We start from the raw sequence: 144,179 nt of genomic DNA on the forward strand, positions 1-144,179 counted from the left end.
TAAGAATTTATATTCCAATGATGCAGGACTCAAAACAGGCACAATTAATTCTGGAACAAAAGGTTCGTTCCGAAGAGGAGGCCAAATACGAGTGTCTGGGAAGCCAATTTCATGTCCCATAATGCACTGTAACAAGCAGTTCGATAATGGGCACCTTCTCTTAGGACATTTGAAAAGGTAAGTGTGATATTCAGAATAGTGGATGCTGAAGATGAAATGAAAGCGTGATGCACCTCTGCCATTGTGATTATAGATTTATATTCCAAACTCATTGTTCTGTGCTATTATGATATAATTTTTTCTAATGTACATTTCTTAGGCTTCCTAGAATGCTTGAAATCAGATTATTTTAGTGATATTCAATCCTAATATGTCTCATAAAATTCTGACCAGACTTTTTGCATTGATATGCATTTGGATCAGTTTTAGAGAAATGCAGTCCATTAGAAAATCCAGCATTTAGCAAATTTGAAGAGACACAAAGCACTTAACAGATATTTGGGCTAGCCTAAAGAAAGCTAGTATGGCATTACAAAATAAATGCTAAAGGCAAACCAAATGTACCAAAGTTAACAATAAATATTCTATTTATGAAATCCATCTTATTAATTTACTGAATTTTTGAATAGTAGAGCTTGAGAAAGTAAATATCAAGGGAAGGCAATATTAAAAGCATTAAATAGTCTTATCTTCAGTCTCCCCTTCTCATAGTTTAAAGATGGGAATTGAGAGTTTGGACCTCTAAGCCTTCTCTTTTCCAGATGTCTCACCCTACTTACGCCTTACCTTACTCTTAGAGCCTTCTGGAGGGGCTTCAGCATTCTACAGATAACTGTATTCTAAGTATTTTTAAAAAGTCTCTGAGGCAGTTTTAAATGACACAAATTTGTTAAATTGTTAAAATGACATTTTAAAAGGATTAAAAGCCATTTTTAGGAAATAGGTATGAGCCAGAAATCTTGACATGAGATTATTATTCCAGTGGTTCATTTACAATTATTTGTGAGTTTTATGGTAAATAAAGCAGGAAGGAACAGATGATGGCTGTACAGTTTTCAAAATGGAAGTTTACCAGTTTGGCAAGACATGCTTAAATCCATTTTATTGGATCTTGAGTACTTTTATGAAACGTAAAGCTGTTGGTCACTGTTTGAAGAGATTGCATGGCATATGGGAACCACTTGATATTTCTTGAATATAAAGAACCTTAATATTTGAGTAGAAAAAGTGTAAAGTCCTGAATGTGTGTGTGTGTGTGTGTGTGTGTGTGTCTAGCTTAACAAATGAAGCAACATAGTTCTGCCCCTAGAATGTCAGATTTTCTAATGTTACCTCTCTTTTGCTGAGTAGGTTTGATCACTCTCCATGTGATCCAACAATTACACTGCATGGACCTTTCATCAGTTCTTTTGCTTGTGTAGTATGTTATAAAAATTTTGTTACTCAACAACAATATAGGGATCACCTTTTTGCTAAGGTAAGAGCATATCCTAAGCTAAGAGTAGGTATTCTTTTTCTAGAGAACCGTGGAATGGGATATAGGTGTTTTCTTGCTGTTCTTAAGGTTGCATTCAACAATGATGCACATAAAGATCAAAATTATGATTGTCTATGGGGAATAAAATTACTTGGAACATTAAGTTATCGTGGGCAGGTAACCCTGATAGCTGAAAGCCAGCAGTCTTAAAGAATATCATTTTTATGGAGTTGCTCTATGAAAATAACTTACTTTGTTCAAGATGTTCTGTGAGTTAGTCACATGATAACCAGAACATTATTCTTAAGTGTGCTGCCGTTCACTGCTGGTTGAATCGTTGGAACCACGTAGTAAATGATTCCTTTATTAATGCTGGTATTAAGAAATAGATCTGGTATTTAAAAGGCTGGTATTTAACACTCGCATTAAGTGTTAAATCTCAAGGGATATAAGATTGATTCATGATATTAGCAAATTCAATGTAATGAGGAACTCTGTAATAAGTGTTTCCCACACTTGATATTAGATATCTCACTAGTTAAAATTACAAAATGTTAATTGTGCAATATGTTCACTGTGGAAAAACTTTAAAATACTAACAAAAGGAAAATAAGAAATCACTTTTTAAAAAAATTTATTGAAGTATAGTTGATTTACAATGTTGTGTTAATTTCTGCTGTACAGCAAAGTGATTTAGTTATACATATATATATTCTTTTTTATATTCTTTTCCATTGTGGTTTATCATAGGATACTGAATATAGTTCCCTGTGCTATACAATAGGACCTTGTTGTTTATCCATCCTACATATAATAGTTTGCCTCTGCTAACCCCAAACTCCCAGTCCTTTCCTCCTCCATTTCCCCTCCCCCCTGGCAACCACAAGTCTACTGTCTGTGTCTGTGATTCTGTTTCTGTTTTGTAGATGTGTTCATTTGTGTTGTATTTTAGATTCCACATATAAGTGATATCATATGGTATTTTTCTTTCTTTTAAGAAATCGCTCTTAATTTCACTTATAGAGATAAGCATTGTTAACATTTTTATGTATATATTTCTGCTTCTTCTCCCTATGTAAATATTTTTACATAGGATAAAGTATGTAAATTTTTTCGTAATTAAGAAAAGCAGTGTGTTGTAAACATAAATGTTTAAATATATGTTGAATCAGTATGTACATTTAAAATCAATGAATGGCATTCTGTATGAATATATTATAGTTCATTTAATTTTCTATTAGATGTATTAATTGTTTACATTTTTCTGTTATTAAAAACAATAACACATTAAATATCCTTGTAGCTAAAAACCTGTGAGATCCATACATGATGTATTTGCTGAGTAAATATTAGGTTTTGAAGTAGTAAAATGCTAATGTCCAGAGAGAACTAGGGTTTTTCTTTAAACCATGTTTTCAGAATTTGCTAATCTCTAGCCCTATACTTGAAAATTCATGTGGGTAGTAACTTGGATTCTGTAGAGGTTCACACAGAAAATGAAGACTTGCACTCCCAGGTGTCTCTGGTTGAGTTCTGTGGTTGACTGACCCCTGTTCTGGTGCTGGAGAGTGTTCCCAGGATAGATGCGCCTATTGACGCTGAGTTCGTTGTATAGCTAGTCATTAGTTTTGGGGAGCCTGTGTCTTGTTCAACCCTGATGAGTCACCGTAGTACGAGAGGAACCCATGTGCTCTAGAATGAATAAGCTGCAATGGTACATCATCAGGTGAAATAGGAGTTCAGAGGAAGGGGAGAGGAGTAGCAGAAGAAGCTGACAGAGCACTGCAGAGGAGAAGTGGTCCTCCAGGCTTGGATTTGGATAGATGGAAAGGACAAGTGGTGTAATCACAGGAAGGTTTGAACAAGAGCCTACACAGAGTAGCAAATATGGGAGTAGGTAGCGTGCAGAGAGCAGGTGACATAGCAGGCCTGAGACTTCTGTCCTTAGACGGACTTGCTTGCAAGGTTGGCACTGGGCTGTTTTCTAGGAACTTAGATTTGGCGGGTCCCTACGAATCTCTGATGAGTGGCCCTTTGTGCGTGAACTGTTGGTGCAGACAGTGTGGTTTATGCTGAACACCTAATTTCCTTGTGGAAATTAGGTGTGTCTGTGTGTCTCCGCTGGGAGAGGACCCTTGGAATCTTACACCTGGTTTCCTCTGGACCTTGCCCAGTGTGCTTTTCCCCCTTTGTATCCTTTTGCTATAATAAATCATAGTCATGAGTACAGCTGTACACCAAGTCCTGTGAGTCCTAGCCAACCACCAAGCCTGGGGATGGACCTGGGGACTCCCAACACAAGTACAAGTAACTTGACTATAAAGGCACAAAATTTAAACTTGATATTGGCAAGATACTTGCACTATCACAGGACGTGACATGATGAAAATAATTCTTATATCTTCAGAGCTAGAGGGACTTTAAATTCTAGAACCGAATTCCTTCTTCTTTTTTAGGGACACCAAAGAGATTGAGTGGTATTAGAATGGCACCAGTGTTCAGGGTGGATTCAAAGATGTGGACAAGGAGACCAGTTTAGGTGACTTCAGCAGTAACTTAGCTTTGAGATGAGAAAAGGGTTTACTTAGGTAATGACATTTAAAATAAAGACCTTAAGGTGGATCCAAAAGATACATTAAAGAAAGAAATGATAGGGCTGTCTAGTGCCCTGACACAGGTTTGGGGAGAGAAAGGAAAAGGGTGCAACTACATTCCATAGTATTTTAGTGTTTGCAGTGGGTCACTAGTATTCCACCTTTTTCAGAACTGGAGTTCTTTCAGGGCGTGTTTTTCTATTCCATGCTGTAAGCATATTCATATTTTTTCTTCAATAAATCTGAATAGATATTTTAACCTTAAAATTAATTAATACTCTCATTTGTGTTTTCCCAAGTTTCATTAATCTGTTTCCTTTTTTTTCTGGGAATCACTCATCCTATGCTGTTTTGCCCTCCCTTTTGCCGTCTCTCTGGGAAGTAAATTTATGATATTCAGCCTTCTGGGAAGCAATCTGGTAAAACAGAGCAAAGGCTTTGGTGTCAGACAGACCTGGATTCCAATTACTTTCATTAGCTATGTGTTCTCACCAAGTTACAGCACATCTGTGAGCTTGGTTCTTCATCTCTAAAGTGGAATTGTTATACTTACATACAAGATTGTTGAGAGAAAACATAATACAATATAAAGCACTTACGGCCTGACATATAGTTTTTAATAAAAGCTCCTATTGCTTATTCTTTGGAGTGTCTGTCACAAGGACTCGGAAGGAACCAGTCATTACGTATGTTAAATGAGCCAGGAGAGGTCGCTAGAAGATTGCATGCCTGTGAATTCTGTTTCATAAAGATGATGTTCTTCAATGAAATTGTGAAACTGTCCACAATTTGCATTGTTTGCCTTGCTGCCCTTCCGTTTTCTTTTTATCTCCAGTTTCTTCTGTCTAGACTCATGCCTCTCAAACTTTAAAGTGCACACAAATCACTTGGGAATCTTGTTAAAATGCAGGTTCTGACTCAGTAGATCTGATGTGGGGCCTTAGATTCAAGATTTCTAACAAGCTTCTAGGTGATGGCAGTGCTGCTGGTCTTTGAGTCATACTTTGAGTAGCAAGTGTCTAGTGTTTTCTGACGTTCAAGCTATCCAGGGAATTCCCTTGTGGTCCAGCGGTTAAGACTCCGTGCTTCCACTGCAGGGGGCATGGGTTCAATCCCTAGTCAGATTGCACATGCCTCGCAGGATGGCCAAAAAAAAAAAAAAAGACTATCCAGTGGGTCTGTCACTGCGTAACTTCCTGCTTTTCTCCCTTTTGGTGCTGGTGGGGATGGTGGAGGATGTATTGTAAGCCCCAGGGTGCCTCAGTGTCACTTGTCGGTCGGTGGGCATTACAACTCTCTCTCATTCTGTTCCTAGGGCCATTCTGTCATCGAAGGTGACTCTTCCCCCTCCCCAGCCCGAGGCAACTAGTACACTACTTTTTGTCTCTGTGGTTTTTGCCTTTTCCAGACATTTCATTAAATGGAATGCTACAATATGTGGCCTTCTGTGACAAGATTCTTTCACTTACCATGATGTTTTCAAGGCTTATCCATGTTGTGACATATGTCAGTACTTCATCCTTTTTATTGCCAAGTAATATTCCATTGTATGGACATATGCCACTTTCTGTTTATCAGTTCAGTTGGCGGACACTTGGGTTGTTTTCACTTTTTGACTGTTGTGAATAATGCTGATATAAACAAATGTACAAGTCTTTGTGTGGTCATACTTTTTCACTTCTCTAATGAGTTGTTGGGCCATATGGTTATCATTTTTAAGTTTTTGAAGAATTGCCAAATTGTTACCCATCACAGTGTACCAGCTTACTTTCCCACTAACAATGTTCCAGTTTCTTCACATCCTTGCCAACACTTATTATCTGTCTTTTAAAATAGCCATCCTAGTGGGTACCTATGAAGTGGTATCTTATTATGGTTATACTTTTTTTTATGTATACATATTTGTATGGTGTGTTTTGATTTAATATAACTGGAAATATAATGGTAAAAAGGAATTGAGTACTTCCCAGATATCCTATTTCCCATTCCTTCCCCTGGTTTGTAGAAGTTATTTGCAAATATGCTATACTTTTGCAATAGGTATATTCCAATAAAATTTTATGTAGAATCACAGTTTTTGTTCTATTGAGCAAACAGTTTAAACAAGCTTATTTTGAATCCACTTATAACTCACAGTTGAACTAAAGCTTATTAGAGTTCTTCAGGTAGGGGTCATTTGTACAAATTGGTTGGTAGTAAATGCTTTTAGTGCTCTTATTTGGAACCTTCTAATTGGAATGCAAAGTGTCATACTGGGTGTTATCTTCTGCATGGCTGTCACCAAAATAAAATAGGGTGAGGAGTAGTGGAAAGAGCACAGGATTTACCACCACAGCTATAAAGCTGGGCCTGAATGGTAGCTTTGTCTCTTCTGAGGGTACAACTTGGAGGGGAGTGATAATTTTGTTGACTTATGTAAACTTCAGTTTTCTCATTTGTAAATAATGAAAATAGTACTTCACGGGGTTATTGTAAGGATTAAGTGGAAAAGCACATTTGAACCGAAAGGTGGTGCTTGACATATACTCAGTAAAAATGTAAATTTCCTATCACTCCTCCTGTTGCATTTCATAAGCAACTACACAAACTATTTTGATATCCCTAATGTTAATGATAGTAAATTTAAGAAGACACAATACAACTTTTAAGGCTATTATTCTAAAGACCATTAACAAGAAGTTACATTATATTTATACACAGCACAATACAGTTATACATATACATATAAATATACACTTAATAATATTTCCAATTTGGGGATAGAGGAGACTCTTAGCCAAGTTTGGAAACCTGGACTCTAGAAAAGACATACCTGTTTGTATCAGAATTTTAAGGTGACCATATACTAATACTAAATTAATAGATGTTTGATGAAGAATATTTGAAAAATAGAGGATGAGACAGAGTTAGTTTTGATAACAGAGAATGGATACAAGTTGACCAGAGGGGAAAAAGCAAAAACAATCAAAACATGAGGCTGGAATGGAATAAGCAATGCACAGAATTGTATGAATAAATGCTCACACTCACTAGTAGACAGGAAAGGCAAATTAACATAACACACACCTGTAAGACTGCAAACATGACAATAAGATCTGTAATAGCTATTGTGCCAGGCTCACTCAGTGCTAGGGAATCGGAATTTGTAGAGCCTTTTTGAGAAGCAGTTACACAATATCTTTTAATATTCAAATAATGAACCTTTTAACCCAATGCGGCCAATCTTGATAATGAGAGAAAAAGCACTGTTTGATGAGGATATATAGTCAACAATATTTACAAAACCATTGTTTACAGTGGCAAAAAAAAAAATGCCTGGAAATGAATAGTTGACTAAATCTCAGTAGATCCACATCACACCATGGAGTAGTTTGTAGCCATTAAGAAGAATAAATTAGAGCGACACCAGTTGATTTTTAGGGATTTCCATTAGTTATTGTGGAATAAGAAAACTAAGAGGCAGAAGAATCTGTAAGATGACAATATTTGATAAAACAATGGCAATTCCCCTTGTGTATTTTTGTATGGAGAAATTTATGGAAGAATACGTATTTGTAAACATAGGTTATATTGCAGAGTAGAGTGAACAAAGCAAAACATAAGAAAAAGTATATGTGATATGAAAACATTTATGCATTTATATAATATTGCATATAGATGTATATATAAAGAGAAAAATGTATAGAAAGCAAATGTACTTGTATGTTTATTGTCACAGAAAGATGGTAATAATTTGTTTTTAAGGAAATAATTTAAAATTTCATATATGGGACCTCATTTATGACAAAAAAATCCACAGTTCACACTCAGGGAAGAAAAGTTTTCATGTTAAAAACTGATACAAAATATTCCAAATAAATAGGAAATTTTGAAAGTTGATTTAAGAAATTGAATATTGATTTTAGTTGTCTATAATAAAGCTTTGCCTTATATTTTAGGAAGCTGCAGATGATGGACATAAAAACAACCTTCTTCCTCAGATTATTCAGTGTTTTGCGTGTCCAAATTGCTTCCTTCTTTTTAGCAGCAAGGATGAGTGTTTGAAGCATATGTCTGGAAAGAATCATTTCCATCAGAGTTTTAAACTGGGTGGTATGTTAATACTCTCTTCCGCTGAAAATTATTAAACTACTTTAACCTTTGCTGATTTATCATACTTCTCAGATAATTCTTGAGGTAACTTATCTTCACATTAGTTTTGAGAACCATGAAAGCAAAAGATTTTTATCTCATTTTTTATTTTTCAAAAAAGATTCTCATTATTTATTTGCACCTAAGAGTAAGGTTTACTTTGAGGAGTGAAAAGAAACTTGGGAAGAAAACATTTATGCAGGATAATGTTTTTGTATATCCATTGGGAAGTTGGGTATTTCTCTGCACTTAAGATTCAAATTTTAACTTGAGCATGAGTTCAGCATCCACTGCACTTTATTGAGGCTAGAAAACGACTTCTCTTAGATTTTTATCACATAAATAACCATCTTCTTTTGCTTACCTCACCTGATGTTGAGAAAGGCAAAGGGGAGGAAGGCCGGGTCACTCTACTCAGATCTTTGCAAGTCATAGTTCATTTTGTCTTTCAGATGACAAGGGAATGGCACAGCCAATATCATTTCCATCTTTTGCAAAGAAACTTTTGATCTCTCTGTGCAAAGATGTTCCATTTCAAGTTAAGTGTGTGGCCTGCCACCAGACACTGCGTTCCCACATGGAGCTCACTGCCCATTTCAGGTTTGTAAGGGGCTAGTCTTGGACTGTAAGATTCCCGCCCAATAAGCTCCGCAACAGCCAGAGGACTCAACAAATAACTTTTCTATTCCATGTTTCTCTCCTTCTAAAATGAGAGTGTATATTTGCCTGGACATTACCCAAACTTAGCATAATGAAAGAAGTGAGAGGTGTGAGGAAAGTGGATATATTGATGTTGCTGTGAACATAAAACAAGCTAACAGTTCTAAGTTCTGCATGTGCTGTTGAGGGTTGTGCCTGGAGGAGGAGAGGGTTATGATAGAACCTTGGCTTTGAGTCAACCAGCATGGAAAGTATCACAAACAAGTGAAAAATTACATGTCAGTGAAAGGCCAAATTTGTCAAACAATCAAGTATGCTTTTTTTGTCTTTACAATGGAAATTATCAAGCACTATACAAAAGTAAGGAGAATCGTATAATGAACCCCAGTGTACCTTTCGCCAGGCTTCAGTAGTTATCAACACATGACAGTCGTGTTTTATTTATACTCTCATCCCCAGAAGTTCTTATTTTGAAGCAAATCTTGTCATTTTATCTGTAAATACTTCAATATATATCTCTGAATGTTAAGCACTCTTTTTTTTTAAAGAAAATAACTAATACCATTATCACACTTTAAAAAATTATTTTTTAAAATATCATCAAACACCTAGTCAGTTATCAAATTTCCCCGATTACTTCATGATGTTTTTTACATTTGGTTTGTTGGAATCATAATTCAAAGTCTGTACTTTACATTTAGATGCTATGTCTCTTAGGTCTTTTTTTCCCCATTATTTCTTTAAAATGCATTAAAATTGTATCACACTACTAAATGATACAATTGCATTTGTTTAAGTAGAACAGTTGTTTTCACAAACCTTCAAGTAAAATATGTTCTCAAAAAACAGAGGCAGTGGAGTATAATCACTCTGTATACACTCAGTATAATTATTGATGTTAACAGTCCTGGTTCTGACTTGTATTTTATGAGTTCAAATTCTGGTTCTGCCTTTTATTTTTATTCCTAATTTTTTTAATGGAAAATTTCAACTGTATGAAAGTCAGCTGAATAGTATAATGAACCTCCATTTACCTGTCACCCAGTTTTAATAATTATCAACACTGCCATTCTTCTTTTATTTATATATCTGTATGCTCCTTACTGCCCTTAATTATTTTTTACAGTTCTTTGTTTCTGAGATACAATTTCGATTTATTGAAGTATACAGATCTTAACCTTTATGATTTTGACTACTGGATACATCTGTTAACCCACACTTTTACCATCCTGTGTTACCTCTCCATGGAAAGTTCCATTGTTCCCTTCCCTTCCTGGTCACTTCCCACCCTCTCACCCTCAGGCAGTCTATTCTGATACTTTTTCCACCTTACGTTGGTTTTATCTCCTCTAGGACTTTATGTAAATGGAATCATATATAGTATGCACTCTTTTGTGTTTGTCATAATATCTGTAAGATTCATCCATATTGTTTAGTACATTGTTCCTTTTTATTTGTGAGAAGTATTCTCTTGTATGAATACAGCACAATTTGTTTATTCATTCTTATGTTGATGGACAGTTTTTAGCTGGTGTGAATAAAGCTGCTATGTACATTTTATACAAGCCTTTTTATAGACATAGGTTTTATTTCTCTTGGATGAATATCTAGGAGTGGAATTGCGGGATCGAAGAGTATGTGTATTTAATTTTATAAGACACTACTAGACATTTCCAGTGTTTGCACTGGTACACATTCCTACCAGCCAGGTGTGAGAGTTCCATTTCCTCCACATCCTTGCCAAGGTTTGCTGTTGGCAGTCTGTTTCATTTTAGTTGTTCTTTTGAGAGTCTCACTGTGGTTTTAATCTGGATTTCCCTAATGAACAATGATGTTGGACACTTTCTTTAGTATAAAAGCAACCATGGGCATGGCATTTTCCTGACGTAAAATCAGTTCATTCTTAAAGAATAGGTACAGGGTTGTTGAGAGTCTCACTGTAGTGCTCCTCTGTATTGTTTAATTACCACAGAGAAGTTAATTACTTGCTTGTCTCATGACGTTCCTATCAGTGCATTTGATATAGTTTGTACTTGTCTAAAATTTGTCTGAATTTTTAAAAAATTTTTTGATTCTAGTTTTACCCTTTGGTATATGGATTAGAAACAGATAAAGTGTAGGTAATGGTCAGGTAGATAGAATATTATTATATCATCTGCAACTTTATTTTTTAAAATTTATTTTATTTATTTTTGGCTCTGTTGGGTCTTCGTTGCTGCACGCAGGCTTTCTCTAGTTGCCGCGAGCGGGGGCTACTCTTCGTTGAGGTGCACAGGCTTCTCATTGTAGTGGCTTGTCTTGTTGCAGAGCACGGGCTCTAGGCGCGCGGGCTTCAGCAGTTGTGGCACGCGGGCTCTAGAGCGCAGGCTCAATCGTTGTGGTGCAAGGGCTTACTTGCTCCGCGGCATGTGGGATCTTCCTGGACCAGGGCTTGAACCCGTGTCCCCTGCATTGGCAGGTGGATTCTTAACCACTGTGCCACCAGAGAAGCCCTGCAACATTATTGAAAAACAATTTTTAGTGCTTGTGTATACATTGATTACTTTATAATTCCTACAATAAAAAGCAGAGATAATATATTTAGAAAATACTTATGAGTTTATTTTTTTGTCCAATTTAGAGTTCGTTGTCGAAACGCTGGTCCTGTAGCTCTAGCTGAGAAGAGCATTGCTCAGGTGGCAGAGAAGTTCCTACTGAGAGGTTATTGTCCACATTGCAACCGTGTCTTTGTGGATGAAACCAGTACCCGGAATCACAAGCAGAACTCAGGACACAAAGTCCGAGTCATTAACTCAATGGAAGAATCAGTCTTACTTTATTGCCACAGCAGTGAAGGGAACAAACCCCCTTCTGACTTGCACCTGTTGCAAGATAAGTCAAAATTTTCATCACTTAAAAGAAATATGTCCATTCGAGAATCTAGCTCAGAAGATTGCAGCACTGTTCCAAAAAAGAAGATTAATTTAGGAGATAAAAGCCATGGGGGTATGGTTTGTGTTCAGAAGGAAAAGTCACTTGTTAAAACCTGGTTTTGTGAATGCCAGCAACGCTTCCCAAGTGAAGATGCAGTAGAAAAGCACGTTTTCTCAGCAAACACGATGTGTTATAAGTGTGTGGTCTGTGGGAAGGTGTGTGAAGATTCAGGAGTCATCCGTTTACATATGAGCCGCATTCATGGAGGGGCACATTTAAATAACTTTCTTTTCTGGTGTCGGACATGCAAAAAGGAGTTGGCAAGGAAAGAGGCTATAATGGCCCATGTGACTGAGTTTCATAATGGACACAGGTATTTTTATGAGACAGATGAGGTAGAAGGTGACACTTTGCCGTCATCCTCTACAACATTGGTGAATGATCTGACTGCTGATAATCCTTTTTCGACTATTACTATTCTTGATCATTCCCCAGCAACCAGTCCTCCAAGCGGTAAATGGCAATGCCGAATTTGTGAAGATATGTTTGACTCCCAAGAATGTGTGAAACAACACTGCATGTCTTTAGCAAGTCACCAGTTTCATAGGTATAGCTGCGCCCATTGCAAAAAGACTTTTCACAAGATGGAAACACTGTATCGACATTGCCAAGATGAGCATGACAATGAAATAAAGATGAAGTATTTCTGTGGACTTTGTGATCTGATCTTTAATGTGGAAGAAGCGTTTCTGAGTCATTATAAGGAGCACCACAGCATGGACTATGTATTTGTGTCAGAAAAAACGGAAACTTCCATTAAAACCGAGAGTGATTTTCCAGTTATAGAGACCGGTAACCTACTGACGTGCGGCTGCCGGGAGAGCTACCTCTGCAAAGTCAACAGAAGGGAGGACCACGCTCGCTGTCTGCAGACTCTCCTGGGCCAGGGCCGCCTGTGGTTACGCTGTGGCATGTGCTCGGCCACGGCGCAGGCCACGGATGACATGCTGGCACACGTGCGCCAGGTGCACGCGGAGCCGGAGGGCGCGGAGGGCACGCCGCGGTGCCTGATCAAGTGCGGCACCTGCACCAGAGCCTTCCAGGACCCCGAGAGCGCGCAGCAGCACTTCCACAGGAAACACTGCTTCCTGCGGGAGCCCAGCGTGGCCTGCTTCGGGCCTGAGCAGACGAGCCCGTACACGTTTGCTGCCAGTTCCTCCCGTGCAGAGAGAAAGCTGAGACAGGCAGCAAGCTGTCCACAGACTTCAGACCTGGAGAGAGGAGCCGAGACTGACGTGAGCTGTCAGAGTACAGGTACGGCTCCACAACCCTGACGTCCGTACACGTTTCCCATTTCCGCTTAGAAACACGCGCAGGTGTAGCCACCCTCTTTGCTCCTAGGGAGCCAGTGTTGAAGCCAGGACTTGATGGGCTGATACGTTGGCCAGTGAGTTACCTCGGCGTGCACTTTACCGGGAGGGATCTGTATTCCCGCTGCTTCAGGCAGCCACTCTCTCAACCTAAGGGCACAAGGAATATCTGTTATGCTAAATAATAGGTACTTTAGGTAACATTTTCTTTTCTTTTCCAAAAGACATGGGAATTTTGAAAGATGAGGGAAATAGATGGTCCTTCTGAAAGTCAGATTTGAAAGTTATCCTGCACTTTACTGTCATTTAGATTTAAGTTCAATAAAAAGATAAATCAGGTGAATTCTTTTTATTTCTATTTTGACCTTATTCTATAAGTATGAGAAGTTTTAAAGGTCACTTGAGAATTTGTATATTTTTGTTACCGTCTTCGGAAGCAAAGCTTTTACTTAGAGTTAAAATAGCAATTAGAAGTCGAGTTAAGTGGTAGCAAGAAACCAGGCAGAAAACTGAGGTATGGATCCCCTTGTCTGTGCTTACTCTAGGCTTCCCTTCTTCTTTGATAAGATTAAGGAAGTCTAGAAGAGTGCAGTGTTTTCATTTTGTTTAGAAGTAAATTGTTTTCTTTAGAGTATAATTTTAAGTGTATATTCTTTTAAAGATTAACTCTTCATAAGTTATACAATGTCGAGTGGAAAAAATGAAATATGTGAGTATTTTGGTTCATAAAATATGTTTATGAATTACTGAGTTTTTATAGGCTTGCTCTGTAGCACATGTAGATCTCAACATTGCCTTTAGCCGTGGTATGTTTTATGTGAGAAATGATTAAATAACATACTATTGATCCATTCAACTCGATGTCAAACAGTGAAACCGTGGTCACACTATTTTATGTTCTGTTGTTTTCCTTTTGCTCTTGTGATTGCTTTTGGGGGATTTGTGTTGGTCTGTGTCTGATAGGAGGTCATTGTATCTATTAGTATTTTAAGAAGACAGATAAGAAGATGGGTGGTTTGGAAATGGGAAGATGGCAGTCTTTTTCTGAGGGAGTCTCTAGTAGGTGGAGTAGAAGCTATCCATTTTAAAAATAGTATAAACATTTAAGGCTTGCATTGCTACCACTTGAAACTGTAAGGCCCTGTCAAAGTGAAAGGTATGAAAGAAGGGAAGAGGAGGGAGGGGAAGAGGAGGGAGGACAAGAGTTGCAGATGGTGGGAGGTGAGAGGCCCTGAGTTGACTGAGGAAGAGGTGTCCTTGGCGCGAGGAGCACCGGGCCCTGTTCTGCACGAGCCACAGGAGCCTCTTGTGGGCTGTCTCATGTCTGCTCTCGGGTGTGTGAGCACAGAGCCAGAGGGCTGCTGATGAATCAGTCTACATTAGGAAAAGAACAAACTCCTGGCGGCGAGAAAGTTCTTAGCAAGTAACCCTGAAAGTTTATTTTGATGGATGGTGCAAGTTTTTAGTTATTTAGCCTTAAAACTTGGTCTTCCATATCTTCCAGTATACTAATTTTTTAAAAACTTTCTTTTATAAGTGACTTTTAAGGAAAGCCAGGATCAATGGTACATATTTGTCGAAAGGATAATCATATCTGAAATATTCAAAATATTTCTTATCTGATATAAATATATTGTGTCACATACAGGTTTGGATTTCATGACATGGTTTAGATAGAAGTAAATAACATGCAAGATTAATATTAAGTTGACAGATTAAAAAGGTTTTAGCTAATTCTTATGAAATTCATGTTGATGTTTCTCTCTTCTCAGATGAAGAGGTTGTTGACCTCCCAGACTTGGATTACCTGCGAACCATGACTCACATAGTCTTTGTAGACTTTGATAACTGGTCCAACTTTTTTGGTCATCTACCAGGGAATCTTAACCAAGGAACATTTATTTGGGGCTTTCAAGGTATGGTTAATAAGGAACACATTTGAGACAACCTCCCTTTTTTTCCCCCTTAGAATGTGATTTGCTTTAAAAGGACTCCTTTTGAACCTTCCTGAATAGAAGATAGGAACATAATTGGAATTTTGTCACTTTGCATTATAGTTACTCTGCTAGAATATTTTTCTCTTTACATTTCTCTGTGGTAAATATTCGCTGTACCTGGTGACCCACAGTTTGTGGATCTTTAGATACAGATTGAAAGAGCCTTTATTCAATACCTACAATGCGCCAGATACTGTACTTGGTACTAATGCATGCTTACTGATTGTTTTAATTTTCACCCTTTAAAATATAAGGAAGAAGGCTGAGAAGTTTATTTTTCACAAAGTACAAAAATAATAAATAGTAGAGTTAGCTTTCAAACTTGGGCCTCATGACTACAGGACTAGTGTGTTTTCAACATAACTGCCTCTTCACTTCATCCTTACTGTTCATAAATGTGCATCTTCACATAAATCTCCCTTCCAAGTACTAACCAGGCCCAGCCCTGCTTAGCTTCCGAGATCAGATGAGATCGGGTGCATTCAGGGTGGTATGGCCGTAGTCTAAATCTCTTTACAAACCATTGACCAAACCTGGGAGAGAGACTCCTCTTTGATTAACTGAGGCTTAGTACGGTGAGCCTCTGATGTACAGGCATCCCTAGGAGATACTGCTGGTTCAGTTCTAGACCACTGCAAGTCACATGAATTTTTTGGTTTCCCAGTGCATATAAAAGTTATGTTTATACTATACTGTGGTCTATTAAGTGAGCAACAACATTATGTCTAAAAGAAGTCTTAATTAAAACATACCTTGGGACTTGCCTGGTGGCACAGTGGTTAAGAATCCGCCTGCCAATGCAGGGAACATGGGTTTGAGCCCTGGTCCAGGAAGATCCCATATGCCGTGGAGCAATTAAGCCCATGTGCCACAACTACTGAGCCTATGCTCTAGAGCCCGCGAGCCACAACTATTGAACCCGAGTGCCACAGCTACTGAAGCCTGCGCCTAGAGCTCATGCTCTGCAACAAGAGAAGCCACTGCAATGAGAAGCCCACACACTGCAACAAAGAGTAGCCCCCGCTCACCACAGCCGGAGAAAGCCCACAGGCAGCAACGAAAACCCAACGCAGCCAAAAAAATAACCTTATTGCTAAAAAAAATGCTAACCACCTGAGCCTTCAGTGAGTCGTAATCTTTCTGCTAGGGGAGGGTCTTGCCTCCATGCTGATGGCTGCTGACTGATCAGGCTGGGGGTTGTTGAAGGCTGGGGTGGCTGCGGCAGTTTCTTAAAATAAGACAACAATGAAGTTTGTAGCATTGGTTGACTCTTCCTTTCATGAACGATTTCTCTGTAGCATGCAATGGTGTTTGATAGCATTTTACCCACAGTAGAACTTCTTTCAGAATTGGAGTCAGTCTTCTCAAACCCTGCTCCTGTGTTATCAGCTAAGCTTATGTAATATTCTAAATCCTTTGTTGTCATTTCAACAATCTTCACAGCATCTTCACCAGGAGTGCGTTCCTTCTCAAGAAACCACTTTCTTTTGGCTCATCCATAAGAAGCAACTCCTCATCCATTCAAGTTTTATCCTGAGATTGCAGCAATTCAGTCACATCTTCAGACTCCAGTTCTAATTCTAGTTCTCTTGCTGTTTCCACCACATTTGCAGTTCCTTTGTCTACTGAATTCTTGAACCCCTCAAAGTCATCCATGAGGGTTGGAATCAACTTCTTCCAGACTCCCGTGGATGTTGATATTTTGCTTTCTTCACATCTTCCCAATCATGAGTGTCCTTCATGGTATCTAGAATGGTGAATCCTTTCTAGAAGGTTTTCAATTTAGTTTGCCCAGATCCATCAGAGGAATCACTACCTATGGCAGCTGTAGCCTTACAAAATTTATTTCTTAAATAATAAGACTTGAAAGTCAAAATTACTCCTTGATCCATGGGCTACAGAATGAATATTACATTAGGAGACATAAAAACAAAATGGATCTCATTGTACATCTGCATCAGAGCTCTTGGGTGACCAGGTGCATTGTCAATGAGCAGTAATATTTTGAAAGGATTCTTCTGAGCAGTAGGTCTCAAAAGTGGGCTTAAAATATTCAAGAAACCACATCGCTGTCATCCAGGCTTTGTTCTTCCATTTATAGAGCATAAGCAGGGTCAATTTCGCTTAATTCTTTTTCTTTCTTTTTTTTAAAAATAAATTTATTTATTTATTTGTTTATTTATTTTTGGCTGCATTGGGTCTTTGTTGCTGCGTGCGGGCTTTCTCTAGTTGTGGTGAGCAGGGGTACTCTTCGTTGCAGTGCATGGGCTTCTCATTACAGTGGCTTCTCTTGTTGCAGAGCATGGGCTCTAGGCGCACGGGCTTCAGTAGTTGTGGCATGAGGGCTCAGTAGTTGTGGCTCGCGGGCTTAGTTGCTCCGCAGCATGTGGGATCTTCTGGACCAGGGATTGAACCCGTGTCCCCTGCATTGGTAGGCGGATTCTTAACCACTGCACCACCAGGGAAGTCCTAGCTTAATTCTTAAGGGCCCTAGGATTTTCAGAATGGTAAACGAGCATTGGATTCAAGTTAAAGTCACTAGCTGCATTAGCCCCTAACAAGAGAGTCAGCCTGTCCTTTGAAACATTGAAGCCAGGCATTGACTTCTCTCTATCTGTGAAACTGCTAGATGGCATCTTCTTGCAATAGAAGGCTGTTTTGCCTACACTGAAAATCTTTTGTTTAGTGCAGCCACCCTCATGAATTATCTTAGGACTTATCTTCTGGATAACTTGCTGCAGCTTCTACATCAGCACTTGCTGGTTCACCTTACACTTTAATGCTATGGGTACGGCTTCTTTCCTTAAACCTCATGAACCAACCTCTGCTAGCTTCAAACTTTGCTTCTGCAGCTTCGTCACCTCTCTCAGTCTTCATAGAATTGAAGGCAGTTAGGGCCGGGCTCTGGATTGGGCTTTGGCTTAAGGGAATATTGTGGTCATTTGATTTTCTGTGCAGAGACTCAGACTTTCTCCATATCAGCAATAGTGTTGTTTCACTTTCTTATCATTCATTTGTTCACTGCAGTAGCACTTTTAATTTCGTTCAAGAACTTTTCCTTTGCATTCACAGCTTGGGTAACTTTGTGGTGCAAGAGGCCTAGCTTTCAGCCTGTCTTGGCTTTTGACATGCCTTCCTCACTAAGCTTAATCATTGCTAGCTTTTGATTTTAAAAAACGTGAGACTCTTCCTTTCACTTGGACATTTAGAGGCCATTGTAGGGTTATTAATTGGCCTAATTTCAATATTGTGTCTTGGGGAAAAGGGAGGTGGGAAGGGAGGGGAGAAAGACGGGGGAAGGGCCAGTCGGTGTGGCAGTCAGAACACACACAACATTTATCAGTTAAGTTTGCCTTCTTGTATGGGCATGGTTCATGGCACCCCCAAACAATTACAATAGTAACATCAAAGACCACCATAACAAATAAAATAATGATGGAAAAGTTTGAAATATTGCGAATATTAACGAAATGTGACGCAAAGTTAACAAATGCTGTTGGAAAAATGACATCGATGAACTCCCTCAATGCAAGGTTGCCACCAACCTTCAGTTTGTAAAAAACACAGTATTTGCAAAGCACAGTAAAGCAAAGTGCAGTGAAACAAGGCATGCATGCCATGTTTGACAGCAAGCAGCATATAAAGAAGACGATTAGGATTTAAGATAGAAACATGCTGACCTGGATAAGGTAGTCAGTACAACCTCTTAGTAAGTCCAGCTTTCCTGATTGCACATCATTTTTATTCACTGAGCAGCCTTGACATATTTGTAAAAAACCACTAATGCATACATTCATATAGAACAACAGCAGTCAAAGAATTTTCATGCACTTTACTTTTGATTCTGCTTAACATCCCTGTGAGTTTTCAGATTAATAGGCAGATTTGGGGAAGTTGGTCTACTTCCCCAAGATTTAAGCAACAACCTGGTGTTACCTGCACGAGAACTGCCTTGTTCTGCCTTCTAATCTGGTACTTTTCCTCTAGAAACATTTTTTTCTAGTATTTGTTTTTCCTTATAGAGTTTTCAGTTGTATCTAGTGTTCTGTTCTTTTTCTCTTGTTTGACTCATCATTTATGCCTTTTCTAAACATAATAGGAGGAAACACCAACTGGAAGCCTCCCGTCAACTGTAAGATCTATAATTACCTAAACAAGATTGGGTGCTTCTTCCTTCATCCTCGCTGTAGTAAAAGAAAAGATGCTGCTGATTTTGCCATATGTATGCATGTGAGTCATTGTTTTATTCAAAATCAAACGTGAAGCTAGGACCCATTTGGATTTTTTCCCCTCTTGAATCATAATGACACTGTAGGTTCCTTTTCAGTGTTGTGCTTTTTGTATAAAACCTTCTGCATCAGGTTCTACTTATGACTATTGAGGGCAGGAGCCCATAGCATGTGTTTACTGCTTCATCCCCAGTTCCAGCAGACTCTCAGCTACTCATAGTGGACCCTCAGCTATTTCTAGAATAAATTATCAGGAGATGACACTCCTTGATGCGTGAGGCACTTTCACATTTTAACGTCTCTGAAATGGGGGGGCACCATAGCAGTCACTGTTGACCCAGATGGAATTTGCATTTGCTTCTGTCTCTGCTAGTCACCTGGAGAAACAACCCACCTGAGACCCAGTTTAAATTAAATTCTCTGCTTAAGGGTTTCTGTGTCACACTGATACTCTGCAAACTTGTTGACTGCTGCTTATGTTTTAAACCACAGATAGTTTCTTTTTCCATCTAGCCAGTTCTAAGATTGAGTTATGCAAATTACTTTGCTTACCTTTTCTCTATGGCAGATTCATTTTTTATTTACCCTCAGGTTGAGCGCGTAGCCCTGTTAGTGTTCCACCTTTATGTGGGGGCCTCCTGTTATATTCTTTTTGGCTTTTCTTTTCTTTCTTTCTTAGTGGCATATAAAAGAGCTTATCTTATCATTGACAGCATTTTATATTGGATTAAATATGGTATATTTCATTTATGAATGAGATCTTTATATCATACTTTGGTGGGAGCAAGGGAACAAGCTAAATACACGTTTCTAGGTATGTGTTCATTCTGAAATAGCTGTAACTTGACTGGAAGCTCAGATGCAGATCTTTATCAACTTGTGCCATTTTTTCCAACTTAGGCTGGCCGTCTGGATGAACAACTGCCCAAGCAGATTCCTTTCACCATCCTCTCAGGAGATCAAGGTTTTCTGGAGCTAGAGAATCAATTTAAGAAGACTCAGAGGCCAGCACATATACTCAACCCTCACCACTTAGAGGGAGATATGATGTGTGCCTTGTTAAATAGCATATCTGATACGACCAAAGGTATGCAGCTGTAGCCACAGTGCCAACTGCCCAAGAGGAAGAGACTTCACTTCACTTATTGATGAGAAACCAATAAACTGCTCTCCACTAGTACCCTGCTGCCTGCTCACTAAACCGCCATGCGCTCATGCTTCTATCGTATTTTTTCTCTTATCTCACTTTCACTTTGAGTGTATTAGAAGGAGAATGAATTCATAATATTTTAGAGACCATTTTTAATCTAATGAATAAAATTTATATTCCTATATTTAAAATATATACTTATGGTTTGAAATATGCTAGTATAGTTTTGCAAAGCTCAGAATCCAGATCTTCATTTCATTTCTAAAATTCTAAATTTATCTTCAGTTTTTCAGAAAGCAAAGTGCTTATAGGAGAAATCAGAAAGCAATAAATGCTAATATGACAATACCAAAAAATAAAAAAATAAAAATTTAAGAGGTTGACAGTGACAAAATGATGCCCTGAAAGATCTTTATTGCCTTGAAGGGCTAGGCATCCCGTGTCCTACACTCTTCTCTGCCTTTCTGAGATTGTTCAATGAAAAGGCATGCTGATGTCCAATTTCACTAACCAGTATTTAAGAAAGGATGTAATTCTAGGGATCCAGATAGGTTTTGGTTTTGGTTTTTGTAATTTCTGAAATGTGGGTAGGAGAGAATAAAAGAGTAATTTTTAAATATCCTAATAATTTGCAGCCATGAATATGGTTTGAAGGTATTGATGAATGACCTCAATGAAAAACTGACTGCTTTTTGGAATTTTTATTATATACCTTTAAATTGTCCAAGTGTGCTCTCCTCCTAGCTATTTTCTTCTTTCTACATGTATAGAGCCACATTTTGATTGAAGATCTATTCTGAAGAACTTTGCTCTAACCACTCACTGCGTTGGATCAATTCACTTTGCAAAGTTAGGAACCATTAAGCTACTGGCACAATTGTGCTCTTTAAAGAAAAATCAGCTCTGTTTTGCATATTTATGTCATGATTTAGTACTGAATTTTGTCTTCCTATTCTGTAGTTTCTGTTTTCATTCACTTGCTTTTTCTGTCTGTGGCGGGTTTTTTTCTTTTCTTTTCTTCCTTTTCTTAAAATTTTTAATTAATTTTTTTTATTGGAGTATAGTTGATTTACAATGTTGTGTTAGTTTCTGCTGTACAACAAAGTAAGTCAGTTATACATATACATATATCCACTCTTATTTATTTATTATTTTTAAAATATTTATTTATTTGGCTTGTGGGGTCTTAGTTGCGACATGTGGGATCTTCATTGCAGCATACAGGCTTCTCTCTAGTTCTCTAGTTGCGGTGTGTGGGCTTCTCTCTAGTTGTGGCGTGCGGGTTTTCTCTCTCTAGTTGTGGCCCATGGGCTCCAGGGCGCGTGGGCTCTGTAGTTTGTGGCACGTGGGCTCTCGTTGAGGTGCACAAGCTCAGTAGTTGTGGTGCGTGGGCTTAGTTGCCCCACGACGTGTAGGATCTTAGTTACCTGACCAGGGATTGAACCTGCGTCCCCCACATTGGAAGGCAGATTCTTTACCGTTGGACCACCGGGGAAGTCCCTATTCACTCTTTTTAAAATTCTGTTCCCATATAGGTCATTACAGAGTATTGAATGGAGTGTCTGTGGCTTTTTTTAACCTCTTTTTCTCCCATTCTTTTACCACCCCTTTCCCGATCCTTAACAACATCTACTTAATATCTTGAAAAATATTTAAATTTTTACCTTTGCTACCTAGGCCCACTCCCTTTTCTTCCTCCTATGCTGCTGCCCTGGGGAGCATTTCTTTTGTAATTTAGAACATGAGACCTGTAATGGATTTGCCTTTCTTTCAACTTTATTTGGAATGAGAGCTACATATGAGTAGGTTTGCATGGGTATATTAGGGTTGGAGGTAAAGTATAGGTTATTGTTATATACCAATGTTCTTTTCTGAATGTCTCTTATGCTCTAGCCTTTTTTTTTTTTTGACATATACTTTAATTTCCTTTTTCACTCATCAGTGTCATAAACCACTCTCTATGTCAGAATATAGAATTCTCTAGGTATTTTTTTTTTAATCATCCATTTGTAATCAGTGCCCGTTTGAACTTACTGCTCTTTGGGGACACATATATACTTTATTCTGAATTTTTGTGAAATACAGAGACCATGCAGTGCATAAAGAAGGGCATGGTCTTTGATTCGAATACTGACCTCTGCTTCTTAGCTGTGCGATTTCAGGCAAGTTACTCAACTTTTTCTGAGTCTCACTTTTCATATCTATAAGGTTGTAAGAATTAGTGATACGTATAGTGTCTAGCATAGCATAGGAAAGAGCATAGGTGCTCAGTAGATAGCAGCTATTATTAATTATTACTACTGTAAAAAGGAAATATGGTTACTAGCCACTATATATTGTTTTAGTTTTTCTTTCCATTTTTTTCATTGTAGTAAAATATACATAAGATTTACCATCTTAACCATTTTGAAGTCTCCAGTTGAGTGGCATTAACTGCATTTACATTGTTGTGCAGCCATCACCGCCATCCATCCCCAGAACTCTTTTCATCTTGCAAAACTGAAACTCCATACCCATTAAACAACAACTCCACACTCCCCTTTCCCCAGCTCCTGGCAGCCACCATTCTGTTTCCTGTCTATGAATTTGACTACTCTAAGTATGTCGTGTAAGTGAAATCATGCAGCCTTTGTGACTGGCTTATTTCACTGAGCAAAATGTCCTCAGGTTTCATCCATGTTGTAGCCTATGTCAAAATGTCCTTCCTTTTTAAGGCTGAATAATACTCCATTGTATGTATATACCCCCTTTTGCTTATCCGTTTATCCATTGATGGACACTTGGGTTGCGTCCATGCTTCAGCTATTATGAATCATGCTGTTGTGAACATGGGGATACAGACATCTCTTCGAGATCCTCCTTTCAGTTCTTATGAGTATATACCCAGAAGTGGAATTGCTGGATCATATGGTAATTCTATTTCTAATTCATTCATTCATTCATTCATTTATGGCTGTGTCGGTCTTCGTTGCTGCTCAAGGGCTTTTTCTAATTGCGGTGAATGGGGGCTACTCTTTGTTGCGGTGCATGGGCTTCTCATTGTGGTGGCTTTTCTTGCTGCGGCGCACGGGCTCTAGGCGCCCAGGCTTCAGTAGTTGTGGCACGCAGGCTCAGTAGTTGTGGCTTGTGGGCTCTAGAGCGCAGGCTCAGTAGTTGTGGCGCACGGGCTTAGTTGCTCCGCGGCATGTGGTATCTTCCCAGACCAGGGCTCGAACCCATGTTCCCTGCATTGGCAGGTATATTCTTAACCACTGCGCCACCAGGGAAGTCCTTTTTCTAATTTTTTGAGAAATCTCCATATTAATTTTCCACATGGACTGTACCATTTTACATTCTCACCAGTAGTGCATAAGGGTTCCATTTTCTCTGCATCCTTGCCAACAATTGTTATTTTCTGATTTTTGTTTGTTTTTATAGTAGCCATCCTAATGGGTGCGAAGTGGTATCTCATTTTGTTTTTGATTTCCATTTCCCTAATGGTTAGTGACGTAGAGCATCTTTTCATGTGCTATAGCCACTACATTTTAAAAGTAATGAAAATTATTAAAATTAAGTGGCCAAAGAAGTGTAGTCTTTAAGTCACATATTTTATTTAGGTCTGGATTTAAAGATGCTTTTATAACTCTAAAATTTAAAAAAATATTATGCTGAATCACAGTAAGTTCAGATTCAGTTTAAGACAAATTTTTTTCTTCATGGAATATTGAAAGGCATCAAACTGCCTGCTAATAAACTTTATAATAAGAAAAATCAAAGAACAGTGACTTTCTTGGGTAACTTTATTCCTTCACCTTTCCTAATAAATGGCTTTCTGAATAGTAGAGTAACAGTCTTTGTTAAGAAATGATATTTAATATGTATTGTGACTGAGAAACATCTCTCAGTGTCCACAAATACTGCAGCTCGTGTTGGGCCTGTAGTGTAGTTTTGGTTGCCACAAGAATGCCAGGGTAACTCCTTTCATCTAGCTTAACCCAGTGTGCTATCTTCAGATCTGACAACCAGTTATTTTAAGGCAGTGTGGTTTGCGGGTAGGCGTCGATGGACTTTTTTGGGAATCTGAAAAAAGCTTTCCAAACCTCTTTCCCCCAAATGGACATGTACAGTAAGTCCCCTACATATGAACCTTCAAGTTGCAAACTTTACAAACGTGCGTTCGCATGTCCAATCATGTAAGTTACTTCACGTGTCTGGCGTACCTTGTCACATGCGTGCGTCCTCTACAAGTGGTTGTGTTTTTGTGTACTTTACTGTACATTACTATATAGAGTACAGTAGTACAGTATCTTTATTTCAAGCCCAGGATGTCCAGAAGCAAGCGTAAAAGCAGCGGTGATGTAGCTGGTACTACTGTACTTTTCAAGGTACTGTATTGTAAGATTAAAAATGCTTTCTTTATTTTTTGTGTTTGTTGTTTATGTATTATTTGTGTGAAAAGTATTATAAACCTATTACAGTACAGTATTATATAGCTGATTGTGTTAGTTGGGTACCTAGGCTAATTTTGTTAGACTTATGAACGCGTTCTCGGAACGGAACTTGTTTGTATGTAGGGGACTTACTGTACATACAATATCACGTACAGCTTCGGGGATCTGTCGTTTCAAGGCTCCTAGTTACCAACCAGCTACCCCATAAACTCTCTTACAAGTAACACACAGTGAGAAGTTCTCTCATGTTTTATAAGCATTGTGATGATTTTTCACGTTTTTAAAATCTCTGCCATAGCATAGACAAATGATACAAGCTTGAACCTCTTATTTCTTTATAACTTTTCAGAAATTTTCCATTATTAGGACCATAAAGTGGTTTTATTACTCCTGTGTAAACAGGAAGAATCTATTGAATAGTGTTGTCAGAATCAATGATCATATGGTATCTTATACTTTTTTTTTTTGCCAGTTTTTCAGTTAATTGAAAGTTTTTTCAGGAGATACTTATTTCAGTAGAAATAGAGGTATTGGGAAGTTGCTGGCTCCATGTATGAATGTCAGTCATTTGGTCATAAGGTCTTATTATACCTTTGCTTGGTAGGGAGAGGACAGGTAAGTAGTGCTACTGCTGCTACTTTGTTAGATCTCTGACTTGGGTTAAATCAGTTACCCTCTCTAGCAAGGTGAGCCTTTATACTAAGTTTGAGATTTGAATGTGTCATGGTTTTTGCCCTTTAAACTCACTCTCCTTCTATGCATCAGGGTTCCAGCACCAACGTTTTGATTACAGCTATGATATATGTGTAAATCCCTGTAGAGATGTGTAAAAATACTAATCTGTCCTGAATTGACACCTTTGGGCCCCTTATCCTTCATCAGTTCTATTTTATATTGTACTCATTTTCACTTTTTAAAAATTTACCAAGATACATGGATCCTTTCTAGTGATCCTAGTCAGAGGAGCCAGGTAGACTTTTTCTTCTTTTATGCTTTTCACACTTTATTCACAAATATGTGTTCATTCTAACTCAAGCCTCATGTTTCAAAGATGCAGATATCACTTGTCATTTCAATTGTTTTAAAGAAGTAAAAGGAACTAACCTTTATTAAGGACCTACTGTGTGCCAGCCACCATGCTAGCTGCCTTTTGTATTTGTAGTGTTTGAAGATGTTTAAACATGTTCAAAGAACTGCGTGTTGTTTAATCCTCTTTTCAACGCTGTGAGTTAGGATATATTAGATCGCCCCCTTTCATAGATGAGGGAGCAGAGTCCCAGGAAGGTTAAAATAGCTGCCTGAGGCCACACAGCCATCACCTGTGAAGGCTGAGGCTTTCACTGACACAAAGCCCTGATTTTATTATGTAGAGAATCCATTGTGCATTGTTCGCTCTTACCATGTCCTTGAGGAATGAAGATGAGATGCTCTGTTGCAGTCTAACGACAGTGCAGAGTGTGTGTAGATGAAAATAACATTTAGGAAGATGCTTTTTTTTTTTTTCCTAGAAGGTAAAAAGATTTGATTGTGGGTTCTGGGGGTTCTGGTACTTTAAAAAGTAAGCTGATTATGTGTCAAGCATAGCCAACTTATCACTGTAAGTTCCCTGGGATCTTTTGTCTTGTAAGTAAACCAAGAAGCCCCATTTTCTTTTCTTCTGACTATAGAAATGCAGTCTCAGTGTGAGGGCAGGCTGAGTTAAAGGGACCACGCTAGCACCATTTTTATTTACCCTGTGACGCTGCTCCTGGCTTGTAGTATGCTCTTTGTAAAATAAAATAACTATGCTACTTGTTTTTACTGTCTTGACCATACATTTTAAGGTTTTGTTTGTTTGCTTTTACTTTCCAGAGTGTTGTGTTATTGGACCTACTTCAACCACATTCTTGATGACTGAATTTCTGAGTTGCCGTTTTCTACTATTTCATTAGTCACCGCCATTGCTTATATAAAAAAATTCTCTGGGCTCTTAAAGATCTGTTTATGTAATAGAACTTGCCTGTATCTTGTAGGTTAGTTCAAGAACATTGTTTGCTTTATGTAAACAGTTTTTAAAAACACAGTTTTGTGTATTCAGTTGTTTATAGTTCTTCAGTAATTAAACATCTTCCTTCCAGTTTTATGTAAAGTTTGAACTTTCCTAGAATATTTTTTCTTAGGTAATGCAAGGAGGGACTTGAGCATAGGCTGTTATGAATTAGTGAATTTAAATTGAAAACAGACTTTACTGTGCTTTGACATGATTTTTGTTGAATCTGAACACTGTCCTTGGGCTGTCTGGTTTATGGCCCTGGGACTTTGTTATGTCGGTTTGGTTTGTGTCTTCATTTTGGAATGAATGGGATGAAGGCATTAAGTATGGTTGGTACCAATTATACAGGTTTTTAAAGCCATCTTAAAAATTGAACGTACTAATTCACCCATGCTGTGAAAGTGTAGGTGATTGAAGCAGTGGCATGCCCTATATGAAATAGTTGTTGAACCTAATTCTAAGCATCTATCTGCCTGCTTGCTCAGCCTGTTGATGAGACTATGTAGGTTGTTGCTTTGGGCACCATCCTAAAAATCTATATGATACAGTTAATTCTGTGCAAGGTACTGAAAAATAGGGAAGAAAATTTATGATTTTCTCTGTTCTACAGATGGGGCTGATTGAGGCAAGCGAAACCTTTAAAAATTTTTACAACCTAGTGTCAAGCTAAACCTTATGATTCAAACCTGCAGTTTTGCCTTAGGTCTTGGTTGCCATGATGAATTGTTTAGGCCAGTTACCACATGCTGCTTTTGACTGGCCTTGACTTTGAATTGTAATAAAAGAAACCTTGGGTATTTTCTCTTTGTTCCTAATGTTTTAAGACTAAATTTTTTGTTCTTCAAATTGTAAATGTAATGTTTTATTTCACTAAAACACAGCTTGAAATATTTGAAGTAGTAGGTGTATATAACATATTGTAGAAAAAGCAATAGTTTTTTTTGCTGGAATAGCAAAAGGTGACTCATAATAAATTTTTGCAGCAAAGGAATATAAGAGAAATATAGTGTTTTTATTTATAAACAATGATGTATTGATAAATTTTTAAATGTATATTTTTAGTTTTTATATATTTTCACAGAAGCAAATATGTCCATGTGATTTGTATTGAATACACAATCAGGGTTATTTAAACCCTGATTCAGTCACTCTGATAGAAATTGATTTAAATGTAGTTAAGGTGGAAAGCCAAATACTGGGTCCCTGATGGTACCACGTTCATATTTTAAGTGACTTTTGTGATACCCGGTCAGTCATGTCATTATTTTAAAGCCTTAGGTCTCTCAGTAAGAATATAAGGCATCAAGTGAGTTTGTGCCATGCAGAGACACTGTTAATATAAATCTATGGTCTCTATAGAGATGAATGCATATGATTTTCAAAATACAGGAGAATTTTATCTGTCATCATTAAAAATCTTTTAAAGATGATTTCATGCAAATGAAACTTCGGAGTTTATTTGCTAGATCCAAATAAACATACTAGCTTTTTAAAATTTACAGTTTTAAAAAATATACTAGCATTTTATATTTCCTCAACATGCAAAAAGAACTTTTTCAAATAATTTTTTGACTATGGAGCCAAAATCAAATTGCCTATTTCATTCATTTTTATCTTTTTCTCAATTTAAGTAATATTATTTGGTAAGCATTAAAAAACACACAAATCTCTAAGGAAAGTTGTGTAATACTAATGGATTGTAATTAGTAAGCTTGGGTATGGGAGAAGTCATTGAAAGTCACATTGTCTTGGAATACATAAATTATGGCACAAAACTTTTTCAGAAGTACATTTGAATTTATTGATTCTTCTTTACAGAATGTGACAGTGATGATAACCTGGGTACGAAGAGTACTTCAATGGGAGAAGAATTCAGATCCACAGAAGGTAACCTAATCCCTTCCTGATTGTATCTGTATGTTTTTTTTAAATTTCTCCCTCTTTCACTTCATCCCTCCTACCACTGAGTATAAAAAAAAAAAAAATTCTCTCATTTAAAGGATAGTTTGCATTTCCTCGTGTAAAATGATTTAGGGGCTAAAACAGAAATCAGCCAGTCGACTGCCTGGTTTTGTAAATAAGGTTTTATTGGAGCTCAGCCACACTCTGTTGTGTAAGTATTGTCTGCGCTGCTGCTTTGATGTCGCAAGAGCAAGGGTGAGTAGTTGTGATACAAATGGTATAGATCCTCCCCCACCCCGCAACCAAGCCTAAAATAAATATTTTCTGACCCTTTGCAGAAAAAGTTGCTGTCCCAGGGATAGGAGAAGATTTTGGTGTCCTAATTTTTATTTATTTTGAGTAGTATTAAATTAAGAATATTAAAGTTTTGCAGTAGAACTATGAAAGCAAGCACTTACATCTGAATATTAGTGGACTTTTTAAATAAATTAATTATGTTTCCCTCCTCTTAAAGGAAAAGGTATTTCCTTCCATAGGTTAAAGAGAACTTTTTATATTACTTCACATCAAATCATTTACTTGCTGTACCACTATTTGGTTGTGACATAAGTCCAGTTTTTGCTATGGTTTTTCCATAACAGACTGTGCTTTTTAATAACCCTGGGGGGGAGTGAAACAACAGATTTTGGAAAATACTTGAACCTTCACTAAAGTAGTTGAAACTTTTATATTGGCATCTTTGACATTCAAGGATGACAGTAGGAGTCATAGTATAGTTCCAATGTAGTATTTGTTGGTGGAGATTTGAGAGTGGAAATGTGTAATTAGAGAGGGAAACGTAGCAAAACAAGCACACACAGAATGGCCACCTGGTTTGTTTCTGCGCGTCTCCTTGCACTCTCCTAGAGTACAATTAGTCTGACTAGGAGCACACTGGATCTTTGTGCTATCTGGGGTTGGAAATTTGAGTGTGGCAGTGGAACTGATTCATCCATTCAGTGAAGCAGAAGACTGATCTTTCCCTCTTATAGTCAAAATTCACTGGTTAAACAAAGTTGGCAGTAAATCTACAGCCTAATTGGAAGCAAGTTTTCTGACCAACTTGTTTTCCCAACATGGTCTTGCAAGGTCTGGCTCAGTGCTTAGCAGCCACATAATGATGAGTTAAACAGGTGAAAGAACATTTTGTGAGTTTTAAACAAAAACTGCCAGCTAAGTTGTTTATCAAGGCCATGAAAAGATAAACACCGTTGAGCATCTAAGTAGCTCAGACTTTGCAACCTTCATGTACTACCGGTGACTAATCCCATGGAAAATGCCAAACAAAATTATAACTTTTAAATAACCACACTCAAGAAACCTCCACAGTTCTGTGGGCTCCTAGCTAGCCCAGGAAATCTGAGATGTGTATAAATGAATATGTACCAAAATTTCTAGTGTTTTGTTATCTATGTAATACATTTTATGGTTGGGAGATTTTGAGAGTTTTTACATCTTTATCATGTCTTAGTTTGGAAAAAGGATTACCATTAATGGATTCAAGAAAAGATACTTCAAACTTTTAACTAGTTGTTCTATGAAGAAAGGATATAATGCTCTAATTTCAAGAAAAATCAAAGTGGTGTTACGTGTGTGTTTTCTTTCATTTCCTGATGCTTTATGTAAAATGAGTGTGAGAAGCACATAGTGTTACACTTGTAAGTTAGGGAGTGTGGCCTCCTCTGTACTTGCCTCTAATACCTTCCTTTGCCCCTTCTTTTCCCCCAACAAGAACTAGCTCAAATATCATCTCTTAGGTTGAACCATATAGAATTACCAATTTTGTAGACAATTTTGTTTGATCAATGCCTCTTAGATCTTCCATTTTTAGAGAGAGCTACCCACTACCACTCCTAGAATCCCTCCAATTTAAACATTTTTTTTGTTTGCATCTCTCATCCCCACCAGACTATGAGCTCCTCAAGGAGTAGGATCATGTTTCATTTATCTTTATTTCAACAACACCTAGCACAGTGTTTAGCACTAAATGATTGTTGAATGAATAAACTTATATTAGAGCTACGAGGACCCATCTCCCTATAACTGAATAAAGGAAATTAAGACAGAGGCCATTTGGCTGGGAGAATATTGGGTGATTTTGTTGACCCTGCACCATGGGAGCAAAGTGATGTTCTAGTCTAGACCTAATAGCAAAACTCAAAAAAGTATAAGTAACTTCTCAAATCTCTTCTCATTCCTTCCCTTCCCAACACAACACTTTAAAAGCCTGACAAATGAGTGGCAAAAAGCAGGATCAATTTGCTTATGATCTTTTTGCCTTGAGGAAAGGCAGTTTCTCTTGTCGCCCCGTCTCCGCCCACCATGATTTATCTCCAGTCTTCTGTCTCATTCTTTGTTGTTCTCTGTAGACCAGTATCAGATTGTAACTACCCAAGTCAATCATAAAGGTCCTATTTTATCTCAGCTCTGCTGCTTACAAGTTATATAATATTGTGCAAGTCCCTTAATTTCACTGTGTGTCAGTTTCCTCAGGAATACTAGTATACCTACCTTACTAGAGTAGCCTGGCACATGGTAAACAGTGTATGTATTAGTTGCTGCTGCTGTTATTGTGATTTATTTATTTATTTATTTTTTGCCACACAGCTTGTAGGATCTTAGTTCCCCGACCAGGGATTGAACCTGTGCCTTTGGTAGTGAAAGAGCAGAGTCCTAACCACTAACAAGAGAATTCCCTATGATTTTGATCATTATCATTAGTCACTGTTACCTGCGTGTAAGGTGTGCTCTGGAAGCATGCACACTTAACAGAGCTATTCTGACTCAAATCCTTGGAAAAGAAAGAAGACAGCATTATGTGGATGATTGCCAATGCAAAACAGTCTTTCTGTAAATGTCAGCAATTTGCCTTAGAGTTCCTTCAATTAATAGCAGTCATCAATATAATTATTAATATTATAATGTAACATAAACAGTAAAACTCTATACTGTGGCCAGTTTAAAGAACAAAGAAAGGATAAGAGACTAGTGTGTTCAGTTTTTACTTCAATTGCTTGTGAAAAATCTAATACTTTGAAAACTGCTCTTAATCTTAACAACTTATGAGAGTCAGAATATTCTCCTTATTTTACATAAAAACTTAGTCTTCCAAACATTAAGTAATTTGTCTTCAGATTCACAGTCTCAAAATGATTGGAGCGTGGTTCGATATAGGTCTTCTAACTCCTATTACTGGGTTCTTTCTTATTTTGTCATATTACCTCTCTTTCAAAGAGAGTGAAATTAAGGCAGAGAGAAAAGAGAATAAGAGAAACATAGACTTAGACATATAAAAGAAAAACAAGGACATATTTGCCATAAATGTTCTTTATTTCTTCATATAGGTTTGAGTCACTGTCTAATGTCCTTTCAGTTCAACCTGAAGGATTCCCTTAGCATTTCTTGCATGGCAGATCTGCTAGTAACAAACTCCTTTAGCTTTGTCTTGATTTCTTCTCCATTCTTTCTGGATATAGAATTCTTGCTTGACAGTTTTGTTTTTTGTTTTCCCTTTCAGCACTTTAAATATATCTCACTGCCTTCTGGTCTCCATGATTTCTGATGAGAAATAAGCTATTAGTGTTATTAAAAATTTTACATGTGATGAGTTGCTTCTCTCTTGCTGTTTCTGTTGATTTTGGCTTTTGACAATTTGACTATAATTTGTCTCAGTGTGGATCTCTTTGAGTTTCTCCTGTTTGGAGTTTGTTGGGCTTCTTGGATGTGTAGATTCATATCTTTCATCAAATCTGGGACATTTAATTTGCTGATTCTTTTTTCTGCCTGCTTAATTTTGTTAAACTCCTGTAATGAATTTTTCATTTTAGTTGTACTTTTCAGCACCAGAATTTCTATTTGGTGGCCTTTCATAATTCCAATCCCTTTATGATATTCTCATTTTATTCATACATTGTTTTACTGGTTTCCTTTACTTCCTTGTCCATAGTTTACTCTAGCTCCTAGAACGTATGTAAGACAGTTGGTTTAAAGTCTTTGTTTAGTAAATTCAATGTCTTGGTGTCCTCAGGGATAATTTAACTCAATTTTTTTCACTTTGAATGGGCCATACTTTCCTGTTTCTTTGTATTATCTGTGTTTTTGTTGTTGTTGAAAATTGGATGTGCAAATATTATAATGTAGTACCTCTGGAAATCAGATTCTACCTCTTCCCCAGAGTTTGCTGTTCGTGATTGTCAAAGGCTGCAGTTGTCCGTTTGTTTAGTTACTTTTCCAAACCATTTTTGCAATAACTGTATTCCTTGTCACATCTGGTCATTGAAGTCTCTGTTCCTTTAAGCTTTTGTTCAATTAGTGTTTTAACAGAGATTTCCTTAAATACCAGGAGCTAAAACAAAACAAAACAAAACAAAAAACAACCTCTCTCTGGTTTTGCAGATTGGCTGTGTGCTAGGGCCCTTCAGCATTTAGCCAGGCTTGCACTGAGCCTACAGATCAGCCAGTGGTGAAGGCTTGGTGTCTTCTGAGGTATTTTCTGAGCATGCATCATGTCCTGGGTCCTAAATTCCCCAGTACACATAGGTGCTTTTGAATGCCCTGATTTCCCAAGGAAATTCTCTTTATGGCTTTTCCTCTCAGATATTAAGTGTTCTATTGTATGTCTCAACCATAATCTTTTACCCCAGGCTGTGGGCTTTTTGTTTGTCTTACAGCGTTTCTGAGCAATGCAGCCTGCTTTTCTGCCCTGAGTGGGTTCTGAGCTTTGTAAAATAGAGATGAATGCCTTGTTTCAGTCCTTCAGGTAGCCTCCAGACAGATTAGAACAAACACAATAATTTGTGAGTTCTGCTCTGCTCTGTCTGGAACCAGGGACCAGGGTCCCACACTAGGAGTATGGGCTGCCATCTTCGAGGCTGCTGCGGAGGCCTGGGGGGGTGGTGAGGAAAAGGCAAGTGAAAATACCATGAGGCTTTCCTACTGCTTTTATTTGCCTTTTTCTTGATTCAGTGTTTGCTTGGTTGCTGTGAATATTTTCCAGACTTCTGACAAAGTCGTTTCTGACAGTTTCTGCTTGTGTTTCAGTATTTCTGTGGAAGGATGGGTGTTTAGAGCTGCCTACTCTGCCATTTTGTTGTATATTCACTCTAAGACCAATTTTATTTCTTCTTTAAATGTTTCAGAGAATTCACTGGTAAAACTATTTGGGCCTGGAGTTTTCTTTCTGGGGAGTCTTTTAATAATAAATTTACTGTGCTCACTTCAGCAGCACATATACTAAAATTGGAACAATACAGGGAAGATTAGCATGACCCCTGTGCAAGGGTAACATGCAAATTCGTGAAGCATTCCATATTTTTAAAACTCTTAGAGGAAGACATAGGCAGAACACTCTATGACATAAATCACAGGAAGATCTTTTTTGACCCAACTCCTAGAGTAATGGAAGTAAAATAAAAAATAAACAAATGAGACCTAATGAAACTTAACAGCTTTTGCACAGCAAAGGAAACCATAAACAAGACGAAAAGACAACCCTCAGAATGGGAGAAAATATTTGCAAATGAAGCAACCAACAAAGGATTAATCTCCAAAATATACACGCAACTCATGAAGCTCAATATCAAAAAATCAAACATCCCAATCCAAAAATGGGCGGAAGACCTAAATAGACATTTCTTCAAAGAAGACATACAGATTGCCCACAAACACATGAAAAGATGCTCAGCACCACTAATAATTAGAGAAATGCTAATTAAAACCACAATGAGGGACTTCCCTGGTGGTGCAATGGTTAAGAATCTGCCTCCCAATGCAGGGGACATGGGTTTGAGCCCTGGTCTGGGAAGATCCCATATGCTGCAGAGCAACTAAGCCTGTGCTCCACAACTACTGAGCCTGCGCTCTAGAGCCCGCAAGCCACAACTGCTGAAGCCTGTGCGCCTAGAGTCCGTGCTCCACAAAAGAGAAGCCACCGCGATGAGAAGCCTGTGCACCGCAACGAAGAGTAGCCCCCGCTCGCCGCAACTAGAGAAAGCCTGCATGCAGCAACAAAGACCCAATGCAGCCAAAATAAAATAAATAAATTTATTTTTTAAAAATGCAATGAGGTGTCACCTCACCCCGGTCAGAATGGCCATCTTCAAAAAATCTACAAACAACAAATGCTGGAGAAGGTGTGGAGAAAAGGGAACCCTCCTGCACTGTTGGTGGGAATGTGAATGGATACAGCCACTATGGAGAACAGTATGGAGCTTCCTTAAAAGACTAAAAGTAGAACTACCATATGACCCAGCAATCCCACTACTGGGCATATACCCTGAGAAAACCATAATTCAAAAAGATACATGTACCACAGTGTTCATTGCAGTACTATTTACAGTAGCCAGGACATGGAAGCAACCTAAGTGTCCATTGACAGATGAATGGATAAAGAAGATGTGGCACATATACACAATGGACTATTACTCAGCGCTTAAAAGGAACAAAGTTGAGTTATTTGTAATGAGGCAGATGGACCTAGAGTCTGTCATACAGAGTGAAGTAAGTCAGAAAGAGAAAAACAAATACCATATGCTAAGACACATATATGGAATCTAAAAAAACAGTACTGATGAACCTAGTGGCGGGGCAGAAATAAAGACACAGACATAAAGAACGGACTTCAGGACACAGGGTGGGAAGGGGAAGCTGGGACGAAGTGAGAGAGTAGCATTGACATATATACAGTACCAAATGTAAAATAGATAGCTAGTGGGAAGCTGCTGCATAGCACAGGGAGATCAGCTCAATGCTTTGTGACGACCTAGAGAGGTGGGATAGGGAGGGTGGGAGGGAGGCTCAAGAGGGAGGGGATATGGGGATATATGTATATGTATAGCTGATTCACTTTGTTGTACAGCAGAAACTAACACAACATTGTAAAGCAATTATACTCCAAATAAAGATATTAAATAAATAAATAAATATTTTTAAAAATAATTACTTTCTTTAATATATTTATAGGTAGATTTTGTTTAATCTTGTGTTAGTGTTCGAGAATAGTGTTTTTCAAGAAATTTGTCCATTTTACCTAGATTGTCAAATGTACCAATGTAAAGTTCATAATAATATTCCTTTATTACATATTTTTTTATTTCTGTAGGATCTCTGGTGATATCTTCTCATTTTTTCCTGATATTGGTAATTTTTGTTTTCTCTCTTTCTTGATCACTAACTAGAAGTTTATCAGTTTATTTAGTCTTTTCAAGGAATGAACTGTTTTTAGTTGGTAATTTCTCTCTTTTTGGTCTGCTTTCCATTTCACTGATTTCTGCTCTTTATTATTTCCTTTCTTCTACTTTGGGTTTAATTTTCTCATCTTTTATAGCTTTTTAATGTGACACTTAGATTGTTGACCTAAATTTTTTCTTGTTTTCTAATGTAAACATTTAAAGGTGTTTATTTCCCTCTAAGCCAGGGTGAACAAGCTTTTCCTGTAAAATACCAGATAGTAAACATTTTAGGCTTTGTGGTGTCTGTTACAATTACTCAGCTCTGCTGTTATAGCATCAAAACAGCCCTAAACAATACATAAATGAGTGTGGATGTATCCAATAAAACTTTATTTACAAAAATTGCTGGTGGACTGGATTTGGCCCACAGACTGTAGTTTGTCAGTTCTCTACTTATTGCCGTGTTCCACACCTTTTCATATTGTATTTTTGCTATCAGTTTAAAATATTTTCTGATTTTCCTTATATTTTCTCCTTTGATCTCTTGGCTCTTTAGAAGCATATTGTTTAATTTCCAAATATTTGAATGTCTTATTATTCATTCCTAATTTAATTTTGTTGTGGTAAGAGAGTATACCCTGTGAAATTTAAATCTTTTGAAATTTATTGAGACTTTTATGGCCCAACATGTGGGTTGTCTTGATGAACATTCCATACGCACTTGAAAAGAATGTATTTTCTGTGTTTACTAAGTAAAGTATTTTATACATGTCAATTAGGTCAAGGTGGTTGATAATATATCTACTGTGATTTTTTTTTAATCTAGTTGATCTCTCAGTTACTACAGTAGGAACAGTGAACTTCTTCATCAATGATTGTAGATTTATTTTTTCTCTTTAGTTCCGTCATTTTATATTTTTGTATTTTCAAGTTCTGTTTTTAGTTGCATATACATTTCTGATGTGTCTTCCTAATGAAATGACCTGTTTTTCATTATGATATTATGAAATGTTCTTTATCTCTGGTAATACCTTTTATCATGAAATCTTCTTTTCTGATATTAATATAGCTACTCAAGCTTTCTTATGCTTAATTTTTCACGGTATATATTTTTCCATCCTTTTACTTTCAATCTATTTATGTCTTTATTTTGAAACTACATCTCTTATAGACACCGTAAAGTTCAATCTTACTTTTTGATTTACTCTAACAGCCTCTACTTTTTAATAGTTGTTTAGTCCCTTAACATCTAATGTAATTTCTCACATGGTTGGATTCCTCTCTGCCATTTTATTTGCTTTTTGTTCCCTCTTTTACCTCTTAGTTCCCCCTTTCTTGCCTTCTTTTGGATTATTATAATATCTATATTTTACTCCATTATTTAATGTTTACTATTTTACTATACCTATTGATGTTTTAGCTCTTTAATTTTTATGGTTGCTCTAAAATATATATATATATATTTGCTTTTGTTATAAATTCTACAAGAAAATGTTATTTTTTGCTTTAAACAGTGCTGTGAGTTTTAAAGAAAGAGAAGAAGAAATATATACTCTTTTATATTTACCCACGTAGTCACCATTTCAAATGACCTTCATTCTTTCCAGTAGATTACAGTTTCCATCCGATGTCATTTTTCTTCAGCCTAAATAACTTCCTTTCTATTTTATACAATGCAGTTTTGCTAGTGTTGAATATTCTGTTTTCATCTATATAAAAATATCTTTATTTTCCCTTTAATTTTGAAGGATATTTTCTCTGGCTTTAGAATTCTGGTTGACTAGTATTTTTTCCCTTCAGCACTTTAAAGATGTTACTCCATTGTCTTATCCTGTGGCCTCCATTGTTTGTCATGACAAGTGACTATAATTTGTATTATTGTTCCCTAATATGTAAAAAGTATCTTTTTTTTTTCTCTTGTTGCTCTTAATATTTCCTCTTTGTCCTTGATTTTAGCAGTTTTTGATAATGCCCCTAGATGTGGTTGTCTTTGTAGCCTACTTGGAGTTTTCTTAGCTTCTTGTATCTGTAAGTTTATAGGTTCTCTCAATTATTTCTTCATAATTTTTTGCCCCACTCTCTGTCTCTCTTCTTTTCTTTTGGAACTCCAGTTATACATATGTTAGCTTAAATTTATCCACAGGTTTGTGCATTTTCTTCTAGTTTTTTTTCTCTCTGTTCTTCATATTTGATCATTTCTGTTGTTCAGACTTCAAGTTTATTGTTCAACCTTCTAACACCTCCAGTATTAAGCTGACCTAGTAAATTTTCCATTTCAAATATTGTATTTCTCAGTTCTAGAATTTCCACTTAGTTTTTTTTTTTGTAATAGTTTTCATTTCTCTGTTGAGATTTCCTATCCACTCAACCTTAAATCCTTGAAAGTATTTATAACTTTTCTAAAATCCCTTTTCTGCTAATTCCAATGGCTTGATTATCTTGGGGGTTAGTTTCTTTTGACTGCTCTTCCTCATGAACTGTGGGTCACATTTCTTGTTTCTTTGCAAATCAAGTGATTTTTCTTTTTGAATAAGCTAATACATGGGAAAGCTCTCTCTCTTTTTTTTTTTTAATATTTATTTATTTAATTGGTTGTGTCAGGTCTTAGTTGCACAGGCAGGTTCCTTAGTTGCGGCATGCATGTGGGATCTAGTTCCCGGACCAGGGCTCGAACCTGGGAACCTGGGAACACGGAGTCTTAACCACTGCACCACCAGGGAAGTCCCACAAGTCAAGTGATTTTTGATGTATACTGGATGTTTGTGGATGTAAGTTATAGATTTCCTGAATTCTGTTAACTTTACCTGAGGAATATTAGTTGTTTTTTTCCCCTTGTGGGTAGTTAACGTTCTAGACTCAAACTCCAAACTCTGCCTCCTCCACAGCAGGCGACGCTACAATTGCCTGCTTCTTATAGCTTTCCAACTGTTGCTTTTCATGGAGAATCTTGGCTCCTCTCCCGGGTAAGCACACAGAAGTCAACCAAGGATTTGTAGGATCCTCTTCTGTTACTTTCTCACTTCTGCTGGGAGCTCTTCTTTCTCTCGTCCTACCCACCCTTCCCCCGTTCCCCCCCCCCGCCTCCTGCCGCCAACTTCACTTTCCAGCTTCTCTGTCAGACTCAGACTCTGTCTTTGACTCCTCAAGGCCACAAAGAGGTTGGCTTTCTGGGTGAAGTTCTGCCATTTTGTTTCACAAGGATTGAGGCATGCTCTAAGGCAAAATATAAACCAAAACAAAACCATAAAGCTGCAAATTTAACTCCATGCAATTCACTTCTTTCAGTGATCAACTTTTGTCCTGTTTGTACCTGATTTTTGTTGCTCTTCAATGCCTTAAAATACTTTATAATTGTTATCTATGGAAGAGTTAATCCAATATAAGCCACTTCACTATTATTAGAAGTGGAACCATTTAGAAATTGGTTTTGTTTTTATCCAGTCTTTTAACTGGCAAGTTTAATCCATATAAGTTCATTGCAGATATTAATATTTTTGTGTTTACTCTTGCTATTTCATTCTTAGCTTCCTCTTTTTGCTTCTTCAAATTGTTTTATAAGCTATGTATGGGCTGGCCCCAAAATTCGTGTTTCTGTTCTTTTTGTGGTCACCTTGGCTTTTTACCACATTTTTTATGTATAACTTAAAGACTAAAGTACAGGTACGTGTTGTCTACCTCTATGCAATGTGAAAGGACTCTGGAACACTTAAACTCTGATCCTTTCCCCCAACTTATATGCTGGTATCTCTAGAATTTTGGTTCTCTTTGTGTGTATATGTGTATGTAATGCACACAAAAATTGTACAAACATCTCACAAAGCAGGTGACCATCTTTCAGGTTAAGAAAAATAGAATATTGCCAGTGTATTGATTTCCTAGGGCTCCTCAACTAAGTACTACAAACTAGGTGGCTTAAAACAACAAATTGTCTGACAGTTCTAAAGTTTAGACATCTAAGGTCAAGCTGTTGGTAGGGCCGTTGTCCCACACACAGCTTCTGGTTGTTAATGGCAATTGTAGGCATTCCTTGGCTTTTAGATGCATCCATCCCTCTAATCTCTGCCTCCATCATCATGGAGCCATCTTCTACCTATGAGTCTATCTTCACGTAGCATTTTCTTCCAATAAGGACACCAGTCGTATTGAATTAGGGCTCACCCTAGCGACCTCATCTTAACTTGTTTACACCCACAAAGACCCTATTTCCAAATTAGATCACATTCATAGGTACCAGGGGTAAGGACATACCTTTTTGGGGGGGGGCACAATTCAACTCATAACAACTAGTACCCTAGAAGCATCCCCCTCATTTAATTTTAATTAATTAAAATACAAATAGCCACATATAGTTAGTGGCTATCATACTGGACAGCACAGGCATAGTCTATATTCTTTTGGGTCTGGATGCCTTCAGTCAACATTGTTTTACAGATTCACCTGATTGTTAGCATATAGCTTTGGTTTGTTCATTTTCAATACCTCTATAATAATTTTACACATATATCACAACTCATGTATTATTTATAGACATTTGGTTGGCTGTTACAAGTAATTCCCACACTTCTGGGAATGTATACTGCGGCGGGGACTTGCTGACATTCAGCCTTACTAGGTTATGCCAAGTTTTTGTCCAAAGTGGTTGTTCCAATTTCCTTCCAGTACTGAATGTGAGTTCGGGTTGATCAACTGATACATCTTCACTAATCATTGAATTATTGGTCTTTTTAATTTTAGCTAGTGATGGTCATTTCTTTGTGGTTTGAGTTTACATTTTTCTGATGAGTAATGTTTATTGACCATCCTCACATCTTTTGCCAGTGCCTTTCCAGATTTCTTGACAGTTTTCTTTTGGATGATCTTTTTTTTTTTTTTAATTTATTTATTTATATTTTGGCTGTGTTGTGTCTTCGTTGCTGTGTGCAGGCTTTCTCTAGTTGTGGCGAGCGGGGGCTAGTCTTTGTTGCAGTGCACAGGCTTCTCATTGCGGTGGCTTCTCTTGTTGCTGAGCACAGGCTCTAGAGCACAGGCTCAGTAGTTGTGGTGCATGGGCTTAGTTGCTCCGCGGCATGTGGGATCTTCCCGGATCAAGGCTCGAATTCGTGTCCCCTGCATTGGCAGGCGGATTCTTAACCACTACGCCACCAGGGAAGCCCTGGCTGATCTTTTTATTGATTTTTCTGGGTTGAAAATCTTTTAGTTCTCTCTGGATACAAGCAAGATCCATGTATTGCAAATATTTTCTCTCACTCAATGTCTTGTCTTTTTACTCACTTAATGGTGCTTTTGGTGGAGAAAAGTAATTTTAATACATTCCAAAGTACGATTCTTTTTCATATGTTTTTTGAATCCTATTTAATAAATCTTTCCCTACACTAAGGTCATGAAGTTATTCCCATGTATTATCTTCTAGAAGCTTTGTTGTTTTGCCTTTCACAATTATATAGTTAAATATACAGTAAATCTGAAATGTGTTTTTGTATATTCCATAAGGTAGAGGTAAATTTTAAGTTTTTTTCCATATGGCCTACTAGTTGACCATTTGTTAAGAATATCATCTTTCCCCACCTTTCTGCATCACCACCTTTGTTATCAATCTAGTTTCCATATATGCATGAGTCTGTTTCTGAGTTGTCTATGCTGTTCCTTTGGTGTGTTCATCTGTTCTTACACTGGTACCACACTTTTTTTTTTTTTTTTGCGGTACGCGGGCCTCTCACTGTTGTGGCCTCTTCCGTTGCGGAGCAACAGGCTCCGGACGCGCAGGCTCAGCGGCCGTGGCTCACGGGCCTAGCCGCTCCGCGGCATGTGGGATCTTCCCGGACCGGGGCACGAACCCGTGACCCCTGCATCAGCAGGCGGACTCTCAGCCACTGCGCCACCAGGGAAGCCCCCCACACTATTAATTACTGTAACTTTGTAATAAGTTTTCATAAAAATAAATCTTGTCACCCTTTTCTTCTTTGCTAAGAGCATCTTGGCTTTTCTGTGCATTTCTTCATCCCTTTGAATTCATCTTAGGGCAACTCACTGACCCAGAATCTAGCTTTAACTTAATGCAGTGTAGAGTAGCTTGTAGTGTTTTAAATTGCCAACTATATAACACTAGTGCCCCAGCTCAGAGGAAGGTGCGGCTGTATTTTAGAAGAATTACCAGTGTCTGTGAACCAAGTAGGCTCTGGGAGACCGTGGACTGGACAGGATGAGATAAATCTGGTGTGAGAAGCTACTGAAGGCCAAGAAACGGACACCTAGTTCCACCCTCTTGGACCTTAGTAGCATCATTCTTGGGAAATGGAGAAAAAGACCTGTGAACACAAGAATGTCAGTCTTGTTCACTGTTGTATTCTGTGCCTGGTATACAGTGGGCATTCAATAAATATTTGTTCAGTGAGTGCATATGTGTATATGCTTCTCAGAGGACATTATATAGCCATGAGTTTGATCTTTGCTTAGATACTAGAAAGCTTAAAACTAAAATTTTAATAGCCTTTGAGATTTTGCCATTTCATGGTTTTGGCTTTCTATTTCTGCTTTAAGTCTTATATGCATTACCTCAAATCTTTTTGGAAATACATACTCATTTTCCACATTGAGTCTGGTGATTACCTGTTAGTGATTCTAGAAGTTTGTTGAGTTTCTACATCCCTAAATGGAAATTACTTACAAGTTTCTTAGCATAATTAAGCTCAGATATATTATAATTCAGTTTGAGATTATATCCAGATTCTCATATTTCAAAATAGTCATATTTTATGATGAAGAAACTGCCAAGTTACCCTCAGTTTCTCCAATTTGTATTTCCTTTCCTTCCTGAAAATACAGATGTAGTTGATGAGACTTACATAAAGCACATCTTTATTAGTTTTCTGCTCTAAATATCAAAATTCTGTGTTTTTTAATGCAGATGTGGAATTAGAAGAAGCGATTAGAAGAAGTCTTGAGGAAATGTAATTAAAGATATTACCACACAGCATCAAGTGGCCTTGAAGAGACTCAGGATAATAAATTCTTGAGTTTGTTTTCTAAAGGAGATCAGAAATCTGCTAGTACAAATGTACTTGAAAACTTTTTTTTGCTTTCATATGTTCAAAATCTGATATTGCTTTGTATTTTTGTGCTATTTTGCAAAAATGTGTAGAGGAATAGAATACATGGTAATGCAAATACAAATCATGAATTCTAATATAGGTATCATGTTTCCCAGTTAACTTTGAATTCATATATTTAGGTTATAAGAATTAAAAATTAGAAAAGCCCTTGACTATTGTTTATATGTTTCCCAAATAGAATTGGTTCTTTAATTTTATTTGTACAGTACAGATGATTGTAGTTTATTTTTTTAGGAGTGAAAATGAATATAAATAAAGCTGTCATAGCTCACTTTTTCTGTAAATTCTGCTTCTCATGTGGCACTAATATATAATACCTTTGAGATCTTTGATTATTGGGAGAGAGTAATGGAAACTGATCATGGAAAGAGATGAAAAATTTTATCAGCAATGTTCTTTGTGGGTTTCACTCATATGTATATCCCTGCTTTAATTAGAGCTGCATATTGCTGGAATAAAAAAAAATTTTCTTTGAAAATAGTGAAAAGAAACTTTTGCCATTCCTTTTACCTGCTTAGACTTTTTTTTTTTTTTTTTGCGGTACACGGGCCCCTCACTGTTGTGGCCTCTCCCGTTGCGGAGCACAGGCTCCGGATGCGCAGGCTCAGCGGCCATGGCTCACGGGCCCAGCCGCTCTGCGGCATGTGGGATCTTCCCGAACCGGGGCACAAACCCGTGTCCCCTGCATCGGCAGGCGGACTCTCAACCACTGCGCCACCAGGGAAGCCCCTGCTTAGACTTTTATGTGACTTGTATTATCTACTGTTTAAAGGGAATGATGTAAAAAATATTTGCATAGAATTAGGCATATTTTTAATAATATTAATTCTTTTATATATATTTGTGTAAACATAGTATTCTTCAGAAAATAACGTTGAAAGTTCTACTCAGGAGTAATCTTCCTTAACCCTTTAAAATTTTTATTTCATATGGAGGTATCTTCATTTTAGTTATTCATTAAAATGTTAGTTTCCTACTGTTGGTATTAAATATTTAATTTTTAAATGTTGAGGCCACATTGTGAATAATAAAAAACGTTACTTAATTAGGAGACTATGAAAGGGTTTGTCGTACAATCTTTGTGTATATGCTTCAAGTTATTTGACCCAGAAATGTCATCCCTAAAAATTTCGAGTAGTAATTACTTACCAAACTTAAAATTTTCTGTAAATATAAATTTTTCTTTAAGACAGAAAAAAAATATATCATGACTAGAACTTTGATCTTTCTCTGCAACTAGATAGTTTAGTGTGAAATAGTATTACTGGTTTTTTTAATTATTATTATAAAGTCTTTTCAATCCACATTGGAAACCAATTTGTGTTTTTATTTCTTAAGCTGTCAGTTCTGTCCTACCTGCTTGCATTTTTTTTTAAAGTACACATCATAGCTTGAGAATGTACTAGTCATTTTTCCAAAGTGACCACATTGTATTTTTAATTTGCTTGTTAGAGCAGTTAAGGCTTTGGGTGGCAGTCATGGAGCCGGACCTTAAAGACATCTGCAGGAGCTTGCTCAGTAGTGAGGAGCAGAAAGAGTGTTCCAGAAAGAAGAATGGTCCAGCAGATGTAGGGGAGGTGCCACACACAGGTGGGATGCAGCCTGTGTTCTATTAGGATGCTTGTGTGGTGTCTATGGTCAAGAGTAACTGAGGCTTTTCATATGACAGGAAAGGGATAATTCATCATGATCCTTTAAATAAGGTAACTGGGTTGTTTAACGTTTTAATTAATAATTGTCACTGATTCTATTTCTACTTAATAAGCAATTAAAAATCACTTTTAAATTACTTCATAAGTTGAAGTTAAGTTAGACACAAGGAGGAGAGGTAGTCTGGATGTTACAGAAAGTTTTGGGGAATATTATCAAGAGTAAATGTTTCTAACATTGACAATGATGCTTACCTGTTTGTTTTTATTCATTTTTTATTTTATTGTGATTTTTTTCTTGTAAAAAGTTTTTATTGTGATTCCTTATTTTTATACCTGAATAACAACTTTTGTCAAAGCAATGATGGATAACATATGTTTATTTTAAAAAGGATATGTAGATAATGTACTGATAGTATCTGGTTGGTGGTATCATTGATTGTCTTAAATAAAAATATCTCGGTTAAGAAGCTTTTTTTTTTTCTTTCTGGATGCTTGGTATCCTACCAGACCAACCCTTTCTCCTACTCCTTGTCCCCCTGACGATCTGGCCCTCCACTCTGGCATCTCCCAAGAACAAGGTACAGGGACTGTTCTGGACACCCTTGGGCAAGTGCAGCTGGGAGACTCAATCGGCTGGGCCTCAATTTAAAGACTTTTTTTTCCATCATTTTTTTCTTTTAGATTTCTTTGAAACAATTCATTTATTCATTCACTCACAAAGTATTTATTGAGTACTTACCGTATGTCAGCGCGGCTGTTCTAAGCACTTGAGATACACCAGTGAGCGAAACAAAGCCTACAGTCCTTTCTGGAGCACAGCTGGGGGAGAGGTGACAAGAGGGGAAGGAAAACAGGGAAGGGGAAGATAGTATGGGGGTGGGGCAGGGCAGGAGTGCTTGCTATTTGTAATAGGGAGGTCAAGGTCCTTCTGGTGAACTTGAGCAAAGACCTGAAGGCCAGGGAGTGAGCCAAGCAAATGTGTATGGGGAGGAGCTGTAGGTGGAGGTGAAAAGTCTGGAAGTGAGCTTGATACATCCATGGAAAAGCAAGAAGGCTAGCATAGGCGAGTGAGCGGGATGAGCTCAGAGAGCAACAGGAGATGGAGTCCTCTGAGGCCTCTTCTGAAGACCTTGGCTTTTACCCATTTCACAAACGAGGGGCCGCTGAAGGCTTCTGAGAAGTGGTGTGATGCGCCTTATTTAGAAGGATGACTGTAGCTGCTGTGCTAAGCATAGACATGAGAGCAGAAGCAGGAAGACCAGGTAGGAGGGTATCACGGTGATGCAGGAGAGAAGTGATGCTGGCCGAGACCTGAGTAGGGGAGTGGGGACAGGCAAGTGGGAGTAGGCCTGGGTGTTCTCTGAAGGTGGAGCCCACTGGGTCTAGGGTGTGAGAGAAAGAGAGTCCAGCACGTTTCCAAAGCTACGTGATAGACTTTCAGACCATTCACAAAATGTCTAAAGATTCCAGGTGTCATGATAGGACAAAACATTTAATGAGGTCAGATAATCTACACAACAGTTTATTAGTATTTAGAGTTCAGAGGAATTGGGATCCAGCCTTAAAGGCCTCATCTCTGTTCAATTATTTCAATGGCTTTGATCTCAGATTAAAGGTTGTGATGCAGCTTTAAACTGTTATTGTCTCCATTTCAGGTGTCCTGTACATTCTCATCCTTAGAGGCAGAGAGCTATAATGAGATGGGAGCAAAGCGCAAGTATTTAAGTCGATACATCTTTGTACTCCCAGCCCCATTCCACTCACTGACCTTTATAATGTCTGACCGAGTGGTCTACTGCGTCTTTTCATAACTGGAGACTTAAATAAGTGGGGTGTGAAACGGCCTTAAGTAATAATTATTTCACTCAAATTCCAACCAATAACTTTTTTTAAACATGTGTGGGTGCTTTACCAAAATTCCTTTCTTAATCATCTTTTCTTTTGGTACTTAATTTTATTTATTTTGGCCGCCCCCGGTCTTAGTTGCGGCAGGTGGGAATCTTTCTTGCAGCACGCGGACTCTTAGTTGCGGCATGCATGGGGATCTAGTTACCCCACCAGGCGTCAAACCCGGGCCCCCTGCACTGGGATCACGGTCTTACCCACTGGACCACCAGGGAAGTCCCAACCAGTAACTTTTTAATACAAAAGAAAGTCATTAAAAATGACTTCATGAGAGCGGGTGTAAAAAAAAGAGGTTCAGCTTGCTCCGTACATCTATCAGCTTCAGTTGTGGCCTCCAGGCTCCTTGTTATCTCGGGAAAGTGCCCAGGAGCCGCGACCGCGGTTGCATGAAGGGCCCTTTCCACCCCAGCACAGCCCAAGGCCGCTCCCCTTGGAGGCCCTGCGGGGCGGGGCCGGGGGCGCGGGCTCCGCCTCGGGCGGTGTTCGGGGCGGAGACGCGTCCCCGCGCCCAGAAAGGCCTCCCCGCCGCGCCGCCCTCGAGGCCGCCCGCGCCGGACAGAGCAGCGGCCGGCTCTCGTGCACCCGCGCCAGTTTCCCGGTTCCCCGGTTCGCGGGCGGCGTGTCAGAGGAGGCGGGTGGAGCGCGGGGAAGGCAGTGATCTCGGGCCGCCCGCCGGACGCCGATGGCTCAGGCGAGGATCAGCGCCAAGGCCAACGAGGGCCGCTTCTGCCGCTCCTCGTCCATGGCCGACCGCTCCAGCCGCCTGCTGGAGAGCCTGGACCAGCTGGAGCTCAGGTGCGCGGGCCGGCCCTCCGAGCCTGCGGAGGGCGCGCGGGGACCGAGAGCAGGGAGCGCGCGGGCAGCGGGGAGCGGCTGGCAGGGGAGCTGGGCTGACCCGGGCCCCGCGGAGGGCCGCGCTGGGTCGGCGGGTCCCCTCACAGGAGCGGCCGTGTTCTGGGTCAGCGGCCCCGCACGCTCCGGCGGCCACGCTCCTTCGCGGCTCCAGACCCGAGCGCCGGAAGCGTGAGAACCGAGAAGGGAAAGTTACGGGTACGTTACTCGACATGGGGGCTGTGACACTGCCCGTCCGCAGAGCTTCTGGAACGTTCCGTGTGGGGGGCAGGTGTTTCCGGCCCAGTCTTTTCCAATAGTGTATTTCTAGGACAGGCGGCAGTTTAGTGGTCACCGTTGTGAATGATCGATCTCTTTGCAAAATATAAAAATCCATCTGATCCCCTGCTACTTTCAGCCCGGGTGTGTGTGTGGGGGTGGGGGGGGCTCCTTCTCCAGGTCGCCGGTCACACCTTCCAAATGCTGGTCACTGGCCTGAGAACACGAGTCAGTTTTCCCTTCTTAACTAATGACGGTGTTACTAAGTAATCAGTGTGCCCATTGCGATAAACACGTGCAAGATGAGAGCCTGAGTTGTTCTATTGGGGGAAGTTGGGGGGGGGCGGTTCCGGCGCTGAGGTCCCAGGAATGTGACTTTAGAGAAGGGCCCGCGCACTCAGGCGCGCATTTGGGTGACAGGTTACTGCTGACCAGGAGCAGATGTCTCCCTTAATGGTTTGAGTGTTTTTCTGAGTTTGGGAAGATGCAAGAATGTGTTCCTAAGATTTTTCCTGAAAATCTCTGAGTGCCGGTTCTGCTGGTTTTCCCAGAGCTCTGAGTGCCTCATTCCTGCTCTTCTCCTGAATTCTTTCCAGGCTGTGCTGTCAATTCCTGTAGAACCCGGCACCACGGGCACTCCTTAGTGGCAAATGTAGTGGCTGGCTTGTATGGAATTCCTAAATAATTTCTAAGAAATTTGGGAAATACTTTTTTCCTTTAACAGTGAATGAAAACTTGTATGTACTTCCTGTAACCGTACTTCCTGTCACTAAAGTTACTGTGTAAGTTGTGTGCAAGTGTAGTTACAGGAAAATCATATTGAGGCGCCCACAACTCCCTGAAACCACAAGGAATTTTTTTCGCATAGTTTTCACCAGGTTCTGGGTGATCAAGGGAGTACGTAAGACAAAAATTTTAAGAAGCATTGCATATATGTCTTTATCTCCCTGGATTAATATACCAAAACAAGGGGTCTGTTTGCCAATAAAGTACATTAATAACCAAGTGAATAATTTATTATCATTTATTAATATATATGTTTAAATTGTCATTTATTATATACATCTTTATTATTATTATCATCATGGGAAGAAATGATGTCTTCTCAGAAAATAAGTTCTCCACCACCATGATTTCATGGAGAGTAATAGAGGGGTCCTGCTTGGAATGAGGCAGATGGAACTAGCTGAACCAGATGGAGCAAAACTGGAGCCCCTGAGTGTCCCTGGGAAGATTATGATTTCTTTTTATGTAGCAGCGAAACAAGTGCCTCAGCGTCTCCTCCGGTCTTTAGAACTTTGAGGGCATGTTCTCAACCATTTCAGGGGTCTCTCTCCCCTCGTTAGAAGGAAAGGATGTTTTCTTAAAGGAACAGGTGGGATGCTGCCCCCTCCTTTCTTCAAGCTGATTCACTTTCCTCAAACTTGGTGCCTCACATAGGGTAGGTACAGAAGCAGTCAAGTACTCATCTTTGAAAGGAAGCCTCTGGTTTTGAATATTATTCCAATGCTTCATTAATGTAAAGTGAATTCTGATTACCATGCACAAGTGATTAAATAATAACTTGCTGAATTAACCCTTGAGCTAAGAAAGATTAATATGTGTCTAATTATTCATTTTAGGGCCTTTTCTAGTAATTTTAGACTTTGTGAGCTTTGTTTCTTCCTTTTAAAAAAAAGTGATGCCAGGCTTCCCTGGTGGCACAGTGGTTAAGAATCTGCTTGCCAATGCAGGGGACATGGGTTCGAGCCCTGGTCCAGGAAGATCCCACATGCCGCGGAGCAGCTAAGCCTGTATGCCACAACTACTGAAGCCTGTGCACCTAGAGCCCATGCTCTGCAACAGGAGAAGCCACCGCAATGAGAAGCCCGTGCACCGCAAAGAAGAGTAGCTCCCACTTGCCACAACTAGAGAAAGCCTGTGCACAGCAACAAAGACCCAACACAACCAAAAAAATAAATAAATAAATAAAATTAAAAAAAAAGAAACTGTTGATAGAATCATGCCTATAAGATCAAGTTTAAAAAGAAAATGTAACATTCATGTGTCATCTTATCTAATAGTTTAATTTCATATTGAGGATGGCAGGGTACTAAGTAGGGTGAAAATTACAGGCTGTACCTAGAAGCTGGTGTTTACTGTTCCCCCACTGTACTAGTTTTGTCAATTGTGGCAGAACTTTTTTCATATGAAACTGAAAATAGAATTATGCTCACTGCTTTATGACCTGCCTTGTGAACTGATGTCCATGGTGTTTAAAGTGCTTTCAGGTGTTTGGCAGCATCTGACAAATCATTAAAGAAACTCCATTTGTTTCTAATATGTTAGCATGACATTAGCCTTTCTTTTTTGACGCCGGCTCACCTCCTTTTTTGCTTCCTCCTAAAAAGGTGATGCCTTTCTCTCCCGGTTTTCATGACCAAATGGTGTCTGATTTTTCCATTCGTCAGTGGCTCTAAACACTTTGCTTATGATTGTTACTAATTTAACAGTGATCATAATTCATAAATGATACCCATTAAGTTATTTAGTTAATGGGCACTGACTCTGCAGGCCCTGTGCCTTTGTGGAAATTACCGTCACCTCTGTTCTTCAGGCAGGAAATTGAGGCTTGAGAAGTTAAATGACCCATCCAAGGTCACACAGCTGGAACCCAGGAAGACTGGCTGTAGAGCTTAATACTTTATGCCTGAATTTTCTTAGAGTTAAGTATGTCATATTTCAAAAATGTAGGAATAGTATATGATTTTACTGAAAGAGGTGAAAATTCCACTTAGATTGGTGTCCCTGAGTCCCTGATCTCAGGGACTATTGAACACCTGCTGTGTGCAGGGTGTTGAGCGGCCTCTGAAGGCTCTGGATGGTGGTGAAGATGCTTGGGACGTGGGGTGTGGAGAACAGCCAAGGGGAACGACAGGACTGGGAAACTAGCTGTTCACAGATGTCCCCAAACTCGTCCTATTGTGGCTCCCTCCCCCACCATCAGCCAGTCACCATGGCTTCCATGGCAGCCAAGGAATGAAGGATGGGGCAAGGGCAGATGTGGTCATTTAGCTGACAGTTTCACTGCACCAACGTCCCAGGAGCCACAAGACAAGATGGCACCATAGTTAATATTGTATAAGAGCCTGTAATTTAAAAGATCACTTCTTGTAGACATTGTCATGTGAACTTTCCAAAACCCTCTGAGGCAGGAGGAGGACATATGTTCCCTCCTTTAGAAGCGAGCGAATCCAGTCCAGAGGGACTGAGTGGCCGGTCTGAGGCCATCCTGCTCATGAGTAGCTCCTGACACTAAAGCATAGACCCTTTTTTACACCAGAGTGTCTCAGTAGTGAATGTAATTTATCATTTTGGTGATGATTAGGGAGCCCTTCAAAATCTTAACCTTGCCTAAAATATGTGATCTTTGTAGTATTCTTTCTTCTTCTCCTCCCCTCCCCTGCCCTCCCCTCCCCTCTCCTCCCGTCCCCTCCCCTCCCCTCTCCTCTCCATGTTCGGTCTTGTTGCTGTGCGCGGGCTTCTTGTTGCGGTGGCTTCTCTAGTTGCGGAGCACAGGCTCTAGGCGCGCGGGCTCAACAGTTGTGGCTCGCGGGCTTAATTGTTATGCGGCATGTGGGATCTTCCCGAACCAGGGCTCGAACCCGTGTCTCCTGCATTGGAGACCACTGCGCCACCAGGGAAGTCCCTGTAGTATTCTTTTGATACAAGAATTTTGAATAAGAAACAGGACTATGATTTTAAGAACCTGTTTTAGAAGTAATTTCTTTGAAATAAGTCCATTTGCCATTTCCCCTTTTGATGAAAGCACAATTCTTGTTATTTACAAGCCTGAGTTCATAATGGAAGCATGTAATAACGACCAGGAAGCTAGCGTTCAAGGCACCAGTTCTGGGCATGGACTGCATGCAGTGGTCCCTCAGTGTCTGCAGGGATTGGTTCCAGGGCCCACGGGGTACCAGAAGCCACAGATGCTCAAATCTTTTCTATAAAATGGTGTCGGAGTTGGCCATCCGTATCCATGGGTACTGCATCTCTGTTAACTCATAGCTTGTTTAGTCAGTGCTGTCAGTCACTGTGTTAAACTCTTTACCTGCTTTACTTCATTCAGTCACACCATCTCATGATCCCCGTTTTGTAAATGAGGAAATTGAGGCAAAGAGAATGTAAGTAACTACTCGAGGCCACTCAGCTGGTAAGTGGCAGCAGCTCTGGCTTGAGCGGCAGGACTGAGGCCCTTGCAGTCCCCGCACGTGGCACAGAGCACATGCCGGGGTGGCTGGCCTGGGAGACCACCTCCCAGCACCTTGTCCCTTGGTCCCCAGGCTTCGATCTCTGGGCCCCGGGGACCAGCCGAGGATGCGTGCGCTCCACATTTGTCCTCGTGGGAACATTCTGAGCACTGGTTCTCTCTGTTAAAGCTTAGTTGTGATTTCATGCAGAGAGTTTTCCAGGAGCGCAGCCCAGGCCAGCCTTGCCATGAGGATCAGTTCTTTCCCAATTTGGACATGTAGCTCTTACAGGATCTGCTGGTAAAACCAGAGCTGCCCCCCTCTGCCAAGGAGTGTTGTCAAGTGATGTGTTAACGTGAAGGATAAAGTGAGTTGGTCCAACACGCCTCTGAACAGAGTTCCAGGAGAAATCATAGAAGGGCAGGTGGGAAATATTTGAAGGTTTAATGGCTAACAGTTTTCTAGAACTAATGTAGACAAAAAGATGTGTATATGAATTGAATTTAAGGAGACCAATAGCTGATAAATATGACTTAAGCAAACTAAGTAGAGATGTAGGTTCAGCTTTTTAAAAGAAAAAACTAAGCATGTGATGTCCATACACTAGACAGATATAGTATTGACGGCCTCAAGGGAGGGGAAGGAGGAAGCTGCTAAGGAAACAGTTCCTGCCAGAAGGACTGGGTTTTGAAAAAGGATCACTCAGTAGACGTGGGCCAGGGATAAAGAATGTTTAGGAAGCGGGGGACGGAAGATGAAAGGGCCAAGATGCCAAAAAACTCCTGGGAATCTTTACATCCTGAAGAATGAAATTTTACCTTTGCTATGAAATGAAAAAGGTTTATATAAAATCATATGTAAGAAGTTCTATAAAAGATGAAATCTGTTTTTCACAGGGAAAATGCCCTGACAATTTCTAGCCTTGTGGGAAAAAAAATAAAAGTTCCATCTAATTGCCTCTATATTTGGTCTCATTTAATGACAAAATATCTTCTTTATATGACAGATTTATTATATTTTTTCTAGAGTGTCTCAAACGATTTTCTTGTTAACAACTTCATGAACTTACTAGTATAACTTATTATCATAAATGGAGCATTCTTCTTTAGAGTAACAATTCTCTTTATCATCTTACATTTGAATATAAACTCAGGAGTGCTGGAAAATTAATCTCTTCTTTCAGCATCATCTCATTTACCAATCAAATGACTCATCTGTGCCATTTAAATACTAGAGTCACGTTTGTGTTTTTGCACAGATGTTTCATGTTAGTGACAACCTGACCCCTTTTCATGTGTCCCGGGCCCTGAGAGTCTGCTCGTGTGAAATGTGTAAGCACATAATGAATGGGGCTGGAAGGCAGCCTGATGCTGTGTGTTTACTGTTTTATAGAATATTGGATTTGATTGTGTTTTCCAGTCAAATTTGTCACATAAGATTCTTACGAGCTCTTTGCTTCTACTGGCTCTTATAAACACAGAATCCAACAATGTATTTAGTATCTTGAGAATCGAGACCCTGTGACTGTACAGTGTGTCGGTGCTATTTTGGGGGATAACAGGTGGGTGCCTGTAGGGGAAAAGGCGTGTGTGTGGTTGGGGTGAGGGCCTCTTCATGTGGCAGGAACACATGCTAGAACACGTGCCCAGGAAGACAGAAGGGATTAGATCTCCTTGTGATCCGTGTTTCCAAGAGCATCTGAGTACTGGAGGTAGGTCTGTCACTATTTATTTTGCAACACTTGGCAACTTATTTAGTTGTGGTGTAATAAAAAAACGAGAAAGTGCCCTGGAAACAGCACTTTAAACACACAGGACTTTGTTTTGTTTTCTTTCGCTCTCGTAATTTCACAGCCTCATTCTTTAGTCACTGGTTGTGTTCGTGTGTCTGTGTAGTAAGTGCATGTGTGTATAGTTGCGGGGTGATCAGGGCTTTACACCAAAAACCTACAGAAGCATTCTCTTTAAATTCGGGAAAAGACAAAGATGCTGTCTCTTAGCGCCACTGTTCAATATCGCACAGGAGGAGTTTAGTCAGTGCTATTTAAGAAAGAAAAATTGGAGCTGATAGGATTGAAAAGGAAGAGATGAGAATTTTCGTTTTTTGTAGATGAAATGATCATCAATCCAGAAGAACTAACAGAAATTAAAAAACCATTAAAAATGAATAAGTGTAAATGAAAGTTGCCAGTTATGACGTGAACTACCAAAAACAGCATTTCTCTAATCAACAATAGCCAACTATAAAATGTAGTATATATGTAAATATGTTATTCACAATAGTAACAATATCCAAAATATTCAAAACACTTAAAAGAGTCTGTAAGACTACCATCAAGAATACTTCAAAACTCTAATAAAGAACGTAGAGGAGGGTCTGGATGAAGGAGACACCCTTAGAGGAACTGACAATGTTCTAAAGGTGTCTAATTTATTCCAGTTTTTTGAGAAACCCAATAAACTTACTTTAGAGTCTATGGAGGAATAAAAGTCAAAATAGCTATGTTATTTTTAAAGATTAGAGGACTGGGGACTTCCCTAGTGGTGCAGTGGTTAAGAATCTGCCTGCCAATGCAGGGGACACGGGTTCGAGCCCTAGCACGGGAAAATCCCATGTGCCGCGGAGCAACTAAGCCCATGCACCACAACTACTGAGCCTGCGCTCTAGAACCCATGAGCCACAACTACTGAGCCCATGCGCCACAACTACTGAAGCCCGCGCGCCTGCAGCCTGTGCTCCGCAACGAGGAGCCACCGCAATGAGAAGTCTGCGCACCACAAGGAAAAGTAGCCCCCGCTCACCACAACTAGAGAAAGCCCACACTCAGCAATGAAGACCCAATGCAGTCAAAAATTAAAAAAAAAAAAGATTAGAGGACTGGTCTACCAGATACTAAGGCATATCACAAACAAAGCTGGTGCTATTTTTAAGAAATGGGTGTTGGTGTAAGAACAGTCAAAATACTACTGGATGGAATAGAGATTTCAGAGGCAGACAATCTACAAATCATTGAGGGAAAGACGGATTTGGGGTGCATAATGTTGGGGAAAATGGTTAAATCCTTACCTAACCATATACAGAGGTGGATTCTAGATGAATTGAGACATAAGTATGAGAAAAACAAGTTAATAGAAGGAGATGTAGGAAAGTATGTCCTGACCTAGGGATGGGAGGACCCTGAAACAAAACTTCACAGCATGAGCTAAGGCAAAACAAAGCCAAGAAAAGATGGATCTCTTTACTTTTCACTTCAAAATAAGGCTCTCTGTTCAGTGAAGGACCTCCCAGACACAGATCATATAGGGTGGGATGGGAGAAGATGGTCACAGTGTCTGTCACCAAATCACCAAGAGGAGAGTAACCCCAGTTTAAAAAAGAAAAAGTAGGCAAAGGTTGTGAACAAGCTCACAAGGATACAAAGAGATGTCCAAAATTATTAGCAATGAAAGAAATGCAGATTAAGTACTGACGTATCACTTGTTAGCCTGGCAACAGATGGTTAGAAAGTTGGGAGATGCTGAGTGCTGGTAGGGCTGTCGGGACACAGGGACTCGAGGTCCGGCCATTCTGGAGAACAATCCAGGGTGGAGTCAGATGACAGTCCACACACCCTGTGTCTCACCAGTTCCACGCTGGAAGGGTACTTGTGGACGGGTTGTGAGCAGAAGCTGGGGGACAGGGCGTGTCTCCGCTGGGCCAGGGAGGGCAGATCAGGTGAGGGACACGGGAACCTGGTGATTCTTAATAAAGTATGCTGCTGAGTGAAGAAAGAAACAGTGAGATATAAATAAATTGAAAATAGACAAGTACATGAGTGCAGATTTTTTTTGTAAAAACGAATACAAATCGATAAACACTAAATAGAATGAGTGCCCTGTGAGCGGGGAGGAAACTGGGAGCCACAGGGCAAGTGGATTAAAAGGAAAACAATTACAGAATAAAAAATAGAAAGGAGTAAGGAGTTTTTGGGAAGTGTTCCTAATCGTCGTTACACCTGAGCTGGACTGAGCAGTGGAGAGATGAGGAAGACGCGGCTTCCCTCCAGTAACTGTCCTGTCCCCCGCACTCCGCAGGGTGGAGGCTCTTCGGGAAGCGGCCACGGCTGTGGAGCAGGAGAAGGAGGTCCTCCTGGAGATGATCCACAGCATCCAGAACAGCCAGGACATGCGGCAGATCAGCGACGGTGAGGGCCCCTCCCGGGGCCGGGGGGGCGGCGGGGGTGCCGCAGAGCCGCTCCTCCAGCCCAGCAGAGACGGCTGGGCAGGATGTGACAGCAGAGGAAACAGGCACAAGGTCGGCAGCAGAGAAGACAAAAGGAGATGAATGGAGGTGTAACGTATAGAGGGGAAGGGGAGAAAGGCAGAGAAAACAGATTATGGACCCACTGAACCCTGTTCCACAGGAGGGCCGGGTGGCCTGTGATGCTCTGCACCAGTGGGCGGTGCTCCTCCTAACCAGGCTCCCCTGGGGCTGCACAGGACCGGCCTGTGGGCCGAGCAGCTGGTGCGGTTAAGTGTGCATCCCGGCCCAGACCCACACTGTCACACATCCTCAGAGGGGTCAAGATCTAGTGTGTCTCTTCACTGTCCTGGCCATAGAGCAGTGAATTGGGAAGGAGGTTACAGAGCAGGACAGGTTGCTGATTTCCATATAAATAGTGAAGTGATAACCCAGCACCCTCTTCATACTGGCCAAGACTCAGACTACTGGCCTCAATTAGTCTGGAGGGGATGAAGTCAGTGCCTCATTTTCAGGCCAGCTTTTCCTCCCGTGTCATGGCTTTTTTCAGCCAGAATCGGGGCATTGTATTGATACACACACAGAATGTGAGGCCCCGAAATATGCCTCTCTGGCCTAAGGATTATTCCGAACTGGCTATTTTTGAGAAACTGCAGACACAGGAGGAGGAGCTCTGAAAACAGAAGAAGTCACTGTTTTGTAAGGGAAATTTACATTTACATTTTGTAAAGGAAATCATTTGTAAGGGTGTCTCCCTTTCTACCAGGAAGAGGAGGATGACAAAACTACAAGAAACCTTCACCAGTGGAGAAGGCACCTACTGAATCTACATAAGAACCTTACCTTTGTCTATCGTGCCTTTTCTGGGAACCTCCAGAACTTGCCTCCCTCCGTCCTCACCTTCTCTAGCTGAGAGTATTTTGGGTGGAGGCTGGGCCATCTCAGGGAGTTACTCAGTTTCCCTGGGGATCTCCCATGTATATACATGGGGTATACATGGCAATAAGCTTCTGGGTTTTTTTCTTGTTAATCTGTCTTATTACAGGAGGGTCTCAGCCAAAAGCTCAGAAAGGTAAAGGGAAAGTTATCTCCCTCCTCTAATGCACATCCTCACGTAGATCCAGGGCATCCAGTCTCCTGCTCTAACCAGCACAAAGCCCCAGTTACAGACGCACACCTGCCCCAGCTTCTGCAGACGTGACAACCGCAGAATCATCTGGCATCCAATCTGATACTCTTTATAAATTAATCTTATTGCTGTAGTTTTAACGTGTATCTTTAAGAAATTCATAGGTGCTCACAGGATAGATTCAGCCACACAAAAATACCTTAGTGTTCTTGACATAGACGCGTGTATGTCTCATATTGATTGATATTTCAAACTTTTCATGATTAGGAGAAAGAGAAGAATTAAATCTGACTGCAAACCGTCTGATGGGACGAACCCTGACTGTGGAAGTTTCAGTAGAAACAATTAGGAACCCCCAACAGCAGGAGTCCCTCAAGCACGCCACCAGGGTCATTGACGAGGTGGTCAGTAAGTTTCTGGATGATCTGGGAAACGCCAAGAGTCACCTGATGTCGCTGTACAGCGCGTGTTCCTCTGAGGTGCCTGCGGGGCCGGTGGATCAGAAGTTCCAGTCCATCGTGATCGGCTGTGCTCTCGAGGATCAGAAGAAAATTAAGAGAAGACTAGAGACCCTGCTTAGGAACATTGAAAACTCTGACAAGGCCATCAAGCTGCTGGAGCATTCTAAAGGGGCTGCTTCCAAAACCCTGCTACAAAACACTGAAAGCAGATTCAACTAGTGTTCCAACCTAAGAGCCCTTATAAATAATCACATAAAAATGATAACGTACTATCTTAAGTGATAACTAGTTCTGTTTGTTAGACAGATAACTAGTTCAGTGTTGTTAGTTTGTGAATAACAATTAAAACTAGAAATATTTTGATTACCTTTCTAAAAGTTTTTAGATTGAATTTTTGTCTTGTACTAGGATCTAGCACCTCCTATATATATATATATATATATATATATATATATTTTACTATTCTGTGGATGAACACTTAGTATGTGGGGGAAATAAGTGCTCAGCTAGGGGTAAAAGCATCATGGTTCTCTCCTGGGCTTTGTCTGCAAAGACACACGGGCACACACTGACCACGCATCTGCTGTGAGCCAAGCAGTGAGCTTGGAATTATGGAAGGGAACCTTCCCTGTGTCTTCTCTTTCATTCAGCAGGTTTTTTAGACATCTATATCATATTATTTTGAACTTAAACATTTATGCATCTCATAATATGAATGTACTTCTTGATAATACGTGAAAACATGACATAAAATGTGAGAAACTTCACCTCTAATTTTACCACTCTGAACTGTATATGGTATATCCACTTCATCTTTTTCCAAATGCATCATTTCTTTAAATTTTTAATCATTACAGAAATACAATGTTGTAACTTGCCTTTAAAAATTAAATACTGTTTTAAAGTCTGCTTTTAATTCTCAACTTAAGAACCTCTATTCCATGTAGTTGTACAATTTACCCATTCCCCTTACTGGACATTTAGGTTGTTTCCAGTTTGTTGCTTATTACTGCAACATATTTGTGTACGTAGAGCTTTTTCCTTCTTTCGTTTGTTTTTGATTTTCTTTGTATAAATCCCCAGCAATCGGTTTTACTGGGTCAAAGGGTATATAATTTTCATGGCCTGATACGTTTCCAAAGTTTTTTTGTATAAGAGTTATATCAATTTATACTGTCTTCAATAATTAAAAAGTTGCTGTTTCACTGAGAGCTTTTCAGCATTGAGTATTTTTTTCTAATATTAAATATGAAATACCTTAATTTAGATTGCATTTTGTTCACTAACAAGGTTGACCAGTGTATTGATTATTCTTTTATCTGTGATAAATGCAGCAACTATAGAACACTTTTATTTGTTCAAAATAACTAGTGCTATTGATACACAAAAACTTTAGCTTCCCCAAATACTACTTCAGAATGAATATATCAGATTCAATTTTCATTAAAAGATAGGTATTCTTTCACACTGCAAGAAAAAAAAACAGTCAAGCTGCAGATTGGTTTTATATATTTATATGTCTCTTCATAAAAAGCAATTACAATCTGAGGACATTCATGATAGTTTTGATGCCAGCCCAAGTTCACCTTATTTAAATCTATTCTTTTGTGGGAAACATTAATTCTCACTGATGATAACTGGTAAAAGCCTCTTGATTTATCAGACTAATTTGCTATCATTAGGTTCACTGTGAGATAGAAGATTTTCTTTTTGTGCCATCTTTTTCTTTATCAGCTTTTTGAAAATTCAGCAGACAGCCAAGTTTTTCTCATGTTCCCAAAGACCGTCAGCATCTGGAAATCCTCCCCTTCCTGTTCACATCAGCCCAGACTTTCTCTGTTCATTAGATGACTGCAGTGTGGGACAGATTTTCACCTGTCAGTTCATTTTGTTTGTTTTCAGAGAAACAGATACCGTAACAGTAACGAGAGCACTTTAGCAAGTTACCAGTAACTATTTCAAAGGTTTTTAAAAAGAGGGGAAAAATTAATAATATTTTACATTAAAGTAGTTCCCTTTAAGTTGGGATGTCAGGTCCTGAGGCCACTTCCCCATCCCAGGATCTCCAGAGGAGACCCAAGCCCTGGAGCCCTGGGCACAGTGGAGCCCATCAGTGAGTTCTTCCCAAGCACTGCGCTGCCAGCGTCTGAGGCACCCAGACAGCACAGGACTGCGGCCACAATGGGGAGGGGCTCTTCTGATAGTGTTTGTTAGTTTTACTATATTTTGAAGAAGTACATGAGTGCTGTCAACTTTGGGCAGATAAAAAGGAAACCATTTAGCCTGGTTTTATTTAATTATATCGCCTTATGTGGCCTATTCTGTACACTATTAATTCGAGAGGCAGACTGAAAGAGGAAAAGGAATCCTGAGGACTCGGAGACACAGCAGCCACGCCACAGCCAAAAATGAGCCACGACATACGAAAGCTATTACTGCACAAATGCACAACGTCCCGGGGTCTTAGTATTTCTTCAGCATCCATGGTTCGTTAGAAATTAGTAGTTAAGTTATTTAAAAGAATTAAAGGCCTCAAGGTGAAAGAATATAATGTCAATTTTGAAGGTTTTTAGAATTGAGAAAGTAACATATCACTTGTGGCTGATTTTCAGGCCTACTTAATTATTTAAAATGACTAATTATGGTTAGGTAAAATACAGAATTGCAAATTAAAAATTCAAATGTGTAACAAAGATCTCTCTTCAGTTCTTGTTTAAAAAAAAAGGACAAAACTAAATACACAAAATTATATTACAAATATCAGGGGAACTGCAACCATCATCAGATTTTTTTAATGTAGAAAAATAACAAACTTTTACCCACACACATTTAATTAATGTGAAATAGAACTACAACATTTTATATAACGTGGTTTTTCTGCTACTAAAGACTATTTGACGCAAAATATATTTTGTGCAAAAATCAAAGGGACTGTATTTCCAGAGAGTAGAAAAGGGAATCACTAGCGGGTACCCATTGTTAGGAAGAGAGTTTTTCTCCAACACCTATCCCACTGCCAGCAATGGGAGTGGTGACAACTGGTGACATAAAAATAAACATATTACTTTGAAATAGATAATGCCAGATTATTTCAATATTATGAAAAGCAAACCTTCACTCCTGACCACTTAAAGACATGCCCTACAAAATTCTATTATGTTTTCAACATTAATCTGGACAGGGGATGAGGGTGGTGCAGACGGAAGACTTAAAAAAAAAAAGAATGAGAGAGAGAAAACATACAAAAGGAATATATAAAACATTATGCATTTAGTAGAAATAATGAAAAATGACTTTGTGACACATTTTCCAAGAAAAGTTATTTTTACATATATTTAAATCCTGTAAAAACCAGGTATATTGCAAGGGGTTAAAAACAAGTCATTGATGAATGATGATCAGTTTTACCAGAGTTCATGCAATTAATTATCCGAGTTGGAAAGCTACTGTCCCAAGTCACAAAATGTATGCTCTGCCACATGATTACATGTTAAAATCACTTATTAAAAGAAATTATTTTGCATTTGGTGCTGACAGAGCTCTTGAGAAAGTGCTATACAAACTGAAGTTTATAGAAATTTTTAAATGATAATCTCAAAATACCATACAAAAAATATGTAAACAAAAAGATGCTTTAGAGTTGCAGGGCATTATAAAATCCGTAATGTGGTTTAAGACAAAAGATCACCTCTTGCGTATTTAAAAAAACTGTTAGCATAATCCTAAAAGTTCAGAATTGCGTTGTCAACAGCAAAAGGCACTGGGTACAGGGCGGCCACGCTGCACAGGGCGGGGGTCCTGCAGCCGCCAGCCCAAGCCCGCCATGCATGTGCAGGGACATGAAAAGATTCCGCACGCAACCAGTGCCACCTGGGAGGGGCTCTAGCACTAAGACACTCTTTCATCTACTCTGTCAGAGAGGAAAACTGCTTTTAAAAGAGATTATCAACAGTATAAATTCTGGTAAAGCACTGAAAATTAGGTATGGTATTTTTGGCACAAAAGCACTTTTAAAATCTGAGCTCATTTTGCAAAATATGTCTAGAATTTCTCATTTGAAAATAGAAACTTATAACATACACATAAATGTGTAAATGGTTTCATGAATGAATGAGTTAAGAGTCTATGTTTCCTTAAACACTGCACACACCTTCTGTTTACTCCAGAACCAGGGATTTGCGTGTGCACGTACCTCCACATTCCACATCTACAGATATTGCACAAGTAACATTGCCGAAGTACACACTAATGCAGTCTGGCAAGATTAGGGTTCGCCTTTCAATATTATTCTTTTCAGTATTCAGATTCAATACTACTTCCTAGAAAAGCTAGATGACCAATTTCAGAGAAAGAACGGTTGCTATCTTTCCTTGATCCATAATATTAAAATCTGTACCAGTATATTTAGGCATTATGTTTTCCAGCATTTCAAATTCAGCAAAACCTGTTTTTGATGTTTCTTATAGCATTCCTTCAAAAACAGGAGAAGCTTCGTCTAATGTAAAAAAATTAAAATAAGTCCAGAGGGCAGTAATTTTTCCACCAGAGATCTTGCTCCATTCTGAAAAGCACTGCAGAGCAGTGCTATCTGTTTAAGTCTGTCAGCTTTCAGAGAGCCATTAGGTGCAAAGTCTGCGAAAAAATTGTGTTAACATACCGTGACAGCTGGATGTATCTTACTGCACAATACAATTCACTTCTTCCTCCCTGAAGCATTTTAGGGTATGCTACAGCTGCTAAAAGGATTTCGGTTTTTCTTGGTCCTCTGTCTGTTGGGCCTGAGGTTGATGACATCTCCACCATTAAGGGTACTTGAATTCTGACCCAAGTGACTCCCAGCAGACGTGCTAAAGACACCTGGACAAGTTGAGGGAAAACACAAAGGTTAACACTAACGGATCTCAGGGTCACCTGAGCAGACAAAAGGGATGAACTAAAGAAACACTTTCAACTGTTAGAGTTTTCATTTTGAACAATGTTGGTTCTAAAATGTAATCTCCAGTTTATGGGCTATTTATCGTCCAAGATACACAAGACTCTGGGCCAGAGACACTATGAGCGACACAAAGACTACTAAGATTGATTCCTGCCCCCAAGAAGCTTACAATCTGATGAGTGAGGTGAGGCACTACAAACAGGCAGTGATGCTACAGGACACTCTATGTTAAGTGTCTTAAAAGAGACAAGATCCCACAGATGGTTCAAAGGAAGGGTCAACCACATCTAATTCATAAGAAAGGACAAACTACATGGAGGGACTGGACCCCTGGCAATGCCCTGCACTCAGGTCTCTGTTCATTTAAGAGAAGTGAAGGCTGTGCTTCAGCCAGACAGCCGAGAGCTTTCTCCATAGACCTTGCGGGATGCACAGTTCTCAACAGAAGGTGGGAATGGGAGGCCATTCTTAATGGAAGAGCCAAAATGAGCAAAGGGATAAGTAAGACAGCCCTAGGCAGGCTCAAGAAACAGCGGGCCCTGTGGTGGAACCGTAAACAGGGTACATTACAAAAGTGGGGCACGAGGCTGCACAGGAAGGATGGACCAAACTGTCTTTAAATGCTGGGATGAAGAGAGCCTGAATTGAATGTGTTCCACAACCAGAATCTATCAAAGGGCTTTAATCAGCAGACTGGAAGGAGACAGGGTGGGCCCAGGAGACCAGACCAGACAGCGGCTTATCACAACTGCCCTGTCGTTTCTCAGAGCATGTAAGGTGCCTGACAGTAGGAACATATACAATAAAAAGGGCAAAGTAAGAAAAGTTAAAACAGGCCAAGAAAATGCTGTGTGTGTGTGTGTGTGTGTGTGTGTGTGTGTGTAGTGAGTAGTGGGGTGCAGGCAGGAGGTCCTTAGGACAGAGGACCGGCACCCATCCTCCCAGAAGCCATGGCCCAAAGTAAGATGCGGACAGGTGCTTCCTGTTCTCCAGGAAATACTAAACTCTGCTGGCATCTCATGTTAAAAATCAGGATGGGTGCTCAGCAAGGTGGCAGGAAAGGGAAAAGGTGTGGAGATGGTGCAAGTGTCAAGTCAGAGAAACAAGTGTTCAAAAAGGACAGACCTTTAGAAAATTCATCAGTTAAAAAATCTTTTAACTCAATATACTTTTTTTTTTTTTTTTTTTTTGTGGTACGCGGGCCTCTCACTGCTGTGGCCTCTCCCGTTGCGGAGCACAGGCTCCGGACACGCGGGCTCAGTGGCCATGGCCCATGGGCCCAGCCGCTCTGCGGCATGTGGGATCCTCCTGGACTGGGGCACGAACCCGTGTCCCCTGCATCAGCAGGCGGACTCCCAACCACTGTGCCACCAGGGAAGCCCCCTCAATATACCTTTTAATGAGAGCTGATACTACTAAATTTAATAATCACTCATCTCACGCTTTCCAGTCACATTTCCTAAAGAAAGGAGCATACTGTATTTAAAAAAAAACCCAGTAAATATGATAATAATGAATGGAAAATAAATTTACCAGGTAAACATGGGGCTAAAACTTCCTGGGTACTTACCAATTTTGTTACTACTTGAAGGCATTGATTCAGGATCCTCAGCTATTTGTTGTTTAAGCTTTTGAAGATATTTTTCAGCCAAATATTTAAAAACTGGAATGAAAACAAAACCAAAAACCTTGCCAGGTCAGTATAATTATGCATGTAAAACCTGTTCTTTCACATCACTTACTATAATATTTATACTTACAAAACAAATTTAAAATTATAGTTAGAAGTATACAATCTAGTTGAAAAAATTCAACTTCTAAAAATTATCTAAGTAATACCTAATTACAATGGTAATACTAATAAATATATAGTAGCATTTTATTAGTAAAGAAATAAAATATTACTTGTAGTCATTGGCTCTTTAGTTTTAAGTACCTGAATAGTGACTAATATTCAGCAACACTAAACTGACTCAGTCTTAAAAAGACTCTTTCTTTAACTGAAAACCACTATTCAGGGGACACTGAAGCAACAGCTGAGCTGCAATCTAATAAAATGAGCAGCAATTCCGGAATGAGAAAAATAACAACCATCTTTCTCTAATCTCACTTTCTTAAACTAGGAAACACTATTAAACAAGTTAAGGTCACTGTAACTACCTAGTGGGGTGTCCACCGCTGTGGGGTTCTAATGCAGCAATTTTAGAAGGTACGCTTCAAAAACACACACGCATATACGCACACACATAGCCTGTTGTATTTTTAAATACAATAAAGCCCACTGGAGTTTTGCTGTAGAGTAACAACTATTCAAAGACATTAGTAAATAATCAAGGACTCAAACTCAGAGCAGCATCAGCCTTTAAACTTTACTTAATGATACATGACAAAGAGAAAATTCTATTCTCGTTACAAATACGATTTCTAAACAACAAAAAGAAAAGGCATAAGAAGAATAAACAAACTTCCTGCTGTTAACTGTTAAGAAGGCACTTTACCTTCCGTCACGTTCAGATCCTCCTTCACTGAAGTCCTGTAGAATCTCAGCTTCAACTTTTTTGCCAGTGCCTCAGCTTCCTCACTACACATCAATTTGAAAAAAACGCATGTAAAGGTACTTTCTGAGAGCTTGTTTTATTACATTTACTGCATACAGCCTGAGGACAGCAGTCAGCCCTTCCAGAACAGGTGAGAGCTACACTCAGTGCTTGAGCAGGATTTTCAGTTGTCACTGCTCTTGGGGGGGTAAACACCAGCCATCTCACTGTAACTGCAAGACACTTTTCTATAAAGTCACTTACTCTAGCCTTAAAATGACTAAATGTCACTTTTCTTTATATATTTAATTTTCTCTCTTCAGTTATTAAAAACACTTGAATTTAATTACACTCTGTATAGTCTTATACTGCATTACCTATTTTACTCTTATTGGCTACAAAACTACTTTGCTGCCAAAGCCTAAGTCAGTATATTGATGTGTCTAGAACAGTGGACTCCTAATTTTAGTTTCATTATGACTCCCAATTCTCTAAAATATTTCCCAATGATTCTACCACACGCCTCCCCTCCCCCACTGTAATCAAGTTGGTCTGTGTCATCAATGACATACATAAGTGATGGCGTGTGACTTTGAGACTCCTCATAAGAGGCACTGCGGTTTCCGCCTTGCCCCCTCTGGGATCACGTGCCTGGGGAAGCAGCTGCCACACACTGAGGACACTTGCAGCCTGAAGGAGAGGCCACCTGCCCATGGCCAAGCGAGGGTGCCATCCCGGAAGCAGACCCCCCCAGCCCCAGTCAAAAGCCCTCCTGTGACCACAGGCCCCGGCAACATATTGACAGCAACCTCATGAAAACCCAGAACCAAGCCACCCAACTAAGCCACTCCCAAATTCCTGACCCACAAAAACTGTGACATAATAAATGTTTGTTGTTTTAAACTACTAAGTTTTGGGCTAATCTGTTATACAGCATCAGACAACTAATACAAGAACTTATAAAAAAAATAAGGTAAAAACCAAGTAAGTATTTTCAAAGCCAGAAAAAAGTTAATAATGCAGTAAACAAATACTTATACAGAGAAATTATCTGGATGCCAAACTCTGTTCACAAATGTGAGCATAATGGTTCTGGGTATACAAAACAATACGAATCTGAACTGCTTACCTATTTAAACTCATCAACATACTTATGCTAGATATTAAAACATCTAGGGATGTTTTCCTTTTTAAAGTTATTTATTTATTTTTGGCTGCGTTGGGTCTTCGTTGCTGCATGCAGGCTTTCTCTAGTTGCGGTGAGCGGGGGCTACGCTTTGTTGCAGTGCGTGGGCTTCTCATTGTGGTGGCTTCTCTTTGTTGCAGAGCATGGGCTCTAGACATGCAGGCTTCAGTAGTTGTGGCTCGCGGGCCCTAGAGTGCAGGCTCAGCAGTTGTGGCACACGGGCTTAGTTGCTCCGCGGCATGTGGGATCTTCCCGGACCAGGGATCGAACCCATGTCCCCTGCACTGGCAGGAAGATTCTTAACCACTGCGCCACCAGGGAAGTTCTGGAATGTTTCTCTTAACATTCTTACTCTGTCTAGATTTGACTTCACATGAGGAGTTGGATTTGAGCTGCAAGGACCTGGAATTCTAAAAGGGCTTTCAAAACGTACTCTTTTAATTTTCTTTACTACTGATTCAGTGTGAACTTTTTAAACCCAAACCAATCACACAATAGCTCACAGAAATTTTTAAGTATAAGGCAGTCTTTTTAAAAACTTTCCTAAATTTTGTAAGTGTATGCAAAAACTATAATAGGTTTTAGCTTTACAGAATTACAGCCACCCCCTCAACAGTAGCCACCTTACTTCTTTATACAAGAGTCATCAAGGAGATCGATCTTGTTTTGTACAAGTACAGTTGGTATATCTCCAACTTCAGCCACCACCTTCTCTCTCCAACTGGAAATCGCTTCAAAAGATTCCCTGTCTGTGGTGGAAAATACAAGCACACAAGCCTGGGCTCCTGTAAGTTCACAAAATAAAAATGTTATTTGCATTAATGAAACAATCCTATGCAGGGTGAGGGAAACTTTTACGTATTCAAAACAATTTTTATGTAAATAAATGTTGAACTCATCTTTGTAGCGCTGCTTTTTTTTTTTTAATTTAATTTATTTTATTTTTGGATGTGTTGGGTCTTCGTTGCTGCGTGGGCTTTTCTCTAGTTGCAGTGTGCGGGGGCTACTCTTCATTGTGGTGCGCAGGCTTCTCATTGCAGTGGCTTCTCTTGTTGCGGAGCACAGGCTTTAGGCGCGCGGGCTTCAGTAGTTGTAGCTCACGGGCTCTAGAGCGCAGGCTCAGTAGTTGTGGCACATGGGCTTAGTTGCTCCGTGGCATGTGGGATCTTCCCTGACCAGGACTCGAACCCGTGTCTCCTGCATTGGCAGGTGGATTCTTAACCACTGTGCCACCAGGGAAGCCCTATTTTTTAACATATAAACTCTATTTTCTAATTCAAAGAACCAATTTTTACCAAGAACAGTGGTTCTCAAATTTGTGCAAGTGCCAAAGTACCCTCAAAATTATACACATTCCTTGTGGAACACCACAAAATACTGATATATTTAATAACACTGTAAAAGCCACAGAGAACAGTAAACTAGGCATGAATGACAGAATTGCTGAGTTCTTCTCGTTAATATCTGTCACCTGCTTCTTAATTTCTTTTGGCACAGATTTAAGAAAAGTCTATGACAGAAAAATATCATAATTTTCTCATTCTATTTACTTTTTAAAAAAATCTATATTATTTTATTTTAGTAGCAGAATACCATCAATGCTAAAGAATGTAATTTAGGAACCAGTGCCAAGAGTAAAATATTTATATATAGTAGAGAGGAAAAGAGTTTAATTTAGTTTTTCATCCTCTTTAACTGCATAATTCCCATACCATACTCACAATATTTTAACTATCAACTATCACATTAGGTTGACAATATTTTAACTATCAACTATCACATTAGTTGATAATATCTCATTTTAAAAATAAGCATCAACCTTCTGGAAGAGGGTTTTTACCAATGATTTGCTGTTGAATCAGATAGCATAGTGACAAAAACAGGTGAGAAGAGAAAATTGTTCTGGAGTCAAGAGGGTTCCTCACTGCTACTCCTTCCTTCCAGATATCCCAGGTGTAAGAGTTTCCTACTAAGACTCAAGACACACATACCTGGGCTACCTAAGACACTCTAGGGACAAAAAAAGGTTTGTTTATCACCTGAGGGAATATGGTAGAAACCCAAATAACAATTAATGAAGGAAAAAACCAGCAGTTCACTATGACTGTAAAAGCAGAGGCTTCTCTCCTCTAGAACAGGCTTTGAACCAAAGAATAAATTAATTATGCAAAACTGAGGGGTGGGGGACAGGCAGATTGACAGACACAGTGTGAGACTTGCTCAGAATTGAAGGAGAAGTAAAACTGAAGAGATCACACTAGCATATTGGACAACAAATTTATATTTACTTGAACTCTAACATTTACTTAAACTACAAATAAAACATTATTTAATCATACTTTAAGAAACTTTTTTGGGGACCTCCCTGGCGGTCCAGTGGTTAAGACTCCGCCTTCCAATGCAGGGGGTGCGGGTTCGATCCCTGGTTGGGGAGCTAAGATCCCACATACCTCGGGGCCAAAAAACAAAAAACAGAAGCACTATTGTAACAAATTCAATAAAGGCTTTAAAAAACGGCCCACATCAAAACAAAACAAAAAAAATCTTAAAAAAAAAAAGTTACAAAACTCTGTTAGCTTTAAACCTAGAATTTTATATCAGTCAAGTGTCGTTTAAATTTGAGGGTCCAATAAGGTATTTCCAAGTATACAAGGTCCCAGACACACAAAAAAACACTTATTAGAGAAGATGCTAAAAAAAACAAAACAGGGCTTCCCTGGTGGCGCAGTGGCTGAGAGTCCGCCTGCCGATGCAGGGGACATGGGTTCGTGCCCCAGTCTGGGAAGATCCCACATGCTGCGGAGCGGCTGGGCCCGTGAGCCATGGCCGCTGAGCCTGCGCGTCCAGAGCCTGTGCTCTGCAACGGGAGAGGCCACAACAGTGAGAGGCCCGCGTACCGCAAAAAAACAAAACGAAACAAAAACAACTAACAAACAACAACAAAAAACTAAGCAGATGGTGCCAGAGATATAGGCAGTAAGAATAATTAACTAAGAAAAGCACAATTTTGTTTGAAAAATCAAGGATCAAAGGATAAAAGAAAAAGTCTGTCAATAAAACCAAAAATTATTTAGTGGGGGACTCGGTAAAGAGACCACACTGGGCGGGATGGGCCGCAGTGCCCTCCGAGGAGGAGGAGGAGGGACCTGGATTCAGAAGCCACCAGGGACGTGAGCACGGTGCCCCCTCCCCCCACAGGTGCCCTGTGTGTTCCCCGCCCCGACCCTCCAGCACGGGCTGCAGGGGGCGCTCTGCTCTTCTGCCAGGGGTAGTCTAGCACACCCCCTAAGGGGACTGGATGCCTGGGGAGGGGTGGGGGGGGTAAAAACCTCAGCTTCCCTCGGGTGGGGTCACCCCGAGGCGCGTCTCCCCGCCTGCTCTCCCCACCTGCAGTAGTAACTGGCTCATTACTGCACCCTTTATGCACGGTTTTCCCTTCTTTCCCTGGCCTCTCACTTCTGCATCCCACACCCACCCCGCTGTGTGTGTGTGCGTGTGTGGGGAGGTGTAAAATGACCCTAAAAAAATAATAAAGTAAATTAAAATGACCCCACGCTGCTCTCCCTTCTTTTTCTTTCTTGGACCCCTAGCTCTGTGTTCGTACCAGCCATCTTTGGGAAAGTTGTTTTAATTTCTCTGTTGTTAATATTGAAAGGCAGCTAGTGTTTTCTACCCATATATTTTACAAAGACCTTTATTTTCCTACTATTCAATCTTCCTTCAATACTACCTACCCTAAAAATTGCACCATTGGAAAAGTTTCTTCATTATCATAGATAACAGTAAGTCACCCATAAGTGGATCACTTCTAACAGTTAATAAACTACCTCACTTGTCCATGCATCAGAAATACAGAGCTCTGAATAAATTTTTGGTGTCAATGATAAGATCACCAATAGCAAGTATTTATTCCTCCTTAATAAGATCATTCCAAAAAAGCCACTATATTTTAATGCAATTCAGAAAATACTCTCCAAGACACATAATGTGCAGAGAGTAATTCTATCCTCAAATCACTGACAGATCCTACAAGATGGTCTGTAGGCAGGTCCTGAGTGTGGCTGACAGCAGCATCAGTGTCACCTGGAAGGCTGTAGAAATGCAGACTCTCAGAGCTACCCACAGATCTACAGAATTCAGTTTGCATTTTAATGAGCTCCCCAGGGGATTCCTGTGCACAGTCAAGTTTAAGAAACACTGCTCTAGCGAACACTAGCAAAGGCTTTAAAAATACTATTATAGATACTACTCAGGATTTAAAATGCTGTCCCTTATTCTTTTTGACATTCTATACAATCTAAAGCACATAAATTATTCACTGAACCAATCTGTCACAGATTCCATGCTCACATAATTTCAAAACAAACCTCAGACTTGCATAGTCTAATTCTGTTGTTCTTTAATTCTTGCATTTATAATTATAACTTATAACTAGCTTCTTGTCCAGAGCTATTTCATTTCCAACAATTTATATTCATTTATATTTGTGAAAAAAAATTATTTTTTAAGAAAATAAGGGTTTCCTTCTACTTATGTGCATGATCTCAAATAACAGGTCTCAAGTCTATAACCTAATTTACATATACTTAGAAGCATTTTTTTTCTGAGAACCAAGTCACAGTAAAAAACTGTAATAAAAGTCTACTTCATGTTGTATGTAACTTTCTGTACTAAGTACGGTTTCTACTGCCTAGGGTGGACTTTCTTAAGGGTTTAACAGGAGTCATCTGGGCTCCCAAAGGCTTCCTAATATGATCTGTGCTCTGTTCTAACCTACTGATAAGGAGATCATGTTTCCACATGTCTCACTGTACAATTAAGCCAGCATTCTAAGAACATAATGAGCAATGGTCTTGCTATAATAGGTCTTTTAAATGAATTACAATAAATTTTTTCTTTTTTAAATATAATTTTTATGCATCTTGAATAACACATTTTTAGGACATAAGTCAGTAGGTCATAATTTTATAAGGCATAGTGTTTCTATCACTAAATCTCTATCTTAACTCATTCTGCCCACCTTACCTTTTCTTCCTACTCTTTATTTAATTATATCGTCATCTGAATCTATACTAGTAGCAGATATTACCTGGTGCCTAGCCGCCATCCAGTGCCCTGTCCCCAAGAACACCTCTCCCTCTCTGTACAGTAGCCTATGGTTTAGGCAGCTAAACTTCCCTCTGCCTTGGGGGAGCCCCAAGTGCGCCAAGCCCATTAGGGCAATCACCTTCCTCTGACTACTCACTGTAATCTGGTCAAAGGTGGTCTAATCAGATAAAAGCTCTGGACTTTTGGTCCACTGTTGTAGGAAGTAACCCTCGGTCCCCAAGAATGTGAACAAAAAGCACTGTCGATGGTAGCAAACTTGCAGACGAGAGGAAAATCAGCATGAAGAGGAACCCCACACAAGGAGGCGGCCAGCCAGAAGAATCAGCAAGGTTATAGTCCCAACAGACCACAAATGAAAGCTACTCCCAGTAACAAGTCAACAGACGCTAAATAAGTCGGTTTGAAATTGCTTTTCTGCTGTCAGCAACCAAAAGCACTCTGATAGAACCTCAAAAAGAAAAAAGCATATAAGTCCAATATGCCATTTCTCAAATTCATGTAACATTGCCACTGTTTGTTCCTTAATTCAAATAGGGATGTGAGGGAAAAAGCTGAAGCTTAAGACCTGTCTCAGTATCTACCCTCTTTGCCATTTTAACATAGTTGGCTAAAAAACGTTACATTTTAAAAAAACCTTTTAACGGATCTATTTATACACTTAAGATTGCTTTAAGTTAAAATGTTAAACACAGGGAAATCAATGCTGTTTAAAGCCTTTTAGTCCAAATGAAACAAAGTGAAAAGAAATTTGAACATCACCCATATAAATTAAGATGTAAATAATAATTATGGGCTGTCTTTTTAGTTTCTGGCAAAGAATGTTTTTTGTAAACATATGAAAGAGAAACGGTATGATTCATGGACATCTAACAAGTTAAAACAAGAAGTCTGCAACAAACTGGATGAGTCAAGTTAAAAAAATTAGAAGATAATAATGTTGAACAAAGTCTTATGGCAGTGGATATTAAAATATGTTTAGCTACCTGGTCTTTTTTTTTAAATTAGGGACCCAAATGAGCTACTTAACTGTACAGTTCCAACGTTTTCTCCTTTTTATTCATATACGAATCAAATCATTTTGACATTTGACCAGTTTTGTCTTTTTTTAAGTTAAACTTTATTTTGAGATAATTGTGGACTCACAGTTTTGCCCTTTTAAATTAGAGAGACATAATGATAATACTTTCTCCAAAAATAACCATACTAGTTAAAAAGTAATACTGCCACATCACATTGTTAAAAGTTTAAAAAGAAATAGCCCAACCTATTTTTTTCCACACAAAAAGAACATATATTTTAGGCTGAGAATTAAGAGAAGAAAGCTAGGTAGGTAAAAAGAGGAATTTCCCCCACAGTTTATTTAGTCTTAGATCCTATCATTGTAGCTCTTCCTTTTCACATGTATCTCATACTTCCCTGAACTCGTATAGCCTAGAGAAGGCTTTACCCACATTAAATATCATAACAAAATGCCATCTTGTCTGCCAGGGCTTTACTTTTTCTTATGTTAGTTTCCACTCTACGTAGTCATTTCCCTGGAGTCAGAGAAGACATTTCACAACTTCTGACTTATTAGGTCTGGGAATGACTATATGAGTCATGTAATTCTAAGGCAGAGATAAACAGTCTATAGCACAGAGTATTATTTACCACCCAAGAAGATCTTTAGAAGAATAATAGCCTGGGGTTTTAAAAAATACTTTGGAATTAATTTAAATATTCTTAAAGAGAAATCCTTCTATGGGAAACAAGAAAAGCAAAGTTCTTTGTTCAGCTAAAAGAACATGTCAAAGCAAACTAAAGACACCCATGATTTACCTCGATAGTAGGCCTTTGTTATTGCATCAAACTCCTCTTGACCTGCGGTATCCCATAACATGAGCCTGACGTCTTCATCATTAACTCTGAAACAAGAGATGAATGAATTTCATATGCAAAGGAAATGTATTTTTCAAATCTGGTGGTATTAAAACTACATTGTTGGGCTTCCCTGGTGGTGCAGTGATTAAGAATCCACCTGCTGATGCAGGGGACACGGGTTCGAGTCCTGATCCAAGAAGATCCCACATGTCGCAGAGTAACTAAGCCCGTGTGCCACAACTACTGAAGCCCATGCGCCTAGAGTCCGTGCTCCGCAACAAGAGAAGCGACCGCAATGAGAAGCCCGTGCATCGCAACAAAGAGTAGCCCCTGCTTGCCACAACGAGAGAAAACCCGCATACAGCAACGAAGACCCAACGCAGCCAAAAATAAATAAACAAATAAACAAATTTATTTATTTACTTATTTTAAAAAAACTACATTGCTGGTTTCACTCTGAAAAAGTCTGAGCGCTTTTAAATGCTGATACCATTACCAACAGTGCAAGTAAAGGGTGAAAGACACTCCCCTAAAGCTGTAATTTTACACGATTTGGATTTATCTGTCATGTTTTTTCCTTCAACCACAGTCACAGATAGTGGTGGCTCTAAGACTAGCATCCGAGGGGTCCATGCCTGAGGATTCAACCAACTGCAGATAGAAAATATTTGGAAAAAAAATTCTAGAAAGTTCCAAAAAGCAAAACTTGAATTTACTGTGTGCCTGGCAACTATTTACACAGCATTTACATTATATTAGATATTATAAGTAATCTGGAGATGACTGAAAGTCTATGGGAGCACGTGTGTAGGTTAAATGCAAATACTATGCCATTTTATACAAGGAACTGAGTGCCCATGGATGTTGGTGTCCGTGGGATCCTGGACACCCAGGGTCAGCTGTCCTGGGAAAGGGTTCCCTTAGGTCAGTGCTTGCCCTCCTCCTGCTACCCTATTCTAATGGGGGAGAATAGTAAGAAAGGAAAGAAGCAGCTTACTGCTTGGTTGCCCTTTAACCCCCAAATTAACTCTGTTCTGTCACACCTGTTGTCTTATTCGCAGGCAGTAGTTCTGTTCTACAGAGTCACTGCCAACACTGAATTAGCAAATCCTGAACCATTCCTCTGAGGGAAAATACCAGGCGGGTGAGGTGCCTGTGAGCCCCTGGTTACAATTTCATCAACTGATCAATATATAACCTTGTTTTTTGCATTGTTCTGTTTAAACACACTTTATTTAATATACACTGTTGATTCATTAACATTGAACCCATGGCCAACAGTACTATAACTGGTGCCTGAACGAAGCTTATCTAATACATGTGTTTTCTCCATAAGGCACGTCACAGCTCACCAGACGGCACTTCAGCTCTAGGCTTGGGGCCATTTTAAACAGCGAAACTACCAACAAAAAACACAAAAATGTGGCACAAAAACAGAACATGAAAAGGCCACTCATGTACAGTATGAGAGATGAAAAAAAAACACAGTGGGTCGCCTTGTTCAACCTCAGCCGAACGTGTGTGTATAAGTGACTCAAATTTTTTGCTGCTCTGTGCATGTCCACAAATGACCATCAGAGTACTGGGAGTACTGAGTCTGGGGTTACAAATAAATTTTAGCAAGCAGTGAATTTGCAAATATGAAATCCACAAATAATGAGAAGTAATTGCATACTTAAAATATAAATATGGAGTCTGAATAATAAGGGTCAACTGTATACTTAAAATATTAATTTGGTCCAGATAGCAAGTGCAAAAAATAAACATCATCAAGATTTAAAATGAATCCCCTTAAAATATCTAAGAAAGGAAGCAAATAGAGAAGTATTTTTAAAAAGAGGGTAACAGAATACAGATTATAAATTCAACATCTTTAAAACAGTGAACACAATTATCTTTGATGCTAGTGTCTGGGATAGTTAAATCAGATTTGTTTAATGTTTCTCCTACAATTTAAAATATCCTTAAAAGTTCTCAGGACTAATGACAAAAAGTGTTACTTTGATGTGTTTTAGAATCCAATTGGATTTCCTTTTCACAGGAGTATTTAATCCTCTCAAATCTTTCTCTTACTTCTTTAAAGTAAAAACAAATTATTAATTCTCTAACTTCTATAAGCCCAGTTTTAAAAAGAGAGGAGACATTTTACACAAACAGATCCCATAATATAAGAGATGAAAATTATTCTGCGAGACAGGTAACTTTCTTTCCAAATAAAATAGTCGACAGAAATCTCGGTAGAATCAAGCGTCAGTTTGCGTTTAAGAAGTGCTCAGGGTGCCACCAATAAATATAAAACAGATGTAAGATTGAAAAAGAGAGAAGGGAGAAGTGTAGGTAAAAAAGAAGAAAAAATGAGAGAGAAAGGGAAGAGATGGGGGAGGGGGAAAAAAGAAGGCGAAGACACACAAAGGAGTGAATAACTGAAAACCCGCTGCCACTAGACACCTAGCCTTGGATTGTATTGTACTCAGTTACTATTATTCTGAGCAAACTCTTGGACACAGCTCACATATCAAAACCGAGAGGATAAAACAGCCAAGTACATACTGTATCTGTCGCTCCAAAAAATCAACTCCAATGGTTTTCTTGTAGTCTTTTGTAAAAATGCCTTTGCAATACCGCTGAATCATACTTGATTTTCCAACTGCGCCATTCCCTACAACCACCATCTTTATGGCCACTTCCATATCTTCCTCCAACATTTTTGGAGTTGAAAAGGTTTCTGTGCCAAATTTAATTCCAGGTGATCCGATCTTCTCTCTCAAATCTTTGGTTTAAAATGAAGTTATTTTTTCATGACATAAAACCTATATAAAATAAAATAAGCTATAATTGTTTTATCAAGAAATAATCATAATGAATTGCAAGAATTTTTTCCGTGTTGAAGGCCCTCTCCCCACCCTGTTCAGATAATGTAAATTCTTTGAAAAAAGAGACAATAATACCATTCACTTTTGCACCCTTAACAACAGCAGAATGTATGACTTCCAGGTACCAATAAATGCCTAGATTACATAGTTCTGCCTTTCACTGAGACTAGAGTATGAGTGTTAAGAGTCGAGGCCTGACTTACTAGTTGCTATTTACTGGTTCTGTGCTTTTAGTGAAGTTATTGCTTAACCCCTTGAAGCTTCAGTTTCCTGAGGATATTTACCTCACAGGATTGTTGATCAATGATAGATACAAAGCACTTAGCACAGTGAAAGTTAGGCATTCAAAAAAATGGTAGTTTCATATACCATAATAAATCCTCCTTTTATCCCATTTGGTGGATAGTTACCACCAAATGGGCAACAAATACAAAATCTAAGGAAACTGCTCTTCATCCTCACAGGTAATAATTAATGTCCCTAGAACAGCACCCTAAGGAAGGGTTTTGTATAATGCTATGCAACCACGTGATAGCATCGGGCTCTTAGTTACTGTGCTTTAGTGTTTAGATTACAATGGATCCTCTACACATCATCTTATACCATGCATTTTTTTCATTAGTTTCAGACTAGTTACAGTTACTCATATAATGAAAGCAATAGAATGTGTACTGTTCGCATTTTAGACTGAAAAGAACAGAAAGCCAATTTCTTCATATTTCTTCTTAAAATTACTAGTTAAGTTCCTGTCTGCTTAGCTATTATATTCCAGCTACCTTAACCAAAAATCCATTTATACAACCACTACACAAAACATGTCTGAAATGTGAAGAACATTCCTTTCTTTGCCCCTAATGGAGTCTCAGTAATTGTCCCTAATGCTTCACAAACTTGCACGACTGTAAGAAGCATCTAGGAGCACTTGTTAAAGTACAGGTTCTAGGTCTCCACTTCAGACATAATTAAATGATTAAAACAACAACTTAAAGTATTGGAACAAGAGAAAGAAGATGACAGAAGCAAAAATATGGGTAAATATAGCAGACTTCTCTTAAATGTTCTGTTACATTTGACAGTTGAAAGAAAAATTATAATACTGTTCAATATGGTTTTCAATATATGTAGAGAAAACATTTAAGACAAGTAATTATACGTGGAAGAGGGGACTTCCCTGGTGGTCCGGTGGTTAAGACTCTGTGCTCCCAATGCAGGGGGCCCGGGTTCGATCCCTGGTCAGGGAACTAGATCCTGCATGCCACGAGCCCACATGCTGCAACTATAAAAAGATCCTGGGCTTCCCTGGTGGCACAGTGGTTGAGAGTCCGCCTGCCGATGCAGGGGACACGGGTTCGTGACCCGGTCCGGGAAGATCCCACATGCCGTGGAGCGGCTAGGCCCGTGAGCCATGGCCGCTGAGCCTGCGCATCTGGAGCCTGTGCTCCGCAACGTGAGAGGCCCGCGTACTGCAAAAAAAAAAGAAAAAATAAAAAAAGATCCTGCGTGCCGCAACTAAAGATCCCACATGCCACAAATAAAGATCTCGCATGCCGCAACTAAAAGAGCCTGCGTGCTGCAACTAAAAAAAAGATGCCGTGTGCTGCAACAAAGATCCCACATGCTGCAACTAGACCTTGCACAGCCAAATTAAAAAAAAAAAAATTATACATGGAAGAGGACAAAAGGGAGGTAAGGTTTCTTAACTTCACTTGAACTGGTAAAATGTTGACACCAACAGACTGTGATAAATTACCTATGCAGCTAAACAAGTTACACAAAGAGATACTCAAAAACACTATAAAACACAATAAAACAAAATGAAATTCTAAAAACAGAAAACTGTCAGAATCCAATCAACATTTATAGAGCTGTCCATGCAACAACAGCAGAATATACTTCAAGCACCCACTGAACATATACCAAAATAGAACATATTCTAGGCCTTCAAACAACCCTCAACAAAAGCCAAATAAAGGGACCACAATGAAATCAAACTAGAAATCAGTAATGGAAAGATAACAGGAAAATCTCCAAACATTTGGAAATTAAAAACACAGATTTCTCAACAACCCATGGGCCAAAGAAGAAGCTCAAGAGAAATTTAAAAAATAACTGAATTGAATTAAAATGAAAATATGTCAAAATTTATGGGACACAGCTAACATACTGCTGAGAGGGAAAATTTACAGCACTAAATGCTTACCTTAGAAAAGAAGAAAAGTCTCAAACAATAATCTAAGCCCCCACCTCAAAAAACTAGAAAAAAAATCACAAAACAAACCCAAAGCAAGCAAAAGGATGGGAATAATAAAGAGCAGAAATCAGTGAAATTGATATAAGCATTAGGAAAATTGAATTTATAACTTTAAAAACTCAAAAAGAAATCTCCAGGCTCAGGTGATTTCATTGGAGAATTCTACCAAACTTTTCAAGAATGATACATACTCTCCCCTGGAATACAGAAGAGGAGAAAACACTCCCTAACTTATTTTATAAAGCCAGCATTATCTTGATACCAGCACCACACAAAGACAGTACAAAAAAGAAAACTAAACAAATAACCCCTCATGAACACAAATGCAAAAATCCTCAACAAAATATTAGTAAATCGCATCCAGCAATATATAAAAAGAATAACCAGGACCAAATGGGCTTTATTCGGGAATGCAAGGCTGGTTCAATACTCAAAAATCAATCAGTGTAATCCACCATATTAACAGAGTAAAGAAGAAAAACCACATCAACATCCATTTGTGAAAAAGACTCTCAGCAAACTAGAAACAGAAGAGGACTTCTTCAATCTGATAAAGGGCATCTATTAAAAAAAAAAATCTACAGCTAACATCACACTTAATTCTGAAAGACAGATTGAATTCCCCCTTAGACTGAGAACAAGGTAAGGATGTCCACTCTCACTACTCCTGTTTATCATTAGGCCTAGCCAGAGCAACAGGCAACTAAAATACTTAAAATGCTTATAGATTAGGGAAAAAAAACTATCTCTATTCACAGATGACATGATTGTCTATCTAGAAAACTCCAAGGATTCAAACAAACAATCCTGGAACTAATAAGTGAGTTTAGCAAGGACACAGGATACAAGAGCAACACACAACACTCAGCTGAATTTCTAATATCTTAATGTACAATTTGAAGCCAAAAATTTTTTAAATGATATTTACAATAGTTTCCTCCCAAAATGAAATACTTTGGCATAAATCTAACAAAACATGTACAGGATCTGTATACTGAAAACTACAAAACACTAATGAAACAAAGAAATAAATGGAAAGATACATCATGTTCATAGATTGAAAGATTCAACAAAGTAAAAATAGCAATTCTCCCCAATTGATCTACGGTTTGATATAATTCCAAAGTACCAGCAGAATATTTTGTAGTTAGAGACAAGCTGATTCTAAACTTTATATGGAAAGGCAAATAAACTAGCATAGCTAAAACAATTTTGAAAAAGAATAAAGCTGGAGAAGATTATGCTACCCAACTTTAAGACACTATAAAACTACATCCATCAAGAAAGTTTGATACTGGCAAAGAGAAAGATACAAAAGTCAATGGAACACAACAGAGGGCCAAAATAGACCCACACAAATACAGCCAATTGATTTTTGACAAAGGTGCAAAACTATTAAATGGAGAAGACAGTCTTTTCAACAAATGGTGATGGAACAACTGGACATTCATATGCAAAAAAGTAAACCTTCCCCTAAATCTCACACCTTATGTAAATAATTTAAACTAGGGCTTCCCTGGTGGCGCAGTGGTTGGGGGTCCGCCTGCTGATGCGGGGGGCGCGGGTTCGTGCCCCGGTCCGGGAGGGTCCCGCGTGCCGCGGGGCAGCTGGGCCTGTGGGCCATGGCCACTGGGCCCGCGCGTCTGGAGCCTGTGCTCCGCGGCAGGAGAGGCCACAGCAGTGAGAGGCCCGCGTACCGCAAAAAAAAAAAAAAAAGATTATAGATCTAAATATAAAACTATAATATCTAGAAGATGAAAATCTTCTTGACCTGGGATTAGGCAAAGTTCTTAGACATGCTACCAAAAGATGTACAAAAGGAAATATGGATAAATTAGATTTCATCAAAATTAAAAACATTAGCTCTGTGAAAGACACTGTTAAAACAATGAAAAGAAGCTACAGACTGCAAGAAACTTTTGCAAAACATATCTAACAACTTGTATCCAGAAAATATAAAGAACCCTCAAAACTCAACATAAGAAAGAAACTACTGAATTTAAAAATAGGCAAAAGTCTTGGCCAGATACTCACCCAAGATTATATATGCCAAGTAAGTACATGAAAAGATATTCAACATCTTTAGCCATTAGTTAAAGACACATTAAGACCACGAGATACCACTACATGCCTATTAGAATGGCTAAACTAAAAAATCCAACAATACAAAGTGCTAGAGAGGAGATGAAGCAACTGGAACTCTCACATGTTGCTGGTGAGAATGCAAAATGATACAGCCACTCTGGAAATCAGTGTGACAGTGTATTACAAAGTTAATCATACTTTATATGATCATGTAATCCCAATCTTAGCAGTACCCTAGAGAAATGAAAACGTATGTTCACACAAAAACCTGTATAGCAATGTTTATAGCAGCTATAGTCATAATCACCAAAAACTGGAGACAATCCAAATGTCTTTCATTGGGAGCACATCCATCTAATAGAATACTACTCAGCAATAAAAAAAGAATAAATTGTTGATACATCCAACAACTCGAAGGAATCTCAAAGGCATTATGCTGAGTGAAAGAAGGTTACATGTTGCATGATTCCATTTCTATGACATTCTGGAAAAGATCAGTAATTGCCAGGGCTTGGGGTAAGGGGGAGGATATAAAAGGATAGCATGAGTGTTTTGGAGGTGATCGAACTGTTCTAAATTCTGACTGTTATGGTAGTTACATATATCTAAAATTCACAGAACTGCACACCCCCCAACAAAGTCAATTTTACCATATATTAATTTTTAAAATAATAAAATGTAAAGAAAAGTAAGTGGAATCAGATTTTAACACAGGCAGTCAGACTCCTGTGATTATCAGCCAATACTCTACAAACTTAAAGACCTATACCAAAACAATTAAATTCTTAGAAAATTAGCATAATTCTGAGTACAATACTTTAAAAGCTTGACAGTAACACTTTACATGTGTTCTTTTTCCAAGTTTAATTTTAAAGATTTTGCCAACCAACAGCCGTCCAATACATTAGAAAAGTAAAGGATGAGTTAACTCACTGATGGAAATGGTGGCTTTTTCATCACAGCCTGTACTTCAGCACAGGTATGATTATATTTATAAAAGCACTGAAAAACTTCTCAAGTTCAATGAAGTTACCTAGAAGATGTCAGGAGTTACATAAAACCTGGAGAAGTAGACAGCCCTTTTCAGACTGTACTGCCACTGGGATCCCCGAGTGAAGTGACTCTGCGGTAGCCAGTGTCAAGGAGACCGCGTAGTCAGGCTCATTCATATTCGAGCGGAACCCGAGCAACACCCGGGCTGGGTGGGGCCGCAGGCAGGGAAGGGGCCCGCCGCCCAGGACGGGGTCTGGAAGCCAGGGTGGGGCTTGGGCCCTTTCCCCGCCAGCCCCAACCCACACCTAATGCCCAGTCCCCAACCGCCCCGCTGCACCTACCCGCCCGAGGGCCACCCCAGGGAGGCGGGGGCGCGGAGAGGGGAGGGGGCGCCGGGGGTTGCGCCCACCGCCTGCCGCGGGGACCCGGGCCCCGCACTCGAAGTGCGCGTGCGGCGGCCGGGCCGGGGAGGGCGCCCGGCCTGGAGGCTCCCGCCGAGCCCCTGTCCGGCCCCCGGTGGGCACATCCCGGGCCGCGGGGACGGGCGGGTCCTCCGCAGCCAGCCGCGGTCGAGGGCGATGAGTGCGGCCAGCCGCCCCGGGCGCGAGCCGCTACTCACCGTCCCCGCGCCGCCCGCCGCCCGCCGCCCGGCGCGACCGCTCGTCCAGGTCGCGGTGTAACCGCCGTCTCCGCCGCCCGGTGCGCCAGCCCTCCGACAGGGCCTCCGGCCGGCTCGCGCCCTCTTTTGCTCTTTTAAGAATGACTGTGACTTTTTTCAGGAACTTTATTGGCAGAAGAACTCGGAACTAGCAGATCGCTGCGGCCCCGCCGCGGAAGGTAGGGCGCGGGAGACTCGCCTACCCTCTGCTGCGGACGCCCCGCACTCGGAGCATGCGCCGGACTTTCAGTGCGCAAGCGCGCGCCGCCGGCCTCGCCCCGCTGCCCCGCCCCCGAGTTGGCCGAGGCTGAGGGGCGCCGCGTTCCCTGTGAGGCAGCTGTGGCTGGTGGGATTCCAGGAGGCTGGCGGGAGAGGACGCTGCCGAGGAAGGGCCGCAAACGCTTCGTTTACCCAGTGGTCAGCTTTCAGAGTCCTCACAGGACGTGCCCTCCCTGGATGCACACCTTATACTCTTGAGCGGAGGACATCCAAGTGGCGGAGTGAGCAAAACTGGAGCAAAGTCGAAAACGCACTCGGTCCGTACTCTGTGACTGGACCAAGTGCAAGTCTGCGATGCTTAATAATAAAGAGAACCAAACAGAAATCCAAAAGTTGGCTCCCAAAGCAACCTAAACTTTGCTTCAGTTGTTTTAATACTGTGAAATAGAATAAAAAAAAAAGGAAAATACCAAGTGTTGGCGAGGTTGTGGAGTAGCTGAATCCTTCTGTCATGCTGCTGGAATGTAAACTAGAATAACTTTAGAAAACAATTTGGCGTGCTAGTAAAGAAGCATACCCTATGACCTAGTAGTTCCATGTCTGTGTGTTCAGCCAAGAGAAGCGTGTGCTTAGGGGGCACCAACAATTACCAGAATGTTCACAGGCGCATTTGTTTTAATAAACCCAAATGGAAATATCGCAAAAGACCATCAACAATAGAATAAATTAATACATTCACAGTGTTCATATACTGGAATACTACTCAGCAATGAGAAAAGTGACCTGCAACTACAGGCAACAACATGGATGAACTGCAGAAACATAAAGTTGAGCATAAAAAGTCAGACACGAAAGTGTTACTGACCAGGGTTCTTGGCCTTCCCTAATCGATAGAAATTGACTAGAGGCCAGATAAGAAATTCAGGCAAGGCTTTATTGGGACCCCTGCTGTAGCATGGGGGAGAGAGAACAAGCAACATATTCCCTTGCTTGCTGGCTTGCTCGCTGGGGTGGGGGGGGGGCGGGGGGCGGGGAGCAAGCTTGTTCCTTATATAGGGTGAGGGTAGGGGTGTATCCAAGGGTTGGGCCAGAGGTGTGGCCTAGGTGGTCTGCCCACCCCTTTAGGTGGTGTTGAGTGCAGGGGGCATGTGCCGTACCCTGCTTTTGCTCCAGACTCTTCAGGAGTGGCAGTTAGCTTTTTTGGTCTCTTTGTATTTTGGGGGTCCAGAATCTGCCCCAACGTTGGTGTTGAGTGCAGGGGGCATGCGCTGTACCCTGCTTTTGCTCCAGGCTTTTCGGGAGTGGCAGTTAGCTTTTTTGGTCTCTTTGTATTTTGGGGGTCCAGAATTTGCCCCAACGTTGCATGCACGCAGTTATTTTTAGTCCCATACAGTTTATTTGTATTTTGTTGCTCGAGGAGAGGTGTGTCCATGTGCAAGCACTGCAGCAAAGGGTCCCTGGTCCCAGCCTGTCTCATTCCCCCCGAGAGACTCTACACCCTTATTCTTAAGGGTAAGGGGCCGACGGTCTCTTCTTCTGAAACTTCTTCCTGCTGGACAGGGGCCGCAGACCCTAGCCTGCCCTAGATGTCCCTCGCTGACTGTTTCAAGGACCTGTAGGGACTTGGGCCACCTTCCGCTGGAATGGGCTGAATTCCTTGAGCCATCATGAGCCTTACTTCAAACCGTTGGAGCCTGAAAGACACAAACTTAACCAAAAGGTTAAACAAACAAGGGTTAAAAAGGAGAAGAACAATGATAGCCATTAAAGGGCTTAGTAAGGGAAGGAACCAGGGTTAATTTTGGGCTTCCTTAACTGTTGACCAGACAAGGGAGGCAGTATGGTCCCTGCCAAAATTATGAAGCCACTCTTGCCTTGTTTGGCCAGAAGGTAATCAAGGGCCAGAAAATTGTCAAGAACCACATTAGCTAAGGTAAGAAGAGAGGTCCCAAGTCCTGTTAAGGTTCGAATAGGAGCCAACCCACTACATCATTTTACTTATCTGTTGATGGTGCCTGTCTTTTGAATGGGTATCTCAGATTGTCCACTGGCTCACAGGTGTATTGTTCTTCTGTTGTGACCTGCGGGGTTTCTGGAGGTAAAAGCTTTAGTCTGGACAAATGTACCTAACTAGATGTCCCTTGAAGTTTGACAGCAGTAGAGGTGGCTAAAATTACTTTATAGAGGCCCTCCCATTTTGGCATTAGTTGGTGTTGGGGGGGACCCCTCTTTCCAGGTTTTAAGAAGAACTTGGTCCCCGGGGTTTATTTGTAAAGGAACTGCTCCTTCCTCTGTAATTTTAGTGGGAATCGGCAGTGCCTTGTGGGCATAGTCCTGGATTGCCCTCTGAACTTGTCCTACATTAATAATATATCTCAGGGCCTGGTTCACTTCCTCATCTAGTAGAATGTCAGTAGTAAGAAAAGGCCTCCCATACGTTATTTCAAATGGGCTAAGCCTCAGACCACTCCTGGGGGCTACATGGACCCTGAGGAGTGCAAGGAAGCAAGTTGGTCCAGGGTGCATGAGTTTCTTGGCAGAGCTTTGCTAGGTTTTCTTTAAAGTATGGTTCATTTTCTCTACCTTCCCTGAGGACCGGGGGTGCCAAGAGGTGTGTAGCTTGTAGTCTATCCCTAGGGCCGTTGTGAGTCTCTGTGTGATTTTGGCTATAAAAGAGGGCCCATTATCACTCTGGAGGGACTTTGTAAGTTCAAACCGAGGAACTACTTCCTTTAAAAGGGACTTACAGACGTCCAACGCCTTTTCAGATCAGGTGGGGAAGGCTTCAACCCATCCTGTGAAAATATCAACAAACACCAGAAGATATTTGTATCCTGATCATGGGGGCATTTGAGTGAAATCTAACTGCCAGTCTTCCCCTGGATATGTCCCTTGGCGTTGGATTGGCCTGAGTAACGAAGGAGGGATTGGATGGGTCTGTGGGTTATTATGGGCTCATAAATAACAGGCAAGTGTTATTTGTTTTGCTGTTCTTTTAAGCCCCTTCCCTGAAAAAGCCTTTTGCACCAAGTCCCATAGTGCATCCCTCCCATAGTGGGTGACATCATGTAAGCTCATAGTGAGTTTCCATCGTTGGGCCTCAGGGCTTAGAACCTTATCCTCCTTTTTATACCAGCCTGTGCTTCCCTTCTCATAGCTCTACTTCTCAGCATTTTCATGTACCTGTGGGGAATACTGGGGAAGGCTAGAGAGTTCAGGGGGGCCAATCACTAGAGCCATAACTTGTTCGGGTTCCTGCAGCCAAGCTGCCTGTTTTGCAATTTGATCAGCTTTGCTGTTCCCTTAGCTCACAAAAGAGCCATCCCTCTGATGGCCCTTGCAGTGGATTACTGTGACCTGTGTTGGAAGCTGCACTGCTTCTAAAAGAGCCAGAATCAAATCTTTATGTTTTATGGGGGAATTTTTAGCAGTTAACATTCCTCTTTCTTTCCAAATGGCAGCATGAGCATGTAGCATGTGGAACCCATATTTAGAGTTAGTAAAAATATTTAATTTCTTATCCTTCCCTAATTGCAAAGCACTCATTAATGCAGTTAGTTCAGCCTTCTGGGCTGATGTCTGGGGTGGCAGAGGCTTGGCTTCTATGACTTCATCTAGACCAGCGGTCCTCAACCTTTTTGGCACCAGGGGCCAGTTTCGTGGAACACAATTTTTCCATAGACTGGGGCAGGGGAGGGGGGTGAGATTGGGATGATTCAAGTGCATTACATTTATTGTGCACTTTATTTCTATTATTATTACATTGTAATATATAATGAAATAATTATACACCTCACCATAATGCAGAATCAGTAGGAGCCCTGAGCTTGTTTTCACTTGCCACTCACTGGTAGGGTTTTGATATGGGTCTGCAAGCAATTGATTTATTATGGTCTCTGTGCAGTCAAACCTCTCTGCTAATGATAATCTGTATTTGCAGCTGCTCCCCAGCACTAGCATCACTGCCTCAGCTCCATCTCAGATCATCAGGCATTAGATTCTCATAAGGAGCGCGCAACCTAGATCCCTCGCGTGCGCGGTTCACAGCAGGGTCCGCACTCCTATGAGAATCTAATGCCGCCGCTGATCTGATAGGAGGCAAAGCTCAGGTGGTAATGTGACGATGGGGAGCAGCTGTAAATACAGATGAAGCTTCGCTCGCTCGCCCGCCGCTCACCTCCTGTGCAACCCGGTACCTAGCAGGCCACGGACTGGTACTTGTCTGTGGCCCGGGGGTTGGGCACCCCTGATCTAGACTAACTATGGCATACCCCGCCTTTTGAGTCCCCATTTCTACAAAACTGCTCCCATCAGTAAACCGTTCGACCTCAGGGCTGTCTAGAGGCTCATCTAGAAGATCAGGCCTGCTGGAGTAAGTTTGTTCTATGGTCTCCATACACTGATGCAGTAGGTCTCCACTCTCAACCACTTGGAAGCAGAGTTGCTGGGTTCAGGGTTTGGCACACCTTTAAGGGGATGTCGGGGGTGTCCATTAGAAGGGCCTGATAACTTGTTAACCTTCCTCCAGTCGACCAATGATGTACTTTGACTTCCAGCACAGATTGTACCTGATGAGGGGTTAACACATCTAAGAGTTGTCCCAGGGTGAGCTTGGAAGTCTCATTTACCAACAGGGCTGTGGCTGCTACTGCCCAAAGGCAGCTTGGCCATCAAAGAGCCACTGAGTCCAGTTGTTTTGAAAATTAAGCCACTGGTCTCTGATCTGGTCCCAGCTTTTGGGTCAGGACTCCTGGAGCTATCCCTGACCTCTCATGAATGTATAGGGTAAAGGGCTTGTCCAAATTTGGAAGCCCCAGTGCTGGTGCTCTATTCAACTCTGTCTTTAGAGTCTCAAAGGCCCGCTGTGGTCCCTATTCCATTAAAGGGGTTCCCTTTTTTCTCCCTCTGGAGCCTCATACAGGGGTTTGGCAATAAGGCCATAATTTGGAATCCGGATACGACAGAACCCAGCCATACCTAGAAAGCCTCGGAGTTGTCTCTTTGTGGCTGGAGATGGTAATGCACTAGTTGCTATTTTTTGATCTATGGCCAGGGCTCGTGCCCCTGGGGTCAAAACAAATCCTAAATATTGAACCCATTGCTGTGAGATCTGAGCCTTGGTTGGAGAGACTTTATATCCCCTTTTTGCCAGAAAATTTAGGACCTTAACGGTATTTTGATCTGAATCTTGTTTGGTCTCACTACTTGTCAATAAATCATCAACATATTGTAGCAAAGTTCCCTTCTCAAGGCTTAGTTCCCTCAGTTCCCTTGCTAGTGCATTTCCAAAAAGATGGGGGCTGTCCCAAAACCCTGGGGAAGCACTGTCCATGTATATTGGGTAGCTTCCAAGGTGTCAGCGTCCCTCCATTCAAAGGCAAAAAGGTATTGAGAGTCTAGATGTAGAGGAATACAGAAAAATGCATCTTTGAGGTCCAAAACACAGAAATACTGAGTGCTTCCTGGCACGTGGGTGAGGAGTGTAGATGGGTTTGGCACTAGTGGGTGAATAGGCATGATGGCCTCATTCACTGCTCGTAAGTCTTACACAAACCAATACTCCCCGTTAGGCTTCTGAACAGGGAGGATCGGGGTGCTGCAAGGGGATTGGCAGGGCCTAATGAGTCCATGTTTTAGGAATTTGCTGAGCAGCGGTTGGATTTGCCTCAGCAGTGGTTGGATTCACCTTCAGGCTTTAAAGGATATTGTCTCTTCCAGGGGTATTCATCCCCAGGCCTTAACCTTCTTTTTATTGGGAGAACACATTTTGCCCTTCCTGGTACCAAGGTATCCCAAACTGCAGGATCTACCTGTTCTCTAATTTCTTGGGGGATGTCTTGGGGAATATTTTGATGCCCAACGGGTGGGTCATCTGGGGCTACTAATAGATGCATTCTCTGTTCTGATTCTTTACCTTCTTAGACTTCACCCTGTCCTAAGAATATACTAGCTTCTAACTTATTTAGCAAATCTCTTCTGAGGAGGGGGACAGGGCATTCTGACATATACAAAAAGGAGTGAGTAATAATAATGGACCCGATTCTGCAGGCAAGGGGAGATGTAAATCGCCTTACCTTTGGATGTCTATCAACTTCTGTCACAGCACAGTCACGGTTGGAGAAGGTGATGGCTGCCCAAGTCAGAGCAGAGCAGGCGGCTCCAGTGTCTACAAGAAATTCAGTTCTTCTACCTGCCACACTGAGGGTGACCCGAGGCTCTGCTGGAGTAATGAGGATGGATCAAGTGGGATCTGGAGCTGGGCAGGTGCTCGGGCCCATCAGTCGGTGTGTGGGAATCTCTCATCCGAGAGATTCTCAAGGAACTGGGGTGGGTCGGGTTTGCACTTTGGGCATCCCACAGGAGGGCACTCAGGACATTCCCCCTTCCAGTGCCCCCCTTACCGACAAAAGGCACACTGGTTCCGGCCCAGGCAGCTTCTTGTTGGTTTGTCCAGCCTCCTCGGCCCTCCAGGGTCCACGTGAAGCGGTGGGTGAATCAAAGCAGCCAAAAGCTGCATTTTCTTTATTAGCCTCTTATTCTTATTGGACTCCTCCGTTAACTCTCTGTTGTTATAGACCTTGAGGGCCTCCTCTACCAAGGTTTATAATGGGGTTTGGGGCCCAGCCTCAAGCTTTTGTAATTTTCTTCGGATATCAGGAGTAGCCTGGGTGATAAAATGCATGGCTAATAGTGTCCTCCCTTCTGCAGACTCAGGGTCTGTATTGGTGTACTTCCTGAATGCCTCTGTCACCTGGCTCAGGAAGACTGCCGGGTTTTCATCTTTTTCCTTTGTAACCTCTCAGACCTTATCATAATTTACAGGCTTCACCATACACCTTTTCATTTCTCCTGATAGACAAGTAATATAACGTCTCATCCTAGTCTGGCCTACCTGATGGTCATTTTTCTTTTTTAAAAATATCTTTATTGGAGTATAATTGCATTATAATGTTGTGTTAATTTCTGCTGTATAACAAAGTGAATCGGCTATATGTATACATATATCCCCATATCCCCTCCCTCTTGAGCCTCCCTCCCACCCTCCCTATCCCACCCCTCTAGGTCATCACAAAGCATCGAGCTGATCTCCCTGTGCTATGCAGCAGCTTCCCACTAGCTATCTATTTTACATTTGGTAGTGTATATACGTCAGTGCTACTCTCTCACTTCTTCCTAGCTTCCCCTTCCACCCCTGTGTCCTCAAGGCCGTTCTCTACGTCCGTGTCTTTATTCCTGCCTTGCCACTATGTTCATCAGTACCGTTCTTTTAGATTCCATATATGTGCGTTAGCATATAGTATTTGTTTTTCTCTTTCTGACTTACTTCACCCTGTATGACAGACTCTAGGTCCATCCACCTCATTACAAATAACTCAATTCCATTCCTTTTTATGGCTGAGTAATATTCCATTGTGTATATGTGCCATATCGTCTTTATCCATTCATCTGTCAGTGGACATTTAGATTGTTTCCATATCCTGGCTATTGTAAATAGTACTGCAATGAACATTGTGGTACATGTATATTTTTTAATTATGGTTTTCTCAGGGTATATATATGCCCAGTAGTGGGATTGCTGGGTCATATGGTAGTTCTATTTTTAGGTTTTTTTTAAATATAAATTTATTTATTTAGTTAGTTAGTTTTGGTTGTGTTGGGTCTTTGTTGCTGTGCGTGGGCTTTCTCTAGTTGCGGTGAGCAGGGGCTACTCTTTGTTGTGGTGTGCAGGTTTCTCATTGCAGTGGCTTCTCTTGTTGTGGAGCACAGGCTCTAGACGTGTAGGCTTCAGTAGTTGCAGCATGCAGGCTCAGTAGCTGTGACTCTTGGGCCCTAAAGGGCAGGCTAAGTAGTTGTGGCACATGGGCTTAGTTGCTCTGAGGCATGTGGGATATTCCTGGACCAGGGCTCGAACCCGTGTCCCCTGCATTGGCAAGCAGATTCCTAACCACTGCGCCACCAGGGAAGTCCCTATTTTTAGTTTTTTAAGGAACCTCCATACTGTTCTCCATAGTGGCTGTATCAATTTACATTCCCACCAAAGTGCAGGAGGTTCCTTTTTTTCCAGACCCTCTCCAGCATTTATTGTTTGCAGATTTTTTGATGATGGCCATTCTGACTGGTGTGAGGTGATACCACATTGTGGTTTTGATTTGCATTTCTCTAATGATTAGTGATGTTGAGCATCTTTTCATGTGTTTGTTGGCAATCTGTATGTCTTCTTTGGAGAAATGTCTATTTAGGTCTTCTGCCTATTTTTGGATTGGCTTTTTTTTTTTTAATATTAAGCTGCATGAGCTGCTTGTATATTTTGGAGATTAATCCTTTGTCAGTTGCTTCATTTGCAAATATTTTCTCCCATTATGAGGGTTGTCTTTTTGTCTTGTTTACAGTTTCCTTTGCTGTGCAAAAGCATTTAAGTTTCATTAGGTCCTATTTGTTTATTATTATTTTTTTATTTCCATCACTCTACGAGATAGGTCAAAAAGGATCTTGTGGGCTTCCCTGGTGGCACAGTGGTTGAGAGTCTGCCTGCCGAGGCAGGGGACATGGGTTCATGCCCCGGTCCGGGAAGATCCCACATGCCGCGGAGCGGCTGGGCCCGTGAGCCATGCCTGCTGAGCCTGCGCATCCAGAGCCTGTGCTCTGCAATGGGAGAGGCCACAACAGTGAGAGGCCCGCATACCGCAAAAAAAAAAAAAAAAAAAGGATCTTGCTGTGATTTATGTCATATAGTGTTCTGCCTATGTTTTCCTCTAAGAGTTTGATAGTGTTTGGCCTTACATTTAGGTCTTTAATCCATTTTGAGTTTATTTTTGTGTATGGTGTCAGGAAGTGTTCTAATTTAATTCCTTTACATGTAGCTGTCCAGTTTTCCCAGCACCACTTATTGAAAAGGCTGTCTTTTTTCCATTGTATATTCTTGACTGCTTTGTCAAAGATAAGGTGACCATATGTTCATCTCTGAACTTTATCTATGGGCTTTCTATCATGTTCCAATGATCTATATTTCTGTTTTTGTGCCAGTACCATATTGTCTTGATTACTGTAGCTTTGTAGTATAGTTTGAAATCAGGGAGCCTGATTCCTCCAGCTCTGTTTTTCTTTCTCAAGATTGCTTTGGCTATTCAGGGTCTTTTGTGTTTCCATACAAATTGTAAAATGTTTTGTTCTAGTTCTGTGAAAAATGCCATTGGTAATTTGATAGGGATTGCATTGAATCTGTCAATTACTTTGGGAAATAGTCATTTTCACAACGTTTATTCCTCCAATCCAAGAACATGGCATATCTCTCCATCTGTTTGTGTCATCTTTGATTTCTTTCATCAGTTTCTTATACTTTTCTGCATACAGGTCTTTGCCTCCTTAGGTAGGTTTATTCCTAGGTATTTTATTCTTTTTGTTGCAATGGTAAATGGGAGTGTTTTCTTAATTTCTGTTTCTGATTTTTCATTGTTAGCGTATAGGAATGCAAGAGATTTCTGTGCATTAATTTTCTATCCTGCTACTTTACCAAATTCATTGATTAACTCTAGTAACTTTCTGGTGGCATCTTTAGGATTTTCTATGTATAGTATCATGTCATCTGCAAACAGTGACAGTTTTACTTCTTCTTTTCCAATTTGTATTCCCTTTTCATTTCTGATTGCCATGGCTAAAACTTCCAAATCTATGTTAAATAATAGTGGTGAGAGTGAGTACCCTTGTCTTGTTCCTGATCTTAGAGGAAATGTTTTCAGTTTTTCACCATTGAGAATGATGTTGGCTGTGGGTTTGTCATATATGGCTTTTATTATGTTGAGGTAGGTTCCCTCCATGACCACTTTCTGGAGAGTTTTTATCATAAATGGGTGTTGAATTTTGTCAAAAGTTTTTCTTCATCTATTGAGATGATCTTATGGATTTTATCCTTCAATTTGTTAATATGGTGTATCACATTGATTGATTTGTGTATATTAAGGAATCCTTGCATTCCTGGGATAAGCCCCACTTGATCATGATGTACAATCCATTTAATTTGCTGTTGAATTCTGTATGCTAATATTTTGTTGAGGATTTTTGCATCTATGTTCATCAGTGATATTGGCCTGTAGTTTTCTTTTTTTGTGACATCTTTGTCTGGTTTTGGTATCAGGGTGATGGTGGCCTCATAGAATGAGTTTGGGAGTGTTCCTCCCTCTGCTATATTTTGGAAGAGTTTGAGAAGGATAGGTGTTAGCTCTTCTCCAAATGTCTGATAGCATTCGCCTGTGAAGCCATCTGGTCCTGGGCTTTTGTTTGTTGGAAGATTTTTAATCACAGTTTCAATATCAGTGCTTGTGTTTGGTCTGTTCACATTCTCTATTTCTTCTGGGTTCAGTCTTGGAAGGTTGTACTTTTCTAAGAATTTGTCCATTTCTTCCAGGTTGTCCATTTTATTAGCATATAATTGCTTGTAGTAATCTCTCTTGATCCTTTGTATTTCTGTGGTGTCAGTTGTTACTTCTCCTTTTTCATTTCTAATTCTGTTGATTTGAATTTCTCCCTGTTTTGCCTGGTGACTCTGGCTAATGGTTTATCAATTTTGTGTATCCTCTTAAAGAACCAGCTGTTAGTTTTACTGATCTTTGCTGTTGTTTCCTTCGTGTCTTTTTCATTTGTTTCTGAGCTGATCTTGATGATTTCTTCCCTTCTGCTAACTTTGGGGGTTTTTTGTTCTTCTTTCTCTAATTGCTTTAGGTGTAAGGTTAAGTTGTTTACTTGAGATTTTTCTTGTTTCTTGAGGTAGGATTATATTGCTATAAACATCCCTCTTAGAACTCCTTTGGCTGCATCTCATAGGTTTTGGGTCGTCAGGTTTTCATTGTCATTTGTTTCTAGGTATTTTTTGATTTCCTCTTTGATTTCTTCAGTGATCTGTTGGTTGTTTAGTAGAATATTGTTTAGCCTCCACGTGTCTATATTTTTTACAGTTTGTTTCCTGTAATTGATACTAGTCTCATGGAATTGTGGTCGGAAAAGATGGGTGATGTGATTTCAATTTTCTTAAATTTACTGAGGCTTGATTTGTGACCCGAGATGTGATCTATCCTGGAGAATATTCTGTGTGCACTTGAGAAGAAAGTGTATTCTATACTTTTTGGATGGAATGTCCTATAAATACCAATTAGGTCCATCTGTTCTAATGTGTCATTTAAAGCTTGTGTTTCCTTATTTATTTTCTGTTTGGATGATCTGTCCATTGGTGTAAGTGGGGTGTTAAAGTCCCCTACTATTATTGTGTTACTGTCGATTTCCCTCTTTATGGCTGTTAGCATTTTGCCTTATATATTGAGGTGTGCCTATGTTGGGTGCATAGATATTTCCAATTGTTATATCTTCTTCTTAGATTGGTCCCTTGATCATTATGTAGTGTTCTTCCTTGTCTCTTGTAATAGTCTTTATTTTAAAGTCTATTTTGTCTGATATGAGTACTGCTACTCCAGCTTTCTTCTGACTTCCATTTGCATGGAATATCTTTTTCCGTCCCCTCACTTTCAGTCTGTATGTGTCCCTAGGTCTGAAGTGGGTCTCTTGTAGACAGCATATATACAGGTCTTGTTTTTGTATCCATTCAGCAAGACAGTGTCTTTTGGTTGGGTCATTTAATCCATTTACATTCAAGGTTATTATCGATATGTTATGTTCCTATTATCATTTTTTAAATTGTTTTGGGTTTGTTTTTGTAGGTCTTTTCCTTCTCTTATGTTTCCCACCTAGAGAAGTTCCTTTATCATTTGTTGTAAAACTGGTTTTGTGGTGCTGAATTCTCTTAACTTTTGCTTGTCTGTAAAGCTTTTGATTTCTCTGTTGAATCTGAATGAGATCCTTGCTGGGTAGAGTCCTGGTTGTAGGTTTTCCCCTTTCATCACTTTAAATATATCCTGCCACTCCCTTTTGGCCTGTAGAGTTTCTGCTGAAAGATCAGCTGTTAACCTTATGGGGATTCCTTTGTATGTTATTTGTTGCTTTTTCCCTTGCTGCTTTTAACACTTTTTCTTTGTGTTTAATTTTTGTTAGTTTGATTAATATGTGTCTCGGTGTGTTTCTCCTTGGTTTTACCCTGTATGGGACTCTCTGCACTTCCTGGACTTGATTGACTATTTCCCTTCCCATGTTGGGAAAGTTTTTAACTATAATCTCTTCAAATATTTTCTCACCCATTTCTTTTTTTCTTCTTCTTCTGGGATGCTCATAATTTGAATGTTTGTACGTTTAATGTTGTCCCAGAGGTCTCTGAGACTGTCCTCCATTCTTTTCATTCTTTTTCCTTTACTTTGCTCTGTGGCAGTTATTTGCACCATTCTATCTTCCAGCTCACTTATCCGTTCTTCTACCTCATTTATTCTACTGTTGATTCCTTCTAGGGTATTTTTAATTTCAGTTATTCTGTTGTTCATTACTGTTTGTTTGCTCTTTAGTTCTTCTAGGTCCTTGTTAAATGTTTCTTGTATTTATTCTATTTCCGAGATTTTGGATCATCTTTACTATCATTACTCTGAATTCTTTTTCAGATAGTTTGCCTATTTCCTCTTCATTTATTTGTTCTTGTGGGTTTTTATCTTGGTCCTTCACCTGCAAGATAGTTCTCTTTCTTCTCATTTTGTCTAATTTACAGTATTTGAGGTCTCCTTACCCCAGGCTGCAGGGTCATAGTTCCTCTTACTTCTGTTCTCTGCCCCTGGTGGTGAGGTTTGTTCAGTGGCTTGTGTAGGCTTCCTGATGGGAGGAACTGGTGCCTGCATTCTGGTGGGTGGAGCTGAGTTTTTTTCCCTCTGATGAGCAGGGCCGTATCAGGTGGTGTGTTTGGGGCTGTCTGTGAGCTTAGTATGACTTTAGGTAGTCTCTGTGCTTATGGGTGGGTTTGTGTTCCTGTCTTGTTTGTTGTTTGGTGTGAGGCATCCAGTGCTGGGAGCTGTTGGAAGTTGGGTGGAGCCAGGTCTTGGATTCAGATATAGGCCTCTGTGAGAGCTCTCCCCGATCAATTTTCCCTGGGGCCAGGAAGTCTCTAGTGGTCCAGCATCCTGGACTCAGTGCTCCCACCCCAGAGCCTCAGGCCCAACTTCTGGTCAAGGAACCAAGAGCCTGCAATTTCGCTCATCCCAGCAATAAAGGGGATTAAAAAAAAAGACTAAGAGAACCCAGACAAATGGTAAAAAGTAAAATCAAACAGACAAAAACAGAAACAAGGAAACATGCATACCCACAAAAGAAACAAAAACAGAACCAAATAAATCAAAAAGCAAGAGAACAGCCAGACAAGCAAAAGAAAAAGGAAAAAGGAAAAAGGACAAAGGGGAGGGGGAAAGTGTTGCCTGAATGAGGGTACTGGGGCCCTCAGGGGCCAGGAAGGCAGACTTACCAAATGCGGTGACATTGAAGCAAGAGGTTCAAGTGGCCGCTTGTCACCCACGGGGAAGCTGAGTTCAGTGGTCCCAGAGGTGCCCAGATCCTCTCCCCAGAAGGGGACAAGTGCCCCACGTTGGGTGCCACAAATATGTTACCAACCAGGGTTCTTGGCTTTCCCCAGTCAATAGAAATTGACTAGTGGCCATACAAGAAATTCAGGCAAGGCTTTATTGGGACCCCTGCTGCAACAGGGAGGAGTGAAAATAAGTAACAGCTTTCCTTGCTCACTCCCAAAGGGGAGCAGGTTCCTTATATGGGGTGACGGTAGGGGTGTGTCCTGGGGTTGGGCCGGAAGAGGGGCTTAGGTGGTTTGCCTACTCGTTGGGTGGTGGTGTGTGCAGGGGGCATGCTCAGTGCCCTGCTTTTGCTCCTGACATCGTGTTTTTGCTCCAGGCTCTTCAAAAGTGGCAGTTGGGTTTTTTGGTCTCCTTGTATATTTTAGGTCCAGAATTTTCCCCAACTGTACATGCATGCAGTTATTTTTAGTCCCATACAGTTTCCTTGTATTTTGCTGCTTGAGGAGAGGCATGTCCATGTGCAAGCATTGCAGCACTGCAGCAAAGGGTCCCAGGTCACAGCCTGTGTCAAAAGGACATATGAGTAAGTCCATTTCTGTAAAGCACAAAAACAGGAAAAATAATCTGCTAAAAGTTAGGTTAGTGGTTACCTTTGTGGGGGTGGGGGTGGATAGTGAATGGGAGGGGGGTTCCAATGGGCTCTATTTGTTGATCTTGGTGCTAGTTACACAGGTGTGTCCCATTCATGAAAATCCACCAAACTCTACCCTTATGGACACTTTTATGTATGTGAATTATACTTCACTTGCAGTAATTTTTAAAATTAATTTAATTTAAAAATTTAGAAATTTTTACCTATAATTTCGATATAGTTTTATAAATGTAAACATAGTGATTATTTTGCAGGAAATTTAATGTCAGATAGCTACCTTATCTCTAAGATTTGTTTAGTATTGTCTCTTAAAATTGAGTAATGTAGTGACCCCCTTTAAAAAAAAAGAAAAAAAAAAACCCGATTAAGAAATGGACAAAAGACTTGAAAGAAGATATACAAATGTCTAATAATTACACGAAAAGAAGCTCAATATCACTAATCATTAGTGAAATGCAAATCAAAACCACAGTGAGGGGCTTCCCTGGTGGCACAGTGGTTGAGAGTCCGCCTGCCGATGCAGAAGACACGGGTTCGTGCCCCAGTCCAGGAGGATCCCACATGCCGCAGAGCAGCTGGGCCCATGAGCCATGGCCGCGGAGCCTGTGCTCCACAACGGGAGAGGCCACAACAGTGAGAGGCCAGTGTACTGCAAAAACAAACAAACAAACAAACAAAAACAAAAACCCACAGTGAGATACCACTTCACACTCATTAGGATGGCTATTACAAAACAAACAAAAGCCAGAAAATAACAAGTGTTGGCAAGGATGTTGAGAAATTATAACCCTATGCACTGCTTGATGGTAGGAATGTAAAATGGGGTAGCCACCATGGAAAACATTATGGCAGTTCATAAAAACAAAATTAAAAATAGAATTTATCATATGATCCAGAAATTCCACTTCTGGGTATTTGGTGAAAGGAATTGAAAGCAAGAACTCAAACAGATATTTGCACAACCATGTCCATAGCAACATTATTCACAAGAACCAAAAAGTGGCAGCGACCCAAGTGTCCATCTATAGATGAAATGATGAAGAAAATGTGATACAGACATACAATGGACTATTATTCAGTCTTAAAAAGGAAGGAAATTCTTACACATGCTACACCATGGATGAATCTTGAAGACATTATGCTGAGTCATAATAGGACAAATGCTGTATGATTCCACTTATATAAGGTACCAAAAGTAATCAAATTCATAGAGACACAAAGTAGAATGGTGGTTGCCAGAGATAGAGAGGAGGGGAGAATAGGGATTTAGTGTTCAATGAGTACAGTTTCAGTTTTGCAAGATGAAAAAGTTCTGGGGATGGATAGTGGTGGTGGTAGTGCAACAATGTGAATGTACTCAATGCCCCTGAACTGTACACTTAAAAATGGTCAAAATGGTAAATTTTATGTTCAGTATATTTTCCCACAATTTTTATTAAAGGGGAAAAGAAAAAATCCTAGTGGGTCTCAGAGAATAAATCTGCAGATTAAAATTTGAGGGAAACTTCTTTTTAATAAAACATCTTGAAGGGGATCCTCCCCAAATCATTCTTTTTCTCCTCCACCCCCACCCTGCTTTTCACTTCCATGGGATTTTTGGACATTTTCAGTGCAACTAAGTCCACCTTTTATTTGACTCAAGTCTGTACCCAAGGAAAAAGCAGAGGTTTGTTTTTTTAATGATGGCCATTCTGACTGGTGTGAGGTGGTACCTCATTGTAGTTTTGATTTGCATTTCTCTAATAATTAGCGATGATGAGCATCTTTTCATAAGTCTGTTGGCCTCTCTATGTCTTCTTTGAAGAAGTGTCTACTTAATGACCAGCTACATTTTTTGTTTTGTTTTGTTTTAACTTTTTATTTTACATTGGAGTATAGTTGATTTACAATGTTGTGTTAGTTTCAGGTGATTTAGCAAAGTGATTTAGTCTGCTGTTTAGTTAGTTTAGTTTTTACACATGTCTATTTTTTTCTGATTCTTTTCCCATATAGATTATTATAGAGAAAGATACTGTTTTTTGTTTTTTAATTTATTTTCTTTCTATGAATTTTATTTATTTTTATTTTTTTATACAGCACGTTCTTATTAGTTATCAATTTTATACATGTAAGTGTATATATGTCAATCCCCACCTCCCAATTCATCCCACCACCACCACCACCACCACCACTTTCCCCCCTTGGTGTCCATACGTTTGTTCTCTACATCTCTGTCTCTATTTCTGCCTTGAAAACTGGTTCATCTGTACCATTTTTCTAGATTCCACATATGTGCATTAATATACAATATTTGGTTTTCTCTTTCTGACTTACTTCACTCTGTATGACAGTCTCTAGGTCCATCCACGTCTCTACAAATGACCCAATTTTGTTCCATTTTATGGCTGAGTAATATTCCATTGTATAGATGTACCACATCTTCTTTATCTAATCATCTGTCAGTGGGCATTTAGGTTGCTTCCATGACCTGGCTATTGTAAATAGTGTTGCAATGAATATGGGGGTGCATGTGTCTTTTAGAATTATGGTTTTCTCTGGGTATATGCCCAGTAGTGGGATTGCTGGGTCATATGGTAATTCTATTTTTAGTTTTTTAAGGAACCTCCATAATGTTCTCCATAGTGGCTGTATCAGTTTACTTTCCCACCAAGAGTGCAAGAGGGTTCCCTTTTCTCCACACCCTCTCCAGCATTTATTGTTTGTAGATTTTCTGATGATGCCCATTCTAACTGGTGTGAGGTGATACCTCATTGTAGTTTTGATTTGCATTTCTCTAATAATTAGTGATGTTGAGCAGTTTTTCATGTGCTTCTTGGCCATCTGTATGTCTTCTTTGGAGAAATGTCTATTTAGGTCTTCTGCCCATTTTTGGATTGGGTTGTTTGTTTCTTTAATATTGAGCTGCATGAGCTGTTTTTATATTTTGGAGATTAATCCTTTGTCCATTGATTCGTTTGCAAATATTTTCTCCCATTCTCAGGGTTGTCTTTTCATCTTGTTTATGGTTTACTTTGCTGTGCAAAAGCTTTTAAGTTTCATTAGGTCCCATTTGTTTATTTTTGGTTTTATTTCCATTACTCTAGGAGGTGGGTAAAAAAAGATCTTGCTGTGGTTTATGTCAAAGAGTGTTTTTCCTATGTTTTCCTCTAAGAGTTTTATAGTGTCTGGTCTTACATTTAGGTCTCTAATCCATTTTGAGTTTATTTTTGTGTACAGTGTTAGGGAGTGTTCCAAGTTCATTCTTTTACATGTAGCTGTCCAGTTTTCCCAGCACTACTTATTGAAGAGAGTGTCTTTTCTCCATTCTATAACCTTGCCTCCTTTGTCATAGATTAGTTGACCATAGGTGCATGGGTTTATCTCTGGGCTTTCTATCCTGTTCCATTGATCTATATTTCTGTTTTTGTGCCAGTACCATATTGTCTTGATTACTGTAGCTTTGTAGTATCATCTGAAGTCATGGAGTCTGATTCTTCCAGCTCCATTTTTTTCCCTCAGGACTGCTTTGGTTATTTGGGGTCTTTTGTGTCTCCACACAAATTTTAAGATTTTTTGTTCTAGCTCTGTAAAAAATGCCACTGGTAATTTGATAAGGATTGCATTGAATCCGTAGATTGTTTTGGGTAGTATAGACATTTTCACAATATTGATTCTTCCAATCCAGGAACATGTTGTATCTCTCCATCTGTTTGTGTCATCTTTGATTTCTTTCATCAGTGTCTTATAGTTTTCTGAGTACAGGTCTTTTACCTTCTTATGTAGGTTTATTCCTAGGTATTTTATTCTTTTTGTTGTAGTGGTAAATGGGAGTGTTTCCTTCATTTCTCTTTCTGATCTTTTGTTGTTAGCGTATAAGAATGCAAGAGATTTCTCTGCATTAATTTTTTTATCCTGCAACTTTACCAAATTCATTGATTAGCTCTAGTAGTTTTCTGGTGGCATCTTTAGGATTCTCTATGTATAGTATCATGTCATCTGCAAACAGTGACAATTTTTCTTCCGCTTTTCCTATTTGTATTCCTTTTATTTCTTTTTCTTCTATGATTGCCATGCCTAGGACTTCCAAAACTATGTTGAATAATAGTGGTAAGAGTGGACGTCCTTGTCTTGTTTCTGATCTTAGAGGAAGTGCTTTCAGTTTTTCACCATTGAGAATGATGTCTGCTGTGGGTTTGTTGTATATGGTCTTTATTATGTTGAGGTATGTTCCTTCTATGCCCACTTTCTGGAGAGTTTTTATCATAACTGGGTGTTGAATTTTGTCAAAAGTTTTTCTGCATCTATTGAGATGATCATATGGTTTTTATTCTTCAATTTGTTAATTGTGTATATTGAAGAACCCTTGCATTCCTGGGAAAAATCCCACTTGATCATTGACCAGCTACTTTTAATTAAAGTAAAATATCAAATTTGAAGAACTTAGCTTGGTTATGTTGATTATTAAATGCTGAAATGTCTAATGAAGTAAAGATGAGCAGTCTCTATAAAGGAAAATATTAAATTAAAAAAATAGATTGTTATCCATGCTGAATGCCAACTTGGATGTAGAAGTTGTATAAAAAACTTTTTTATTTTCCCAATTCTTAGGTCTTTTGGAGTTCAATTTTTCATATATTTGAGTGACAGATTCACCTAAGTATGTTTTTTATTATTTTTAACTAGTTAAGAGAAATCAAAGGCTAAATTTGCTTTCTCCTTGGCTTTTGTCTTATACAGTGTGTAACTCTTTTATAACTCTTATCAAATTCTTTCTTTGTGCTATTATTAAATGTGTGCATATTTCATCTCTTCAATTAAAAATGTTATTCAAATTTTTCTACTTCTAAAACAGTAATGAAGCTATTTTGCTCCTCCATTAGATTGTGGGCAAAAATATGTCATACCATCTTGAAATTTCCTATTATGGCTTTTACACAGATTACAAATTACAGTAATTAGAGCAGATTATAAACAAACATTTTAAATTAAAGTATGTGATACTTATTGGTGAGATAAATTAAAGAAGACTTAAATAACTGGAGAGATATATTATGTACATGATTGGAACTCAATACTGTTTAGTTGTCCATTCTCTCCAATTGATCTATAGATTCAGTGCAGTTCCAAGCAAAATCCAGCAGACTTTTGGGCTGAAAATTTCAAGATGATCTAAAAGTTATGCAAAGAAACTAAGACAGCCAAAACAATTTTGAAAAAAAACAAAATTTAAGAACTGAGACTCTCTGATGTTAAGAATTTTAATAAAAGTACAATAAACAAGATACATAGACCATTGAAACAGAATAGAATCCAAAAATAGACCCACGCGAATATGGTCAATTGAATTATTTTTTTACTTAAAAAAAAAACTTTTAAAAAAATTTATTTATTTATTTTTGGCTGCATTGGGTCTTCGTTGCTGCATGTGAGCTTTCTCTGGTTGTGGTGAGTGGGGGCTACTCTTCATTGCGGTGCACGGGCTTCTCATTGCAGTGGCTTCTCTGTTGTGGAGCACAGGCTCTAGGCATGTGGGCTTCAGTAGTTGTGGCACGTGGGCTCAGTAGTTGTGGCTCATGGGCTGTAGAGTGCAGGCTCAGTAGTTGTGACGCATGGGCTTAGTTGCTCCGCAGCATGTGGGATCTTCCCTGACCAGGGCTTGAACCTGTGTCCCCTGCATTGACAGGCGGATTCCTAACCATTGTGCCACCAGAGAAGCCCCTGGTCGATTGATTTTTAACTTAAACTCCAAAACAATTCACTAGAGAAAGAGAAAATGGTGCTGGAATAACCGGATACCTATAGTTTTAAAAAAATTTCAGTCCCTACCTCACACTATACTCAAAAAGTCATCTGTGATGGACTATTAACCTAGGTGTAAAAGCTAAAACTCTAAGGCTTCTAGAAGAAAACAAAGGAGAATATCTTCATGTCCTTAGGGTAAACAAATATTTCTTAGAACCCAGAAAGAGCTTACTGTAAAAGAAAATACTGATAAGTTGGAACATAGTAAAAATTTAAAACTTCTACTCATCAAAAGACATGGTTAAGAAAATGAATAGACAAGTCACAGAGTGGGAGAGAATGTTTTGTAATAATCACATCTGATGAAGGACTTATATCAGAAAAAGAACTTATATTAAAAACATATAAAACTCATTTATAGAAAGGCAAACAACACAAGTAGAAATGTGCAAAATATTTTAATGGCCACTTCACAAGGAAAGGTATATGAAGGGACAATAAGTGCATGAAAATGTGCTCAACATCATTAGTCATCAGGGAAATGCAAATTAATACAACAATGAGGTAACTTCACACCTCTAGAATGCCTACAATTAATGACTGACAACACCAAATACTTGCATAGATGCAAAGCAACTGGAATTCTAGTCCAACCACTTTGGAAAAGTGTTTGAAAATTTCTTGTACAATTAAAGAGATATCCTCTCTATGACTCAGCAATTCACTTCCATGTGAATTCCTAACCCTAACCCAAGAGAAATAAAATCTTATGTTTATGAGTTATACAAGAATGTTCAAAGCAGCTTTGTTTGTACTAATCCAAAACTGGAAACAATCCAAATAACCACTAACAGATGAATAGTTACTAAACTATAGTATATTCATAAAATGAAATACTACTCATAATTAAAAGGAACAAAATATGCAAAACAACATGAATGAATCTAAAAAACTTTATGCTGAACAAAAGAAGTCTATCACATAAGAGTAGGTGTTTATAATTTCATTTATATGAAGTTCTGGGGTAGGCAAATCTAATCTAAGATGAAAAACATCAAAACATTGGTTCCCTCTGGGAACATGCCTTGACATGGAAAAGGCACAAGGGAATGTTCTAAGGTGAGGGACATATTCTATAGCTTGATACAGGTATGTGTTACACAGCTGTATGCGTGCACCAAAACTCACTGAATTATACACTTAAGACTGTTTATTTCACTGAATGTAAATTATACCTCAATAAAAAATTAGAATAGCAATGTTGTGCTTCTTTTCTGGGAAACACCACTTTAGTTAATATGAGTTGTAATTTCATTAATAATTCTTTGAGACTACTTCTAAGAAGGGAGGTGGCTTAAGTGCCGACATTTGGATATCTTTTATGGAAACTGATCAAAATGGCCAATGAAATATAAAATTGAGGAGCAACCTGAGTAGTAAATATTCTCTAAAGATGGCCCCCATGTGATTCTGCCCATCCCTGTCCATGTATGCAGGTCCTTCCATCAGGTGGGAGATCTTATGTCTCCTCTTGAGTTTGACCTGGGCCTGGAGCTGCTTTGTCCAGGTGAATGCAGAGAAGTGACATTCTGGGATCTCTGAGCCCAGGCATTAGGGAGCCTCTGCTTCTTTTCTCTGAAACCCAGTAGCCATGCTGTGGGAAACGTCACCAGTCAAGTGGGAAGGCCACGTGGCCAAGAATAAAGGCCTCCGCAGGCCCTGCTGAGCTCCCATGTGACAGCCTGGAGCTGCCTTAGAAATGAACTCCCAGTCTCAGTCCCACCAGACCCTCCAGTGCCATGTGGAGCAGAGAGGAGCTGCCCATGGAGCTGGCCCAGATTGCAAAATCACAAGCAAATAAATGATTGTTGTTTTAAATTACTAAATTTTGGGGTTGTGTGTTACATAGTAATTGATAATCAAAACAACTTGCATTAGTACTGGAATATGAAGAAAAATACCATCTACACGCCACAAATGTTGAGGAATTTCTCTCAGTATATGTGGAATCAGATCAAAGGAAGATGTGTAGTGCTTGCTCGTAATTCCTTTTCTGAGGAATGAATTCCTCAGAGCAGAGGAAATTCTGGTGAAAAGCTCCATACAATCCCTTTCGGGTTTTAGTTGGGATTGCATGAACAAACACTCGAGATGAATTTGGGGCAAACTGTCATCTTTGTCATATTGGGTCTTCCTATTCACATTCCTGTCATAGCAACACTTTATATGTTCAAGTCTTTGTGTGTGTTCAAGTCTTTGCATGTGTGTGTGTGTGTGTGTGTGTTTGTCAATAAACTTTTTGAAATTTGTTAACTTTTCTGTTTACTTATCCAAACAAAGAGTATCTATATTGGTCCAGTATTGGGATTTGAGATGACTTGTGTTGGAGATTATCTGAGTCCTTGGGCAATTCTTTTGGTCCCCAAAAAAGAAGGGGTAAAATTTTATATTTTCTGTGGTGATTTGGCAGGATTTCGAGTATAAATAGCCTGTTTGAGGTATTGAGGAAGCTGTCTCAGAGAAATTCACTGATGTGCCAACTGGTTGCTTCTGCAAGTCTTGTTCCTTGGTGCTGGTCCCACCCCATCTTCCCGTGCCCACCTGGCAACAGGCCCCAGTGCCCATGGTGGGGTCCACAGCATCAATCCCCTTCCTGCTCATTTCACAAGGGCAGGCGTGAGGAGCACTGTTCTCCTGGCGGGGCCTCCTGTGCCAGCCCTGAGCTCTGCTACTTCTGCTCATCACGTGGGGATTTGGGTTCAGTAATGGATACCATTTACTCATTTCCCAAGCACAGACTGCTCAATTTCCCCCCCCCTCCCCGATCTGGTCCTGTTTGCACTTTGTCTTTTAGAACTTGCTCTGTCCTATACCTCCTCTTTTTCCGTCCTTGAAGCAGAATTATTCCTATTTTTATATTACACTGGTTATTTCAATGGCATTTGAAAGGGTGAAAATAACCGCCCTGAAATGGAAAGTTTCAGAACTATCTTTCTTAAAGGAGATATCTGATTATAAACAAATCTCTCCATAACATCCAAATGTCTCAGCCTAGCATTCAGGGTCCCCAAAGCTCACCTTCTCACTATGTATCTGAGATTTTGACCATGACCATTTTTAGAACATACCCACAGTTTGCCATCCTTGGGCTAGTTACATTGATTTCCTGACCTGAAGAGTCTATTCGTTTATCATATAGTTATTGAGTGACTTCCATATACCAAACACTGTAAATAGTAACATTATTTTAAATCAGTCATGCTTAAAACCTTGGAGGAAAATATTGTCCTTGATCAAAACTATATCTTATTTGTCTAGATGTTTAAAAGTATCAAATTTTAAACTGTGACAAAGTAATATGTAGAGTCCATCTATTGACACACGAGCTGAATTAGTGCCATTGGTTCACATGTAAGGAAGCTAAACTGTCTGTCATCCTGACCTAGGTCATGTTGTACTGGGGGGTGAAGGCATAAGTAGTGTCAGCTAACGGTAAGTGAAGTCAGGGCAATAACACTGAAGGAGTCTGTAGGTTTGTAATGAAGAATCATTCCATGCATAATAACTGAAAACAGCATGGCAAGAGGTATGGTGTGTTTTTCTTTGACCAAATATAGATGCCAGGTGCTACAGACTGAATATTTGTGTCCCCCCACTCTCCCCCAAATTCATCTGTTGAAATCCTAACATCCAATGTGATGGCATTAGGAGGTGGGGGCTTTGGTGGGTGATCGGGTCATAAGAGCAGGGCCCTCATTAATGAGATTGGTGCCATTACAGACAAGACCCCAGAGAGCTCTCTTGCTCTTTCTGCCACATGAGGACATTATGAGAAGATGACCATCCATGAACCAGGAAGGGGGTCTCACCAGACACCAAATCTGCCAGTGCCTTGATCTTGGACTTCCAGCCTCCAGAGCTGTAGGAAATAAACTTCTGTGGTTTACAAGCCATCCATTCTATGGTGTTTTGTTATCGCAGCCTGAACAGACTATGACAGAAAATTGGTACTGGGAAGTGGGGTGCTACAGTAACAAACACCTAAACATGTGGAAGTGGCTTTGGAACTGGGTGATGGGTAGAGGCTGAAGAGTTTTGAGGTGCCTAATGGAAAAATCGTACATTGGCATGAACAGATGGTGAAGGGAGATTCTGGGAGAGCTCAGAAAGAAATTCAGAGGGCTGTAGAGAAAGCCACAATCTTCTTAGAGGATACCTGAGAATATTGTTGGAAATATGACAGTGAAGGCCATTCTGGGGAGATCTCAGACAGAAATGAGGTTATTTCTTGGAAACTGGAGGAAGGGCAATTCTTGTTATCAAGTGGCAAAGAACTTGGATGAATTGTTCACGTTCTAGTGTTTTGTTCTAGTTTCCACATTCCCAACTGGTCCTGTGCCTCTAGGCTTCACCTCTCATCCATCCTACACATTGCTGCCAGGATGACCGTTCCAAACTGAATTGTAAGACTTTCGGCTTCAGAGCCTTGAGCAACTCTTCACTGCCATTATTGTCAAACCCTTAGTATGACTTTGCCCTGGTCTTTTGCTCTAGTCTCCTCTCTCTCCGTATCCCTCAATGTCTTCCTTGTTATTCTGCTATTTTGAATAAGTTCTCAGAATGCATCACGTTATCTCATGTCTCTGCGACTTTGATCATGCTGTTTCCTCTCCTAGAATTCTCTTCCCCTCCTTCCTTGACTTACTAACTCTTTTATGTTCCTTAAGAATTCATTTAAATGCCACCACCCTCAGGAAGTCCTCCCTTATCATCCCACACTGATGATAGTTCTAACTAAGTTTGCTTAGTTCTATTTCTTCTAGATTTCTCTTCTAGTGCCATGATTAAATTTATATCATACTACTTCTTGATCTGCTATGTAAATACTATTTTTTTCAGAGCACCTACAATGTATCAGGCACCATGCTAAACTGAACTGGTAAAGTGGTGATAAATAAAAACAGGTCTTGCCTATATGCTCATAGACTAAAGAGAAGACAGACATGCAGTAATTGTAAGTGCTCCAAAAGAGAACTAACAGGAAGACCTAGGGGATCAGGAATCTTTAGGCTCAGACATTTCTGTATACTCCATTTCCATGAGTTCCATGATGGAAATCTCTTTATATCATGAGGCAGCAGATTAAATTTTTAGACTGTTATATTTTTTCTTTTATTTATCTGGAAAATCTCTCTCTAAAATTTTTACTCATTGTTCCTAGATATGCTCTGGAGGTGCTCAGGATAAACTCACTCTTTCTTCTATATAGGAGCCCTTCAAATATTTTAAGATAAGTTATATGGCCCTGTGTATATCTTATATTGGGCAGGGGTGGATGGGGTGGAGCAGGGTGGTTAAATATTCCCATTCCTTCAAAGTAAGAAGAAAAAAGCATTTGTACAATAGGTAGTATCTGACTACCAGTTAAAGGTGGTGGATTGAACACAAGCACTCACCTTTGCTACCTCTCCAAACCTCACTCAAATGACCATAAAGGATTTTTAAAAAGGCATAAATATCTCATATTCAAACAGAATGAGGGAGAACACAACAACAAAGGATTTTGGAAGCTGGAGAGTAGATGGATGATAAGTCCTCACTTGTCATAATCAGATTATATCCACGAAAGCAGAACCATGAACAGGAAGTGGAGGAAGCCTAGAAGTGAGCCATCTTGCACACAGACCTCCATCTCAGAGGCGCAGGGATTGGCAGTATCATGAATATTAAGCATACCTTTTTATTCCAGTGTTTTGTTATCTGGGGCCTTACTGATCATGGGGAAGCTGTACCTCCCAGAACCAGCCAATTCCTGGAGATAATAAAGTCCCCCTTTTGGTGTGTTTTCATGTGCAAACCAACCATTCCAGAGCCCACACTCCCCCACCCCCCCTTCTATTATCCCAGGGCCAGGTACCAAGCAACTAGGGACAGCCACTATGCCACAAAGCCTGCTGAAATTATTCAAAATACCCACTCCTTAACCTGCTCACACTGCCTCTCCCATTCCTCCCATGAAAACCACAATAAAGGCTCTGCCTATATTTCCCCATCACTCCCTCTGCCTTCTGACCAACCTGGTACTTCCCTGTGAGGCTCTGTAGGGTGTGGCCTGCTCCTCCTCTCAGGAACTGTGAGTAACAAACTAACTTTCCTATGGCAGTTTCCTCCTGAGATGTTGGCCTCACAATATATATGAGTAATAATAAAACCTAAAATTTAAAATGCCAGGGATCTCTGAAAAAGAAGGTAAAACAGGAGGATTTTTGGAGTTTGTGTAAGAAGCAGTTAGATACTCCAGTTCTCCTTTGCTGTTCCCCCACCCCTTGCCTGCCACCATGCATAGCTGGTCAACTGCTCCTCCCCCATGACAGTGGAAACTTTGTTTACTTTCTTTTTTAAAAAAATTTTATTTATCTCTTTTTATTTTTGGCTGCATTGGGTCTTTGTTGCTGCACGTGGGCTTTTCTCCAGTTGTGGTGAGCAGGGGCTACTCTTCATTGCAGTGCGCAGGCTTCTCATTGAGTGGCTTCTCTTGTTGCAGAGCACGGGCTCTAGGCACACAGGCTTCAGTAGTTGTGGCACTCGGGCTCAGTAGTTGTGGCTCACGGGCTCTAGAGCACAGGCTCAGTAGTTGTGGTGCCCGGGCTTAGCTGCTCCATGGCATGTGGGATCTTCCTGGAGCAGGGCTCGAACCCATGTCCCCTGCATTGGCAGGAGGATTCTTAACTGCTGCACCACCAGGGAAGCCCCCTGTTTACTTTCTGAGCAAAGGTGAACTAAAGTGAGCACAAGGCCCCACCAGGAGTGAGAATACCACACCAAAAACAAGAGTAACAAGTGCAAGTCTACATATGAAGAGAGAAATCCTAGGTCCACTCAGCTCCAAGATCAGTTGCAAACAGGCTTAGAGCCCACAAGTAGAACATTGGATGCATTTTCTCTGGAACTCTAAGAAGCTCAAAAAAAAGCCCTAAATATACTGATAATTGGGGGTCGCTTCCAAGTCCCCTCAGCTGGATCACCCTATAGTGAAGCCCACCAGTTGACAAGTCCTGCCTATGCACACAGAGCTTCAACTTGGGCTTGAATGCTTCACTCTTAGTTGGAGTGAATAGACAAGGATTCCAAACATGAGTAAAGTCTCCAACATCAAAGACAGAGACAGAACTCAAGTTTAAGCTAGAATGTAGAGAAAATAGAAACTAAGAAAGAGGAAAAGTTAAAAAAAAAGGCAACTCATTAAAATCTGCAGAGATATAAGGAAAAAATAATACATCCATGAAATAAGACTAGATGCATAAAAAAAGGAAAATTATGAGAACAAAAAAGAATTCTTGGAAACTTAAAATATGATAATGGAAAATAAAAATCCCAACAAAAGGATTGAAAGGTGAATTTGAGGAAACCTCCTAGAAAGTAAAATAAAAATGGAAAGAGATATAAAATGGGAGAGAACAGATAAGGAAATTAGAGGATCAATCCAGGTTCAATCCAACATCCATAAAACAAGAGCTCCAGAAAGACTGGAGCAAGAGACTAGAGGTGAAGAAATTATCAAAGAAATAACCTAAGAAAAGTTTCCATAATGGAAGGATCTGATATTACAGATTTCTCATCAATTGTGCCATGTCCCCAGCACAACTGATGAGAAAAGCCCATCATCATGAAATTTCAGAATATTTGGGACAAAGAGACCTTAAAGGTTTTCAGAAAGAAAAACCATCACATACAAAGGATCAGGGATGAGAAGGCCTCAGGCTTCTCAGCAGAAACACAGGGAACCAGAAAACAATGAAGAAGGATCTTTAAATTTCTGAAGGTAAATAATTTCTGACCCAGGATTTTTCACCAAGCCAAACCATCTAATAAACATGAAGGTAAAATCAAAACATTTTAATTTATTTTTTCAAAAATTTATTTTAGGGCTTCCCTGGTGGCGCAGTGGTTGAGAGTCCGCCTGCCAATGCAGGGGACACGGGTTCATGCCCTGGTCCGGGAAGATCCCACATGCCGCGTGGAGCGGCTGGGCCTGTGAGCCCTGGCCGCTGAGCCTGCGTGTCTGGAGCCTGTGCTCTGCAACGGGAGAGGCCACAAAAGTGAGAGGCCCGCATACCGCAAAAAAAAAAATTTATTTTACTGAAGTATAGTTGATTTACAATGTCGTGTTAATTTCTGCTATACAGCAAAGTGATTCAGCTATACATATATATACACATTCTTTTTTATATTCTCTTCCACTATGCTTTATCACAGGATATTGAATATAGTTCTGTGTGCTATACAGTAGGAACTTGTTGGTTATCCATCCTATATATAATAGCTTGCATCTGCTAACCCTGAACTCTGAATCCATCCCTCCCCTACGACCTCCCCACTCTGGCAACCACTAGTCTGTTCTCTATGTCTATGAGTCTGTTTTTCAGATAAGTTCATTTGTGTCATATTTTAGCTTCCACATATAAGTGATATCATATGGTATTTGTTTTTCTCTTTCTGACTTACTTCACTTAATATGATCATCTCTAGGTCCATCCATGTTGCTGCAAATGGCATTATTTCATTCTTTTTTATGACTGAGTAATATTCCATTGTGTATATATATATATATATATTTATATGTACACACACCACATCTTTATCCATTTATCTGTTGATGGACATTTATGTTGTTTCTGTGTCTTGGCTATTGTAAATAGTGCTGCTATGAACATAGGGGTGCATATCGCTTTTTTAGTTGATATGACAACTCTATTTTTAGTTTTTCTGATGAGCCTCCATACTGTTTTCCATAGTGACTGCACCAATTTACATTCCCACCAACAATGTAGGAGGGTTTCCTTTTCTCCATACCCTCTCCAACGTTTGTTATTTGTAGACTTTTTAATGATGGCCATTCTGACTGGTGTGAGGTGGTACCTCATTGTAGTTTTGATTTGTATTTCTCTAATAATTAGTGATGTTGAGCATCTTTTCATGTGCCTATTGGCCATCTGTATGTCTTCTTTGGAGAAATGTCTATTTAGGTCTTCTGCCCACTTTTCTATTGAGTTTTCTGGTTTTTTTGTTATTGAGTTTTATGAGCTGCTTGTATATTTTGGAAATTAAGCTCTTGTTGGTAGCATCATTTGCAAATATTTTCTCCCAGTCTGTAGGTTATATATTTGTTTTGTTTATGGTTTCTTTTGCTGTACAAAAGATTGTACATTTGATTAGGTCCCATTTGTTTTTAAATCAAAACATTTTTAGGCATACAAGGTCTCAAAAAATTATCTTCTATACACATTTGCTCAGGAAGCTAATGGAGAAAATACTTTATGAAAATGAAAGAGTAAGCAATGAAAGGGGAACATATAGGATCCAGGAAATGGGGATCAGCACAGGTGAGAGTTAAGGAAGAGCCCAGGCCAGCAGCTGTGGGACAGAGATAGCCGAACTGGTAGAAGAGGGAGAGGCAAGAAGGGCTGTCTCCAAGGAGGTAAAACTGATGGAGTACGAAACAAGTCTGAAAAGCATGTTGAGAGAAGACATATTTCTAGAAAAGGGTTTAGGATAAATTAAGATACATAGAAAACTAAGTAAATGACAAAACAAATACCAGAAAAACAAAAGTTGTACAAGAAAGGAAACATAATCATACTACATGGCTCAGCAATGAAAAACATTTCACAGTCATGGCAATGTAAATACTGACTACTGATCTAATCAAAAGATGAGGCGATAATACATTATATTATGAGGAAGGAGGAGACATATAAATGAATATGTGTGGGTGTAGGGGGCAGTAAATGTATAAGAGAACCATGTTCTCACCTTCCATAAGAGGAAGTTGACAGATATGTAAAACTGAAAAATTTTTTAAAAAGCAATTGACCAAGTACAGAAATATAGTTATAAATACTAAAAGAAACAGAGAAAAGGATTGAAAATTAGTCCTTTGGGAACAAGAATTGGGAAGAAAGCACATGAAGCTTCTTTTTTTCTATTTGTATTTATTTATTTATTTAACATCTTTATTCGAGTATAATTGCTTTACAATGGTGTGTTAGTTTCTGCTTTATAACAAAGTGAATCAGTTATACATATACATATGTTCCCATATCCCTTCTCTCTTGCATCTCCCTCCTTCCCACCCTCCCTATCCCACCCCTCTAGGTGGTCACAAAGAATGGAGCTGATCTCCCTGTGCTATGTGGCTGCTTCCCACTAGCTATCTATTTTACATTTGGTAGTGTATACAGGTCCGTGCCACTCTCTCACTTTGTCACAGTCTACCATTTCCCCTCCCCATATCCTCAAATCCATTCTCTAGTAGGTCTGGGTCTTAATTCCTGTCTTGCCCCTAGGTTCCTCATGACCATTTTTTTTTTTTTTAGATTCCATATATATGTGTTAGCATATGGTATTTGTTTTTCTCTTTCTGACTTACTTCACTCGGTATGACAGACTCTAGGTCCATCCACCTCACTACAAATAACTCAATTTCATTTCTTTTAGGGCTGAGTAATATTCCATTGTATATATGTGCCACATCTTCTTTATCCATTCATCTGATGATGGACACTTAGGTTGCTTCCATCTACTGGCTATTGTAAATAGAGCTGCAATGAACATTTTGGTACATGACTCTTTTTGAATTATGGTTTTCTCAGGGTATATGCCCAGTAGTGGGATTGCTGGGTCAGATGGTAGTTCTACTTTTAGTTTTTAAAGGAACCTCCATACTGTTCTCCATACTGGCTGTATCAATTTACATTCTCACCAACAGTGCAAGAGGGTTCCTTTTTCTCCACACCCTCTCCAGCATTTATTGTTTGTAGATTTTTTGATGATGGCCATTCTGACCGGTGTGGGATGATATCTCATTGTAGTTTTGATTTGCATTTCTCTAATGATTAATGATGTTGAGCATTCTTTCATGTGTTTGTTGGCAATCTGTATATCTTCTTTGGAGATGTCTATATAGGTCTTCTGCCCACTTTTGGATTGGGTTGTTTGTTTTTTTGATATTGAGCTGCATGAGCTGCTTGTAAATTTTGGAGATTAATCCTTTGTCAGTTGCTTCACTTGCAAATATTTTCTCCCATTCTGAGGGTTGTCTTTTGGTCTTGTTTATGGTTTCCTTTGCTGTGCAAAAGCTTTTAAGTTTCATTAGGTCCCATTTGTTTATTTTTGTTTTTATTTTCATTTCACTAGGAGGTGGGTCAGAAAGGATCTTGCTGTGATTTATGTCATAGAGTGTTCTGCCTATGTTTTCCTCTAAGAGTTTGATAGTGTCTGTCCTTACATTTAGGTCTTTAATCCATTTTGAGTTTATTTTTGTGTATGGTGTTAGGGAGTGTTCTAATTTCATTCTTTTACATGTACCTGTCCAGTTTTCCGAGCACCTCTTATTGAAGAGGCTGTATTTTCTCCACTGTATATTCTTGCCTCCATTATCAAAGGTAAGGTGACCATATGTGCGTGGGTTTATCTCTGGGTTTTCTATCCTGTTCCATTGATCTATATTTCTGTTTTTGTGCCAGTACCATATTGTCTTGATTACTGTAGCTTTGTAGTATAGTCTGAAGTCAGGGAGCCTGATTCCTCCAGCTCCGTTTTTCTTTCTCAAGATTGCTTTGGCTATTCAGGGTCTTTTGTGTTTCCATTCAAATTGTGAAATTTTTTGTTCTAGTTCTGTGAAAAATGCCAGTCGTAGTTTGATAGGGATTGCATTGAATCTGTAGATTGCTTTGGGTAGTAGAGTCATTTTCACAATGTTGATTCTTCAATCCAAGAACATGGTATATCTCTCCATCTGTTTGTGTCATCTTTAATTTCTTTCATCAGTGTCTTATAATTTTCTGCATACAGGTCTTTTGTCTCCTTAAGTAGGTTTATTCCTAGATATTTTATTCTTTTTGTTGCAATGGTAAATGGGAGTGTTTTCTTAATTTCACTTTCAGATTTTTCATCATTAGTGTATAGGAATGCCAGAGATTTCTGTGCATTCATTTTGTATCCTGCTACTTTATCAAATTCATTGATTAGCTCTAGTAGTTTTCTGGTAGCATCTTTAGGATTCTCTATGTATATTATCGTGTCCTCTGCAAACAGGGACAGCTTTACTTCTTCTTTTCCGATTTGGATTCCTTTTATCTCTTTTTCTTCTCTGCTTACTGTGGCTAAAACTTCCAAAACTATGTTGAATAAGAGTGGTGAGAGTGAGCAACCTTGTCTTGTTCCTGATCTTAGTGGAAATGGTTTCAGTTTTTCACCATTGAGGACGATGTTGGCTGTGGGTTTGTCATATATGGCCTTTATTATGTTGAGGAAAGTTCCCTCTATGCCTACGTTCTGGAGGGTTTTTATCATAAATGGGTGTTGAATTTTGTTGAAAGCTTTCTTTGCATCTATTGAGATGATCATATGGTTTCCCTCCTTCAATTTGTTAATATGGTGTATCACATTGATTGACTTGCGTATATTGAAGAATCCTTGCATTCCTGGGATAAACCCCACTTGATCATGGTGTATGATGCTTTTAGTGTGCTGTTGGATTCTGTTTGCTAGTATTTTGTTGAGGATTTCTGCATCTATGTTCATCAGTGATATTGGCCTGTAGTTTTCTTTCTTTGTGACATCTTTGTCTGGTTTTGGTATCAGGGTGATAGTGGCCTCGTAGAATGAGTTTGCGAGTGTTCCTCCCTCTGCTATATTTTGGAAGAGTTTGAGAAGGATAGGTATTAGCTCGTCTCTAAATGTCTGCTAGAATTTACCCATGAAGCCATCTGGTCCTGGGCTTTTGTTTGTTGGAAGATATTTAATCACAGTTTCAGTTTCATTGCTTGTGATTGGTCTGTTCATATTTTCTATTTCTTCCTGGTTTAGTCTCGGAAGGTTGTGCATTTCTATGAATTTTTCCATTTCTTCCAGGTTGTCCATTTTATTGGCATAAAGTTGCTTGTGGTAATCTCTCATGATCCTTTGTATTTCTGCAGTGTCCATTGTTACTTCTTTTTCATTTCTAATTCTATTGAATTGAGTCTTCTCCCTTTTTTTCTTGAAGAGTCTGGCTAATGTTTTATCAATTTTGTTTATCTTCTCAAAGAACCAGCTTTTAGTTTTATTGATCTTTGCTATCATATCCTTCATTTCTTTTTCATGTATTTCTGATCTGATCTTTATGATTTCTTTCCTTCTACTAACTTTAGGGTTTTTTTTGTCCTTCTTTCTCTAATTGATTTAGGTGTAAGGTTAGGTTGTTTATTTGAGATGTTTCTTGTTTGTTAAGGTAGGATTGTATTGCTATAAACTTCCCTCTTAGAACTGCTTTTGCTGCATCCCATAGGTTTTGGGTCATTGTGTTTTCATTGTCATTTGTTTCTAGGTATTTTTTGATTTCCTCTTTGATTTCTTCAGTGATCTCTTGGTTATTAAGTAGTGTATTGTTTACCCTCCATGTGTTTGTATTTTTTACAGATTTTTTTCCTGTAATTGATATTCAGTCTCATAGTGTTGTGGTTGGAAAAGATACTTGATTCGTTTTTAATTTTCTTAAATTTACCAAGGCTTGATTTGTGACCCAAGATATGATCTATCCTGGAGAATGTTCCATGAGTACTGCAGAAGAATGTATATTCTGTTGTTTTTGGATGGAATGTCCTATAAATATCCATTAAGTCCATCTTGTTTAATGTATCATTTAAAGCTTGTGTTTCATTATTTATTTTCATTTTGGATGATCTGTCCATTGGTGAAAGTGGGGTGTTAAAATCCCCTACTATGATTGTGTTACTGTCGATTTCCCCTTTTATGGCTGTTAGTATTTGCCTTATGTATTGAGGTGTTCCTATGTTGGGTGCATGTTTACAATTGTTATATCTTCTTCTTAGACTGATCCCTTGATCATTATGTAGTATCCTTCTTTGTCTCTTGTAATAGGCTTTATTTTAAAGTCTATTTTTTCTGATATGAGAATTGCTACTCCAGCTTTCTTTTGATTTCCATTTGCATGGAATATCTTTTTCCATCCCCTCACTTTCAGTATGTATGTGTCCCTAGGTCTGAAGTGGGTCTCTTCTAGACAGCATATATATGGGTCTTGTTTTTGTATCCATTCAGCCAGTCTATGCCTGTTGGTTGGAGCATTTAATCCATTTACATTTAAGGTAATTATTGATATGTACGTTCCTATTACCATTTTCTTAATTGTTTTGGGTTTGTTACTGTAGGTCTTTTCCTTCTCTTGTGTTTCCTGCCTAGAGAAGTTCCTTTAGCATTTGTTGTAGAGCTGATTTGGAGGTGCTGAACTCTCCTAGCTTTTGCTTGTCTGTAAAGGTTTTAATTTCTCCATCAAATCTGAATGAGATCCTTGCTGTGTAGAGTAATCTTGGTTGTAGGTTTTTCTCCTTCATCACTTTAAATATGTCCTGCCACTCCCTTCTGGCTGGCATAGTTTCTGCTGAAAGATCAGCTGTTAACCTTATAGAGTTTCCCTTATATGTTGTTTGTTGTTTTTCCCTTGCTGCTTTTAATATTTTTTCTTTGTATTTAATTTTTGATTGTTTGATTAATATGTGTCTTGGCGTGTTTCTCCTTGGATTTATCCTGTATGGGACTCTCTGTGCTTCCTGGACTTCATTAACTATTTCCTTTCCCATATTAGGGAAGTTTTCAACTATAATCTTTTCAAATATTTTCTCAGTCCCTTTCTTTTTCTCTTCTTCTTCTCAACCCCTACAATTCAAATGTTGGTGCGTTTAATGTTGTCTCAGAGGTCTCTGAGACTGTCCTCAATTCTTTTCATTCTTTTTTCTTTATTCTGCTCTGCAGTAGTTATTTCCACTATTTTATCTTCCAGGTCACTTATCCGTTCTTCTGCCTCAGTTATTCTGCTATTGATCCCTTCTAGAGAATTTTAAATTTCATTTACTGTGCTGTTCATTACTGTTTGTTTGCTTTTTAGTTCTTTGAGGTCCTTGTTAAATGTTTCTTGTATTTATTCTATTTCCAGGATTTTGGATCATCTTTACTATCATTATTCTGAATTCTTTTGCAAGTAGACTGTCTATTTTTCTTCATTTTTTAGGTCTGGTGGGTTTTTACCTTGCTCCTTCATGTGCTGTGTGTTTTTCAGTCTTTTCATTTTGCTTACCTTAGTGTGTTTGGGGTCTCTTTTTCACAGGCTGCTGGTTCGCAGTTCCTGTTGTTTTTGGTGTCTATCCCCAGTGGCTAAAGTTTGTTCAGTGGGTTGTGTAGGCTTCCTGGTGGAGGGGACTAGTGCCTGTGTTCTGGTGGATGAAGCTGGATCTTGTCTTTCTGGTGGGCAGGTCCATGTCTGGGGGTGTGTTTTGGGGTGTCTGTGGCCTTATTATGATTATAGGCAGCCTCTCCACTAATGGATGGGGTTGTGTTCCTGTCTTGCTAGTTGTTTGGCATAGGGTGTCCAGCACTGTACCTTGCTGGTCATTGAGTGAAGCTGGGTCTTGGCGTTGAGATGGAGATCTCTGGGAGATTTTTGCCATTTGATATTACATGGTGCCGGGAGGTCTCTCGTGGACCAGTGTCCTCAACTTGCCTTTACCACCTCAGAGGTACAGCCCTGATGCCTGGCCGGAGCACCAAGAGCCTTTCATCCACACGGCTCAGAATAAATGGGAGAAAAGAAAGAAAGAAAGAAAGAAAGAAGAAAGGAAGGAAGGAAGGAAGGAAGGAAGGAGATAAAATAAAATAAAGTAAAAGAAAATAAAGTTATTAAAATTAAAAAATAATTATTAAGAAAAGAAAATTTTAAAGTAGTAAAGAAACAAAAACAACAAAAATGGACAGACTGAACCCTAGGACAAATGGTTAAAGCAAAGCTCTACAGACAAAATCACACAGAAGCATACACATACATAGTCACACAAAAGGAAAAAGGGAAAAAAAAAATCTTTGCTCCCAAAATCCACCTCCTCAATTTGTAATGATTCGTTGTCTATTCAGGTATTCCACAGATGCAGGGTACAACAAGTTGATTGTGGAGCTTTAATCCGCTGCTTCTGAGGCTGCTGGGAGAAATTTCCCTTTCTCTTCTTTGTTCACACAGCTCCCGGGTTCAGCTTTGGATTTGGCCCCGCCTCTGCGTGTAGGTCGCCTGAGGGCCTCTGTTCCCCACTCAGACAGGAGTGGGTTAAAGGAGCAGCTGATTCGGGGGCTCTGGCTCACTCAGGCCAGGGGGAGGGAGGGGTACGCAGCGCAGGGCGAGCCTGCAGTGGCAGAGACCAGTGTGACTTTGCACCAGCCTGAGGCATGCCGTGTGTTCTCCTGGGGAAGTTGTCCCTGGATCACGGGACCCTGGCAGTGGCGGGCTGCACAGGCTCCAGCAGGGGAGGTGTGGAGAGTGACCTGTGCTCGCACACAGGCTTCTTGGCGGCTGCAGCAGCAGCCTTAGTGTCCCATGCCCGTCTCTGGGGTCCACGCTGACAACCGTGGCTCACGCCCGTCTCAGGAGCTCCTTTAAGCGGCGCTGTTAATCCCCTCTCCTGGTGCACCAGGAAACAAAGAGGCAAGAAAACGTCTCTTGCCTCCTTCGGCAGCTCCAGACTTTTTCCCGGACTCCCTCCCGGCTAGATGTGGCGCACTAGCCCCTTCAGGCTGTGTTCACACAGCCAACCCCAGTCCTCTCCCTGGGATCTGACCTCCGAAGCCCGAGCCTCAGCTCCCAGCCCCAACCCGTCCCGGCGGGTGAGCAGACAAGCCTCTTGGGTTGGTGAGTGCTGGTCGGCACCGATCCTCTGTGCGAGAATCTCTCCACTTTGCCCTCCGCACCCCTGTTGCTGCACTCTCCTCCGTGGCTCCGAAGCTTCCCCCTCACCACCCCTGATCTCCACCAGTGAAGGGGCTTCCTAGTGGGGAAACCTTTCCTCCTTCACAGTTCCCTCCCACTGGTGTAGGTCCCGTCCCTATTCTTTTGTCTCTGTTTTTTCTTTTGCCCTACCCAGATACGTGGGGAGTTTCTTGCCTTTTGGGAGGTCTGAGGTCTTCTGCCAGCGTTCAGTAGGTGTTCTATAGGAGCAGTTCCATGTGTAGATGTATTTCTGATGTATTTGTGGAGAGTAAGGTGATCTCCGTTGCTCTTCCGCCATCTTGAAGCTCCTCCCCTCTATTTGTATAGCACATGAAGCTTTTGCATTACTATTTTTCACAGTAAACTTTGTGGAACTATTTAATTTTTTTAAAATTTTATTTTTATTTATCTATTTTTGACTGTGTTGGGTCTTCGTTTCTGTGTGAGGCCTTTCTCTAGGTGCGGCGAGTGGGGGCCACTCTTCATCGCGGTGCGTGGGCCTCCCACTGTCATGGCCTCTCTTGCGGAGCACAAGCTCCAGACGCACAGGCTCAGTAGTTGTGGCTCACAGGCCTAGTTGCTCCGCGGCATGTGGGATCTTCCCAGACCAGGGCTCGAACCTGTGTCCCCTGCATTGGCAGGCAGATTTTCAACCACTGCGTCACCAGGGAAGCCCAGAACTATTTAATTTTTAAAACTATGACTATATAAGCTCATAAAGATAAAATTACATTAAAATTTCTTTGTAAACTGTAAAGCAACAGATAAAGACTATCATTATTATTAATCATAATATTAATATAAACTGTTTCTTCAGTTGGTTTGAGACAATAATTATGCTGATTAAATGAGATCATATACATTAATGTCTAGAACACTGCTTGGCAAATAATACCAGATCAATAAATAAAGATTTCTTTCTTCTATACCTCTAAATCAAAATACCTAAAAGCTTTCCTCATATCAAAATATATTAAAAGCCTTTATTAAAGCAGTAGTAATTTCCTGCCTGTAAAATATAGTTGTGTTAACAAATACAAAATTTTAAAAAGAAAAGAGAAAAAATTGAGATGTTTTATTTTTTTTGATCTACCAACAAATATTCCTTGAGAGAATTATCATAATATAAATTATTTTTAAAAGCAATAATTTAATACTGAAAAATTATAGTTCTGTAGATACAAAATGGAAATTAAATAACTTACAATTGACCTAAATTGTTTCATATTTTCCCAAACCAATATGATGGTTACCAAATGAAATGGAAAAACATAAAATCAAAAGGAAAAACATGCCAGTTAATCATAGCATAATTTTTTTCCTAATATGGTATAAACAATTTTAAAGTTCTTACTGTATGACATCTTAGGGTGTGTATTTTCTCAACTCTCAGAGGAAGATTAGTAACATATCATGTGCCTGTTTTTTTGTTTAACCAAGTTGCTACCCAGACTTTGTTTAGAGCCCTGAAATGTCCAGGCTCCTTACATTGCAATTAAGCGATGATGTGATCTGACCTGGATTTGTATATGAAGTAATCACAAGCCATCTCATAGGTAGAGTTTTGTGTTTCAGGAATGAATTCTCATGGAAAAGAAGACCTTTCTAGAAATTCTGTTTTAAATGGTTTTGGGGAATTTCATAGACATCCTCAAACAATATGGTATTACTTGTTCCCCAATTTGGTATCAACTATCAATACCACTTATCAAGGCTAGGCACCTGTAACATATATACAAGAGAGTCTTAGATGGTTCCTAATGTCAGCCCACTTTCATCTGCAATCTACAATTCATCATTTCACATTTTCACACTTTCCAAATGTCAATATTACACAGCCTCTTAAAATACAGATAGTGAAAAATGCAAAGAATGACGGCAGATTAGGCCTTGATTCAGTTTTTAGGCTCATAATCTATTTCTTTCTAGATCATTTGAATCTAGCTAATATAATGTGGAAACACGGATACCTCGATTGGTTAAGAAGACTTTCCCAGCCTCCCCAATCCTCCCAGTTATATTCTTTTCTTCCACGTGTTTATTAAGGTTGAATGTTAACACATATTTATGTGATTCTTTTATTTCATTATTCTCACCCACTAGACTATAAGTTCCCTAAAGAGAAGCACCTCATCTTTTTTTCTGGCTCAGAATTGTAACCCAGTGTTTGGCAATGTGCCTGGCACATGGTAGATTTTCCACAAATGTTTATTGAATGAATCAATAAGGTACACTGTAATTGGAAAAGTCACTTCACCCCAACAGAAATCACTGTCATGGAAACAAACAAACAGATTTTACCACTAAAATTCTCCCACGATGACTTTGGACTTTGTTGCCAAGAGGCATGTTTGCCCCCGAGCATAGTGGGGTCAACTTGTGGCTGGTACACTTTGGTGGAATAATTGCATAGGGACTGATGAAGAGGATTAAGAAGGTTGCTCCAGGACCATTGCCAAGCACCCCACACCCTGAAGACAGCTTCCACACCTGAACTGTGATATATGCACCCCCAGGGCTTACTAGGCATTGGCTCAAAGATAACACATAACCCCACTTCTTTCCAGCCCATCTGAGCAGAAGGCTGGGGAAGAGGGAGAGGGGCCGTGGGGTCAGGGGTGGCACCCTGGTGATAGGACCCCTTTCTGTGACGGGGGAGATGCTACTCACCCTCCCTCCCAAACAAGGCAGTTGGAGTGCTAACAAAATGGTTCAGAAAGATCGAGGGTGCCTGCAAAGAAGGGAGGGTACTGTTGATGTGCTCTGCTCCCAGCTGAATGAGGAAAGGGAAGTGGGGGTGAGTTTGCGGAATGAGAGATGGAAGGGCAGAGGTGCAGCCTGCATGCCTATCATCTGGTGTTGCAAGGATTCATGGGTTTACAACAGGTGACGTGAACAATGCTGAAGGGGGCTGGGCTGGAGCCATCTTGCTGGCACCCTGCCCCCTGCCCCACCCACCACCCCAACACCAGAGGGCAGCTGGTTGGTAAGGGGGCTGTAGCAGCCAGTTAATATCAGGAGAGGGGTGCGGGGGTGCAGGCAGGGATGATAAACCAGAGCCACCTCACGCCTCACACCTCACACATCTTTTGGGAATCCTGTAGCCAGAGGTCTCCTGGAGCGCTACAAATAATTCACACTGAGGACACAATGGGTCAGCGCTAGTTTGAGAAAAAAGTTAGTAAAAATCCAGGCTCCCAATATCATATTCAGTTCAGATCTTGTAAATTCTGAGAAGTAAGGCTGTACAAACAGGAAAGTAATTGTGGAATAAGCTTCTTGTAAATACGACCTGCCCGAGACACTCCGACCTACTTCTTAGCAGCTCTGTTGAGGAATTTACTGGAAGGCAAGTTGAATTCACCACGCTGACCAGCCACAATTCCGTCCTCACCCATTCTGGTGCAGCAGCTGTACAGGTGTGCCTTGCTCTTGGCTATAGTAGTACTCATGAATAACTGCTGGTAAGTAAAATTTATTAAATCATATTGTAATTTCAGTATAACAAAGGAGTTTTTTCTTTACTAGAAACCTATAATGAATTCATTGTTTAAAGTTTATAATAATCACACTAATTTATAACCAGAGCCTGGATTTTCTTATATTTTAGGATTAGTGTGATAACCAGCATGAGATTCCTGCTGCATTACTTTACAGCTGATCACTGGACTTGTCTCTTGCAACTGTTTTATATTTCTTAGCAATCTTAGTGGAAAAGAGGTTGTTAACTTGAGGATAAATTGCTTTCTATAAGTCAGGATTCTTAGCTGCAAGCAACAGATACTTTAAGATCTTATTTAAGAAAAATAATTCATTAAATGAACATTAAGTAGTTCTTAGAATCTCTGAGAGGTTGCGGAAGCAAGGTTTGGAGTCTACAAAGCCAGAAAACAAACCCTGTAAATCATGTAAGAAATGGGCATCATGAAGGTATACTCTCCCTTCTGGGCAGACATTGCAACTTCCACTGCTGATCTTATCAGGACGCAGAATTAGACGCAGTTTCCAGCACTGTGCTGTTGCTCACATTAGTGTCCTGAGCAACTGTGGCCACTGCTTTCACCACATCTGTCACTGGAATGGACCCCATGTGGACACTGCCTCTAGCTTTCCTTAGCTGTGGATTCAAAGTCTGGGGGAAGTAGATCTGGTTGGCAGAGCCTAGCTCACGTACTTGTGCTCTAGCAGCAAGAGAGGCTGGGAAAGTGGAACGCAGCACTTTTAGCTTCTATAGTGGGAGTGGCTCTACCCTGTAAGGGGCGGGGGACTCCCAACCCATAGAAGGAGAACCGGCAGAATATGTATGGTGTACGTGTTGGGCTTGAGATGTGTATTGGAAATTCAGGTGGAGTTATTGAAGAGGCAGTTGTGTCCAGAGTTCAGGGGAGAGAGGGTGTGAGAAATATGAGAGTCACCATGGTGTAGATGCTATTTAAAGTCATGGGATGGGGCAAGATGACCTAAGGAGTGTGTCTGGATAGAGAAGACGGTGGAAATGGGGTTCAGTTCTTGGGGATGAGAGAAAGAACCTGCAAAGGAGCCTATCATCCTAGACTCACATCTCAAGAGCCCTGGAAGCCACTTCAATGTTTCACGAGGAGGAAATGATCAACCATCAAATGTTGGTGAAAAGAGAACTTACAACAGGGTTACTCCCTGGACTAGGGTCTCAGAAGAACAGAGCCACGCAGCGAGCGGCAGAAGCTAGTGCATCAGTGCCCTGCCTCGTCCCTACCCTTGCAGATGCTGACAGCCCACACAGCCACATCTGCAGGGTGTCTGGGAAACACTCCTATTGATTGGAGCAATTTTCTGCAACCTGGGGAATGATGCTGCTTTGTGTGACATTTCCCCCTTTATCTGGCAACACAAATTCGATTGGCCAGTGACACAAAACATTCAATTAAGAGCGTGATTTTCGGGGGCTTCCCTGGTGACACAGTGGTTGGGAGTCTGCCTGCCGATGCTAAGGGACGCGGGTTCGTGCCCCGGTCCGGGAAGATCCCCCATGCCGCGGAGCGACTGGGCCCGTGAGCCGTGGCCGCTGAGCCTGCGCGTCCGGAGCCTGTGCTCCGCAACGGGAGAGGCCACAGCAGTGAGAGGCCCGCATACCGCAAAAAAAAAAAGTGTGCTTTTTTAGCTAGGAGGGCCGTACCGAGGGATGATCTTTGAAGAGCATGGCAGGAGTCTGAGGAAAAATAACACTATTTAAATGTATATTTTTCTTGTTTAGTTAGAAAAGGTAGTGAAGTTTTTTGTCTTGTTTTATTTTATACACAACCACTGATAAATTTGTCTAAGGGGACACATTTATAATAAGAAGAGAATGAGTGAAGATAGAAATAACTCACCCAATTCATATTAATAATTAAGAATTGATATAATTAACAAACCATCAAAATCTGTATTTTTAGCTTTCTTGTCACTAACAAGATGGCCCCCTAACTGGGTAAACATTTAGCTGATCAGGAGGGTTTCTCAAAGCCTTGGTGTTGGTTAATTCTTGCAAAATTATATATATCAAGAGAGTAGCCAAGATGTCTCGAGCTCACCTCCTCCTCCGGGCACAACCAAATCACAACTACTTACACAAAAATAGCAACTATTGATGAGAAAGACCTGAAGACTAGCAGAAAAGATCTACAACAAAAGACATAAAGAAGGAACCACGACAAGATGGGTAGGAGTGGCAGATACACAGTATAGTCAATACCCACAGCCCCAGGATAATCATGATTGCTGAGGTTCTCCCCAAGGAGTGAGGGGTCCCAGTCCCACATCGAGTTCCCCAGCCTGGGGTCCCTCACTGGGAAGACAAGCCCCAAGAATGTCTGGCTTTGAAGGTCAGTGGGACATGCACACAGGAGAGCCAGAGGGCTGTGCATGCAGAATCTCACACACTCCAGGATCTGGGGCAGAAGCAGTAATTTGAAAGGAGCCTGTGTCAGACCCACCTGCTGATCTGGGAGAGCCTCCCAGAGAGGCAGGAGGCAACTGCAGCTCACCCGGGGACACAGACCCTGGCGGCAGCCATTTTTGGAAGCCCTGGTCAGAGGTCCTGGGCCCCATGTGGATTCAGCAGGAATCCAGGCCATGACTGATGAACGCTGTCTGCCAGGGCCGCCGGGAGCATGTTATTAACCTTATCAGTGGCTTCATTTACCTCGGAGTATAACGAATGGGATGAATTAGATTATTTACATAGTATCTTTCAACTCTAATGTCTTATTAGGTAAAGAAAAATTATAGTGGACATTTTCAGGAATGTTTTAAAATATAGGTTTATTATTACTTAGATATGGCAAGGCCATTAGATCAGGAGATGACTGCCGGTGAAGAGATAATTTGTTATACTCACAGATCCCAAGACAAAGGGGCACGTCCCACCACAGAGACCACATGGTATAGTATCAGGGTCCATTAGGAGGCAGAGGGAGTAGGGGGAAATCATGGGTAGCTGTCTCTGGGGTGATTGGGGCAGGTGAACAGTGGCCCTGAGTGTGGATGGGCAAGTTGATTACCATCTCTAGGAACAGGCCAGCCCAGGGGGGCAGCCCCTCCAGTGTTGGCACCATCCCAGATTTCAAAGCAATAAAATACAGAAAATAAGAAGACGTGGTTGATGCAAGGAATTTTTCAGGAAATTAATTCTCTTTTGCGTTTCATTTGGGTAAATATAGTGTCTCTTACTGCTATGAATCTCCTTTTGATTTTAGGGAGAAAATGTGAGCAACAAGCAATAAACTTTTCTTTTCCAAATGGAAGTGTGCTCAGGCATCTGAAAGAGATGTCCCCTGAGACTCCCATATTGTTTTGGCTGTAATAACAGCATTTGGGGGCTGGTTGTCTACTGTTAACAACAAGTTATTGAATATTTTTAGGATATTACTTACAGTTCACTCTTGAGACTGCCAAATCTGACCAATCAGTTTATAGCTGCCCATCTGGTGATTAGACAACACTATGATCTTCCCTAAAGGGAAAGACAGATAATATCATAGATTATTGCGTCTTATTGCTAGCTTTTTGAGACTTTGAAAAAAAAGGTTATTTTGCAAAGAAAATCGATCCTTGTTCAACATGGCATCTCCCTCCTTGTTTATTTTTATTTTTATTTATTTATTTTCGGCTGCGTTTGGCTCTTTGTTGCTGTGCACTGGCTTTCTGTAGTTGTGGCGAGTGGGGGCTACTCTTCCTTGCGGTGCACGTTTCTCATTGCAGATTGCGGTGGCTTCTCTTGTTGCAGAGTACAGGCTCTAGGCATGCGGGTTTCAGTAGTTGTGGCACACAGGCTCGGTAGTTGTAGCTCACAGGCTCTAGAGCGCAGGCTCAGTAGTTGTGGCGCACGGGCTTAGTTGCTCTGCAGCATGTGGTATCTTCCTGGACCAGGGATCAAACCCGTGTCCCCTGCATTGGCAGGCGGATTCTTTATTTTTATTTTTTTTTGTCGTATGTGGGCCTCTCACTGTTGTGGCCTCTCCCGTTGCAGAGCACAGGCTCCGGACGCGCAGGCTCAGCGGCCATGGCTGACGGGCCCAGCTGCTCTGCGGCATGTGGGATCTTCCTGGACCGGGGCACGAACCCGTGTCCCCTGCATCGGCAGGCGGACTCCCAGCCACTGCGCCACCAGGGAAGCCCCCCTCCTTGTTTTTTGAACAACCACATGGAACAATACCTTGTCCTAGTTCTGATTTTGTCTTTAAAATCTCTCAAGACTCATATTCATGGTAGAGAGCATCTGATGGACCTAGTTTGGCTCACCTTGTCCCATCACTGTGATCAGGAGATGAGGAGGAAGTTAGTTCTTCTACATACATCAAAGTTTCATGTCACATACAAATCAATACCATTAAAATGAAAATGGAAATATTAAAATCAGAAAGAGAGCAGTAAATGTAAGAAACTAATATGGTTACTGGGAAGGAGCTTTAAGTTAAGCACTGGGATTTCTAGGACCCGACATAAGAAAGGATGTGTGGTAGATAATTAGCTTCAACTTTGTAGTAGCAAGGAAAGAATTGACACTGAATAATTGTCCCTTAGGGCATCCTATCACCTGGGCTGCTTCCTGGTACCTGAAAGTGAGGAAAGCTTAAGCAGAAGATCCTGTGTGTCCTCATATCCACCTCAAGCCACATCCTAAAGCCTGACCTCTACATCCTTTTAAGTATTTTAAAAACTTACTTTATATTCCACACACCTTTGACATGGTAACATTGAGTAATACTTTGTTGAATTAAATAATTAAATGTGACAACATCTGCTAAAATCTAAGCATAATTGTCGATGAATTATTCTTCCATATATTGAATATTAATTTTTGTTCCCTTTTTAACCATACATATGAATAAGGTCACCAGGAACGAATCATGAATAAGCAGAGCAGGTGTTTAGTTATTTTATTATGTAACTTTACAGACACTGTGAAAGCTTTCCTGTTCCACCTCTTTTCAAAAGAATAAAAAATTACTCCCACAGTTCTGGGATGATGTAGAAAATTAAACTGTTAGACATCCAGTTCTTTGGTTTAATGCTACCTCCAGGCTGGCTACACAATCAGCAGGGCCGAGTGCAAAATTAGACTGTGGAGCCCCTTGTTCAAAAAGCAGGGGAAAAGTGCCACTAAAGGAACTAAAATATAATGCTTTTTCCTTTAAAAATGCTTTTATTACTAAAGACAAGCAGGGAAATAGTGATACCTGAGTAACAACATAACTTACAAACTGAAAAATAATGTTTTTGATGTCATAATTTTTTAATACAATAAATAATAACACTTGATAGAATAATATCTTGAATGATTATAAGACTTCTGGCTTGGCTTTCTGCAAATTAATTTACTAGGTCATCAAAATTTACACTTTCAGGGCTTCCCTTGTGGCGCAGTGGTTGAGGGTCCGCCTGCCGATACAGGGGACACAGGTTCGTGCCCCGGTCCAGGAAGATCCCACATGCTGCAGAGCGGCTGGGCCCGTGAGCCATGGCCGCTGAGCCTGCGCGTCCGGAGGCTGTGCTCCGCAACGGGAGAGGCCACAACAGTGAGAGGCCCGCGTACCACAAAAAAAAAAAAAAAAAATTTACACTTTTAGCAACTTCATTTTCAACTGGTATAACTGAAAGTAATGTCAGTCACACTCAGCAAATGCAAGATTACATGATTTTGTTATAATTAAAATTTTTGAGATCTGCTGATGCAACAGTTACTGGAGCCCTTAAGAGTATTTTATAAGCTGTGACGTTGTTGGGATACATTTCAGATGAATTATTTTGAAATACAAATTTCAACACATATAGATCTCATCCTTCTCATGGAAAAATTTTTCTAGAAAGAAACATATATTTGTATTCATACAAATACATTTTGTGTAAGCCTGAGTGGGAATTTAGTTTTCAATGAGAATTTATACAATGGCATTAAAAAAATTTTTTTTATTGAAGTATAGTTGTTTTAAAATGTTGTGTTAGGGACTTCCCTGGTGGTGCAGCGGTTAAGAATCTGCCTGACAATGTAGGGGACACGGGTTTGATCCCTGGTCCGGGAAGATCCCCCATGCTGTGGAGCAATTAAGCCCATGTGCCACAACTACTGAGCCTGCACTCTAGAGCCTGTGAGCCACAACTACTGAGCCTGCGTGCCACAACTACTGAAGCCCACGCTCCTAGAGCCCATGCTCTGCAACAAGAGAAGCCACTGCAATGAGAAGCCCGCGCACCGCAACAAAGAGTAGCCCCTGCTCGCCTCAACTAGAGAAAGCCTGTGTGTAGCAACGAAGACCCAATGCAGCCAAAAATAATAAATAAAATAAAATTTATTAAAAAAATAATAAAAAAATAAAATGTGCTAGTTTATGCTGTACAGCAAGTGATTCAGTTATACATATATATTTTTTTCATATTCTCTTCTATTATGGTTTATCACAGGACATTGAATATAGTTCCCTGTGCTATACAGTAGGACCTTGTTGTTTATTCATTCTATATATAATAGTTTGCATCTACTAACCCCAAACTCCCGGTCCTTCCCTGTCCCACACCCCTCCCTGTTGGCAACCACCAGTCTGTTCTCTATGTCTGAGTCTATTTCTGTTTTGTAGATAAGTTCATTTGTGTCATATTTTAGATTCCATACCTCACACCTCGTTTGCAAAGCACGAGTTCAAAAATAAATTATTAATAATTTCAAGACAGTGTGAGTCCTTCTGAGAGCGTAGGCCAGGTCCCACAGCCATGAAGCCCAGCCGGCCGACCTCCTGTTATGCTCTATAGATTATTCTAGCTGTCCCCTCTGAGTGCACCCGATAACTCATGGGGCTGACTTTGCCTGGGGTGTGGTAACCAAGTAACTAAGTATCTCAAGAAGCTGCAATAAAGCTCCATTTTCCACCCTCTTAGTCCTGCTTTCCCTGGTTTCACTTTTGCAGGTTTTTACCTAGATTTTCCGTCTCTAGCTCCGAGAGATTGGCCAGTCTAGGTTCCTGGTTTAGCACAAGTGCTGGGATATCAGAGCTCCGAGGGATCAAACAATTACTCAGCAAGAACATAACGATCAGGTCCCGTGTCCCTGCATATGTATGGAGGGGGTGGGGGTGGGGGAAAGAGGAGACACCTGCAGTAATTGATGATAAACTGTAGGACATAAATATTCCTGTTTACAGAATACGATGGAACAGAGCACTGAATTTTTAATCCATAATTACAACTTTAAAATTATTGAGAAAGACTAGGTGATTCTTAAGAGTGTCAAGGTAATCACAGAAAACATACAAATCTAGTTCTGGTTTTGTATCAAAGGAGTCCTATTACGTCAGCGGTTGCTCACTTACTATATCACATCTATGGCTATTTATCCTTATATGATATAATTGAAAAATTTCTCATAAATTTTTATTTTATTCTAAGATTTTTTTCCAGTAGCTCATTTAAATGTTAAACTGTGTTGCAGAAACCTGCATTGCTTGTTTGATAGGCCACTTATGCACGAAAAGGTATGACAAGTGTTAAAAAATGATCAAAGTAGACAATTTAGGTAATACAAACTTTAATACTTCATGAAGAGAACAGTCTCCATTCAAAGAACTGCAAAATGGGTGGGTGGGGGTGAAGGCTGGAAGCTTTTACGGGATAAAGAATAGAGAACAAGGAAGAGATGACTAGAAAATATCTGGTTGTCTGGGGTGGGAAGGCCCAGGTTGGCTTGGCCTTTGGTAATTGGTTGACCGGATTCACTGTGTTTCTGGTCGCATGGTGCATTTGCAGGGATGCAGGAAAATTTTTGAAGTTTTGATTTGCTGACCTTGCCTTTGGCAGGAGCGGCTCTGTCTTGGGCCTAGAAATGTATTTCAACCCAAGTTTTCTTGGTCTGTATTTCAAAGGCATCAATTCTTTTTATTCCTGTATAACTTCTTCCCTCTTCAAGTGACAAACAGTAGGAAATTATATGATTTTCTTTCTCCCAGAGGCGTATAGAAAGTGGCTGTGAAACTAGAGATAATGCCATTCTACCTTTGTTAGTGCCTGGGTGGCCTAGGATGTTCATGAGATACAGCTGAAGAGATGCTTCACCCGTGAAGAAAAAGAAACCACTCATTCCTCTTCTGACCCAGCTGCTACCAACAACTTACCCCGCCAGTCTCTGCTTACCTATGTGATACTTGTTTTGGCAAAAGGGCAGGAGCAAGAGCTGAAGGCAGAGCAGTGATACACCAGCTCAGAAACCAGGAGCGCAATTAACCCTGATGCAGTGGTGCTCATGTACTCAGCCTGTTCCATAGATCATGTCTGTGCCCAGGAGGATGGGGAGTAGAGGGGGAGAGAGGCAGCCTCTGCCCAACCACCAGGCTGGAGCAGGGAGGGTTTTGCTCACCACTGCAGGGAGTGCTAGTGTCACTGAACCAAACTCGGGTCTGCTCATCTGCATGCAGTAAAGCCAATCCACTGAAACCAGGTTGTGGTGAAGGAAAGTGCAGTGTTTATTGCAGGAGCCAAGCAAGGAGTCCAGGCAGCTAGTGCTCAAATGCCTGCACTCCCTGAAGGCTTTCAGGGAAAGGGCTTTAAAGATGGGGTGAGGAGGGCTGTTGTGGGGTGTGTGATCAGCTCCTGGACATTCTTCTGACTGGTTGGTGGTGAGGTAATCGGGAGTCAACATCACCAACCTCCTGGTTCCAACTGGTCTGGGGTCTATGGGCTTGTGGTCAGCACTCAGTTAAGTTCTCCCACCTGGTGGGGATTTCAGTCTCTGTAAAACAGCTGAAAGGACATGGCTCAGAATATTCTCTACAGCCCTTGAGGAGGAACTAAAAGTCCTTGGGTTTGTTTAATGGCTAAACAATTATTATTTTGTCTCGTTTGACTGTTTTCCTTTCTTTCTGCATTTTCTCACTTCTCTGATTAAAGTTCCTCTTTGGAATTCAGGGAAGGCCTAGGAGGCTAACATTTTTCTGCAGATAAGAGGCAGGCAGAGGACATGGTTGGGGGGGAGGGGGTCTGTTCTGGGAAGGGTCCTGCTCAGTGGTCCTGCTCGGTGACACTAGGGAGAAGCATAACAAGGTAGCATTCCTGTGGATTCCCTCACCTGCTAGTTTCTGCTTCTGCCCTTATTGTCTTCATGTGCTCCTTTCTCTCAAGCTGACATCTCTGGACACGATTTCTTGATCGCCTGGGGCCAGGGTATCCAACATCTCTCCCACTGTGCTGGAAAAGTAACCCTAGGCTTTCAGGCCAGCCTTCCTTCATTGCCATCACATCCAGGGGTGACTTTGGTTGAGGGTGGAAGATTATTCATCAATTCTTTGGCCTGAATACATTGTAATGAGTTTAGGATTTGTCAAATTTCAAGGCTCTGTTTCATACCACACATAGTGTTAGGAATTTGAAAAGTGCTTAATAATTACCTATCAATGAGTAATCTTTGAAGGAAGATAAAAAGTGTTGTGAAATAAATAGCAAAGTTATAACTGGGGCTTATTCAGGGCAAAATTATTTCTGGTATATTTTGAGCACCAGATAAATGTCAAGGAAACCAATGAGAAATAGCAAAACCTGCTGAAATAGCATAAATTCACATTTGTAGCTGCTGCAGATGAAACAGCAATGTTCTCTACATGATCTGTGTGAGAAAGTGTTTCATGGGACTATCAAAATTATGTCTTAAAACGTAGTTTAGATGTGGAATCTAAAATATGACACAAATGAACTTATCTACCAAACAGAAACGGACTCACAGACATAGAGAACAGACTTGTGGTTGCTAAGGGGTGAGGGAGGGATGGAGTGGGAGGTTGGGGTTAGCAGATGTTATTATATATAGAATAGATAAACAACAAGGTCCTACCTTATAGCACAGGGAACTATATTCAATACTCTGATGAACCATAATGGAAAACAATGTGAAAAAGAATGTCTACACATGTATAACTGGATCACTTTGCTGTACAGCAGGAATTAACACAACATAGTAAATCAACTATACTTCCATTAAAAAAGATATATAGTTTAGGATCCTAACACTTTCACGTAATGATTTGAAGAATCTTGGGGTTTTCTTTTGACATAGCCTAGAAACCTCTGGCGAGTAATTTCTATATGACTCAAAGGATATCCCCTAGCAGGAGAAGCCGCTATTTGAGCTTTTAAAAAATAAACTCTCAGGGCTTCCCTGGTGGCGCAGTGGTTGAGAGTCCACCTGCCGATGCAGGGGACATGGATTTGTGCCCCGGTCTGGGAAGATCCCACATGCTGCGGAGCGGCTGGGCCCGTGAGCCATGGCCGCTGAGCCTGTGCGTCCAGAGCCTGTGCTCCGCAACGGGAGAGGCCACAACAGTGAGAGGCCCGCGTACCTCAAAAAAAAGCAAAACAAAAAAAAACAAAAAAAACCCCTGTCACTTTGGATGTATTTGTAGCCCTAGCTAGTTAGTGAGAATGAGATTATTTCTGAAATCCTTAGAGAATAGTGAGATTAAGGAAAAATTAAGACACCGGGTGCAGTAACACTAGTCAGCATGTCATTCAATCTGTGCTTGGGAATTTTGAATTTAACCAAAAAAGAATGGGATCTATTACAGATGCCAATGGTTAGAATGAGACAAAGTGGGAAATTAAGGAATGTATATAAAATCTTGGAGTATATAGATCACATCAAGTGGCATATCCAAATCATATATTGTGTATGTCACAGGGCATAACCATATGTATCTGCACCTGGCTTTGAAGTGTGACTGCAGAGCTGGTCAGGAAAGCACAGCACCCAGGCACTTGGCAAATTAACACTGGGAACAGATGGTGGGAGCAGTCTGAACTTGAGGTAAGCTCTTTGGGTTACAAAGCGATTTTCAAATTCATTTTGCTATCCATGGAGAGAGGTAAATCACACCTGTTAACTTACCTAATTGTCCTTAGCTAGCAATATTAGATTCAGCCTTGTAACCCTTTAACTTTCATTTAACAGCCATTTGAGAGGGAATACAATATTTCAAAAGGTGCCTTACAGTGGGGGTAGTGATACTCCTCAATACCCTTAAGTTATTACTTCAAAACACCAATATTCATTGGTTGGCACTGTGTCAATTTTCTCAGCATATTATTTCTGGAGAACTGATGGCTGCCTCTCCCCTCCCCCCACTTTTTTGAAGCCATGTTAATGGCTGTAACTGGGGAAACAGACTCAGTTCCCTTTGAACAATGGTCAGAGGACAATTATGAAACATGTGAACCTGAAAGGCTAGAATATGATGCCACAAATTTAAAAAAATTGTCCTCCAAAAACATTTTCTTCTTGAATGTGACATGCCTGTTTCAGTGAATGTTTCGTAAGGAGAGAAATATTCTAGGAAAATCTCAACTAGCTTTTTTTCCCCTCCTTTGCTTCTGCGAAGAGCATATTTTCCCCCATGAATTTGCTGAGCAATTTTTCCCTGTTATGAAAAATAGGCCAGCTGTGGAAGAAAGAAGTCTTTTTCTAATTGGATACTGGGAGTAAGGCTAGCACCAGTCTGCCTGGTCAGAGTGAGGTGAGCCTCCCTAAGACGGGACATAGGTTCTCTACTGAGGGATAAGGGATACCCAGGTTAAAGTGCTGGCTGAAGCCTCGGAGCCAAAAGGTTGTGCAGACAGGTGAGCTGGCACACTGACCTTTACAGCCTGGGCCTGGGGAGGCTTTAAGTGGGGTCTTGGTCAGTGCCAAGGTGGAGTGTTGCTCTGTTATGGGCCTGAAGCTCCTAAAGTTACTACATCCACCTGGACTAGATTTTGGCCTTCCTGGATTTTGGAAAACCAGTATCGAAAAGCCCATCTTTCTCGTTCCAGTGCAAGTCCCACTGAGACAGGTGGTTCCTCTGGTGGTTTGGGACATGAGCCCTAAGAGATGAAGGAAGGAACTGATATTTGCTGACTGACCACTCTGGTGCACTGGACACTGCGTCAGACTGTTGACCTTTCCTGACTCACTCATTTTTATTCCCTATTCCCTAATTTTATTCCCTATTCCCTAAGTCTTCAATTATTTGATTCTACAAATATTGCTATCTTTTCAATATGTGAATACTGACTTGGACAGTGTGTATCATTTCTCCAGTATTTCAGGTTAGAAATCTGAGAATTTGTTCATTCACTCAGCAAATATTTATTGGGTATTTACTAGTGTCAGGTATGATGTTGGGCATTGGGTATAAAGGAGTAAAATGAAAGAGACACGGCTGCTGTCTTCATGACATTAACCATCCAGGAGGACAGACTGACTGTAAGTAAATAAACACCTACAGATATTTGTAATCACAAACAGTGGTTTGTGGTAAATACTGTGAAAGAAAAAAATTCAGGGAACTATGAAAGACGATAAAGAGGATTGAGGAGACTCGGAAAGCCTCACATGAAAGTGACATTTGAACAGAGACCTGAGGACAGTCAGGAGAGAGTTAGCTACATGAAGAGAGAGGATAAGAAAATTCCAAGCAGATAATCAACAAGGACCCACTGTATAGCACAGGGAACTCTATTCAATATTCTGTAATAACTTACATGGGAAAAGAATTTGAAGAAGAATAGACACATATATAACTGAATCACTTTGCTGTACACCTGAAACTAACACAACATTGTTAATGAACTATGCTCCAATATAAGATAAAAATTTAAAAAAAGAAAATTCTGAGCAGAAGGAAGGGCTGAGGCTGGAAACAGCTCATGTGATCAAGATGCTGAAAGACCACTAACGGCAGTGGGCAGATGGAGAGGACTGCAAGATCAGGTAGCACTTGACTCTTCCTCACCCATCACACCCAATTAGTGTTTTTGGATGTAAATTTTATTATTATTTAGGCATGGTGAGGCCAACAGGTTGGGAGACCACTGCCATTGAAAAGATAGGTTGTTACTCACAGTTACAAGAGGAGGGGCACATGAGGCCACCCAGGGCCACGTGGGAAAGCACCAGGGTGGACGGAGGCAGAGGGAGCGAGGGGAGGATTGGGCCAGAGCATTTGTCGTGGCTCATGGAGAGGAAGGAGTGAGGCAGAGGCAGCAGGCTTAGGGCTGGCTCGTTTGGGTGATTTCAGTGGGCTCTGGGGCATCGGAGTCATCTCTAGTTGTCCGTACCTGGCCCTTGGGTGATTAGGGTGGGTGGGTAGCAGGTAGTTAGAGTGCGGGGTCAGGACAACTCGGTTTACATAGGAAAGGCGCACTGACGGCCAGCCTTCACCAGCTCTAGGGATTGGTTAGCCTTTGGAGGGCCAGTCTCCCCAGGGTCAGAATGACCCCGGATGCCAAAGCATCAGAAATACAGGCTATGCACAGGCATGATTAATACAATTAGTTATTTTGATTTATCTCTTGTAATCTTCCTCTCAGCCACATCTTATTTTCTTCCCTATTCCCCAATTCAGGCCTTATTATGTGGATTCTAAATTTCTGTGTTGGGTTTGTAACTGATCTCTCTGCTTCCAATTTCTCTTTCCCTTTGATCCATATTTCAGGTCATCTATAGATTAGATTTAAAAAAAAATCTTACTTTCATTAACAAGCCCAAGCATTCAAAGGAATTATTTAGGGGTGAGACAGTCTAACTCACTGTATTAGTCAAGATAAGTGAAACACTGCGACAAACAGCCCCCAAGTCTTGGTGGCCTAACACAATACAGGTTGTTTTCTGCTGGGTCACGTCCAGTGTAGGTTGGCAGGGGCTGCTCTGCTCCAGGCAGAGTCATTCTGTGGCTCAGGTCACTTCCTCTCAGTGGGTCAGTCACCCTTAGGTTTTTGACTCCTCTGCTGGACCAATCTCAAATTTCCAGAAGAGACAATCTGAATGCCTTGCTTGGATTAGAGGCTTTCTTTGGTCCAATCAACTGAGGCGGTGGAGGGGGGGTGGTTAAGTCCTTCACACGTGGGTGTAGTGGTCATTTTTGTGGATTGGGACTATTTACACAGAAGGGGGAAGGATCTGGGCAGATACCATCAAACTAGGTGTTCCTCAGGCAGCCTCTTTTACTTCATATAATAGATCTTCATATAGTTGAAGAAAATCATCTAGGCTTCTGCTTTCCCACCAGCTTCATTATTTTCTCATCAGAGGAAATATTGTCTGCTTTCTAGAGCCTGCACAATCTAGGTTATTTAGACCAGCTCATCAACATCCTTCCCAAAATTCCAGTTAAATATTTCCTTCAAACTTCACCTCCTCTAAGAAGAGGTCCTTAGTTAGATCCTTTCCTTACTAATTAGTCTGTGGTTCTCAATTCCTACATGACTCGATCCACCCAATCAAGCAACCCTTAACCTTGCTTGTACAGTTACTTAGCATTAATCTTTAGCTTTTAAAATTCCATATGTTGCCTTACAAACTTCACAAAAATTAGCCCAGAATGAGTCATAGAAATAAATGTAAAATGCAAAACTGTCAAACTCCTAGAAGAAAACATAGGAGAAAACCTACATGACCTTAGGTAAGGTGATGCTTTTTTAGATACAACAGCAAAGGCACAATCCATGAAAGAAAAAATTGTGAAATTGGACTTCATTAAAACAAAAAAATGTCTGATCTGTGAAAAAGAATGTCAAGACGATTAGAAGGTAAGCCACAGACTGGGAGAAAATATTTGCAAAAGACACATCTGATAAAAGATTGTTATCCAAAATGTAAAAGGACTCAAAACTCAACAATAAGAAAAGAAACCACCCAATTAAAATATGGGCCAGTGACCTAAACAGACATCTCACCAAGGAAGATATACAAATGGCAAATAGGCATATGAAAACCTCCACATTGTATGTCACCACTGAAATGCAAATTAAAACAACAATGAGATACCACTACATACCTATTAGAAGGGCCAAAATGCTGACCATGACAACACCAAATGCTGGTGAAGATGCAAAGCAATAACTCTCATGTATTGGTGGTGGGAATGCAAATTGGTCCAGCCACTTTGGAAGACAATTTGGCAGTTTCTTACAAAACTAAACCTACTCTTACCATACAATTCAGCTATTGCTTGGTATTTACCCTTGATATGTGCCCAAAGGAGTTGAAAACTTTTGTCCACACAAAAACCTGCACATAGTTGTTTATAGAAGCTTTATTCATAACTGGCAAACTTGGAGGCAACCAAGATATCCTTCAGTAGGTGAATGGATAAATAAACTGTGATACATCCAGACAGTGGAAATATTATTCAGCACTAAAAAGAAATGAGCTATCAAGCCATGAAAAAACATGGAGGAACTTTAAATGCACATTACTAAGTGAAAGAAGCAATTAGCAAACGTTGTATATTGTATGATTCCAACTATAAGGAATTTCGGAAAAGGCAAAACTATGAAGATGATTAAAAGATCAGCAGTTGCCAGGGTACAAGTGGGGAGGGAGTAATAGGCAGAGCATAGAGAATTTTTAGGAAAGTGAAAATTCTCTGTATGATATTTTAATGATGGATATATGCCATTATACTTTTGTCCAAATTTGTAGAATATACAACACCAAGAGTTAACTATAAACGATGAACTGTGGGTAATTATGTTGTGTCAATGTAGGTTCATCCTTAGTAAAAAAAAATCCTTCTGATGAGTTTTGTTGATAATGCGGGAGGCTATGCATGTGTGGGGGCAGAGAGTATATGGGAAATTTCCATACCTCTCAATTTTGTTGTAAACCCAAAACTCCTCTAAAAAAATTGTTTTAAAAAATTCCATGTCTTCCCCACTGAGGATGAAGACATGTCTTCTTCTCACTTTGGATACATCACAACATAGTGCTGACTATATTTCTTCCTGAATCTTATTCAAAAGACTTAATAGTATCTCCCTCCTTAGGAATCTTTTTACGTTTATAGAAAGCAGTAAATACTCGATTATCACTTGATTCTGCATTGTGCTTTTTTTTTTAAATTAGCCTGCAGGATGGTGTTGTTTATTTATAAGAAATGCAAACTCAAGTTACCATTTATTGAGTTTCCCCATTTACTGGGAATTCTGCACTTTTATATGCATTATCACTTAACCTTTAACACTATCCTTCTTTCCAGGATCACACAGCTAATAACTGGCTTATCTCATTCTGGAACCTGAGTCTGTCTAAGTTTCCAAGCTCTCGCCTTAAGCACATTCCCACTGCGGCTCTTTACTTTCTCAGACCCCACACTCCTCACTGTGGATGCCTAATCCTACCTTCCTGCCTTGTCCATTGGGGGTTGTATTAATTAGAAAGGAGATCTATTTTATTGAAGGAAAGAAATGTATTGGGTTAGTAGTTATTTGAAATAGATCAGTAAATTCAGGGGGCCATTGGAAGTTTCAGACAAGATAAAGAGGGTGAGGTTTCCCAGTGTTTACACTCCTGGGATTCAGAAGAGCAGAGAGCCAAGAGCAAAGCTGCAGTGCACCAGGACAGGGGAGGGTCCAACTATAATGAACTCTGCAGGTGCTGCCTCGTGGTCTGGGTTTCAGGACCCCTCCTCAATTTCCTAAGAAAACAACATTCAAATGACATAAACAGCCGTGAAGGAACCTGTGTAATTAAGGCCGAAGCAACCCGAAGTGTACTTAGTTCCGTTTGGGGAATGATCCCGGTGGCGGTTCAGGAGGGGTTTGTATCACAGCAAAGCGGGAGGCCATGAGTACAAGACTTGGCATATAAATCACTCCATGAACTTGAGTGCTTCTTAGGTACCACAGGCTGCTGGACTGAGGCTAAGCTGAGAAATCATTAGTCCGTGTGGCTGTACCTGTTCCATCTGACAAAGCAATGCCCCACCCTTCAGCACTGGGAGATCAGGAGCCTAACCCCCTACTGGTTTTTATGATTGCACCTGGGTTAATAGTTACTAATTATATATAGTTATTAGCAGTATAACTATGGTCACTATAACGCATTGACATTATAGTTATTCATCCAGCTTGTCCCTAGTTTCCATCGTGGACGGCTGAGCTCATGCAAGGGCTGAGGATAGGAAGGAGTAGGGTCCACATTCAAGCTGTCTCTGGAAACCTGTTCCACTGTAACTGTCCCTTCTCTCCCCCACACTTTCTCCATGATGCTCCCTCCTCCACTTCTTGGCTTTCATTGGAATCTAAACTTCACAGGTGACTCGAGAGATGGCTGTGATGGTCAGTGGGTGGTGCTGACTCGTCCTTCAGTCCTCCCCACAGCCACTTCAAGACAAGCAGCTATCACAAGGGCTTGTCCAAACACCAATTCCTGAGCCCTACCCTCAGTTTCTGATTCTGTCAATCTGGAGTGGAGACTAGAATGTGCGTTTTTAACAAGTTTCTAGGTGATGCTGATACTGAGGCTCAGGAACCACACTTTGAGAACCACTGTAAGAAATCATTACACTTTCATCCTGGTGAAAATGCTCCTCTTCCTTTGCTACATTGAGCTATGCCATGCACTCTCCAACCTGTGGCTGTGGTTCACGGACATACACACACTCTCAGAAGATCTAATGGCATCAAGCTCACTGTTGTCCCTGCTACTTTAACTTCTGAATTTGTCCTGGGTGTTTCAACAGCCATGGACCTTCTAGCATCCTAGCTTTTAGAACGTATTTACCACCTCAGTTCAATAGATTTTCACCTCAACTCTTGAATCTTATTTCCATTACCCACTTGGAGAGTCATAACAGGAACCTTATCATCACTCTGAACTTCTCTCCCATGTGACAATATAAATGTCCCTTTTCTTCTCTGTAGTCCTCAATCCCATTCCTTCCAATTCTCACATCTCACTGAAGCTGCACCTGCTCTTGAGCACAAGGAAAGCTTGATCACCTCGATCCCTTTATTTAATTCATCTTTCAGTGCCTTGACTTCTAGCCCTTCTCTATATGGCCTAGAACCCATGGCTGGTCGTCAGAATTACTCTCCATTTATTTGCAATCTTATCTTCCCACTGCTCTTTCCAGTGACCAGTGCTGGGTCGTGGCCACAGTCTGTCATGTCTATTTTTTCAATGTGTTGGGAGAGGTGATAAGATATAAACATAAATAACCACCATATGTTGTGTCGCATAAAAATGATAAGCATAATACAGAAATCCACAAACTTGTGAAGGTGGGAAAGACTATCTAATTAGGATGACTGGAAAAAGCTTTAAGACACAAATATAAGAAAGACACTACTAGTCTCTAAAGCTCTTTAAGTATAAAAATGGTGTAATTTATATTCATTTCACCGATAGTACCTAACACTTTTAAAAAGAGAATTAATGAATTGTGTCTCCTCTAATGTCATTCTTTATCTGTTATGCAGTGCAGTGCTCAAGTGAATAAATTTTAAAAAGCAATTTATCACTGTCTTTGTGTGTGTAGATAGTCACATACATATATTTGTTCTATAAACAGTGAACAAACTGGGGAGGAAGATAAATACTGTCTTGCTTTATCCACCAGCATATTGTTTTCATTTGTGATAAGGTGAATGCCCCCTTTTGTAACTTAAGCTTTTGTAGTAAAAATTAAAATATTATTCTGAAGAAGGAAATCAACTTGCTTTTGGAAAAAAGGGGTAGAAATAATAATCACCTTATGTTTCCTGAGGACCTACTATGTGTTAGGCATACGTTACCTCATTTATCCTCCACCATCACCCTGCAAGGCTGTAATATATATTATCTTCATTTTGCAAATGGGATTCAGATAAATGATTGTATTTCATTAATTCCAGGATGAAATTTTTAAAAAATGTTTTTGATCTTTGAAATTTGAATGAATCTTGTAACTACTGATGATGTTTTAGATTTGATAAAATAAGTTGCACTCATTAAGTATTACATACAATGTTCTCATTCATGGTTGAATTTGCTCTAAATCTTCTACTTTTTCCCTCATTAAATTGCAATACCTTTTATAACAAAAGCAGACTTTGAGCTCCTTCTCCAAATTTTCTCTCTCCCTCTTACATACACACACACACACACACACACGTGCATGCACACACACATTCTTCCTCTCTCTCTCTTTCACATGTCCTTATATCTCAGTCCAAACTAAAAATATCCTGCTCATAAGATGCTCTGCCTTATGTCAAGTCTTATGTTTATTTTGAGTTTAGCCATGGTGAGCCTCATCTAAGTCATGTGTTAGCCTCCTTTCTCTTGCTAAATTACTGTTAATCTATTTTGTTCCATTCCATTTTACCCACAACCCTTTAGAATTAGTTGCTTTGACTTTGGGGAAGAAACTAATCTTTCTTATATATTTGGTTAATTGAACACATTAATCATGACTGATACAATAAAGGTATTTTTATTTTTGGGGGGCAAGTTACCTACCCTGGGCCAGTGTTCCTCAAACTGAGCACACCATCTCAAATGCTTGGTGTATCTTCTTGGGGCATATTTTACTTAGAAGGGAAGTAGGACATTGGAAAATGTAGATAAAAATCTTTGAAAGAATTATTTTTAGCTTAAAGCAAACATGTAAATATCATGGACTAGAATGAAGTATCCATATGCATTTTGATTATATCACAAGTGTACCCCTCTTACTGTCTCATTGTGGTTTCTTCTTTGTCTTTGGATGTAGAATATCTTTTCTGGCAGGTTCCAGTCTTTTTTACTGATGGTTGTTCAGCCATTAGTTGTGATTTTGGTGTGCTCATGAGAGGAGGTGAGCTCAAGTCCTTTTACCCTGCATCTTTGTCTCCTACCCTCCATGCACATTTTTAAGCTGGTGACAGACTATTCATGGTGACTCAGGGTTGAAACTACAGGCTTTGGAGCAAGACTTTGAATCTCAGCTCTACTGCTTTCTAGCTGTGGGCCTTGGGAACTTGCTTAACCTCTTTGTGTATCAGTTTCTCAATCTTCTCATCTATAAAATGGGAGTAATAGTGTCACCTGCCTCATGAGGTTATCGTGAGAATAAAGGACAAGCACATGTTAAATGTGGGGAGAGTGGCTGGCATAGTGAGCTCTCACTGATGTGAGGAATTTTCACTTTTATTTATACTCTGCATGTCCCAGGGGCCATTCTCCTCTCCTCTTTCGCTAGGGTGTTGGTGTAAATGTCTGAGAAGCCCTTCCCCAGGATTCTCTTCAGTGTGCTGCCCTTGCTTGTCTTCTGTTGGTCTTTTGTAATGTTTCAGGAATGCACTGTTTTCTTTTCTCTTTCCTATTTCTTTCTTTTTTTTTTTTTTGCAGCACCATTAAAAACAACAAGTAGCTGTTTTAGGAATTTGGGAAGTGAAGGGGGATGACTCTCAGTTTCTCTCATGTTTAAAATGAAATAACCTAATAATTAGGAATAGTGTGCCATAGTTAAGATTTCAGAGCTAGAGACGTGAACAATTTCAAAGTCTCAACTCCCTTTGGACCCCCTGCTCATAAAATATGAAGTCTGCAATTAGAACTTTTCTCTTGTAAGACTTGGGGTATGTATAGTCTCATCTGGTTATGGCTCATTTGGGAATGGCTTTTCTGACGCAAATGAGGTTTTAAAAAAAAGCATAGTATCTCTTTATTTGGTCAACATTATTTCTGCACTTTGTTTCTCCTTGTCAGCTTTAAAAGGAAGAGGAAAAAAGCAAAGCACGCTGCCAAAACCTGGCAGTAGAATTTCAGGGAACAAAATCTCTCCGGCTATAGCAACATTTGAAGTGGCTGCACAAGGAGGGCCCCACAGACCATTCTTGATGCCTCAGAACATGACGTGCTGCAAAGTGAAGAAAACCCCAGAGCCCGGAAGCCATGGGGCAAGACCAGCGTAGGACCAGAGACACCTGCCCCTGTTCTTTCTTGCCTCTTCCATCTGATATTGTCTTTGGCTCAAGGGTCCAGGAACCCACAGCGAGGCACTCCAGTTTACCATTGGCTCTGCTGCACCCAACTCCAGCTCCTCCTACATGGCCAGAACCTACACATGAGGAGGGCGGAGGGCAGGACAGGGGAAGCCTAGAGGGCTGGAGGGCAGTGGGAACTGGCCCATCCTCTGCTGCCCCCCTTCATCCACAGTATCTTCCAGGGGCATTATTTGTGCACCTAGAAATAAAAGCATGTGTATATGGACCATAACTCATAGTGATCAAGTGCTTCTGACTCGCCTTGTGGAAATTTATTATGAGGAATTGTGGAGACTGAGAAGCCCCCTAAGAAGGTGGTATCTGCTGTCTGCACGCTGGAGCCCAGGAAAGCCAGTGGTGTGATTCAGTCCAAGTCCAAAGGCCTACAAGCCAGGGGAGCTGATGGTGTAAATCCCAGTCCAAGGGCAGGAGAAGATAAGGTGAGATGTCCTGCTCAAGTAGTGAGGTGGGGGGAAAAATGATGAATTCCTCCTTCCTCTGCCTTTTGTGCCATTTAAGGGCCTCAAAAGTAGATGCTGTCCACTCACACTGAGGGGAACAAGTTAGTCCACTGATTCAAATGTTAATCTCACCTGGAAACACCCTCACAGACACACCCAGGAATCATGTTGAATCTGGGCACCCACAGCCAGTCA

General features: G+C 40.2%; 3 protein-coding genes and 1 non-coding gene across 4 annotated transcripts; 3 read left to right on the forward strand and 1 right to left on the reverse strand.

Annotated features, from left to right (window-relative positions):
* Positions 1-2,904: 2,904 nt before the first annotated feature.
* Positions 2,905-46,772, forward strand: LOC111178647 (E3 SUMO-protein ligase ZNF451). Its single transcript, XM_022581489.2, has 8 exons — positions 2,905-8,163; positions 8,655-8,802; positions 11,483-13,089; positions 14,918-15,061; positions 19,242-19,372; positions 20,272-20,458; positions 28,802-28,870; positions 42,998-46,772. Exons 1-8 carry the CDS (start codon positions 8,121-8,123, stop codon positions 43,042-43,044), a joined length of 2,376 nt encoding a protein of 791 aa, XP_022437197.2. The 5' UTR covers positions 2,905-8,120; the 3' UTR covers positions 43,045-46,772.
* LOC115801789 (U6 spliceosomal RNA) lies at positions 34,133-34,239 on the forward strand. The gene has a single exon (XR_004022135.1). It is a non-coding gene; the product is annotated as a U6 spliceosomal RNA (small nuclear RNA).
* A 462-nt stretch (positions 46,773-47,234) lies between the features above and the next one.
* BAG2 (BAG cochaperone 2) lies at positions 47,235-59,139 on the forward strand. The gene is made up of 3 exons (XM_022581486.2): positions 47,235-47,554; positions 56,175-56,284; positions 57,737-59,139. Exons 1-3 carry the CDS (start codon positions 47,442-47,444, stop codon positions 58,147-58,149), a joined length of 636 nt encoding a protein of 211 aa, XP_022437194.1. The 5' UTR covers positions 47,235-47,441; the 3' UTR covers positions 58,150-59,139.
* RAB23 (RAB23, member RAS oncogene family) lies at positions 55,911-82,643 on the reverse strand. The gene is made up of 7 exons (XM_022581484.2): positions 82,380-82,643; positions 76,109-76,368; positions 73,517-73,602; positions 67,218-67,374; positions 65,365-65,447; positions 64,437-64,529; positions 55,911-62,787 (listed from the first exon to the last, which is right to left on the reverse strand). The coding sequence occupies exons 2-7, from the start codon at positions 76,261-76,263 to the stop codon at positions 62,648-62,650; spliced, it is 714 nt and encodes a 237-aa protein (XP_022437192.1). The 5' UTR covers positions 76,264-76,368; positions 82,380-82,643; the 3' UTR covers positions 55,911-62,647.
* Between the last annotated feature and the right edge of the window lie 61,536 nt (positions 82,644-144,179).

Source organism: Delphinapterus leucas, chromosome 10 (assembly GCF_059928025.1).
Source record: "Delphinapterus leucas isolate spDelLeu-1000000601 "Yukka" chromosome 10, BTC_Dleu_Yukka2, whole genome shotgun sequence".
Taxonomy (NCBI): domain Eukaryota; kingdom Metazoa; phylum Chordata; class Mammalia; order Artiodactyla; family Monodontidae; genus Delphinapterus; species Delphinapterus leucas.

What these genes read in the sequence shown, in the direction of transcription:
- BAG2 (XM_022581486.2), top strand. Translation starts at nt 47,442, where the DNA reads ATGGCTCAGGCGAGGATCAGCGCCAAGGCCAACGAGGGCCGCTTCTGC. An exon ending in CTGGACCAGCTGGAGCTCAG is followed by an intron (nt 47,555 to 56,174) that starts GTGCGCGGGCCG and finishes CGCACTCCGCAG; the next exon opens with GGTGGAGGCTCTTCGGGAAG. An exon ending in CATGCGGCAGATCAGCGACG is followed by an intron (nt 56,285 to 57,736) that starts GTGAGGGCCCCT and finishes TTTCATGATTAG; the next exon opens with GAGAAAGAGAAGAATTAAAT.
- RAB23 (XM_022581484.2), bottom strand. Translation starts at nt 76,263, where the DNA reads ATGTTGGAGGAAGATATGGAAGTGGCCATAAAGATGGTGGTTGTAGGG. An exon ending in GGATCTGAACGTGACGGAAG is followed by an intron (nt 64,530 to 65,364) that starts GTAAAGTGCCTT and finishes TTTTCATTCCAG; the next exon opens with TTTTTAAATATTTGGCTGAA. An exon ending in TTCAAGTAGTAACAAAATTG is followed by an intron (nt 62,788 to 64,436) that starts GTAAGTACCCAG and finishes CAACTTGTCCAG; the next exon opens with GTGTCTTTAGCACGTCTGCT.
- LOC111178647 (XM_022581489.2), top strand. Translation starts at nt 8,121, where the DNA reads ATGTCTGGAAAGAATCATTTCCATCAGAGTTTTAAACTGGGTG. An exon ending in ATTTATTTGGGGCTTTCAAG is followed by an intron (nt 15,062 to 19,241) that starts GTATGGTTAATA and finishes TAAACATAATAG; the next exon opens with GAGGAAACACCAACTGGAAG. An exon ending in ATTTTGCCATATGTATGCAT is followed by an intron (nt 19,373 to 20,271) that starts GTGAGTCATTGT and finishes TTTCCAACTTAG; the next exon opens with GCTGGCCGTCTGGATGAACA.